The following is a 144,179-nucleotide window of genomic DNA, read 5'->3' as shown; positions in this document are numbered from 1 at the left end:
CTAAATTGGATCAAGTTTTATAGAGGAGGGAAGAGTGATGACATGCTGCATGAGCCACAAGGCAGTGTCGCAGTGAAAGCTCCCATATCATGCAAAACTCACTCTCTAATGGTTTTCTAACTGTAGTTTGTGTCCCTGTATCTTGTGTTTGAGGTCCCAGAAGTGAAGAAAGTCTCTCTCACTTGCTGGTTCCACCTTTTAGGGAATGCATGCTTTTACAGGAGAAGCAGATGTTTTCCCTTCATGACATCATGAGGGGTGAAATAACCACTCTCTTTGGTAGTGGAGCTCTGCCTTACTGATGTAGTGAATAAATTCAGTGAAATATGAAAAACTGTAGCAGTTACTCTTACAATTAGCAGGACCTAGTGTTAGCTACTTGGTAGTAACTATAACAACACATTCAACAAAACTAAGTCACATATTCAGATACACAATATTTCAAAATCCTCACCTTTGGGAGCTTTTCCTTCTGGGTCTGATTCTGGTTCAAACTGTTGAACGAAAGCGCTTCTACGAGTCATAGCGATAAATTCACCATAAACATTAACGCATCGCACCGGTGTGTTGGATGAAGTGGTTTCCCGGTTAAATGGTGACCTACTTACTTTACCGTCCGTCCTTGCTGCGAGTAACAGCATATGATACTTCGCAACTTCATTGTACATGCTGTTAAACGTCATTCGTCAGGACAGCTACAGATTTTTTTCCGTCAGGTTTTCAACATCTGTTATTAACAGCAATAAGGGACGCTAAAGGGTCACCAGTTAATGGGGCACCCACTTAAGCTGAAACACCCGAAAGCTATTCTTCCCATGACGGGCCTGGAGTAGGCGTGGACAGAAACAGACATCGAAAAAGACACAGCCTGTTCTCAGTCAAGCTCACTAGAGGGGCCTTTAGACTGGAGGAACTTCAGGACCAATCCTGGGAAATACACTTTCAATACAATGCTGTTGGACCTCTGACACACATGAAAATGGAAAAAAACTGTATAATATGAGGCCTTCAACATTTGAATCCCAGCATGGTGTCTTTCTGTGAAGTTGGCATGTTCTACCTTGCGCAACCAAAGAGAGACATTCGTACCGAACGGTAACTCTAAATTGCCTGCAAGTGTGTATGTGATTGTCTGTATTTGTTGATTTGGACCTAATAAATAGTATGATGGAAAGAAAGGTATACAGACAACCAGACAGAGAAACAGACGGTAATGATGATGACGATCATACCTCTTTGATGCATTTATATTCAACTAATGGATCTATTTGTCAAACCTGTAATGTACTGCATAATCATGCCTGTTATCTGTAACAAAGGACTGCATGTTACAATAATAATTGTATTCCTTTTTACTTCCAATGAACAGTGTGATATTACCTTTGTAAATCAAAGCTTGTTTATAAAAGGTACATAAAGAGCATTGGTACAAAAAAAATAATTCAAGTGCTAAAAGAAGCCTGTAATGAAAATTAAGCGAAACTAAGACCCAACATCAGCTCCATTTCCTCTGTGCTGATGAAAGGGATGAAGGGACAAAGTGTGCTTTGGCATTTTGTTTTAGAAATGCACTGAGTGGCCAGATGGGTGCAATAAAAGGTCAACATTTCACGTTTCCCATACCACTGGGTAAGGCTTATTTTTCTGATTGATCTTGCTCTTTGGAGTAAACAATAAATGTGTCCAAGCCAGTGCTTACCCTCTCCCACTGCTGCACTTTTCACAGTCCACAGGACCACCTTACACACTGTCAGCACTTGCTGTATGCACATTGTCCTCATTAAACACCTTTATGATAGTGATGAAGGAAACAAAATGCCACTTAAGGCACAGTGGGGGACATAAATCAAAAGAGACCCGTCCAAAAAACTATGGCGCGTTACACAGGTGGCAGGGCATCATTCATCACTCTATAGATCCGCGGCCTTCTGATGACTTTAAGTTGCCTGGCATCACTTTCTCTCAGCGTCTCACCTCGAGTGCAGTCGGCCTCGTCATCTGTATATCCACTTCATCTGGGCTCCGATATCGGGACAGCGTGTCACAATGCATATATACAGACACCATACTTGGAATCTCCTTCAATGAATAGAAAGAGCGGGGCGGGGCGGGGTTGGGAATCTAGAGGAAGAATCACTGTCTATTTACAAGTTTATAAATTCAGTGTGAAGGCACAGATCAAACGTGATGTAGCCCGCCTTACGTTTTGCTGGCCATCCATCACAGAAATGGAGACACGCAAGATGATGTATGCTGTCTCCGTGCGCACATCGCTGACAAAAAGTGAGACACGCTATTCTCATTTTTACCCCTCCTATAAAATATGAGCCCCAGCATTAAGTTGTGCACTGTGCAAAATGCAAGAATGAGGGCATTAATTAAAAAAAATGTTCCCATTCACAAATAAAGAGCCATTTATCAGAGGTGGTGCACAGAGGCTGGATAAAATCATTTTGATGTTTTGTAGCTGCAGCCGACAGGGGGATCGCCAAAGAGCTCAACTGAGAGCAATATAAAGCTGCGATGCCTGTTTTTCTCTTTCTCTCTTTCACACGCAGACAAAAGAAGCTCAGATCAGACGATATTCATTTAATATGATCAGATATCTTCACAGCAGGGGTGACAGCTGACAAGATTTCTCACCTAAACAGTAAAGACTTTTTTTTTTTCCAGTCGAGTGTTAAGAGCTTTCATAGAAACAACCACACACTAAAGTTTTTTTTAATCAAATTAACACTAAATTAATTAAGCGCCCTGCATTTATGTGACCTAATCAATTACTTCAGTGATCATGGAGTGGATTTTTGTTTGATGATGCTCCTCTGTGTGGGTCAATGAGACCTGTATAGAGTGGATTAATTACAGGCCCAGACTGATCTAGCTTTTTCATGCTTGACATTTCACAGAAGTATCACTTCAGCTTTCCTCTCGTCTTCCTCCAGAGCTGCAGCCCCTCTCTGTCCCCTTCTCCCCACAACAATGCAGAGTTCCTAATAACACAAAGATTATGTTAATCAGCACTTTTGTTCAGCATTACAATATCTCAAATTGCCTACTGTATTCCCATGCATTGTGTTATTGTAATCACATAGGTTGGTAATTAACTTATGGAGTAAATGGACGGTGGAGTCTCTCGGCGGGAAATCCTCTTAGTCATTTAAATTGTGCGTAATGCATGAACTGTCCTTAAAAGGGCTTTAAATAGTACATTCTTGTAAAGCCCGTGACACATTAATGAAAAGACAATGTTCACAGCTGTGCATTGATATGCATATAAACCGAACAAACAAAAAAACCAAAATGCATGATGAAAAATGCAGCTATTTTATGTGCTCCTGATTTTACAAGCACGTTGATTATGTACATGCAATTAATTCCTTCGGTTCAGTCACACTTAAGTTTTATGCAGCCATTATTTTGGAGGCAATAACAAGTAAAGTCCATGGTTTTATAGCTACAAAAGCATGATTGAAAGAGGAGTATGAAACATCCTTATGTCTGCAGACTCACCTCTCTGTGCACAAAAAGAGAGAGAGAGAGAGAGAGAGAGAGAGAGAGAGAGAGAGAGAGAGAGAGAGAGAGAGAGAGAGAGAGAGAGAGAGAGAGCCTTCTTTGGTGATGAAAAGAGGAAGAGAGCGAGAGGCCGTGTCCATGTGACCTGTTCACAACACTACTTATTGATTGATTGCCCGTACGAGGGCTGACCCCCTTCCAAGGACAAGTGGCTTCACATGCCCATCCAGCACCTACACAAACACGAATGCACAAACACAAATCCCTCCAGCTTTTGCTTTGAACACATCTCCAAAGTACGCCAGGCTCCTCTTTGTGTTTGATGACAAATTCAGTGCAGGAGCAGCTGCAAACACTGAGCTTCACTCTCCACCGAATCTTTCTTTACTGACAAAGTCAGAGACTACTGCTGCAGGACACGCCTGGTAATGTTTGAAAGTAAATGTACAAATTAGCCAGAACAGTGAGAAACGACATTCATACAACATTTAGTTGGGCTTGAATTTAATGTTTGGGCTTGAGTCCAATGAATAGAAATCTTAAAGATTCAGCTTACGAAGATAACTACAATGTGATATAACGATTAAGCCCTGACCTTGGTCGCAAAGTTTTAAAGTCTGAAGACTTTTCCCACATAAAGTTCTAGAAGTTTTTGCTTGTTTTATGCTTTTTCACCAAAGGCATTAAATATCATTAAAAAACTTGTACCTCAGCCACCAAGTTGTTGTGTCTTAAATGTTGATGAATGTTCTTCTCTGTTCACAAAGAACACGACTTAAGTACATAAAAACTTTGTAAAGCAATGATTCCCAAAACAAACTTAATTGAACCCACAGCCATCCAATCTCTGCAAAAATGCTGACCTACTGACAATAGCTAACATTTTTATTCTGACAAGAAAATCAACACAGCATGTTTTTTCACTGTACACTGACATTTGACATAATTTTTTGTATTTTTGAGCAGCTGGAAGATTTCATGTACATACAGTAACAGACATCCTCTCTGTAATGGAAAAACCTTGAGTTCTATTTGTGTGTACACATTGTATAGCTTTACTTTCCCACTGTCTCCCCTCTCTCTTTAGGCCTTTTTCTGTTCTCTATAGTCTTCCTTAGTATTTTGTTTTTGTTTTTGTCATTGTTGTTTTGCTCATATAAACATCTCCATCAGTCTATGTGCTCCAGCCTGCACATATCACAAAGCAATCCTCGATAGCCTATTGTCTGTTTAACCCACATCCGCTCACTCTCCTCAGGACATGCTGGGATTGTGCACGCAAACGACCAGGGTGCAATGGATGTATGAGTGAATGAAGCGATGGGTAGAGTTATGGGGTTATGGGTGAAGACTGCAGTCAGGCAGTGGCAGGGGACAGGGGGACATTGCTGGGACAGACTGCCAGCAAGCTGTTAAGCTCTGCTGGCCCGCTGTGTGTTATTTATTGCAGTGCTGGTTAAGATCTCAGCATGGCGTCTGCAAAGTGGGTCAACATATTATCTACCTCCCTTCATTGCATTTTCCTTTCGTCAAGTTCCTCATCATGCAGCCCTTTCACTCACTCACATTGACTGTTTCACAATCCATCCTTGTTCTTTTGTTGCTTCATTTGTATCTTATAACTGTGGAGATGTACAGTATCCCCCTCTGTTGTTCTAAAACTAAGATCTTTTTTGAATCATGCTAATTTAATTTATTTTATTACTTCTTCAATCTCCACCCTCCTGATTATGCTTTGATTTTGCCCCCATCAATGGTGCGTCTCTGTTGTTTCCCCATATAGTCTGGTTGAGAAAGTGACGGGGAGAGAATAGGAAATGGGTGGAAGTAGCCAGTAAACAGCAGGAGTAGATTACTGCAACCCAGACACCCAACGAGCTTCATTAGCAGCCCTCTACTGTGATTCAGGAATCACATTAAAAATAATAAATGCACACTGCTCACAAGAGAGTACACACTTCCATGCACAGCCTCATACTAATATGCTCAAATACACAGTCCTGAGCTTTAAGGCTTTTCAACAAACACACAAGTTCATGGACTTTCTGCAATTGAAACCCACCAGGCTATGTAAGAATATGCCCTGATATGTAATTCCTTTCACTCAGATTTTTTTTTTTCCATTTCAGAATGCATGATCATCAGGCCACAAGGCAACGAGGATGCGGCCCGCTGAGTCATCAAGGTTTCTCTTGAATCATCATTGGGTTTGGTTTTGGACCCTCAAGGCTTGAGAGCGCCAGGTTCCCGCCACTCTTAAGAGCTGATCTGATGATTTGCAATCCCCTTTCCGACTGGCCTAAAGCCTTAATCAGAATCTCAATCCCAGAAGCCCCTGGGGCATGGGCGGGGCAGCTGCTTATTCCCACAGCCAGGTTGCTAGGATACAAGACCAAGATCTAATAAAAGTGAGCACCTGTGTTTGAATTGCACCTGCTACTCTAAGAGAGGAATTATTAAAATCTATGACAGCTCCCCTCATCTAATCTTGCTTTCCTTTACAAACTCAATTGACAAGAACAGGTTTGGAGTTATTCAAATAGTTTGCAAAAACATGCTTCTTCCTTCCTCCTCCAAAAACAAGAATAGTCCTATCAGTCCCTGTGCTACTAAACAAGCTGCTTTTAAACTGATTCTCTAAACCTTTCATGTTTCTGGACTCATTTGAAAAAAAAAAAGAAAAGAGAGAAACATTGAATCTAGGCCATGCAAAGTCTCAATGCTTCATATTCTGCAAACATGCGCGCTCTCTCTCGCACTCAGCAGTGAGAATGAAATGAAGAATGTGAAGGCGCTCGAGCAGCTTGTGCAGCGATTAGTCCTTCAGATGCTTCTTTGTATCCCTTGATACCTTTATATTCATATTGTTAGTTCAGTTTTTCTATGCCATCATCGTCATACTTTTCTCTCTCATGGCACAAAAGAACATGCGCTGGTCATGCAGACAGAACAGCTTTGGAAGGCCAGCGTCCAATTAAAGGGAACCGTGCAAGCCTATGAAGAACCTCTGCACACAAGACAAAGTAGTATGTTTGTAATCTAGCCTAGTGTCTCCTCGCAGGTTCGTGTTCATCAATCCAAGCTACAGCGGGTGGCAAAGGGGCAGTGGGGAGAAAGACCGGGGTCACTTCATCATCACCCTGCACCGACATGCTGGTATGTCTCTTGCCCCTATTGCCTCATTCACAGTGTGCTATAAATGTCAGCGGTACCAACACCACTCTATGGTCCATAGACACAAAATAGAATTTTTCTGCTTTCTTATGGCTCAAAATAAACTGCTGTAGTATATGCTTTTATTTTTGGCATAAACATGTGCTATTTAACTTGAAACTAGCTGGTCTTGATTGCCCTGTCTAACCTATTGACCTGCAAGCTTATAAAACAGCAAATGGCTGCAATAGCAATGCAAGACTGTTTCCAGTAGTAGGAGCCACTCGCCATGTGGTACATGTCCCATTGGTCCACTGCTCATCTTCCCTACTCCTCTCCTCGCTGACATTTACTTACGGCATGCCTGTGTCCCTCACTAATATCTTGATAAGAAATTTCTTGTCCATCTGTCATTTTCTTTCATCTCCTTCATTGTCCTCAAGGGCAATTGGTATTTATATCCTTGTGGTTGTTGCTTTTTTCTCTCTCCATTGTGCTGCAGAGCAGCCTGCTTCCACATAGATAATACACTATTGTTCCTTGTGGCCTTCACTTTTTGTCACTTTTCACACATTCTTTATCAAAACAGGACAAATATTTTTTTTCTGAATTGAATACAGTCTTGGAAGGCATTCTTGTATTTGCTGAATCAGTTTAGTTTATTCTTTTCCAACTCTGGACTATGGGAGTGAGTGCCCTGCATGTTTCAGTAGTCTGACTGTTCCAACGAGATCGAACTGAGTGATTGGTTTGTTATCTACAGAGGTATTCTATACGGTTTGATGATGACCCAATAATTTCAATGGTAATTACATAAGAAAGCAGACATTAAAAATTTTAAGGTGCATTACTCAACACAAACCAGAGAAGGATATGTTCACAGTTGTAAGGCTTAAACTCTATGAAACACTCTGGTGTAGTCACAGTGTAGATGTGGTTGATCTGTGGAAGTGTGACTCCGGTTACTCTAAACCTCATGCATATTAAATGAGAAAAACCAATACAAATTTAAGCAAACATAACACATCTTGTGCACTGCGTTGGATCTTGTGCATTTGCTGTGTTCAATGGAGTAATTCTGGTGGTAACATTGTTTTATACATTGTGAACTCTCAAGTGAAGCTTTCTCATCAAAAAAGCCGTCTAAGTGCTGTGAAGTCACAACTTTTGGCCAGTGCCATTGTAAAGTAACTTTTTTATTTACTACTTTGTCCTGCGCTGTAAAACAGCCTCAGCTGAGCAACAGAAAACTGCAATAGGGCTGCTGACCTCAGTTATTTGTCCTGACCTTGTAAAACATTACAGAATAATTTTGCCAAGATGCTTTATGTCTTTGTTTGGTTTTAGTTCAGGCACAAAAACCATATGTTTAAATAAACAAACAAAAACGTTTGGCATCAGTAAGAAAATGTAATGGAATACCTTCATTGCCAGTGTTATCTTAAGAAATTCAGGTTGGGTGCATTATTATTAGTTGTGGTTAAATGAGGTGCTGGAAAGTGGCTTGAAACAGGAAATAAGCTGTAGTCTTTCAGTCTTCCAATGTTTTGTCCACCAAATTCCGCAGTTGATTAACTCCCATTGATTTCCAGCCTCATGTTCATTCATGAAGCCTGCTTGCGTGTGTGTGTGTACAATCAGTCCATCTTGCTGCTGTAAAATGTATACATACTTAAGCAAAGGTGATGCTGAAGGCTCATTGACCTCCTGTCAGAATGTTAAGTGTGGCCATGTGTTTTACGCAAACTCTGCCAGAAGCATTTGGCAGTCTTTGCTAAATGTGACAGGTAGTGAAGGAGAAACATTAAGGATCAGGGCCCCGCTTTATGCGACAATCGACTGCATGGATGCCGTCTTCGATGAGGCACACTTCAAATGCATGGCATTCCAGCAGTTTCAGAGGAGTAAAACAAAAACCAAAAATTATTTTCGAGTCATTCGAGTCATGACGTGAGGGCTATGTTGTATCATGGACAGTTTATTAAAATCAAGGCTCCATCCTGATTGAGAATTGTGATGGTTCAGTCAATGTTGGGAAAACAAAAAAACAAATGCACAACAGGAATATGTGTATCAAAGCCTAAACCAGCTATGGCCTGAATGTGTCAGGTTCAAACGTCACTTTGTGTATTGAATGAGGAAAAGAGCATAAGCACAGCGGCAGAGAAGCTTTATGGGGGCGCCATCAGCCTTAATGGAGTCTGAGAGGCAGATATGTACACCATGTCGTCTCAGATTGTTATAACACTTTTCTGTCTCTATCTGCCTCGTTTTCTCCTCAAGCCTTCACTTGCCTAAACACACATTTCAGAGCTATTAGAAAATGTCAGCTGGAACACACAGAAACAGCTCGGGTAAATAAATATTGACTTGACACTCTTGCAGCATGCCTTGCTACTATTATCCTTGCTGTCACATTTATAGTTATTCTATTCTTATATTAAAAGTAGAATCACGTTTCCTCCTTAGTGCAAATACAGTCTTGTTTCATTTCTGTTCACATCACCACAGATATGAATAAATATGCCCACTTCCCTGCTATATGTTGCATGTTCTTGCAATACTTTTCATTGTTCAACAGCTTGCATCACAATTTATATTTGTATATCTTAAAATGGCTCTGTTGTCTTCTAGAAAGTGCAAATATTATGTATTTTCTCTCATTTTTCTTCTTCTGGAGCATCAGCTCTCAAACACATATGAACATGCATGTACATATCTCTACAGATACCGAGACAACAATGTGTTTACATATTTGCAAAGTTTCTCGTTTAATGATGCTGGAAAGGCACAATTTTAATAGGCCAAGCTACCATTTTGTGTAGGATTTTTCTCATCTCATTAGTATCTTCCCTCCTCTTCCCCAGTGAGAGAAAGAAACTGTGTGTTGCCCTTGATGAGGGTTGCAGTCAGAAATGAACAGCAAACATGCATGTCTGGGTTTCAAAATGCAGTTATGGTGGCAACTATACAGGCGAGAAAGACGGAGAAAACAAGAATTAGTTCAACTTGACATGATTGCGGCAATTAAACGGTAAATTGTTGGATCCCTAGAACAGCATGAGAAGCAGCTGCATGCAGATCAAGTGTGGTTCACTCTGACAAATACAAATGCCACTGAGCTCTCCACAAATTCAGGTGAAAGATGGGCTCTGTTTGTGTACCAGGTGGAAAACCTGTAGAAACATAGCACGATTGTTTGGAAACCTTATGCAAACTGAAGCTGACAATGAAAAACCTCGAAACAAGCAGAATGAGTGAGGAATTTTCTGCATCTTTACTATTGTTCACTGCCAGTAAATTGGCGTTGCTCGGATCAGATGAGTGTAGCTTTTGTAGAATTGCAGTCGGTATGAAAGGAAGATCACTGCTAAAGAAAATACTTTAGTGCCCAACAAGGACATGGCTGCTGCAGACAGCAGTCTCTTTGATGCATGCAAAGCAAAAGTTAATGTGAATATCTTACTGGGCTAGTGCCATTCTTTGAAAAAAAAAAAAGTATTGGACAAGCATTTAATTTAAGCTCTGAAGCTTGGCATAGCTTTCTTCCTCGAGTAGAGAGGCAAAGACATGAGTGACTGGGTGCACACTGGGCCACACCAAAGAGCGTCTAAACAATAACGGCTGATTCAGTAATTGAATATTACTTTTTGGATATGTTCACACCACCTAATTACGTGAATACATCAAATAGAGAAAGTCTCCAAGTGCAAAAGTTATTATCCAATATACAAAGTATTACTAATCAAGATGCGGAGTGGTTTACTGGCGGTTTCTTTCATCATCATGACAAAGTCTTAGGTAAGAACCCGGGTCAGGTCTTCCTCTGTGGTGTTTGCATGTTCTTCCTACAGGAGGTTTATTATGGGTGGTTTTCTCCCATAGTTCATCACCAAGTTTTGGGGAATTGCTTGTGAATGTAAGAGTGTAAGTGATTGTCTGTCTCTATTTGTCAGATCAAGGACAAACAGATGGATCAACATGTGATAAAATGAAGCTGCAGCATCAATGCTCAAATAATAAAGATACTGATTGTGCACCAACAAAATACTGAAATAATTCAAGTAGTTCATAGAAAGTTATTCTACTGCATGTAACTGAAAATCTTCAGAATGTTCATGAAGTGAAATGTTTCTCGCCCGTTGCTGCAACTGTGTTCGGTAAACACAGGCCAGCTAATCATAGGATACTCCAAACAAATAGCCGCCGTAGGTCAGACAGATTTCCTGTTTTCATTCAGTGCACTTAAAAAGAGGTAATGTCACAACTAGTCAGGTAAAATTACCATAATTGTGGAATACGAAAACAGGATCATGATTATTATAGCATTGACTGTGAGAAGCTCACCATTTAAATAGACGTCCCCCTTTATATAACACCCTTCGAGTCACTGTGCAGGTATATGTTGTCCTATTGTCTTCCATTTTACTTTTGAGTGTGTATAATGGCTCTTCATATCAAAGTGTGGATGTGTGGCTGCAATGCAGAATCATGAGAAGCATTTAATGCGCCGTCTAACCTTCAGCATGTATGAATGCAGGCTTCTCAATATCATTTAATCTGTACTAAACACATGACCGGATGCTAATGAGGATCCGGCACTCAAGGTCTGGTTGGGAGGATTAAAAGTAAGATATATGTCTGTCAATATTCATGAAGGGGATGCATCACCCCTTGGGAGGGCTGCATAGGGAGCAGTGAAGGCGGAGCTAGGCCATGGCTGACAGATGTGCTGTGCAGCAGGAACACAGGTGCGGGTGTGTTTAATGAGCAAAGGGAAGCCATGTGGACTAAACTCCCTCATCTGTTGCCATCACACCTATGATGAGTCCATTTTGGGGTCAGTTCCGCTCCGTTTACCCTCCTCCAGGACAAACTAGGTTTCAAACCGAGCCATATGGAGCGTAATGCGGGAGAGTGGAGCGTCTGGGCTTTGCTTAGTTGAAAAGCAGCCACCGTGCCCCCCCCCCCCCCCCCCCACACACACACACACACACACACACCTAGGGGGTTGCTAAAGCTGCTATTCCATTAGACGAGTGAGGATAGAGGATCTACTTCTTTTCAAGAGGACAGAGTTTGTATCCGCTCTATCAGAATAAACATATGGCGCAGCGGGAAATCATGCTTAAATTAAAACCAACAATATTATCCTGCAGGCGAACTTGCAATCCAAAGTGTGATTCCTGAGCAGAACATGTGAAACTCACAGCCAGTTCAATAGCTGTCTGAGGATTACCTGACTTCTTACTATCACAAGTTATAATAAGATTTGCTCCACACCACTGTCAGCCTTACAAGAGTGGGCTCTGGCGATTCCAGATTAACAGTCATGTGGCACTCAGATACTCCACTTCTCCATGGGCTATATGAACAATTTTGCATGCCAAGGAGGGTAGACAAGCTGAAGAGTTCTGGAGTGCAGCTGCTGGGTTGTCTGATGTGTGCACATAGTTCTGTGCCAGCTTCTCATAAGACAAATAAGTTACATGATTACATGATCCAAAGAAGTAATGGCAAATATATGTCACAATCAGACACACAAAGTGAGGTCTGAAAATTGCAATCAAACCAAATATCCCATTTGATCCAGAGGAGGTGTTTGTTGTGCCTGCGGCTGCTGCAAAGGTAACAACACACAGGTACAAGAGCTGACCTGGAGCTATCATTACATCGACTGTTATGGTGTTTTCCTTCGTTTTGATTTACCACACAAACCTGTCAGCTGTGAGATTCTGGTGTTTCTTCTTGCTACCCTTCTGGTCAAAAAGAGAACATCAGGCTGATTTCAGAGCAAGAATACAAGTATTTGGTTTTAATTTTTTCAAGTCTCTCTTGTCGGTGCAGATGGGTTATACAGCAAATAGACTCAGCCGGTTCACATACACATGCGGGAGATCACACTTGGGAATGGACAGATGAAAGGTTTCAGTACCACCGCTTTTGACAACAGCAGCTACAGATCCAGGCTTTGATGGTGGCACCCTGTTTTCTGCACCTGCCCCATCCTCCTAACCTCCTGGCATTCCCGCGGAGGAGATAATCACCATCTCTATCTTTCCCTGATACATCACCGCCGCCGCTGTTATTTGCCACTTTTTTAAGGTCTGTATCAAATTCCTTCTGTTCTCCACAACAGACTTCCTCATATCAGGCATCACTGTTCATTACAGTCCGCAATTACAGATATCTGAGATTATTAAACTACAGATGGACTCGGCATTGATTGCAATGACTGTGAAATTGGAGAATGGCTGGCTCCTGGTTATCACAGTCATTTATCAACATCATGTTGTGTGCCTATGCATCAACATTATGGACTGTGGAATAAATATTGTTTGCTATAAATTAATTTATCCATAAGTCTATTTCAAGTCTAAGAGAATTCTCTAGCAGCAGTTAAAGCACAGTGCAGTTTATTTTCTGTCTGAGAAGGGAAGACTGTGTTACATTCGACTTTGGGAAACACAACCTTATTTCTTTGCAATGACTGCTTTAAGTGAGCTGTACATCTCTGAACGTAAGCTGAAACTCTCTCCAAGTCCATTCCCAGAGATTGAATTAAGTAAGTCTCCGTGGATCCGAAGACGCCTATAAAGAGGCAACACCACGTGGAGATCTGGGTCTGCCCTTGATGCAGAAATGAGCTCTCAATGAGAGGAAATACTGCAGGTCACTTTGTTCAAAGAAATAAAAGCAGCTCTGTGCTTTGCATTCCTCTCTGCTTTTGACCTCTGAGCAGTGCCGGAGCGTTCACTACAGATGGCCTGCATGCGCCTCGCTGCTCATTGCTCACCCAGGTACCATCGCTGTCACCTTGTTACCTCCAACTCACACACACCAGTCACATAGCCAAGTGACAGGGCTAAAAGCTGGCTTGTGCCCAACAGCCCAGAGCACAGCTCAGTGCAGCTGGGGAAACTCCAACACTGGAGTTCTGGTGAAAACTCTCATGACTGCCTCAATGTAAATATGAAGCTTTAAATGAATTAAACAAACAGTGCGCATTTGTCTTCCCTCAAATAAACATACAATCTGCAACTATGTCTGTGCTTGAAAGGGATGACATTGCTCCTTATATACTATAGGCATGTGTTTTTATAGCTCCCACACCCAGTGGATCACTTTTATGATGTTTTTTTAAATGCTTAACTAGTAACTGCATCATAATCCCAAGAACCTTCTGCAAAATATGCCACATCAACCTGCACAGTGATTAGAGAGTAACATCAGTTTGAAGTGTTGCTAGTATCATGAAATGCAGTATGGAAAGCAGGTTACACGCTTGATAAAGGAATCAATGCTGTGTTTGTTTCCATTTAACGCAACTTGTTACGGAATATTTAACTTTAGGTTTGTGATTATTGTGGTGATTACAATCAGTCGAGAATATTTGGTATCAATAAGACCTGAACTGAATTCATATAAGACCAGTGGTTTCTTATAATACCCTGCGTGTGATTAAATGTCAGATACATGCTGTGCAATAACGTACTTTATCATTGCAGTAAAAACAATATACATGAACTTGCCAGCTCAACGTTGTGTTACTTGTCAAAAGCTGTTTATTCTTGTTTATGATCCGAGCCAGTACAAAACATAACACCTCATCCTTCCAGCCTGTCAAACGCAATGCAACGATGTCCCCAAAAGAAAAAGTCGAACAAATGGACACACACATGCATACCAACCCTGCGTCCTGCAGCATTTTCATCTCAGCACAGTGAGACAGAAAAAAAGAAACAAGACAAAAGAGTGAGACACATCGCTGGAAGACGTTTTTCCTCACAATAACAACCATAGAGGAGTGCGAGCCGCACAGAGCCTCAAGCACAGATCATGAGAAAATATCATTCTAAATATGCATATGCAGTCACCAGAAAGAAAGAAAAGAAGCCTCTGTGAACAATTCTACTTGAATGTTGAGGAAAGACAGTTGCATTTAATATTTAATGGAAGTATAGCGCATTCCTCTTTAGTTTTCTGTTAGTTTTATAATGTATATGTACGAGAAGAGGACCATTGTGTTGAACTATTATTGGTCTGTTTGCTTCGGGGTTGTCTCACATCTGACAATGTTGAAAATACACAACAACTAAGTGAGGCTGTACCTGTGGATTGCACTAAAGACAATACCTACAGGCTTCTGATTTAGTTTTTAATCACAACTTTTGCTGCCTACACAGTTTTCAGGATGGGTGAGCACCCTTTAAACCTCTACCAATTTACATTTTTGAAACAAGTAACTATGCCTGTGATACTTGCAACTCATAACGATGAATCCAGAGAAAAGTATCAGCCACTGTGAAGCTCTCAAATCCTTCACATACTATTTCATTGTCTTTGAGCTCATTGTTTTGGTTTCACACAACCATCTCTATCACATTGTTCACTATCATCAACCTTGCTTCCAGCACCAGCCAGCAAAAATCCACTCCAGTTTTACTAATCGCCAAACGGAATAAGACAAAGTGAAAAGCTGAAGATTAGAGTGAAAACTGAACTGCTGAGATGAGGAAACTTTCCCCGACTTCATTTAATTCCTTTAACATCAACCAACATTCAAATTGAACATTCAAATTTATTTAGGCCTTATTAACCTTCCTTAAAACTTTATTTGTGTTAATCATGACTGACATCATTGAAAAGATATCACCCCAGTCAAAAAAAAAAAAAAAAAAAACAGAATTTTTTTTTTTTAATTATTTTTATATCTATCTTTCCACTTTTTGATGTCCTACATTTTCAAGTAAAAACACAAAACTTTCTTTTTGGTTGTCCGTTTACATGGCAACGGTGCTCGGAGCCACTGTAAATGTAATTTTTTTTGTTGTCTGTCATCATTTGCTCAAACTTTAAAAATCATGTTCCTCTTTTGTTGTTGCCTCTTTGTTATTTCATGTTCCTGCTTCACGTTACTGTCTAGATAGAGCTGCTCAGGCTGGTTAAATCTAGGAAATCATCTTACTGTCTAGATAGAGCTGCTCAGGCTGGTTCAATCTAATAACAGTTGGAAAGTATTTGGATGAGTGTGATTATTGCAAATAATATATGTAGCACAACAAGGACATTGTATGTTATCCCCTTCCCCCCACCCCCCTCCCCCCTCCCCCCTCGACTTTCTTCTCTCTCTTCTCTTCTCTCTCTCTTTGTGCGTTCCCCCCGGTCGTGTACGGCAGCCATGCCAGCTTCTGACGGAGAAGGCAACAGGAGGAGACTCCAGGTCTCTCCCTGTTGCAAGACCAAAAACTGTTCTGACTCCGAAGGCTCTCAATCACATCATATTGTTGGCCCAAGCTGCCGAACAGGACAAGGGCGGAAAAAAAAAAAAAAAAAATGTAATTTTTTTTAAGTGACTGGAACTTTTCGAAAAGGTTTAGACTCCGTCTATGGGAAGACTGTGGAAAAGCTGCAACTGCTCATGGGCACTAAAGCCGTAGTAAATGGTTATTCTGCAAATGCACAGTAGGTGGACAATAACAATGTTTTTCTCTGTCGTGTCACGACTCCAAGTCCATATTCTCCTGAGACTTGGTAGTTTTATAGTTGACAGTCACCGTACTAACAATCCAATTTCATTGTCTGTCCATACAGATCTCTGTCTACTCTCCATTGCTAATGTTTATAATGTATTTTTCTCTGCACACGTGTGTGGTTTCATTACAGAAACAAACAACTGCGCCCACTAGTGGCTTCACAGGAGAACTAAGTTTCTGCCATTTCTGTGCAAACAGACATCGTTTTCAAAACATTGCTGTGTGAACGCAAAACGTTTCTGAAACAAAAAAGCAAAAATCATGCATTTCCACTTGAAACGTGTAAACGGGATCTAAAACAAGCCACTCTGATAAGCCACTGTGGTTTGCGGGTTTTCAAAAGTAATATGCCACTCAGCATTTTCAAACATTTTTACTTCCTACAACTTAATCATTCAGAAATGAAAATGTATATTTCTTATTTCTTGTTTAAAACACTTTATTTATTCCTTATAAACATAAAGAATTATGGAGAACAATAAATAAAAATGATAAGTTGCTCACTTTTGGCAGTCTGAAAAATGTCCTCTTTGTTTCTTTTACCTCCGCTGTAAATCCATATTCTCTTCAAGCTACACCGTCCCTGCAGCTCACGCCATCAAACATCCTAGAAATTAACCAATGACAGGTCAAATAAGCAATCACAAGGGCAGCCAGTGCATGTAGGAGCTGTAATGCAATCACCATTGCATTGTGTCATGGTTGTCCAGGGTTTTTGCTGTGTAAAACACGACAAAAAGAGAGCAAGAGGGAGAACAAATTTCCACCTGGCAAGATGATTACACACCAGAACTGCTTCCCACCTGCATTTGGTGGGTATGTACTCACACACCCTGGTGCTTTGTCATAAGGGAATTGGTTTCTGACGTTTTCACAAGTTCATGAGATCAGTTTTGTTCTAATCCCCCCCCCCCCCCCCTCCAGATAATGAAATAACAGTAGATACAATCATACTGCTCCATTGTTACCATTCACATGGAAGCGTCAATTTCTCCGCAGCTGGATGCCTGTACTACACAAACAGAGACTTTGAGATGCAAGGCTGCGTTTAATTAGCGGTGCATGACTGCATCAACTATGTACAACTGTCTCCATCATCAAAGTCATGCAGCACACATGGTATTGTTTTAGTATGAAGTGAAACAATAAAAACAACAATGGAACACAGATAGAATTCTCCTTCTGTCTGTCAAATGATCCTCAAGCAGGATTTTGTGTTCACGTCCCACCCACATCCAGCATTTCCTTCAAAACATTTCCTCCTCTGATGTTCTCTCCCATCAGTGAAGCGAGCAACGGAGCGACGGAGAAAAAGAAGACACCCAGGCAAATATGTTATCAATCTTGTACAAGCTCAATTACTATTATAAGACGGGAGTAATGGTGTTATTATCATTAGAGTTATTAATAGTGTCCTCCTCTCTGATATTGGTTTGTGTACAGGCCATGTGCTCAGGTAGCTCACATGTGAGGGGAGGCGTGTGTCTCTCTGCACCCTCTGATGTTTGGCTTGGTGTCTGTTGGCCTGTGTATTCGTTAATGTCTCCACAGAGTCTAGTGGGTGAGGCTCATTGTCTTTGAAGACGTCAGGAAGAGATGAAAGGCTCGCTCTCACTGATGCTCCCCCTCCCTGTTACCCCTCTCTACCTTTCTCTTCCTTACAATCCAATGACGTGCCGAGCCCTCTCGCCTTCCACCCCCACCCTCTTTCATTCGCACATATTGTCATATTGACATGCATAGGCCACAACACTCTCTTCTTTAAAGGGAAATGGATTTTGCTGAAGTGAGTCCCGAAGCACTTTTGCCATGTTGAAGGTCCCAGGGGGCATGTGAATGGATGGATTGTTTTTCGAGGCAGGCATGAAGAGAAGAAGCCTTCTTTTACACACCCATAAACACATAGTTAATCTTTTAGCTCCACTTCCAGCTCCCCGCATCCATAAGCATCCCAGTAACTGCTGAACCATACCTTCAAAAAGATGCTCACTATTTACTGTTTTCTGCATGCAAAGGTGAGGAAAAGGTTACCCAAGAAAAGGCATTAATAAATAACAAACAAAAGAACCCATGCCATTAGTGCAGTCCTTTGTACCATGCACTTCTGCCTTAAACCCCAATGCTCTGGTACAATGATATAATAATTCAAGGAAGAACTAGAGAAGCATGTGAATATGGGAAGAGCCTGAATGTGCAGAGCGTTTCAGAGGTGGCACACTGGCAAATAAAGTCATTTCAGAAGCACAAAAGTGAATTCACCCTTGTAGGTCAAACTGAGGTAAAGAGCTGCGTAGTCAAGGTAGCACAATGGAAAGGCATAAGAAAATAACAAGAAATCTTGGTGAGTGTGAGCGAGCTGTCATTCAAATACCACAGAGAGATCCAAAACCTTTGATTACTGTGAATGTGAAGTGGAGCAGCTTACATCCGTACCAACGGAACTGCTTTTCTAACAGGTAACAAACCGGCAACGTTTTCTAATTTATGTGATTTGCTAGAGGTAGAAATTTACTTGGCTCTCCATCTGAACAAACCTTTAGACATGCACAGTTGAGTTACCGGACTGCTTAATTTGCTGCTCCCCAGCATTTAGGTCAATACAGCGGGGTCTGCCGACAGCTCCTCTCTGCCTGCTCTCCCTACTACAAATGAAACGGTCTCAGCTGTTCAATTACTCTGGCAGCAAAGAGGCAATGGCACCGGGGTGAAAGAGTAAAGGAACCAAGATGGGCTCTCAATCTCTTCCCAACTCCAAACTCGCTGTCCTATAGTATTCATCAGCAGCAGCGTGAATGTCAAAGAGGGGAAGAGATTAGTACACTGTCAACCCTGACGGAGGTTAATGCAGGAGCAGGCCAGCCATTTGCAACCGAAAAGGAGATTAATTACTGTCAGACTGTGCGTGTGCTGATTTGAGAAGTGACTATTTCATTCACTTTGATGTTTTTTTTTTTCACCCCACTTTTCTGCAGTGTGTGTTTGTTTGGTGAATTTAAATCCAGCCTCAGTAATGATCAAGTCCCTCCTCAGTGCTATTCTCTCTCCAACCCTGAATCAGCATCCTGTGCACCATTAGAAAGGGCAGGCCACTTTATTTTCGTATTTTATTTGTTTTTCTTTTTTTTTCACGAACACAGGGAAGACAGATGGGAAGTTCAAGCCAAAACCCACCCATTGCTACGCTTTCTGCAAGGCAAATCCATTCTTTTCTCTCCACCTTCATATGAAACTTTATCTCAAACAATCTCCTTTTTTTGTTTACTTCTCGTGAAGCACAAAATTACCATGCAGCCAATCTGACGTCAAGTCAGTGATCTATTACTCTGATGCAGGGATTCATTTGCCTGGTCCAGACAACCTGGCTTTTCATAACTTCCATTTATCTATCGTATTTGAAAGTGTCTTTGCATCTTGTTTCCACAGTCCCTGCTCCACATGTTACCTGTTGTTTACTTGTCTTGAGTTATTTTGTCTCCTCTTTCCTCTTTAATGTCGTTTCGTTTGTCTGTTAACAAGAGAACTAAATAACCTGTTGATCTCATGCAAAGGAATAAGTGATTTGATTTTGGGAGAGATCCAAATCATATTCTGGATAAAGGATCTGGAAAAAAAAAAGATTTAACCAAAAAAAAGATATAATATGGAAATTGTGAATTAAGTTTTTATCAAATTTAATAGTCTGATTGGCCAAGCGCCAAGGGAGAAGAAACTGAATTTTGAGTAAGTTGTAGATAATATTCTGGATCTTAAAAACATAAAGTATCAAGAGCTATAATATGATTCAGATATACGTGTACATATATACTATGAAGATTATATTTCCAGGCATCTTGTTTTCTCTTCATTGTACATGTTTTGCTACGATCATTCAGCCTTCTATCTTTGTGTTTCCAGTCACTTCCTACTCTTTTACACATTACATTTCGTGTATGTGGCCTGTCTGTTTCCACCTCGTTGTTTCAGAGTGTCTCATTGTTACGCTCTCACTCAGTCTGTCTGCATCATTACTTGGACCTGCAACTTCTCTACCATTCCAGGCATTTTGAAATGCCGTGACCAGTATAGCAAGACATTCAGGAATGCAAGGCTAAAAATACTGGATGATTTGCATACATGAATTTCTTGCATTTCTTAATTTCTCATCTGTTTTCACAGCTAGCGTGCTCATTCGTCTCAAAGCCATTAAAGCGATTCAAAAGCCACCATGACACCATAACAGCTGAAGGAATGCTGAGAGAAGAGCATCGGGGAAGAGTGGAATTGAATAGCTTTGGGCTAAATCAGAAAAAAAAGAGGAGGGATAATATCAATTTAGAAAATTACTCCTGCACACTAATACGGGCCACTCCAGATTTTTTAATAAGGCCTCAAATGTAAAAGATCCGGGAGCATGTTGAAGGGACCATTTTGCGTGGATACAAATTGCAATACGTACATTCTGCCTGTAAAACAGAAATTGGACTGCATGAATTTGAGCTTATGTGCGGTAAAGTACATAAATTATATAGAAATTAGGTGAGGTTAAGATAACGCATGTCTGATTTTGATCACAAATGACTCTGGGGCTGTTCTTTTTTATTTGATTATTTAAAATTTAAAATGAATGATTTTTGTTACATTCAAATAACACTTTTCAGTTTTTCAAAAGCACATAATAGTCTTGAAACTTTATATTTGTTTTGTTTGATTGAAAACTAGAACAACAAAAAAAAACAGGTTGAAAGAAACCAACAGACTCCATTTCCTCATATGACTATCTTTGTCATGTAGACAGTGATACCAACAAAATTGTCAATATGATTTATTATATGTATTATATGATACCACCTGGCACTGTATCACATATTGCATGCCTGTGTTAAACATATTATCTGCTGCTACTATACCGCCCTAGATTCAAAAACAGCATCTGCATTTCTTCACAATGAAGGCCCGTCTTTACAATCTTGAATAAATTTGTTAGATTTATTTTATCATATTGCATGTAAAACATGCTCAAAGCAGAAGAGCCTCCATACGGATCCAAGACCCAAAAGCCCTTCAAGGTCATTTAAAAGACAAGGATTTAAAGCACGACTGAAGAGGAAAGTAAGACTATGGCGCAAGAATATATTATCAAGTCACTGCAATAACAAATCCTAACCACATAATATGAGCGGCAGCTATTATCAAGGGAAATTGAGTGCAGGGGTGAACTGCAGCTCACAGCAACCGCAAGGTGCAACACGTGTCTGTATCACAGCACCTGTAGCGGAGCAAAGATTGTGGTAGTAAAGCAATTTGTACCCTGTCGCATACTAACTCTCACTGTCTTGTTTTATTCAGCTCAGGATCTTTTCAACTGATTCGACTGCAACACGGCTGAGTCGCATCCGGCTGTTGAGGAATGAAAATTTAAAAGATGGAGGAAAGTTTAGAAAAAAGAAAGAAAAAAAAAAAGCCTCAACAAGGTAGAAATAGCTGAGAAGGGTACAATGATTTGAGCACAGCAGCACTGATCTCAGAAGGGTCCACACATTGCAAGTGTTTCCTACCAGAGAAAATGGGGCAGTAACCTCGTCCAACTCCATCCGTCTGCAGTATACCTGCAAGTGTTCTGGTGCTTTGCCTTTAATCCTGCTGTGGTCCATCCTGTGTTTAGCAGGTAATTGGTTAAGCTACTGTGGCAGCTAGAATAAGCATCCCATCAAGCAGTCAATCATCGCTTCAGTCCGCGACACCCACCGTGGTCTTCTGGCACTACCCTTTCCTCGATGTCGGCCCGAACCAGACTCATTTTCAGAGAAAATTCTCATTTCAATTAAGCGGTTTAATCTGGAATCAGATATGGCGGTGTTTGAGGGCGGCATTTGGTTGTAATTAAGGCTCAGTGGGAATCGTGGCCCTGGAGGGAAGCAAGGTCTCCAAGGTCACACTCCAATCACTGCCTTCACATGTGGCCTGCCTGTCTTCCTCAATCCCAGCTTCCAGCAAGTAACTTTATTGTCTGCAGCCTAATTGGGGAAACATGCTTTTCATTGGCTAGGTAATGGCTGTGAATGGCTTTAGAGCTATTCAAACAACAGGCTATTTTCAATTACCTGCAGACCGAAGTGTTCAAAAGCCATGAAATTGAGCAGGAGTGAAAGTTTTTTTCTTCTTCCCCTTTTCAATAGAAAGCGTGTTGATGTGCTTGAATCTGTTCATTTGGCTAATGGATGTCTACCACTAATGACTAGACAATCACAAAAGAAAATCAGATAGATGATAATGATTGCAAAAACTTTCCATCTGCTGAGTGTGTAAACTTCAATATCATATCTTCCTTTTTGGTCTTGCTGTCTTCATTGCGCACCACAGCCTCCTCTATTGTTACACCAACCATGCCCATGTCCTGATCCACTACATCCAGGTTTCTGGAGGCTCCAACATCTCCAACATCCCTTATCTAAAATAGCCACTAACTCTCTACATGTGCATCTCCAAATCTCTTTATCCTGGCCTGTCTGGCTTTGTCTCTGGACTGCTTAACATCAGCGGACGGTCTGACCTTTTAATGTTTAATCCTGTCCATCCTGGTCATTCCCAATGGAAATCTTAAGATCTTGATCTCGTAAACCTCATGTCAGTTTGGTACGTAAATGAAGAAGAGGGCATTTAAGCAGCTCCCTTTTCACAGACGTTGTCACAGCTTGCCTTTCCAACTTGTGGACTTTCTTTTTTTCTTGCCGTAACTGCCATTCAAACTTGTGTCCTCCCACATGCCGCGATAAGACGCAACCCAATGTGTAACCACAGGGATTCAATTTGGAATACATATTAAATAACAAAAGGTTTTAATGACAAAAAAAATCTAGCAATGAAAGCATGATGCAGTAAATTCAGAGAGAAGAGATGTTTTTTTTCATTCTTTTTTTTTCAAAAATACAGCCAGCTGCTTGTATACTTGGCTCCTGCTTTATCAGTTATAAACAAAGCTTCTATGCGATGTTTACAGTTTATATCTGCTTTCACTCAACCAGACAAACAAAAAAAAGAGGGTTTTCTTACTGCCATGTTATACTGATAATGGATGCATGCACATTAATTCACTTTATATTCAGCTAGATGTTAAATTTGTTTCGTACGACATCCAAAAGGAAGCAGAATCGGTGACTATTGTGACGATTCCTCGGGCTCTGCCTCCTGTTTGTCAGACTCAGTCTTGTTTTTCTGCTGCCTGCAGGTACCCGGCTATGGCATGTGGGTAGAGCTGGGAGGGCCAGTGTGTTTTAGCTCGGTGGGACTTTTTGAGAATCTAATCTCTCTCTCTCTCTCTCTTTATTACTGACTCTTTTCATACTGACCTAAGTGCCGGTTAAATAAAAATACTTTGGGTGGATTTATCAGTGTGTGGCCTATCTCCTTACAGCCATCTCTGATCCAGGTGGCAACCCTATAAAGATGAATAAAACATGACGGTAGCTTTTGTAGACTCCAGTTTTGACATATAAGCAGCCCCTGCCTAGATGTATTGTTTATTTTTGCCCGTGTGCCAGCAGAAAGCTCCAACACTTTCTAATGTTGAAGCTTTTTCCACGTGACACTCTTTTATCTTCTCCTGTGTTTTCCCTTCATAACACTTTTTTTCAAGCTCTGTTTTCTGTGCAGCTCAACTATTCCTCTTCATTGCAGTTCTCTGCCCTTTCTCTCTGCCCTTAGTTCATCAATCTCTAGTCACTGTGGTCTCTCCATCCACTTCACTTCCACCCTCATATGCTGTCATTCTTCTGATTCCCTGTTCCCCAGTTTACATCCTCTCGAGGCTGAATTCTCTATTAATAGCATAGCAATGTAAGGGGAGACAAGGAGGGGTAGAAAAGAGGGACAAAGGAGGAAACGCACAGAGGACGAGAGGGAAAAAAAAGGGAGATTGCACCACATATCTTCATTTCTGAGACAACGACACGGGCGCCTGTTGCAGGGCAAGCAGCCATCTGTGGTCTACATACCACAGATCTCACAGTTACAAAGAGCTGAGCTTCATCCCACACCCTCAGCCCCTAAAGGCAGTCTGTACCATAGAAGTCCTATTTTAACGAACCTGTGTGGGTTTAACAATGGGGTTTAAAATGCAGGCATTCCCTCTGGACACCGTGATTCATTGACAGCAACAGCTCGCATTGCTCGTCCTTAAAATTCAAGCTACGGGCTCAGATTTGTCTTTATATATATTTATATATATTTTTTTTTTTTAGTTATGTAATGTTCATCAAGAGCAATAAGAGAGAATAAATGTGCAGCAACCCTACATCTTCAACCTTCCAGAAAATAACAAGCTTAATATTATATAAAATAAGTTATAATTGGCACCAATCCGTCCATTACTTGTATTCAGTCATTTCTAGAGCAGGGACTGTTTACTTCATTAGGAGTTTTTTTTATCTCACCAAGACAGACTGAGTGCTTTTGTCCCTCGCGAGTGTTTGCTTACAATAAAGAAGCCATATAAAGAGTAGAGAGCACATGAGATAATACAGCTCTGAAGGAGCAGGCAGGAGAAACTGTGTCTAGAGGTCAACCCAGCTGGGGCACACTCTCATTCGCACAGTTTAGGAATATGAGACCTTGTGTCTCTTGTATTAAAATTAATTGGTTTTCTTTTTCATTTCTCAGAAAACGGGTGGGGGAAAAAGCAAATGAAAGGCAGCAGAAAAGCAGAAGAAAACATGAATATGAGGGGCAAAGAAGAGCGAAAAGAGTTCATCATTCTTCCACTTACAGTCGCGGCAGGTACTGGGCTGGGAGAGAACAATGTCTGGTTGAAAAAAGAAAAAAAGAAAGGTGTATTAGTGTAAGAAAGAAAAGAAACAGGAACTGGGAAATAATAGGCCGTCTATCTGAGATTGCAATCACAGAACTGCAGAGCTGGAGGCATCACTGAATGGCATATTTATCATGATAAGATGGCAAGAAAATGATCCTGTAAACTGAGGCTGAGTCTGTGATTGCGATACACAGTAAACTTGTGTTTTTGTGAAGAAGCACAGTATATGTATATATGTACGTGTGTGACGGCCCGCAGTCACATGTGCACAGATGACAGCTCGTATGTCAGCAAAACCAGTGGCTACAGCACAATTTAAACCCGACTGCTATTAATCAGGCGGGCAGCTGCACCATAAATGCACGGTCAACTTTCAGCATTTTCCTCGAACCGGTTTTGTGCTGACTGCCAGGTCTGTCTGCTGCAAACCTGACAGTTTATTGTACCGTAATTATTGTTTTCAATCATTATCCACATGACTCTGACCAACTCATGAAGTAATCATTTTAATGGGCTTGATATTTGATTGTTTTTGTTTGTTTGTTTGTTTGTTTGCTTTATTCACGTCATCAGAAATATTGATATGTTTGTGGTATTGAAGCAAAAAATATTATTTTACCACTTTAACATCAAAAAGTAATTTAGTGGCATTAGAAATGTAGATGAAAAGTTAATATTACATCACTTCAATTATGCCTATTTTACTAATGTGCACATAGCTATATTATATTTGTGTTTCTGTGACACATTGACTGAGCTGTCAACTATTGTTTTAATTTTAATGATCTGTAAAAGATACACTATAACTTTGAGCGTTATCAGTTCTTGAAAGAAACAGATAAAGAGACTAAGTACACCAACATGCAGACAGCAGCTCATTTACTAATTAGAAAGATAATATTCAATTACAAGTGTCATCGCATCACACTGTAGCTGTAGGCTCACCTGAATGATACTTGACGCACATCTTTCATGTTCCCGTCAGGAGTTGTCTCAGTGAACAAGAGTAAAGCGTCAGTATTTGTTTTTCTCCTTTTATTTCAAATAAGCCTGGACCGAAATCAGGATCTCTAATTACATTGATAATTTCACAACAATTTGGTGCTCCAAAAAATTAAGCAAAACCTTTGACTCATGTTTGCATTATTGACTTAGTGTACCATGAATGAAGGCAAAAGGTTTCTTGTGCATGACTGATTAATATGTGGTTATGTAAAGATTCAATTTAAGTATCTCTCGTAAAAATAGAAGACTCTTTATTATATAGATTCTGGAGTCAGCTTCCAGAAGAATAACGTGCATGAGATGTGCACAGTCAAATATGCATAGCAAGCATCTGAAAATTGAAAAAGTAAATGTGATTGCATCACCAATTAAAGCTTTTAAAAATGTCCAGTGGCCCTGTGGATGGTGGGAAAACAAAAAATGTGTCATCCTCAATGAAAAAAGATAGCAAACATGTGAGGTAACTACTGAAATGACAAATACTGTTTGAATGAGGACTCCCAAGTGACGTATTCCTTTTGAGTGCATGCTGTGTGAGGTTTGTGTTAAGAAGAGCCAGTGGGTCAGCAAAGGTTTTTCAAGCAGGGTCATTTCTAAAGGTTGTGGGATGAAAGAGAAGATGTAAAGATGTGTAAAAATGTCATGTGTGATTGTGGGTCAGGTGCAAAAATGACAGTGGGTTCTTCTGTTGATTCAACTCGGCTGATTTCCTGTGATTGCAGGAAAATTACTGTGCAAAGGCCATGCCGTCACAAAGCCTTTTTACAGTCAGAACACATGTGGCATTCTGTCTGAGAGATCTGCTGTGAATTACATGTTTGAATATGTTCAGAAACGAGGTGAGATATAGTGAGAGAAAGTTGAACATTTCTAGTAATAGCTGCAAATTACATCCCCTTATTTGGTTTGAAAATGCACGACAATACATTTACAAACATAAGCGAGTGTCATATTTTGAAAGTGTTGGTTTTAACAGTGAGTATTTTCATGCCTTTCTAACATCTGCAAACCCACAGAGTCTTATGTTTGCCTTCTGGTTTGCTCTGACAAACACTTTTTTCGTCTGTTTCTGTTTTCCCTCCCTGATCCTGCTGATATACACTTACATTGTTGTTAGAGTTCTGGATTTATTTTGTTGTTGTTGCAATGCTGCCTTGATGCCAGTCATGATTGTTTTTTTTTTCTACTTTCCACAATCTTTGTCCTGGTGTCCTACCACTCATAGGAGTGCACAGCCTTACTCTGTTTATACTTCAAAACCTATTAGTCAGTCGAGAGTCAAAAGAGGCCACACATTACCCACTATGGGCTGAATTTACTACTTCAGACTTATTATGGTTCTGTGTGACGATGTCCAGCCCTTCTTCTTCAACAAACTCACACTATTGCCTGCACAGGAACACATATAAGAGCATAGATACACATCCAACAAAACTCCAGGAGGGGAAAATGTTATAAAGCTGCAATGTATCACCCTTACTGGCCTGGCCTTTTCACATGAGCCGTTGTGGGTCTCTTATCGCCCACACTTCTTTCATGAGCAGTGGCAATATTTCCACAGTCAATGACTTGGATGTAACTATACATCAGCAGAAATCCTCTGGTCTCTGTAGGGGTGTCCTGGAGGACAGAGAAGTAAACAAGTCCAACGCTCACACGATTGTGTCTCTCTTTGTGTCTGTGCTGAGAGAGTGAGTCAAGATCGGAGGAGAGGCTGAGTGAGATGGTGCGTTTGATGTGTATCCGTGCACAAGCATGCCTGATTAGACAACAGAACAACAGCACTTTGTGGCTTCATGTTCCAGCTCCTCCTCATTACTTCCTCGTTCAGTATCAATAACTAACTGTACTGTCACAGTCTGCAGTGCAGGGGTAGCGAGTAACTAATTATAGATATTTATTGACGCCCCAAAATAAACTCCTTTTAGGAAGGGAGGCATTACCGAGGGGCCACAGGTATCCTATTTCTGCACAATTCGAGTACATGAAGACCTGAATTTTCTCCCTATTTTCTTCAGATGAAGGGTGTAACTTTATATCATGAGATCATTCATTCTCAGTAAAGTCCGGATGTGACCTCCAGAGATTTGTTGATTTTCTAATTTCTGAATATAGATGGTTTCAAATCTTGCAAATGTATTAACATATATGTACGTGTGTGTGTGTGTGTGTGTGTGTGTGTGTGTGTGTGTGTGTGTGTGTGTGTGTGTGTGTGTGTGTGTGTGTGTGTGTGTGTGTGTGTGTGTGTGTGTGTGTGTGTGTATGTGTGTGTGTGTATGGGTGTGTCCACTTCCCAGCATCATAAGGGGAGAGGAGGGCCTGCTGCCGAGTTATATCAAATGCAAGAATAATCATGGAAATTAAATAGTAAATTAAATATTTACAATGTATGGATAAATACCATTGCACTTGAAGCCAGGCAGTTGCTGTAAGTCTATGCATGAGTTCAACCTGCTCTATTTTGTAGTTTTGAAAATCCACTGTGATTAAGAGAGATAGATTAGTGTGTAGTATTCAAAGCTATGCATATTTTTGTCTCATTACCTTGAAATGAGCTCTTCATATTTAGATAGGAGAGTGTTGTCCTCCACAGAGCACGTCATCGATGGTTCTAAAGCAGCTCAGAACAGATAAAACCTAAACACAGGCTCGGGAGAGCCTGTTATGTATTTATTCTGTGCTTCACAGTTGGTTCAGACACTTTAAAAGAAAAGGATGAGGCCAATGGTATTCAATTTGTTAAAATCTGCAACTTAAATGCTATTGATCAGTGCATCACCCAGGTCTAGGAGACAAAATACCAGCAGAAAACTTGTGAATGCAGGGAGAACATACAAACTGGCACCTGGGTTTTCTCACTGTGTGTTGTGAATGTGTCACCCACTCTCAGCTTATATCCTCAATCTTATTAATAATTATCTTGTATACATCTTATATACATATGTATATTTGTATTTATAATGTATACATCTTGTATTGATTCAGTTATGTGCTTTTAAATAACTATAACATGTTTGGTGTTTGGTTCGTTCAATATCAAATGGTCCTATAATTTGTCCTCGTGACCCGTCCCTCCGAAAAGGGGACACCTGCCTTCAGTGGACACTTGCCCTTGGATTGTAGGGCATCCCTACATCTGAGGTTTTACTGTATATTTCTAGGTATTTAAATTCCACAGAGAAATTTTACAAACAAAAACAAAGAAACTTCAATCTTATTTAATAAAGCACCAATAAACCGAGAAGTAGCAACACTAATGCCACTCTGATGAGTAGCAGTGGTCTGTAGTTTGGTACAATGCCTGCTCCATACTATATATCTACCCTTCAGCTGCAGCATCTATCTTTACCTCAGCACAGGAAAATCTAAAACCACATCGCTATAAGATGTTTTATGGCTGTATAGCTAGTTTCTGTAACCTTAAACACATCTTTGACCTCTTACCTTGTATTTGTACCTTACAAGTGTCAAGAAATATGACAAAGACAGAGAGACACTTTCACTTCTGCTGGATGCAGCCATCTGTCACTCCTGGTTCTATTAAGCCCATATCTGTCTATTAACACAGCTGTCATGTTTCATATACACCTCCCATCACTTTTCTCGGCACATGCCTGAATTTGGACACCTCGCTCTTCACCTTCCTGGTATACTCATCGTTTTCTCTCCCACAGTGTTCCAGCCAGACACAAACCTGGCCAACCACATTTGCCATCTGGTCCTTTTCGTCTACAGAGTGCATTTCTTGTCAGGGTCAACTAGGTGGTCGAGTAAAGCCAAGTCATTTCAGCTGGCAGGGAAGCATTATTACTTATTTTTTATGAACGTTTCACATTTTACAAGCAGGTGCAGCAGCATGTTGGCTATAGGAGGCGGAATCACATCTCAGAAATGTCCTTTTTTAAAACATACAATGATAAATAATTCTTGGATTATTATTTTACTTTTATAAGTCACCAGAATTATTTCACTGGAATAAATCTGTATGAATAAATAATATTTCACAGATGGCCAGAAAGTCTAGAGTTAACAGAGACACTGTGCTACAGAAGTAGTTATGAATTTAGAGCGGCTGATAAAGTATTTATCATCAGACAATGTAGTTTGCTTGCACAGACAATGACCTGGTGGAATTACAAGCGCCACAACACTTCAGCTGTTGACTTGGAAAAGCCCGGAAGGAGCTATTTCCTTTGTAACTGAAGTATGCAGATGAAGGTTCATTGAATAAACAGATTGCAGGGGTGTGTGGATCTCCAGGAATAAAACTATGACGGGATATTGTCCTACAACAGGTGCTCCCAACCTGCCTCGGGCTGCACTCCCCCTGAGGGGTGACGGAGATCACAAGGGAGAAGGAGGCTTTGTCTGCTATGAGGGTATGAAAAACCAAATTTGCACATGTTAAATCTTAACACACTCTCTGGATTGTGGAGCAGACCTGAGAAACCGGCTTCATATTGCAGATGGAGGGAAGTCCTGGGAGACCAGATGATTTGATCCCGTTGACATCTCTGGCCTTTTACAAGAATCCCCTAAAATACTGGCCTTCATAAGAGGGATAGGCCTGTCAAAAATATAAAGACCAAAGAAACTTCAGTGTCTCTGTACTTTGAAATATGTGGAGAAAAACTAACTGGGCTTTTTACAGTATGAAAAATTACATATAGGAAGAACATGCAAACTCCACAATGCAAGTTTCACTTAGAAAAGTTTCAAAGCCCAGACTTCAATGAATAATATCGTTGCAAAGACTGAAAACCCTGGAAACACCACCATCTCAAAAATGTAGTTAAGAGTTTACATTTGTATTATTTCATGGGGCTAATTTAAATAAACTATTTGACAGATTCTATATTTGTCCATTCAGTCTTTACCTGAAGTTAGTTTGGTTACTGTAACTCATTGTAACAGTGTGTAAACTAGTACAGCATCAACCAAATGACCAAAGAAGCTAAAACATAATGAAACTTAACTAATGTCAAACAAAGACCACCTGCACTGCAGGATGTATGACAAAGAAATGCAATGTACAATACAAACATATAATCTATAGATATTCAACAAAAGCTAATGCTAAGGCAAAGTATATAATCAAGACTGAGTGAAAGCAACAGTTTAGACAGTTGCAATTTTCAGAATTGTGTTATTCATAGTGGTATTCATGTCACACTTTCTAGTGATTCAGGGGAGATCTGCAGCAGCTCCGATAAAGCAGGAATTTTGTTGAGGAAAATGTCTTGAACTGAAAGAAGAAAAAAAAAAACGAAAAAAAAAACCCTTATCCACAAAGTTAGTGTCCTGATGCTGGCTATTACACATCTCGAAGACAGTGAGCTTTGAATTCACAGCATTTCACTTTGCAGACATGCAGCTAACAAAGTTTGATGGTGGTCGCCATGGCAACAGTCCAGTGCTAGGCGTCCTTCATTTATCGGACCGCATCCTTTTTGCTCGTGTGTGGTCCTACAGTGTCGTATATTTGGCTGTGAATGAGCACTTGAGGGAGACAAGTGACCGGTCCATCTGGGGGAGCATCCAATAATTTTGTTTTTTCACTAACGGTTCACAACTTTGGGTCGCACTTCCTTGATATCTTGTTCCATTTGCAGCCATAGCCTATCTGGCATCGAGAAAGCAACAGGGTAATCTTTTTACAAGACCCTCGAGTGTTGCAGCGTGAATTGCTATGTCACAAAAAAAAGAGGGACGTAATCAACCATTTCATTCAGAGAGGAACGCCGCAACTACAAAGCTGATTCAACCTTAACCCCCAGAGAGCCATGAAACTAGCAGGAAATTTTACTCCTATGGCGGCCATATGCATAGTGCTGTTGAGGTAAATAGTCCCACTTCATCTCACAAAGCCTAAAGGTCCCATATTATGCAATATTCACTGAATAACAGTTTTCTAACAGTTATATGTGTCCCTATAGCCTGTGTATGAAGATCCAGAAGTGAAGAAAATCTGTCATCTCCCTCACTTGCTCCACTTTTTAGTGAATGTGTGCTCATATAGGCGATTCAGAAATGTTCTCTTTATGATGTCATGCGGGAAAAAAAACACACCCTCTGGAAATGGATACTTACTTTGACTCTCCCACAGGTAGATGAAACCTTACAAAGATAACTTATATAATGAATAAATTCAGTATAATGTGAAAAACTGTGCCAGTTAGCCTTACAGTTAGCAGGAGCTAGCCTTAGCTACTTGATAGTAACTGTAACAACCCATACAACCAAACTAAGTAACATATTCAGACACAATACTTTTGACTAACCTTTCTGAAATGTCCTGCTGCAGCTGCAGAGGCTGACCTTCGGGCGCTGGCTTAGATTCTACTTCAAACTGGTATGGTTGAAAAACAGCGTTTCTACGAGCCATAGTGATAAATCCAACATAAACATTAGCGCGTGGTCCCAGAAAGCCACATCTTCTCCCCAAGAGGGAGCGTAGAGCAGGCGTGAACAGACACAGACACAGAAAGAGAGGAAATACACTTTAAATACATTGTTGTTGGTCCTCTGACACCTTTTTGAAACAGTTTAAAAACTGTATAAAATGGAATCTTTAATACTTTCCATGCCCCCACCAAGTGCTGCATTGAAAAGGGTGGGTAATGCTGGATTTCCCTCTTCGTAAAACACTCCTTTATCTGTTTTTACAACACCTTCTTTTTTATTTATCCCTTTTGCGAAGTGGCACATTTTAATAATGTGAGTTTCTCAATTCCAAAATTGAGGTGTTTTTGCATACAGCCATCTTGCTGGATTCTTATTATCAACTGTTACACCTTGCACACACACTTGCAGGACGCTTTGACAACGTTTGACAATGTAAAATTGTCAAACAAAGGTAAAATAAAGTTAGCACCTCTTGAAACACGTGCAATGGGTTGACATTTTACTGTGGAAACTTTTACTACAAAGTGGTTTGGTGACTCACCTCCTATGCAGAGACAATTAAACAACCAAGAGTTAATGGTTGATCTAATTTATGGTTATTAAAATGGCCACAAAAAACAAAGACATCTGTGTTTGGTATTAATCTTAAACCATTGGAAATTCTGATTCTTTCCGCAGTCATTTATGGGATGGGCTTTGGGCTTCTTCAACTCCATAGATTGTCAACTCTAAACACAAAGAGATTCTGCAACCGGTGGCAATCCCGTATTTCTAGAGACCGAAAACAAATCCTGTCCTCCCAGAAGACAGCACTCGCTTCTAGAGTAGAGGTTATCAGAGACAACCTTTGATTTATTTGATAGAACAGAGAAAGAAATGACCTGCCAGCAGTCCTGACCTCAACCTGTTTGAACAGTTGTGGGAGCAGCTTGTGCATGCTGTTCGTGACCAGCACAACCACATTGACTTAATAAATGCTGGCTGCAGAATGGGATGCCGCAGCAGTGTGAGCACACTGGTGACCACCATGAGGAGGAGGTAGCAGATTCACATGGCTGTGTGTGTGGTTCCTCCTCACACCACAAAAACTCCAGGTCATTCATTGAAGAAATTGCCAACAGAGTATGTCTATCTTTTTTTTGTTTTTTAGTTCTGACTTCCATCAGTCAATCCACAAACAAGAATCATCAGAGAATTTGCCATTTTTTTCTTGGGCACAGCCCATATACTCAGCTCTGCCCATCATCCCACAACTGCACGTTGTTTACAGATGTGGCACCAATTCAAACAGAAATAAAGAGGCTTCCCAATGCTGTAAAACGTATTGCCAAGAAGCATTGTTAGGATAGAGGAAGAATGTACCAAATACAATTTCCTTTGATTTTTGTCTGTACAGTATTTACTGTATATTGTTAAATATGTAGGTTCTTTTTTTTTTTTTTGTCATTTTACCGTCTGCTGTTTTCTTTACCTGAAAAGCAAGAAAACCGCTTATGTACTTCTGAGTGCCCAGGTGTGATTAATCCGTTCTTCATCAGGCCAAAAGGTTTAAGAGCAAGGATGAATGATCGGCCTAGATATCTGCTCATCTCTGTTTACCTGTTGTTTTTAAAGAGATACGGATTTTTTTGTGGACTTTGCTTATTGGACTTCCTGTAAAGTTTGTTATGAAGAAATAGTTTTAAGTTTTTCCTTCATTTTGTAACAAATGTGATGAAAGCTTAAGCATATGAGTGTCTTCATCTCTTAAAAAGTGGAAATAACACCACTGCGTCTGACTTTTTTTTGCATGAAAAATGCTGAACTTTGTCCACATGACAGACAAAATTAGGCCGCATCTGAAAATGTCGGCGTATGCAGGGTTATGAAGTTTCTGTAAGCACAGAAGGAGAATAGTAAGAGTGTATATCCAGTATAAGATTGGTAGCCATAAAATGTTAGCGGGCACAGTGTAATGACTGTGAATCAAAACAAAACTTGGAGCTACAATTAGTGCTGTACTGAAGGTTTGTTCTCTGCATCTGACCACCACAATTCCATTAAATAAACCTTAGGGGAGTCGTATACCTGTCAGATAGTGCAGCTCTTGCTTACCCTTATGGGTTCTATACCAAAAGATATGAATGAACACCGGAGCACATTTACTGAATATTTGAAAAGAAATATATTTATATTAGGAGGGTCATATTAGCACACACATGGACACAAACACATACTGTATATCAATATCTTTACATAGAGATACATACCTCAACAAAGCTCAACATAAAACTGGTAATATCTTTTTTTCTATTTAATCTGTAGTTGGGATCATTATAGACATCCAACTAAGAGTATCAAACACACACATGATTGCTCGTGGCTTCTCTTTGTCTGACACACACAAACATTAAGGGACAACTTTGCACAAAAACGAGCCCATGCAACACTGGGCCCACCCTCTTGTTTCACTCACACACATAGAAAAACACCGTAAAGCACAGGGAGGGAGGAAGAAAGTGAAAGCTATGAATTCCAATACTACACAGATCCCTTTCTTCCAGACAGATGACATTTAGTCAGTTATCATAGCTGTCAAAACAAGTGTTTTTCCCACTCTGCAAAGTGCAGTAGGTGATATTATGGGAGACAAACAACAGGGAAACAGACGAGGGGAGCTACACGGAGAATAGGGAGCTAGGTTGAACCCAGCGAGACAATCTTTGGAAAGGAGCTTGAATGGTAACTAACCCAGGGAAAAGAAAGAAAGACAAAAAACGATTTCAAATCTTCTGACAGAGTAAAGAAACTTTTCAGTTCTGTCTTTTTGCTGTTAACTTTCAAGACTACCGTCCCCTATACCATATATACACATCTGAAATCACCTCTACTTCAACCGGCACATGATGGCCTCTGTACAGCAGTCTTCTCTGAACCATTGCTGATCACAGACCGTCTCACTGTGGACACATCCAGCCCCGGGGGCATGCTCTGGGGGAAAGAGACCACTGGATTTCATTGCAGAACTCTGATTTAGTTGGTCCTCTGATGATGGAGCTCAGCAGCCTCTGTTTCTCATGGGGTGTGATTAGGTGCACACAGGCAGAATGTTTTCACATTAACATTTCGTTGGCAGCTTGTGTGGATGGATGCTCTCTAATATTGCTGTAACACACTTGCAGCAATGCATGGTAGTGTCTGAGAAGCCTGTTGATTATCCTTCAGATTGGTGAAGCCACAGGCAATTGTTAGAGGGGGGATAAACTGCTTAATGACAGGTCACATCTAAAAACACTGTCTGGCTTCATTTCACACTGCAAATCCCCTATTATCACGTTGTGTACAACAGCGGAGGTGGATTTGTGCATTCAGTCCTCATTTTGTCGGTAACTCCTTATTGCAGCTTCTTTAGCAACCTGTAACCATACTTTTTTTTCTTCAGTCCTCCTCTTGGTCAACCTCTGCTTCTCCCTCATTAATGTACATTGATCTGAATAAAGGATCACGCACTGAGACGCTCTGGGCTGCACAGTCCAACGACATCCACCTACTGCCTCATTAAACTACTATTCAAAATCCCTGTGGCCTTTAATGTTAAATTCATCCCCTCTGTGTTTTCTAATAAAATACCACCTATTACTGAACACTTGAACACATTGATACTTGAAGCCAATGTGATTTCTAGTATATGCAGGGACTTAATGATAACGTTTCCTTTGGCGTTCAGTTTGTGGCACATATCACACTGAAGGATTAAACTGTGATGTTCTGAAGCCATGAAGAAGACCAATTACAGTCAAAATGCCTTCAAATAGAGAAAAGATTGCACAGCGTGTAAATCATTCTTAGCTGCCCCTGCTTGTTTTGCATTTTGGTAACATTTATACACATGGTTGTTTTAATCATATTAAAGTACATCCCAACTATGATACAATTTTATGTGCCCTCATACGTTATAATGATCTGATCTGCTAATTTTCCAGTGCGATGAACCCGAACGGCAAAATATGTTCTTAATCTTAGACACTGTAAAAACATTGAAAACCAGAAAAAATGAAACATGTAGCATTATCAATTACCATTTTAACCAATTTCAGGCCCAATTTAGAGATCGTTTGACTGAGAAATTGGTCGGAAACACTCGGAACAAGATTGCCAGTCCAGTATAGTGCCAACACAGTTATTCATACACACTGACACCTATAAAGTATTACAGGCTCACCAGATATTCTAACAGGTCTGTGTTTGGATTGTGGGAGGAAGCCAGCATGCCAACAGAAAGACTCCATCAGACATCAGGTTCAAACTAGGAACTTTCTTGCTATGAAACAAGCCACTATAGCACAGTGCCACTACAAAAAACACCAGTCATCCATGTAAAAGTCAGACGTGTTGCTTTTCCTCTCCATCCGAACATGTACTGCTCCCACAGGTGACTTTTGTCACTGTATTACTGTCACTTGACTCGCTAATTTATGACAACAGCTTGTGGAAGACCTTGCAATTAACCATATGTTGGGTTTCCCCCCAATGACTGAGGGTTTTTTTTGGGGGGGGGTTCCTGAAAGAGAAGTGAGACAAGGAAAGTGCACAGAGTAAAACAACCTCTAATAAATTTTGTAAATGCTCGAAGAAGTAACACTTCTTCAAGGGCCGAACTGAGACAGTCTTATAAAGACTGAAGTTCAAGCATCTGCCTGAAGAGTACGCATTAAATCATCTCAGACTTATGGAGTAATGCAACTTCATTATAATTGCAAGTTGGCAATCTAGCCCTCCTTGCAGGCTCGCTGAGTATTTTAATAACATAATTAATTTGCTTCTGATGGCTGTGTTGCAAAGTATTACAGTTATTTGAGCTTTGAGTTGCTCCTTAAAGTTTTGCCCATACACAAGTTATTGAGCTCATTAAATAGGGAAGATCCTGCATACCGTGAGACTTAAAGATGGACATTTCTGAAGAGATATGTGTGCTCTGGAAGTAACTTGGCAAGCTGAGGCTGTAAATAAATACCACAGCGGTCCAGCTAGAAGTGCTTTAAGCTATAGAAAGAGCTTCTTTAGCCATCCGTGTCTCTTTCCCTCTCCGTATCTTCCTCCATTGGACTCTCTAAGGAACTTTCTCATGTTTTCTGCACTAGCCTATTAGAGTGTACATCCAGCCAGTGCCACATTAAAATCCCTACAACCCAGTGCTTGTGGACTCAGACAAAGATTCCTCTTTTTTTTTACTGAAGAGTTTGATCAATGTCAGACAGCACACACAACATTAATATTCTCCCACAGATCAGAGACAAAAGAGCCGCAGACCCATGTGCTGTACTGACTGGTGTGTCATCTGTGCATCATGCAGAAAGAGCAGGGAGAGAGAGAGAGCGAGAGAGGGAGGGAGGGAGGATGAGGCGGGGATACTCAAATATATGGTAACACTGCATGAATTTTTCATCTGCCAGCAGCTGTTTTCGCAACCTTTTCTCAGGGCAGCTACTGTGCTTTCCGCAGTGCCAAGGAGTCATTGGCACATCAAGTTTGGCAGCCGCTGGAATCTGAGGGAGTGCAAAAACCCGAGGAGGTGGGGTCACTGGCTGTTGTGGTGGGTCAGCTGTAGGTAGCTGTTCCTGCTGGTGTCTTGGGTTTTTGGTTGTGTTTGAGGATACAACAGGCATGCGAGTGTCATGGTGAATGGATGTCCCTGGCAGGTTTCCCTCAGAGAGAGTCAGGCAAGAGACTGGATGCTTATCCCTGGAGAAACTGTCCAAACCTCTGTGCCAATTTGGGTCCTGCTGGTGGTGCATGATGGGTAAGAAAAATATCCCTCCCTCCTCCTTCCCTCCCGTGTGAAAAGCACCCTGACCTGAATACAGATTCATGCGAATAACACTTGCCCTGTAGACGAGGGCAGACACGACTTTTTGAGTATTCATCATCTAAAATCCCGTTCAAGGTGAGATTTGGGGCGTAAGGACTGCAACATCATGCTCTGGCAAGTGAGCCAGGCGAGAAAGCACGAGAAAAAGACAAGGAAAACACAGCGAGGAGAGAGGAGAAACAAGCAAAATGTGACTACGCAGTTAAGAGCTACAGCCCCAGATTCACAATCATACTGGGAATCACAACACTTTTTAATAATTCAGGATGAATAGAGGAGAAATTTTTCTGCAGCAAGCAAGGAAGCCAAGGAAATGACACAGAGGAAAAGATTCCAACAACGGTCTCCTCACACGATCTGCCAGTCTGGACAGACAGTATGTCTGTAGCAGTGCCATTGAGTTGGCTGTATGTCAGCATGTAGAGAATTCTTTAAGCATTATTTATGGTCTTTGCCTACAGCCTACCTTGCTCAGATATCTTGGTTTGAGCACAATTACGCTTCAAGATGAGGAAATTCTCAAGCTGGCTTTAAGAATTACAGATTTAGCACCAATCCCACATTGCGAACATAACATTTCATAAGGACGTTGTCAGACAACTATACCTGAGGACTCATTTCAAGCACAAAACACTAAATGAGAGTTTGCAGACTCATCGTAGTTTGAGTTTTTAATTTGTCAAGGTGTTTGCACAGTTTCTTGTACAATGGTTTTTCCTTTTAGCAAACAGATAGATTGTAATTGAATTTTGTCTGAAATTATTCAAAGATTTACTTGTTCAACTTTAATTGAACTTGGCCCGTCCTATTATGTTCCACTATTCTTAATTTCTTACCACTGGCAATAAGGTAAAGTGTGAAGAAAAAAAAAAAAAAAAACATTTTCCCAATTAGCCTGAGCCTATGTGATTTTGCCACTCTTACTAACAATTCCAATTTACATTAATTATTCATCTCGAGGCCGCACACACAGTGTCTGCCAGGAGGCGAGAGGAAGTGCTGCGGTGAGATCTAATCGTTTGTGTTGATGCTGTCCCGGTTCAAATACCACCACTTAGCAAGTCTGTTGTCCTGTCTTTCTGATGTGGCGTGATGGCAGGTGGTTGAAATGTATTACATGTTGTCTAAAAACAAGAAGGAACGAAAATGTATTCGGAGCGAAAGAAAACAAACAAATTCTTGGACATGTGTTGACGGGCTGGTCACAGAATATCTGCATACGGCAAGCGCTGAATGGGATGACATTTTTCGGGGTTCAATCTGCCCTCGTACATCTGTATTCCAAATCTGTCAGAAGCTGACGGAAAACACCTCGGCTCGTTGTTCATACTTCTATCTTCTTTTTACAATGCACTGTTTATTGTTGTGACTGGAGATAAGTTGGAGCTCTGGGAGTGTTTACAGGGCTGCAGGGGCTGAGCATTCCGGGCCGCAGGGTCACAACACTGGCGCGGCGAGGTCACAGCCTTTATGTTCAGACATACTCTTTAGGGAACGCTGCTTTCTTTGCCCGCCAAAAGTAGAAACACAAATACTAACACATAAGCACACTTCTCCTCTGATGTGTCTTATTAATCAGAAGCCAAAGACGAGGAAGGGAATACACGCAGCGGGACTGAGCTGATGCAGACCTGGCAGCGAGTTTCTCCCCCTCCCACACAGATGTTGCACACTTGTTGCTCCTTGAGACAGGGGACTAATTAGCACAAATCAGGATGGATAAAGTCCATTACTTACTTTTAGTGAAGATTGCAAACATCTCTATGATCGAAACAAAAAAGAAAAATCACAAATTGACTCTTATACTACAGTATACTGTATATACTGGAGTGTGAACTTTAATAATATGTTTGGACATATGAAGATATAGTTTCTATTTATTTAATTGGCACATACGGTCTGGCATCTATTATACATGCCAAGCTTTAGCAAAATTGGCACTGACCTACATCAGAGACAAAGTAGAAATGTATCCTGAAATAAGACAACATGTTTTTTAATCCTGCTGTTCCTTAAAGCGACTGCCTTTTATTGCTCTTGTCAGAGGCTCTTTCACAAGTTGAATTCGACACATTATCTAATATACAACTCTGAATGATCTTGAGCATAAACGCATGCTTTATTAGTTTAGTTTGGTGTTCAGAGCTGCTTTTTATGACCTTGTCATCTGGCACATTTCTGTTTTGTGCCAAGTCAACCTCAACTTGTTTTATTTTGGCACTGAATTATTTTGAGAGGACAGGGCAAACAAAAACTCAGCACACTTTTCACTGTAGCTGCTACGATCTAGATTCATTCTGCAAACATGCACATCACACCATGGCGATGCAAACTACAGTGAAAAAGCAGGAGTGTTATCGATGTCAGCACAATTTCCACTTGGAGAATGACCTTTGTGTTGTATTGTCAAAATGTGCAATATTGAATATGAAAGTACAGCAATATTAGTTGTCGTTTATGTGAAAGTTTTATTTATGGAGTTGATACTTGATAACAAACCATTTTGTAAAGAACTTTAGAGCATGAACTCTAATGTTCCCCAAATACATGTTAACATCACATTCTTCAGGATGATTATGTGGGCTAAAATGAGTAGCTGAGTATTGTACGTGGAGAGGAAACTGAAGCCTTTTAGCTGTATAGAAGTGCCTGCACCTGCAAGGTAGGAGGCAGAAAACTGAAGGAGTCATGCGAACACGGATGGAACAACACTAGTGTGAATCTGGAAACAAAGGAAGAGGGAAATGCAGTGTGTGTGTGTGTGTGTGTGTGTGTGTGTGTGTGTGTGTGTGTGTGTGCGTGCGCACCTGCAGCCAGATCACCCCAGCTGCTCCCACACAGCGCTAAGAGCTGTTCTGATCAGTAGGATAATGGTGCCATCATTGCATAGTTTCATAAGTTGAGGCACTCCATGCAGAGATGAGCAACTGACTAAATGTATGCATTCTAACAGACAGCTGCAAACCTGTTGTGCGTGTGTGTGTGCGTGCGTGGGCCTGCTGTGAAGGGGCCCAGACAGATTGGGATGTAAGTGCACCTTCTTCCCACTGCCACATCATGTATCTCGTGTTGCACTGAGACTTTGGGATGAGGATGGTGTTTACGTCATACTCAAGGAGATAAAAAATAAACAAAGCAAGAGACACAAATTAACCACTGTTAGCTGAAACACTCTCCTTGTTCTGATCCACTGTTTGAGCTTCTTTCTTTATGTTGATTGATTTAAAAAAAAAATTTGGGCATGTGTGTTGCTTTTCTTTTTCTACTTCATTTTATTGCATTGCTTTACCTGCCTAGATAACACATCACACCTCTAAATAGCACATCTTTAGGCCAGTCTAGCAAATGTGCATCAAACACTTTTGTGTTCTCTAAATATAATGTATTTTCAGTCAGCAGTGAAATCCTTTAAACTACCTGGTTTGCGTTGGTTTCTCAGATGTTCTATCTCCTAAGCATTTCAACGTGGTCTTAATAGTTAAAATGCTGTATTTTGACGGCCAATGTGGCGCTTTTAAGACAGAGTTTTAACCTGTATGAACTCACGCTCAACCTAGCGGATATTTTGAAGGTAACTAATAAAAGAGGAAGTAGAGAACATTATATCACTTTGCGTAGAACATCTGAAAGGTGCAGGTGTTGTTGGAGGATTTGTTGAATATGAAACATATCACCTTTTTATTAATAAATGTACGAACGCCTTTATTGTCATCACACAAGGTGCAAAAGGTGCAAACGAGCAAATCAAGGTACAGCATATCCACCCCTCTATCTTCTATACGTCGCAGGGCGCTGGAGTCAATCTGAGCTTACTATAGATGAGGACAGGATACACCCTCCACAGGTCGTCACTTCATCCATCACAGGACAAACACACAGAGACAGACAACCACACACACTCGCATTCACTCCTCGGGGCAATCTAGTGTCATAAATTAACCTCACATGGATGTTCTGGATAATCTGTTAAAACTTAAAGATTATATCTGAAACCTGCCAATATTCAAACAATTTTAAGTTTATTGTTTTAGTCTGACATTATCTTTCTTCAATATGACTTTAATAACTATTACCACTGCAGATGGCAGAGTGCGACAAACTGGTCATCTATGATTTTCATATTTTTGTTACTTGGTCCCTGATAGTTGGTTCCTGAAGGCATCGTGTAAACCACGAAGGAAACTAAAGTGCGGTTGGTCAGTCTTTTCTGCCACATTAGAGACAATTTAGCCAACAGGCTAATCTGATAGGCTCTATAGTTCAAAAGGTGCAAATCCCGCCTTCACTGAGAGCCTCAAAAGAAAAACAGAACTTATACGAGAAAATAGACATCATTCAAAAGAGTATGAAAAAGAGTATTAAAATCCTGTCAGTCAATCCCTAAACTAAACTTCTGTGCTCCAGTCAGTGATTCTAATTCTATTATTCCCAGGAACTCACAAGCTAAGGGTCTGGCTTCAAATATTCTCTTTAAACAGATCTAGATTATTATGAATGCGGAAGAGCGTTGTTACCTGTCCGAAAGTGGGTTCAAAGACTGAATCTTAGCCTTTACCTTCTGGCTCTTCAGTGTTTCGTGTGAACCTTAATGCAGCAAACAGTTCTCTCAAACGTGATTAGTCAATACAGCTCAGATTACAGACGACACACAGAAATCAGAGTGCCAGCAGTACCAGAAATGTGTCCTATTTCTGCATTCCAATGCAGACATTTCTTAACAGGATTAAGTGTCACGTGACTTTAACACCTTTATGTTTGTGAGCTTTGGTGTGTGTAACAGTGAATGTGCATTTGTGTCCTTTGCCCAGCAAAGCTTAAACACATATGAGAACATGGTTATGATAAATGTCTGCAGCAGAATAGACTCATTTGGCCCTCTCCATGGAAGTGGATGTCACCATTTGAGGTCAATGACACTGTCTGAGGCTCACATAAATTCTACCAGATGTTATTACAGTCTGTCTCCTTTGGCCTTTGTCCATTCCTACCTTCTCTCCTTTCACGCTCTTCATTTGCTGCTGCCTCTCCATTTAACCAACAGTATTTTCAGCTTTTTTTTTTTTAAACAGTGTAAGTGAATCTTACATTAACTCTCCTACAATAGAAGTTGGGTCTCATCAATGTTAATAGCCCTGACACACATGCAGATATCTACAGGTATTTTATGAGTCTTTGTCACATTGTGTGCGCTCAAACAGAATGCTTCAAATCCCTCAGCGAGCATGAAATGCACATGTAAAGCAATGTACCGGTAAGCACAATAAACAATACAGCCTGAAAAATATTGGCCTCATGAAACATGTCCAAACAAGCTGTCAGAACAAAATGACCAGGGGGTAGTTTGTCATCAGAATTGGTTAAAGAAACAACTGTTGTTTGGCTGAAAGAGAGTTTTGTGTTGGGAAATGCTCTGGAGGATGTTGTGCGTTCGGCTAGCTAACTCATAGCGACTGGTAGCTTTCCCATCCATCACTGGAGAGAGCTGCTGTGACACACCAAACCTGTTTTTTCCATTAGAGCGCCGACAGAGCCCAATGCCAGTCCTTGCACTTGCTCCCTTTCTTTGGTCTTGTATTGCTCAGTTTAAATAATGAAGTCTTCTGCCTCGTAACTTCTGTGAAGCGAGCAACTCAGGTAGCGTAGCCTCTAATAATACTTTTTTGTTACCTCCTCCTCTTTGTTTTCCCCTTGATGTCTTTGTCTTTTGGGGATGAGGAAACTTACAATGGCAATGGTGTGAATTAGTAGACAGACATGTAGGGATGAAAGACCAGTTTTCATTATGGCCTCAACACATGTGCACACTTCTGGGAATAGAGATGTGTAAATGAGCTCCACACACCAAGTGCTGTCTTTTCTGGGCTGTTGTTTTGCTCCTTTGAATAATTGACAAGGCTGTGCTTGTGAAGACAGGGACAAATCTGCTGAGTTAATGTCCCAGCCAGAGGAGTTTTAGTAGCTAACACTATCAATCGCCCCCTACATAGAATTGTTACTGCCATGGCAGTTCATAAATCTTATGTAACCCCGGCTCAGCAATATAACAAGTCCGTATTCCAGAAGCATGTTCTGTTTATTGTTCCAGTGGAGACCTCACAGCGGATGACATCTGCTATATTTACCCTCTAGATTACACTCCATTCCTACAAAAAAACAACAACAACAAAAACCACTTTCACATCAGGCAGGTCTCCGCTTTGGGTCTGGGGACATATTAACGTGATTGCTGAGGGCAAACTGTAGCCTGTTCCCCACCATCTAGGAAATAAAGAGACTTGTAGTTTTAGTAAGAGTCGAAGCTGTCAGAGGTGCACACATGGCTCAGACAGTGATCTTTAACTGGGGGTGCCGGGGCAGAGCCGTGGCACTTTTCTCTTTCAGACTGTGGCTTCTGTGCTCCCCCGTCTCTCATGGGAATTGAGCAATGTGTGATTGAGGCCTTGACTGGGAGCAGCAGCTACGAGACGCAGCATACATGGGAGTGACTATCTATTAGCCTGGCTGTTTTTTTTGTTTTTTTCTTGCCTCTTTTCTCTTTTTTGACTGCAGGCAAAGCCGGATGCAACTTTCTCTTCAAGGTCTCTTGCCAACCACAGCAGATGGGTGGGAGCCTCAAAAAGCAGCTCTGAGCTTCCCCCTTTTGCTTACCATTAAAATCCCAACAAATGACAATTCCAGCACTGCCAAGAGAAGTAAGACTATATTTGACAGTGTTAGTCCAGCTTCAGAGCATCGTATTGTGACATCTGTCTCTTTGTTTTGCCAGAATGATGGCTGCAATGAGGAGTTCTGAGAACAGTTTTTTTTTTTTGTACATGCAGTCTGAATTTGAACAGACAGGGCCTTGGATTTTAACTGGAGCAACGTGCAAAGGAGAGCGCTTCATTAGGATGCACAACCGAAATCCTGCAGGATCAAGGTGATTGGAATGTAAAATAACTTGCTCCTGATTTCACTAAACCTCACGACTATTTCCACTGTGAGAGTGGGGCTCTCCGTGCAACACCTCTTAACTGAAATAGAAAGCAGCACCAGAGGATCAGTTTAGGAGCCCAGCAATGCACCGGAGCACAAGACAAACAAAGTATAAACAGTCGCTGCATGCACCGTGCGTCACAATGCACCCCAGAATGTCATCTGAATCCAGTCTGGGCTCTTTACTCTTTACCAAATACTGGAATAATTAAAAACGCTTATCGCCGCCACACAAAACAGCACCTTGCACCTCCATTGTGAGTCTGATACCTAGTGCTTATGATGCAAGGTCTTGGTGTCTTCAATGGCTTCTATGAGTGAAGGCCAGTGCTGAAGAGCAGTGTTTCATAGAGAAGGAAAACAGACAAATGTCAAGGACTATGGTCTTATTCAGAGTACTGAAATATATGAAAAGAGAGGATGAAAGAGGTCTTCTTTGCACCAGAAATAGATGGCTGTAAACACCACCACAACATTTTCTCCTGATACTGAACTGAACTGATAGAGAAAATAAAATAAAGAGTAAATTGAATCTGGTAATTCCACTGTATTCTCGTCCCCTCTATGTAAGTCTCAATAAGGTCAAAACTTGGCTCAGCTGCTGTAAATGACTGAATTTAAGACCATTCTAAGACAATTGTCAGGGATTTGCATATAAAAAAGATGTGTGATTGTCGAGAAGACCTTGGCCTACATACAGTAATTGCTACAACTCCAGCTGTCTCAGTCCTGCCTTTCAAATAATACTCATCCATTTCTCACTTCAACTATCTTCTGGATTCTGAAGTAAATCCTCTTGTCATCCTCAAGCTATTATACAAAACAACATCTGGTACCAGACTGTATATCTAATCAATTTACTCTTGGAATATTTCACTTTAATTAAAACAAGGGAATGACGGTGCTTTTAAATGGAAGACGAACACACAGCAATGCTAAAAAAATGTAAATGATTGAAAGGTGATTTTCTTAAAGAATTAACCACAATTAGCCCACACAGTCTGCACTAGGTTAAATGGAGGCTGACTTTAAAGTTCCTCTGGAGCTTCACTATCGCAGGCACGTCGTGTATTCACATCACAGGGCAGAATTAATTTCAACAGGTTGCGCCAATTACCTGCACCTTGACTGTTCCTAAAAGTCAGCCTGAGCTCTGACAGACACACGAGCACAGGAAACATTAGCCAGAACATAGACACGGCCGATATTACAAGCACTGAGCTCAGATGTGACAGTGACAGTAGCCTGTCTCATTAACGCCGGGGATGGAGAGGCCAGATCTGGTGGAGCAGTGGAGCAGGAGGTGAATGGAGCCACGGAGCCAGACACAGCCGCAGTGGAAAATGAAAAGATGATTGTCATTTCTCTCACTCATCTCATTCCAATGACTGTTTTAATTTTGCTTAGCAGCTCAAGCAGATTTTTTTTTCTTAATTACTTGGAAGCGTCTTTAAACCTGCCGACTCCAGAGACTGAATTACCCATTGTTTTCACGTCAAACATCTTGAAATAAATGAGTTCTGATTGTGATATGGATGGAGTGTGAGAGCAATCTGAAGCATCATAAACAAGATGAATTAATGCCAGGAGTCAGATCAGTTGAGATTGTTCTGTTTGAGATTGTGGTGGATTTTATGGTCGACAGGAGACTAAGTTAGTCATTGCATACCTATCACATGATTGTGAGCTCACGTAAACAGCAAATCTCTTCTATTATTATTAACAAAGCAAAGGAGGAGCAAGGAGTCTGTGAAATTCTCAATGGCTGCTCCATCTTGATGATACGCCACTCCGTCTTGAGGTCTGGCTAACTCTCAATGCCAAAAGGGCAAATGCCCAGGTGCTGGTGTAACTGAACTGCTGTCCTCAGCACACAAAGGCATTGTCGCCCAGGGAAAATGGCTCAGGAAAGGGGGGAGAGCTGTCATGATAACAGAAGAGCACCTGGGATTACTGTCAACAGTCTTCTGGTCGAGCCACCCCCCCCACCCCCCCCCCCCCCCCCCCTCCCCCTCCTTCCCATTTCCTCAGATCTGTGGCATTCTCATTGACATTGACCTTTAAACTCCAATTAGCCACTTAATCACAAATTAATTATTAATATTAGAAAAACCAACAGGGCTTAGGTTGTTTGTCTCTTTCACCTCATTATCATCCACTAATGACCATCCTTGCATCTCATTTCCACACCAAAGGCTGAGAAAATGGCGTTTGCACAGGAATCTGATGATTTTTATTTTATTTTTTCTAAAAGGGCAAATAGAGAGAAGCTGATTTTCTCGTGCGACTCTGCACTTATGCAGTAATTTCCACCCCTGACTCTTGTTGCGAGTCAAAATGTTGCATGGTCTTAATCTTTTAGATGTCTCTTCAGACTGCATTAATAAAAGAGTCCTCAGCTGCATAAGAGCAGCGGCATCCACTTCCAAACTCAGAGCCCTCATGACCTAATTCAGTGTGAAATGGTTGACAGGAAAGTGTGAAATGGCTCCCACAAAAAAAAAAAAAAGTTCATCGCAAATAAGTGACATGCAGACCAGTCATTGCTGTCATCTAAATTACAAAAAAACACAGGCATACTCTTGTTAATTATTTGTCAACTTGTGCTAGATGTTATTTGATGTCTGCATTTTCAGTGCAAACTGTTCTGCAAGTCGAACACTAAATAAATGGCGTTTGGGTTTAAACAACCTCCTTTGGCTAAATCAGATACTTGGAATTCACCGACAGAGCCAGAGGTGAGCTGTGTGGCCGTATAATAAATGCGACTCAGTTTTCCAATAATTGGTAATGTTCTTCTGTCAATTACCTGAGACACTGTGTTTGCTGGAGTCAAGGCAGACTACCAATGGGTCATTTTGCTGAAATATTTGGTTTTTCTCATCCTATCACAGTGCCACTAATGCGTTCACTTGATGTTTTGATTAACCAACCCTACCATTCCCAACAGAAGTGCAGAAGGTCTTTGCATTTACATTCTTTAAACAACTGTCAGAGCTGGAGTGGAACTGTCGTCCCCCGCTCAGATTTGCTTTCTATTTTTCAGGCAGCTTAGAAAGATTTAAAGGATCAGTTGGAGGTTTATATTTTTGCTCCTCTCCACATTATCCTCTTCACTTCTCTCTCAACCCCCTTTCCGCCGAACCCCCAGCCATCAGTCCACACGCTGCCTCTCACCCTGCACGGAAACACAAGTCGCAGTGAAAAGTACAACAATGCAGAGCTGACAAGGAGTGATAGCAGAAGGCTGACACAGTGAGAGGATTAGGAAGGTGATAATGCGAGTGAGGAATCTATTCTCTTTAAATAGAACTTTCTTTGGGCCTTGACGATGACAGATGAAAGTTTGCTGCACAAACTGACAGATGGGCAGTTATTGCTTTTCGGTAAATCTGCATCAACATTTTGAGTCAAAAGCACTGGGTTTGCTTACAAACATTTATCTCACTTAGGACAATTCTCTCTCTAATGGGAGTAAAAGAGTCCATACAGACCTGGCGTTTACATGTGATTCGGGTGATCCGATTACATGTGGCTAGCCCGAAAGCAAAGTGTGAACAAGCACCAAAGCGCTTTCACTAAGCCCACTTCCCAAGGTGGTCAGAGACACATCCGACCACACAGGCTCTGTACTATAAACAGCATGCGTCATAAATGCGCTCTGGGACAGTGGCATGGTTTTCATTTAAGAGAATGCACCGGTCCGAGTTATAGAGTCTTTAAAACTTTGCAATTTTCCAAAGAAACTATGGAAAAGAACATGGAGGTCCATGCCTGGGGGTCTTCAGAGACACGGTGCCTTATCGTGGCCTGGGCAGAGGAACCGTCCATCGCAAGCTGGATGACTCACAACTGCGCGCCGGGCCATTTTCATGTAGAGGTAGTATACAATCTGATCTCAAGTGGTTCGCCCGAAAACACATGATATGGACAAGTGTAAACAGTCAGCGTCAGGGCTCGGGACCTGTGATTGGATCACCCAAGACGCATGTCAATGCCAGGTTTGAACGGGCCCACGGAGAGAGACCTCTTTTAAAACTCAGTTCAATAATGATCAAAATAGCACTTGATGTGTTTGAGTCATACCATTTTTAAAGTCAAAACTCTCTCCCTGACAGTAGAGAGGAAGCCCCTTGGCATCTGTAGCTGTTACATATCGTGGAGAGGAGGATTGGAGTGTCTCTGACTCCACCAGCAGAGGCTCACAGGCTGCACAGGTAGAACACAGAAGAGCAGAGGCCACAGGTGTTTTCCTTGTGCTGCATTCATTGTGCAGATCACATTAATGGCAAATCCTCTCCAACTACCTCTGCTTGTGCTAAAAAGAAAAAAAGAATAGACACAGACACACAACACACAACACACAACACACAACACACAACACACCAGCAATGTGCTGGTTTAAAGTCAATGTTTGTAATTGCAGCTGATTTACAAAATATGATTACTGGATGCTACAGCTTTTCGTAATCGCTACAAGTAATTATCTCTGCATATTGTCAGTCACTGTAGTTGGAAGATTATAGGGCAGACTGAGTTGTTTTGTTTAGCTTTAGATGATAAGTTTACAACATGAATGTTCAAAATTGTATTTAATTAATATTTGTGGAAAGTGTTGATGCACGTTCCAACATAAAGCTTGCATGATCTGTAGCCTTCCCACAATCCCCTTTGTTCCCTTTTCAGCTAAAACTGAACAAAAATGCTTGTTACATTAAATGAAGTCAGTGCAAATGCATTTCCTAATTAGTCTTATCTTGCAAGCCTGACAACCTCAGCGTGTGTGTGTGTGTGTGTGTGTGTGTGTGTGTGTGTGTGTGTGTGTGTGTGTGTGTGTGTGTGTGTAGTACAGTTCTTTCTTTCTTGCCTTCAGAGTCCTTTTTCCGATTCAGAAGTTGGATTTCTGGTTCATGATGAATAATCTTAAAGTTCATGCACAAGGGCTGAGGTATGGGATGTAGCACCGACGCTTTAACCTGCTTATCAGTAGTTTTGCACACTTTTGCCTGCTAAGTACAAATCATGTTTCTGCTACATTACAGCTGAAGCAGAATAGTTTTCCGAACGTGACATACGTTGAATGACTTGGGCAGCCATCCACTTCATTTTGTGACCGAATGTACAGTGTAAAGATTTAGAAACAGAGACCAGGTTTACAGTTTTATTACCTCTTACACTCACTGTGTTGTGAGTATAGATACATAAGATGACTTTATTTTGCATTTAAAAGGAAACTTTTTAATTTTATTTATGGACTTCTATCTATATGAATTGTTAAATATATCCATGTAATGTATACATTCATTTCCTTTATCTGCTGAGATCTTTCAGTTCAATCACCTGCAAGGTTTTTAGGAATCAAGACACCACTTCAAACAATAGACTGCACTTCTTTCTATTTTGCAGCCTCACCTCAAAAACAGTCAGGGTCAGGCCTGTCTAATAGTGTGGAGCAGCTTTGGAGAGAACAGATTCCAAAGCAACAGAGGCAAACATAGCTCTTTTTATAGACTGCAACATTCAAATATCATCGTGACTTTCCACTATTTAGACTTTTCAGCAGTGAAACTCCACTTCCAGCACCACCAAAAACTGTAATAAATTAGTTTCCACACCAACAATGGCATGAGTAACATTCTCAAGCATGTATCAAGTTTTTGCAAATTGATTTTTTTTGCACTGCTCTGAAATAAACATAAATGCAGTGGCTTGCCCAAGTATGAGCAGTGTGAGTTGAATAGCTGTCAATGAATGAAATTGTTATGTGTCCCAAAAAAAACAAAAAACTCTGCTGAGCTCCTTCCAATAATCTTGAATCACATGTAGCAGCAATTACAGTACACCACAACACGGTATATTCAGTGGACATCTTGTCCTTTCCATCTCAGAGCTGTTCTGACAGATCATCCCTTGTGCCCACTCCATGGCTGACTGCTTTTGAGAGAAAGAGAGATAGGGAAAGCGAGACAGACAGGGAAGTCAAGATAAAGATGGAGTGACATGGGTGCGTGCAGTGGTGGATAAATGTACACATGTACTCGGATGGGGGCGGGACACACTCCCACATGTTCCATAAGCCATAGAAAAGACATACACGCAACCAGAACATAACTGTGGCTGTTCAAACAGAGATAGGAGAGTCATGTTGGCTCACCTGGTGATGAATAAACACCACACAATTAACATTGAACATGTTGAGAAATATTTGTGGATTGTATAGACATGACCGTCCGTCGCTGCAACCATAACCAACCTGATCAGGCAATGGACCAACAATGAAGAGATCAGCTTCGAGAGACAAAGTGTTAGCCAGGAGACCATCAAGAAATCCACGTGTCCACTCTATTACCATGGACATTAGGTACACTATGAAGTCAACCTGGGAGCTGCTGCCAGCATGTGTCATCTAATATATTTTCCTTCCCTGTGTTTGTGATTGGTGACTCCATCACAGTAAATGTGCTGACTCATGCATCAGCAAAGCTTCCTGGAATGTGTTATTTTAGGTGCAAAATAATTCAAATTCACCAGAGAACTTCTCCAGAGGTTCCTGCCAAAGCTGACGCATTCTGGCTTCACTATTTTAAACTCAGACATGTTGGCACACTGAGCACTTTGGGAAGACTAGTGAAACCTGTACTTTGAAGTCATTTGTCCTGAATTAAGTGATTTTCCGTCCGGCTCTGTGAAGTGGCTGGACAGCTGATTCACATATTAAAAAGCTGGGTGAAGCAGGGAGCATGACTTGAGCGGAGTGTGTGTTTCTTTGGATTATAAAGGCCTCGGATGTCAATCACCTCTGCACCTTTCAGTTCTGCATTTAACCCTCAGCTTTAATGGAAAATGAATGTGTGCTGTGGGAAATCTTCTGTTTGATGGTCTGTTGATGATAACAATATATTATCACTTAGGCCTTTACCAGCATGCCCATTAGTTTGACACAAAGCACAGACAGACATATTTGCTCATGCATTAAACACTAAACAGCCTCTTCTGGAAGTACATTATGACTCATATTGGTTCTCCCAAAAACATCCAGACATAACACTTCTCATAAAAGATGAGGAGACATTTCTTGTAGAGCCAGATCAGTTATGAGAAACCATCAGGATGCAGGTTTCGGCATTAGACCTTCCTTCAAAGCTGTTACAGCTATAAGCAGTCATCACCATGGCATGTTTCATCTCGACTGTTGGAACAGTCATAATCGATCTGATAGCAGCAAGAAAAAACATGTTGTATTTCTCTGCCCCTGAGGCACAGCAGAAACAAACACACCCTAAACAGATGGTTTTTCACAAGACACACTGAATAAATAAAAACACAGCACAAGCATTGTGTGTGGGCGCCTCCCAACAAGCATGTATCTTCTGTGGCGTTTGGAACATGTTGCATATCTGAACATTACTTTTTGTCTAATATAAATTCAAGTGGGTTGGTTTTTTGCCACGACAAAGTGATAAGCACGTTTAGGCCTAATGCAGCAGTTTCTAAAGTGGAATCGAGGGATCTCCAGGAGTCCCTGAGGGGTCTCTTGGGGGTGCAGCAAATTGAGAAACTGTTTAATTTCCCCATTTTTTCACTCCCTTACTAATAGCACAGAGGGAGCACGTAGTGCTGTAATCCATTCTCATTAGAGGTTTTGCTCTCTCTCTCTCTCTACTGTTGTCAGACACCCAATGCAGACAGACAGCTGTACACCACTTAAAGCTTGGAGTGACAAAAGCAGTTTCTTGGGACAGAGATGATCAAGTTGATCTGATGTCTGTCTATCTGGGAGATCTTGATATTAAAACTTTGAGGAGCTCCTCCTTGTTATATGAGGTGCTAGAGGTCTCCAGTACTCATATGCTGTGTAGCCGGTGGAGAATAACCTTGTGAACTGCGATTTGATCCATCACATCTGAATGTACTGACACGCACCAAATAATAATGCTTGAGCAGAGCGCGGCGCTCAGAGAGATAGCCTTGTGACCCAGGTACAACTCATAAACTGCAGTGCGGCATCAGCTGGATTAATATCACACAGCAGTCCCCATGTATCCTTACACACATGTATATTTAATTCGCAGAAACCTTTTAGAGTGTGTGCTGCAAAATTAAGAGATGCGCCTCAAACGTAGCGTCAACACACGTGCGCGTAATGATGTGGCGCATAATGATGTTTAAACATGCTCCATCCATGTCAATGACAGGAACGTCAAATCAGCCCAATATGCGTCAGAATTCAACCGGAAAAAAAAGACAAATTAATTACTCGGGTGAACAAAACTTGAGCCTTACTCACCCCTTTTGAACATTTTGGAGGCCTAGGTGTGTTTGGTCTTATGTCCTTTGAGAATCATCTATTCTTATATTCCAGACTTGAAACTTGCGCGCTTCAGTTTGGGACTTGATCCGGAGCTCTGGTGGCTGTCGGTCCTCTGGATTTCCTGGCGATCATCCGGGGTTGAATGGAGCCGCAGACTGCCTCTGGTTTCGTTAAAATCGAAAAACAAACAACAATCTTCTTTCCCCCCCCCCCTCTCTCTCTCTCCTCCAAGTCTGGCGGACCTGTCGGACGCACAGGACACGGGGCGGTGATCACTGTCAAACAGCCGCACTGAAAGCATCCGTCCGAGATTATGTCAACTCCAGTCCGCGAGCGTGTTTGTGTTTTTGTGTGCGTGTGTGTGTGTGTGTGTGTGTGTGTGTGTGTGTGTGTGTGTGTGTGTGTGCGCGCGCTGAGCTCAAGCGCACAGTAGTCCGGCACAAACCGTGACAGTCCAACTCCTCTCAGACCTAAAACGCCGTGCGGGGCTTCAGATCACTTCTGTGGACGATGCGCACAGCCAGACTCAAAAAACCCAAAGTGTCCAATCTGCCATTCCTGTCTCGGGTGCTCCGCAGCCTTTAAAATCGCATCATATTCGTTAAAATCTCTAATTACCATAAGTTATTTGGATTCACATTCCGCCTCTGATGTCGGATTATGCACGCAGACTCCCCAAATCCTTCTTAATAATGTAGACTTTGATGCGCCGGTTTCCTTAAAATCCCCCTTTTCAGCTCTCCTCTCCACGCGTAATTGTTAGATTTTCTGTGATCTTGTCTGTGAGGATCTCTCTGCCATCCACCTATGGATGAGAGCCCGCTGATACATGCTGGAGGCGGAAGAAAGTCAGTTTGTGTGAGCCTGCTCCATCTCTCACACACTGCCCTGCTGTTCCTGCTGCACCAGCCTCATGCGCTCTCACACTACAGGTTCCTAATAATTAGAATTTAAAAAAAGAAAAAAAATCTATACATGCATTCAACATTTCTCAAATCTTCTGGCGGCTCTCATGTAAAAAATAAGGGAAAAAAACGACAATTTGTAAAGCAAACAGCCTCCATCCACACCAATAACTTATAGATAACAGATCAATGCATTATTGGAGATAATAATCCGCCGCTTTCCCTGGAGTACTAACACCTTTTAAAATATTCAGATGCTTGCTTTAAATAGGTGCAGTAATTATAATTATGCATAATGTGAATTTTATGTCATTACACTATGTAAACATACATTAATAATTAAATGGTTTTTTTTATTATTTATGTTTATATTAGCATCTATTAAATATTGTCATAAAAAAACCTAACTTGCTTCTGATGTTTGTTTGTTTTTATCTCCGGGGATCAGTGCAATGCCAATATGTCAAACTGCTTTATTTTAAAATGTCATTTTACAGTTTTGTTTTGTTTCGATTTTATTCGTTTTTCTTTTTACACGGTTTTCCTTTTACTTTATTGCCTCTGAACAGAAGATGCCCCCTCATTAATACCCTCCTTCTGTCTGCCCCTCCTGTCCCGTTCCGTCACATCGGTTACATCGGTGCTCGACTTCTCTCGCCTACACTCAACAATCGATTGGTTTTCCCTTACTTTCAACATGGCGGCGCCCCAGACCGACGTGCAGATCGTACCTTCCAAAAAGCCCACAGGTAAATATTGACTTCTTATATCGACGTATTTTGATTTTGACGTGTCGCTACAAATTCTCGATGTATTTTAAAAAGGTTTCATTTGTCTTTTGTTGGCGAGGTGTCGTTAATCGCTTCCCGTTACCCGACAAAGCCAAGCAACGTGTTTATAAGATTCACAGTTATCTTCATTCTGGTGAATAAACTGGTGAATAAACATGACAAATCTTCCATTCCACCAAGGGGCATAGTGTGTGTGTGTGTTTAGTGTGCTTGTCGATTTCAACAGACAGGTTTTGCAGAGTGTCATTTAAACTCTATACGCGATAGTTTTGGAGAACCGTGTCCCTTATGCATTGGATTTTTCTAATGATAATCTGTACTCAATCTCAAACAAAAGTAGTTAAAGCTAGTCCTAAAATGAACTACAGAAGTTAGTACCTAAAATCACTCGCCCGATAAATAGCTTAAACTTTCAGAAAAGAAAAGCCAATGCTGACCGAGAGCTTACGCAACAGCTTTGTGTTCAGACGACGGTTCGATTCCCACCGCTGACAGTTTCTCCACTGTGGCTTCCTGAGCTCCCATTACCCCCAATATCTCACTGCTCTTCCTATGTGAATTTAAGGTTGAATGCACATTTTTAAATACAAGATAATTGTAAATACATATCTGGAAGTCACCTGCTTCTGGAAAGTAACATTCATTATTTTGGACTCATGTCTGAAAGATGGCCAAAGATGTGTTATCTTTTTAATATTCTGTTGGTGGCAGGAAAAAAATGGCTTTCACCAGAGAGTTCAGCTTTGCATATGTGGACGGACATCACAATATATATTTGAAGGATGTAGAGAACTAAAGCATATAGAGAGACCCATTTGTTACACATTGGAACAAATGGATGGACTACATAAAACCACACAGACCACATGTTGACTCTGCTAACCTCACATGACACATGGTGTGTGTAGAATTAACCACATCTCACTCCCTGTATTAATGTTCTTATGTTTTTCGTTATTTGTGTTCTGTTTGTTCTAGATTTACAAAAAAAAAGGACATTTACGCAGGTATCCTGTGACATTTGTGGCTGAATGTCAATACAAAAGTAAATAAAAAAAAAAGCCTAATTTCTACAAGAGGTATTAAACATGTAATCGACCTGATAGGTTTTATTTTCATGTTCTGAACTACTCTCAACCCAGAGTTCAGAGTTACATTTGGTTTGTTGAAGGAGGTGTTCAGGTGGCAATTGCAAGTGCATTATGACTAGTTGAATGAGCGTGTTCCTACGATGTTATAAAAAACAGTGGGAAAACGATCCTGACTGAGAAAATAAAAACCCTGTAAACTCAACATCTCACATTTCTACGATTCAATAACACAAACACATCTTTTTGTTCCATATTTCTACGTTCGTATATAACAGCTTGTCCAAATGTTGAAGGCTGTTTTTTACAATACACCACAATGAACAATGCAAAAGTTACAGGAATGCAGTTTGACGCAAAAGATGGCACCCACCTCCAGATGCATCTAAATGTTTTTGAGGTTTTAAACTTTTAGGTCGCTAAACAGTGACCTTCAGGTCACAATAAGCAACATGAAATCCTTCTTCTGCTAGAGTATGTTTTTATGGTATGAGGACAGACCATAAAAAATACACAAGCATTTTTTGGTTTAGGGAAACCCTTTAAGGGGATAGTTCCCCGTGGGGAAGTCTCTCGTACTGTCCAGTTTGAAAAATGAAAGGAAAAAAAAGTATTGATTTGTACTGTGCTAAGATAGACAGCCCAGAACTCAAATATACTGTTCTTCTGTTTTAGATGTTTTTTTTTTAAAAATTCCCTTAATTCTTAAATAAATTGCTATTTAATTGGAACCCACCTGGGTATATTTGTGCTTAACTGCACACCAGTTCATCATTTTAACAGATATTCGTTTACAACATTGCTGTTTTCCCTTTATTGTAAGATTACACTCATTGCTTTGCTTTCTTGTTGTTTTAGCGCACTTATGAGAGTGATGCAAATACTTTATTGTCAGCCCACAGAGACTCGGTTTATTTAGGTGTAGCATATTTGTTCGGCCTAAACCTCCATTGTTCACTCTCTCCTGACAAAAGGGGGGCGGGGTGGGGGCACGTTTTTCTTAAGACAAAGGAAAACCTGTTGACCTCATGGTTGAAAGAGATTGGTCAAGACGCAGCCAGACGCCACGGGGTGCCTGAAGACTGGCCTCAGGTACAAAACCCGATGTTTCGAACCCCCCCTTCACTCCAAGACGGACCAACGTTGATACAGCGGGTCAACTCCGCAATGAGGGACAAAGAGCCATGTGTTAGCACATGTGGACCAGAACCGGGCTAACTGCTCGGGCCCGGAGCCTTTTCTCAACCAGGAGCTAAGAGACACACACACGTCTCTGCTGCATCGGAGGGAAAAAAGAAAGCACAAAGTTGGCCCACAGAACCAAACCAAGGTTCAGCCCGCTGGACGAACAGAACACAGTTTGGACTACTTTTTCTGTTTTTCCTTTTCTTTTTTCTGGATCCTCGGGATGCAGCGAGCGTCCCTCCTGCTGCCCCCAACAACGCACAGCCTTTCTTTAGCCGGACCACAAGTTCCAAAGTTCTGGAGTTTGGGACGCCGAATCCAGACCCGGTAACACAGGAGTTACCGCGGGCTTCAACACAAGCCCCCCGACACCGCACCAGCCGGTGCTGATCACCCTCGTCCAACCAAGTCAGAGGCTTTTGTCTGGGCAGTGCAGCTAAATTATCCTGAAAGCTAATATGCAATGTGTTTGATACTGTGTCACTGATAAAGCTGCACACCATTGCGAGCACGAAACTACGCTCCTTCACCTTAGACGCCGAAGATCTGGGTTGGCTCCAAAAGCCACTCTGATCTCTGTGTGAAGGAACTGCGGAATCAGAACCGCACCTTCTCGCCAGAACTCTCCTCGTTTCTTATATTTTCACTAACGTGGACCGCGTCACCGCTCAGTGACTGCTACATTTTGCCGATGGTACAGTGGTATCCATCGGCAAACTCGGAAAGCGTCTTTCCGTTTTCACAGCAACACAACAGCTGTTCCCCGTCTTTCTTTCTTTCACTCTCTCGGACCATGTGTAGTTCGGATTTCTCAGCTCCGAGAATCCAGGCTCTCTGCAGGCTTAACGAGCTGCTGCACAAGAGGCCTAGTGACGTCACGCTATCCCAGAAAGAGCATGTTAAATGCCTCCAGTGACCGCGTGGGTCATTGCAGTCTCTCGGTGTACCGCCGCCCGGTGGTCACACTGAGTCAGTGCATCGCCTGGTGGACTCTCGCAGTGATCACGATAATTACACTGACCCTCCGACGTCTGCTTCCCCCTGGTGGACATTTGAGGTCATTACACACACACACACACACACACACACACACACACACACACACACACACACACACACACACACACACACACACACACACACACACACACACACACACACACACACACACTCTGTACATAGCGTTTGCTGTTTGGTAGATTAGATCTTTGTTAGATGACCTTTGCTACGTAGATGTGTTTATTATTTATTTGTGAGTTAATACATTTTTGTTAATGAACGCCTAATAGCTGAATTGAACGATTCCTGGTGATTCTTGTGTGTTTATTGTTGACATTCACTGGTTTGTAACAGTCTGTGCTCAGATCTCACACCTTCCCTTTTATTTAAGTGTTGTTATATTTTGCACAGAAATATTAACTAACTTAAATACATCCTTTTTAAATGACATTGATAGTTTGGCAAATAGCTAATTCCAGATTATCTGGTGGTGCCCCTTTTATTTTTAATAAGTAAATAAGGAATTTATTCACTTTAATATTTTTTAATTAATAAATATTTTGTTAATAATTAACTTTAAGTGATAATTTTTTTTCATTTCCATTTCCAAATTTATTTCGAGCTACACAACACAGGCATAAAAACCAGAAAAAATACAATAAAAGAAAAAATAATATCAAAACAACATTATTCAATTACTTTAGAAATTGTTGATGAGTAAATGACAGTTTACTTCCATTAATAATTAAAAATTTTCATAAATTACTTCCAGTGATTTATTACTTTCAGTAATCCATTACTTACAGTAGTTTAATGCTAATGACCAAATATAAATCCCAACATATTTATGTAGAGAATGTTAAAAAAAAAAACATTCACTTTAAATCCAGAATTACACACTGCATAATGCGTAAATTAATTCAGTATAATTACAGTGTCTGAAGCAGCTGTGGTGTACATTGCCACATATGGTAATAACCGTCCCGCTGTCAGGCTCAGTGATGCCGTAAATACTGATACATTCATCAGCTTTTCACTTGTGGTTCACATCTCTGATGTTTCTCTGAGTTGTTGTTTTCCTCGCAAATACATTTTCCTCTATTCTTTAAAGTCACATTTATAAAAAAATTAAAAATAAAATTATATATATATATATATATATATAAATTGTAGTCCATGATTTAAATATGTAAATTAATTGGTGCTGTTAAAATAGCAAAGTTAACTTTTCCTCATTTCCACTGCCAAAAGATAAACACCATCATTACTTTCTGCTGGCAAAGATTTATCCAGAAAGCTGCTTCATAAATTTTAACGACTGCAATCTTTTTGGTTGTAGAACAGGTTTCACATTTACATTTTTACAGACTAATCAGAGAAAATAACATAATTTTGTCTGTATTCTTTATTAAAGTCAACATCTAATCATTGATTTGAGTCCAAGTGATGCAGTTTGTTGCGACATCATCATCAATCGGTTTGCAAACTTCAAAAATCAGAAGTAGATGAAGCAACAGTTTAATACATTGTTAGGGGAAATTAAGTGAGTTTTAAGAGTTTCTTTGCCGTGCTTTTATCAGATCAGCGTTTGTCATTCATGACCTTGAGAGTGAAATTGCATTTGATCATTTTACTATCTCTGTGCTCCAAAACACCTAATTCAAATGGACTGATCATCATTAGGTACTTTGAAGCAGCTGGATGAGCGACCTTTAGTTCCTTGGAGGTGGACTGTGCAGGGGGTTCTGCCATGTAAAGTCTTAACACATTTACTGTGAAGGGTGTATTGAAAAATGTTAAATTACAGCAGTGGAAGTTGACTAGTAAGAATATCCATCACTCTCCCCACATAACCAGAAAAAATAGGCGCTGTAGCAGCAGCAACAAAAATTGTGTTTATGTTAATGCTGGAAGCAAGTTTACGGTTTTAAAGTTATATTTACTGACATTCAATAGCCAGACAGGAGAGAGGAGGACTGTAAGGCGGTCCATAAGAATCATGATGTTGAACCCGTCATCTAAGTTTGTGTAGTCGTCTCAATCTTTCTAAGACAATCTTGTGACACTGCCAGCTATTTGGGATGGTGATCTCTTTGCGTCTTCCAGTGTGACTACAGCTGCACCCTACAAATCCCTATTAATAGAAATGCAGAGAAAGACACCCGTGCAACACCAAAGCAAAATATTTTGAGATTACCATCAAGCCAAAGCTGCTTGATTCTTGGTTAGTTATTCACCTCTTCACAGCACTGGTGTTTTTTGTCTCTAATAAACGTGAACCACTTCTTCATTCTCTGCTTTAGCAAAGCATTACAGTGAAGTCAAACAATTCTGCGTTCCATACATACACATGCACATTTATGACCTATGACCTCTGGTGCCACTGAGGTCCCGGCCTTCATGCTGGAAACCACTGACAAACGGGAAGCTTTTATTCTTGCTCATCTGCGTACGCTGTCGCAGTTCTCACCTTGGCTCGGTGAAGGTTGACGTATAGTCTTCACATATGAATCTCGACGCTGCTTCCACATTCATCAGATCCATGTCGCAGTTTGCGGCATGCCACCCTTGAAATGCATAAAGCATGAGGGCTGTCGGGGTCAAGACTGAGGATCACTGCATTACATTAAACATCACGATTTTGTTGAAGTCCTGGCTGTATCTGAAGGAGGGGTTCACAACGAACTGAAACAAGTGCATCCTGGTTGCTCCCTTTAGGGGTCACAACAGTGCACCATGCGATTGGGCAATTTTTATATCGGATATCTTTCCTGATGTAGTTGGACCTGTTGTGGGCTGAGGGCTTTGGTCAGGGAGACACAGTTGTGACCTCTAGGCTTCTACTGCTGCCTTCACAACTCAACTCAAAAAATAGAGACTTATTTCTTAGCATGCAGCTAGCAGGTTAACCTGGTAACTTGTATAACACTAATTTGAAAAAATAATAAATGTTGCTCTCTGATGCTCGTTCTCTATGTGCTTTATTTAAAAGTCTGGATTTGCATAAATGAATCTTGTGTGGTTTATCTGAGGAGTTGTGTACTTCATGTATGCTTCAGGATGTGTTCACCACGTTGCTAACAGCTCAATAATTGAACTTTTCCTTCAGCCCGAGGACCGCGGCGGGTTGCCAATCAAATCCCAGATGAAATCCTCCAAGACCCCGAGTTACAGGAGGCAATCAAAGCCTTGCCGGCAAATTACAACTTTGAGATCCACAAGACAGTTTGGAGAGTGAGACAAGCAAAAGCCAGAAGAGGTGAGTGCTATTCTTTCCTAATACACTTCATTTATTTTGCACAAGATGATAGGCTCAGACACAGCTGCTGCAGTTGCCGTGGGAGGGTTGCCAGATTTCTAATGACAGGAGAGCAGGTGCAGAAGGCAATTTTACAGCCAAGGTGAGTCGCAGTTTGGGTCGACGTCGCTCAAGAAAACTGGAGCTTTAACACGACACAGACACCGAGTAAAAACTGATCCAGCCATAATGTTGCCATGCTCGCAGTCAGCCTAAATATGGAGATGTTCAGTCTCGGATGCACAGAAATCCGAACTGTCTGTGCTGTGAGGGTTTTTAATGGCACCGCTGGCTGCTGGGTTAACTTGCATCAGCTGAATTGGATCAGAGGCTGGATGAAGTTACTCTGAGGTAAAGGATCTGCATCTGTCTTTCACACAGCCTGTATTTACACAAGGGGAATGCTTCCAATTTACAATCAAATCAAGTAACAGGAACGGCAGCCATTGCGCTGCACCACCCGAACCTTTATCATCTCGATTCACATATAATAATTTCAAGCCTATTAATGTCAGCATCCGATACAACTCAGCTGAAAGTCTATGAAACAGTGGAGTCCAGCTGTACGGCTCTGTGTGGCTGCATTAACAATTGCTTTCAAAGTTTGAGGAGCATTAAGGCCCTGTTTACACGACAACGAATTCGAGTGTATCCGCAAAACTTTCTTCACTTTTGGGGGGTCCGTTTACACGACACCAGTTTGCGGATGCACTGTATCTACAAAGTTTTTAATCCGGCTCCCAAGGTGGAAAGATTCTTTCACAGCGCAAATCCCTCCTGCAGAGACTGATGGAGGCTACAGAGCCTGTTACTGCGCATACATATCTCTCCACCTCCCTCCTGCTCATTCAGTTGTAAACACACATGGCATCCGCGTAGTGGTACGACTCGCGGTCCATATTCTAGTTTTATCGTCCAGATCAGTAGTTTAATAGTTGAGACTCTCCCCTGATAGCATCAGATGTGTCATCAGTCCATGCCGATGTCGGGTGCTCTCCATTTTCTTCACGTTTATAGTGTATTGTTCTCTGCACACGCTTCTGTGTAGTTTCATTACAAAATCAAGCAACAGCGCCCTCCAGTGGCCCGGCATACTACCTACATCGTTGTCTCTGTGTCCGCTGCTGCAGTGGAAACGCACTCCTTTTATTTAACGGATTAGGTGTTGTCACATTAAACGTTGTCGTGTAAACAGGGCCTAAGTTTAATGTGAAGAAAACAGTTTGCAAAAAGCTTTCACTCACGATGCCATCCGTGTGTGCATCTGCCCTTTGACCCACTTGTACTGACTGTTATACAGTTGTTAACCTGCACCATTCACACAGGTTCATCCACTGTTACAATAAATCACAAAGTAGACCCATTTTTCAAAAGGGCACTGAGGTCATCACAGTGTCTGTCTCTCCCAAAAAAATCTATCTTCTGAAGGCGAACAAAGTGCACCAGAGCAAACTCACCTCATATTCAGATAGAACAGTGTGGTACAGGAGATTTAGTCAAATGTGCACATGAAAAATAATAAATCCTATTTCAACCACATGCATCATGATGGGTTATTACATCTTCTGTCATTTGAAACAATATCAGGATGTCAATCCGTCTTTTATACCCCATTCAACCACTTTAAAGTAGTGTGGGCTACACTTTATAACCCACAACAATTCAACATTTATGTCAAAAACCTGCACAGGGACAACATGCATCTTTCATGAAGAAGTGTTACAAAAATGATGTGTGCCCAGTAATGTAAAATATTGTTACTGAAATGTATTGGTGTGCATGCATCTGAACTGAAGTTACCTGTGAAGGGAATATTGGTGATGTAGGGCACTGTGTAAAGAAAGAAGCGCTACTATTCCATCGTACGATAGCAAAAAAAAGAAACAAATTAAAAAATTATGGTTTCAAATTAACTTTGCACCCATGTAGAATAATCCCAATCTAAAAGCTCCTTTTCTATGAGCCATAACGATAAATCCACAGTAAACATTAACACATACTACGAGAAAACAGCCACTTCTGCTGCGTTGCCAGATCTTACTCACTATTTAAAGCCCAATCACTATGTAAAACCCACCCACCGCAATAAAAACCTGCCCAAATTTCAACCTCTGTAGAAACTAACGTTAAAAACATAAAACTATTACACGTGAAATAAAGAACATGTCATGAGCACAGAAAAAAAGGACAAACAGGCTTCCCAAGAAGCCCAATTGGGCAGAAACCCGCCCAATCTGGCAACACTTATCTTCTCCCTGAGATGGGCCTGGAGTAGGTGTGGCCAGACACAGGCACAGAAACAGCCTGTTCTCAGTAGAGCTCACCAGAGGGGCTTTTAGATTGGAGGAAATTCAGGACCAAGGCTGGATTTTGGGAAATACACTTTGGATACGATGTTGTTGGACCTCTTGACACCTTTGTCAAATATTGAAAAAAAATTTTAATTTTGGACCTTTATGTATTTTTATCATTCTGCTTCTCTTACATATATCAATGGGCTGATAACATTAGAATTGACAAACATAGTTAATTCGGAAAACCTTATACTGCATTTTTCGCTGGTGTTGTTACCTGCTGTTCAGCATGGACACTAAGAAGTCAAGATGTTCTTCACCAGCACTTCTTTACCAGTATGTTTTTCCTGTCATTTGTGAAGGCGATGTTTGTTGGCCTTCCTTGATCTTTAGTAGGGTGTCCGTTCCCCCGAGGAGTTGTACTTGTGTGTTATTGACAGATTTGGAGGGCTGTGCTCACACCACATTGGCCAAACTTTTGCTCAACATTTGTGAGCAGTTCTTTTTAAAAATGAATAGGCATTTCCAACACTCTCTCTCAGAATCATTTTGAGAGCAGCTCAACTTGAGAGCAGAATAATATACCAGTCTGACAGACTGTGCAAATGTCACATCTCGCAGTTTTTGTTCATTAGTTTTATTTTAGGATGGAGGCCATTTAAACAAAGGTTTGCTATAAAGCCAGTCCAGTCAAACAGAATAATAAGATCTAAGAAAATATCTAAATTAAGCACCAATTTCTACATGGGGAGTGTGGACAATAAATTAAAAATCCAGCACTAGATTTTGAGTCAGATATTTCAGTGTTCTTTTCACCTAATACCCCGTGTGCTTCACTTCCTGCTCTCATGCTTCACTGCTTGTATATTTTGACTTTTCCTGATGTTTGCTTTCTCCTGTGAGACTGGTCAGAGGGTAATGTTTCAATGACAGCCTCTGGGCCAAGGGCAAAAAAACAAAAAGCCACTCTTTTCTCATACAAGCGTCAGAATATGTCGTATTTCCGGTCCCTTTCCGCCTTGGGTGGAATATGCAGATGGCATTCCAAGAGGATTGAATCATTTTATTTTTTTAGTCGTCCCTGTGGAGAGCATGCGGTTTACTGCAACCTGCTGGCTTTGCCTTTTTGTTAGTTGTGCGCCACTTTTTGTTTTCTTTTTAATCAGCGCTCGTCCTCTCCGTCTCTCCCTCTTCTCTGAACTCGAGTGCATAACTCACCTTATCACCCCGTCTGTCTCCGTTCCTCTTTGTGCCCATCTGTTTCTTTGCCAGCCTTTGAACTTCTCCTGAGTCTCGTACAGTTCTTTTGAAAGTGAGCGCTCAGTAGCATACAGTGGAATTTTATTTATTCTCTGCCCAGCATCTCTTCTCTGATTTTATAAATAGTCAAAGCTTATTTGTTGCTTTGCCTGAATTTGTCATCTCAATCTAATTCTGTGTTGTTTTGATATCATCTGTTGAGCATTTCCCATGCCGTATTATCCAGCAATTTCTGTTGTTGGCTACCTGCTGTCCTGGTTACATCACATGTTTTGTTAAAATAAAAACCAAAGAACACAAAATGAAATTAGGGGATAATTTGCTGAGTCAAGTCTAACATTTTAGTCTGAAGAAAAAAACTAAACTGTACCATTAAATGTCCTTTCTTGTTTCTGGGTTTTTTGAGAGGAGATGGAAGCAAAGTGTTTCACTTTTTAAAGGGCACAAATTGAAATACTTGACCCTCGGGTTTACAGAATATCTTTTAAAGTTACATTAGTTAAAATGCTACATTAGTTTATTAATATTTCATTTAAAATAAGCAGTTTTGAAAACCATCGAATTTATGACAGGTCACCATTGTGGGATTGGGAGCGTGACCTTTGACCTCCAGCCGTCCACTGCTCCCATATATAAGATGGATTAAATGCAGAGAAATAAGTTCCCCAAGAGGGATCAATAAAACATACAAAACTTAAAAAAGAAATTGCAGTCCAACAATTTAATTTATCATTTGCAAAAAATAACCCAAGGATGACTCACTAGACTTATTATTTCTCGATGATCGTAGTGTACCTGATCAAATATTATGTGATGCAAATTTTCTCTGAATTTCAAAGCAAGAGAAACTTAAATCAATGCTGAGGGGAAAAGCACTGGGCTGCTTGTGTGATTGTGGGAAATTTAAAGCAGAACTGCTACGATTCTTAAGTGTGTGCGTGTCAGTCACATGAAGATCGGTCAGTTGGAGGAAGATGCTCTATCATCTGAAACAACAAAAAATTATATATTTTCTAATACCAGCAACAAAACCACTGAGATAAACCAACCATGCATACAGAAGCACTTTAATATTATGAAACTACAGTAATGTCTGTTTAAGGCAACTAATGTGTCACAGACTCTGTGAATAATGTGTCACTAAGATGCAATTCGTTTTGCATCTTAAAGCATTTTGCTTCTAACTATAGCAAAAACTATAGCTTTACCTGTTTGTTTGTTTTACTGCCTCACCACACTCAATTGGAGATAAACAAGTAAAGACTAAGCTTTCATTTATTTATTTTTATTCCAACCATAAGAGCTGACGGTAAGTGGAGGAAGATGCACTGTGGACAAGTCGCCACTGAATCAACAATTTAGAGACATCAATGTGACTGCATGCATTTTTTTTCAGTACCTGGAGAATACCCGTGACATGTAGAAAGAACATGCAAACTTGACACAAAAAGCCCCCGACAACCAAACCTGGATTCGAGCTGGGGACTTTTCTTATGAGGCAAGACTACTGTATATCACTGTGCAGCCCTGACTCTGAGATTTTAGGTTTTGTTTTTAGACTCTTCATTTTGAATATTCAGACATGTTTTACTAGTTTCATTAAGCGATTCTTTCTTTTACGATGCAAGCATTAACTTGATTACCTAATACATTTGGAAATGTACATTTTCCCTGAATTGCTCATTCTTGGATGTTTTCCTTAAAAAAAGAAAACGAAAATTGATTTACTGCTTTGCATCTTGACAATCAAAATATAACAAGTTATATTGCATGTCATGTTGATATTTTGGAGAAATGGAAATCCTGTAGTAAGAGCTTGTGCAAAAAAGCTTTTCATGCTAATAGAATAACGGAATAGTACAATACAGACTCATTACAGTTATTATGAAAAACACTAATACACAAAAACATCTAACCATTCACTTATCATAAAAAATAAAATTCCAAGCTTGTCATTCTGCTCTAGGAGAGTCATTTAAAAACGTTCATGTACCAGACACTACTGGGTGTACTTTGATTCATTATCGTAATAGCACTTGAGACAAAGGATCTGTTTATAAAAATTCATGTTTTTCTTCCTTAATTTTTTACATCTACCTTAAAGTGTGATAAATCAAATTCATTAAACAGTGAATGAAAAGTGGCACTAATTAATGTTTGAGCCCTCCCATGTCGGAGTTGTCTACACAAACCACTGAGCTGCTCCTGTATGTATATCTATGTGTTCTTTGAAGATTTGAAGGATGTGTCGACATTCAACCCATCATGTGTATGTGCTGAATCAGCTGTTCGGTTACTGCTGTGTGTCTTTAGGTTGCAATGTTTTGGCTTAAGAGTAGTTAAATTTGAAGTTAAAGCACAGTTCATTTGAGTTCGGTCTTCCAACAGTTGTTCGACTTTGTACATGTCATTTTAATCCTATTTTAGAGAAACTTTAGAGACGAGCGATAACAAAGATGGAGCCAAAAAAACGCAGCACGGCCTTGAGTCTCTTGAGGGACCTTGAGTCTGAGAATGCCATCCTCTGGGGTAATGTAGTACTTCCTAGGGAGTTGTTCTGTTTTTCAAGGTCTTCTCTCAACTAAAGCAGAGATAATCAAAAGATTAGCACAGTTGACACTTTTCCTTAGATGTTACCTTGAGCTTCAAGACAATAAGCACCATATGGAGCATTTAGTTTTTTTTACCTTTTAGCGTCTGCAGCTTGTTCCATGGTAAAGTTACTTTCATGTTAAGGAGAGGTGTGGGAAAATACAAGAAAAGTTCACATCTAAAGAGCTCTCGTAAGGCCTTCAGTATAAAACAAAAAGCTGCAGATGCCTGAGAATCGGGTAGGGAATCTCAAAAGAAATGATTTGAAATGAATCCTTCCACTCAGAGGAATCATTTACAAGTGGTGAGAATTCCAAACAATTGCTGATTTATACAAGAGTTCCCCATTGTTATTATTCAGTTTCTTGCCCCATACCCCAAAAACGGTTTGTATCTCACCCCCAATCCATCTCTCTGTCTATCCTATCCTTTCCTCTCCTCTATCCCCTCACCCCAACTGGTCAGCAGAAAGCCACCAATTCTGAGTCTGGTTTCTGCAAAGGTTTCTTCCTGTTAGAGGGAGTTTTTCCTTTCCACAGTCGCAAATAAATCTGCTTACTCTTGTGGATTTGTTAGTTTTTTCTCTGTTAAAAGCACCTAGAAATGACTGTGTTGTATTTGTTGCTATATAAATAAAGTTGAATTGAATTGAATTCAACATCTCAGTAAACAGTGCTGGACTAAAATGTCTGATGCTAATTTGGTCTTAAAACACATCCAGAGATTTATTATCACTGCTTCTGGGACTGTTGGTGTCAAAGTCCCTGCTTGTACAGTCAGAGAGGGATACCAGAAAAATTATAAAACAACATCAAGGGAACGTATAAGCGGGGGGGAAAAGGACATTTTTGAAAAGTGGTGTTCTGAAAGAAGTGGATGTGAGATTGTAAGTTTGCAGGTTCAGAACACACTGCTGACAGACCACACGTGAGCAATGAAGTATTTGTAATAAACACACATTATTTGCATTTTTGTAAGATACACTGAGAAAAATATGAAGGAATCGATCTGCCTGTAATCAATGTTCTTACTATGAATTCTACATCAAATCAATGAATCTTTGAAGGTAATGCTAAGCCATAGATCTGAGAGTTAATGGTGAGAAGCAGACCTTTCAACTGTATAAAGATCCAAAGCACAGGTAATGGGGGGATTATTGGGTACCCGAGTCCCAAAGGCCACATTTGAATACCATTAAAAAATTTTGGGAGATTTTTGAAACAGGCATGCCATGCAAGAAAAGTCTCTGAGATTGCGCAACTAAGAGAGTTTTGCTTGTAAGAGTAGACGGGGAATGTTTCAGATTTTAAAATTTTCAGAAAAGAAAAGTTAATATTGTCAATAATTAGGGATGTCTCGATCACACTTTTTGGCCCCTGATACCGATCTGATTTTTCAGAATTGAGTATCGGCCGTTACTTTCCCAAACCGATACTTACATTGCTATTGCGAATATACCCAATAGTCTATTTTTAGAGCAACTAAGATGTCTGAAGCTAAAAGCACTATTGGCAGAAGCTTTGTTTAGCTAGAAATTATTGTAAAACTCACTTATTGAATCAAAATTCTTCTCAGAATGACTTAAGAACTTATTTAAACTTTATTCAGTCATAACAACAAAAATACCTCAATTACACTCTGCAGTCTTGTATCTCTTATTTATGTTAACTTAAACAACTTCACCTGGATTTTGTGGCAAATAAAACTTTTTTTAAAATGAAATCCAGTGAATCAGTTTGACTAACATAGAAACTATAATGAAAAATACCTCCAGACTGCTGACATTTTATCCACTCAATGGCTTTAGGCTGCGAACATCAGTTTACGGCAGGTCGCAAACGGGGCTCGCTTTTATGGCAGCTGACGTGAAAATTAATTAATTAATTTATTTTTTAGATCGGCGGGGTGATCGGCTGGATTTGCCGATTCCCGATCACGCACAAATCACCAATATCGGCCCCGATCCGATATCTACCGATCTGATCGGGACATCCCTATCAATAATGTTAGTTTTAGTCATAAGGCTGCTGAAAAATATCATCTTTACGCATATTTAAAGGGGTTATATTATGTAAAATCCACGTTCTAAAGGTTTTCCAACAGTAATAATCATCTCCATACCTGGAATGATGCCCCAGATATGAAGTTAGTCCTATCTTTCTTTGGCTTGTTTAAATTTTTTAAAAGTGTCTTGCTCCAACCAGCCAATCAGAATCAAACACTATATAGTGTCATCGGGGGTTTAGCCAATCCCAATCAAGGTAGGCCATCCCTTTGACCCTCCAACAATTAGGCAGCTTTGCTCTGGCACATGGCACCACGAGAGGAAGTACTTCCTCCTCTTCCCAAGATGGGCGTGTGTGGGCGGAGCCAGTCCAGCTCACACAGACACAGCAGATTCTGAATGCAGCTCCTATGATCCAATAATCAAATGAAGGAAAAGCAATAAACTTTGAATACAAGGTTTTTGGACCAACAAGACCATGTGAAAGTGCGAAACTTTGATCGTTCACTCTGCTGTACAAAAGTAAATTTGTATTTGAATCACTCTCTTAGTTCTCCTCCGGTCTGTATTAACATAAAGCCACTTGCTGCTGTCTATGAATCTGTGCACCCATTAGTCATACAACAGTCAAATGATTGACAGTTCAGGTGTAAACTAAAGTTTTCTTCATGGCATGTTTAGAAGATTGAGCAACGGTGGGTTACATCAAGTGATGCGAATTCATAAGAAGCCAAATGTTTATATATATTTTTCATTGGGGGATTTCCGTATGAATACATCGACTTAAGTTAATCCATTCAAAACATTCCGTGTGGTCTGTTTGTTTGCGCAGAGATGCACTTTCAAAGGCAGAAGCAGCCTCCTGTGCTTCTGTGCAAATTCAAACATGCATTTCCCCAGCCAGGGCTGCCTCCAGCTTCTGACTCACGTTTCACTGGGAGCCGCAGATAGAGAAAGCTTTTTGCTTCTGTCAGTCGAGGCAGAGGTGTGCCGTGAAACCTTTCTCTGTTAATAAACTTGCCCTTTTCTAGGTAATGACCTGTCTCTCACTGTCTGCATGAGCGCTCGGTGATCCTTTAACCTTTCATCAATAAGAAGTGCTCTCGCTCCTCCTCTCAGCACTGCTCCATCTTTCACTCCATCTCATGGCCGTCCTCCGTCAGCCTTCTTGGCCTTTTGCCCATCCCAGCCTTTTATTGTTTAATGCTGTCGGGCACTGAAGTCTTCAAATTGTTTCAGGCCTAGTCATGTGAAAACGTTTGTGTGGTGAACTCTGTGTCTTCCAAGTCCTCATGTGTCCGCAGAGACATTGATGGATTTATTGAAGTAAGGTGTGACAGACTTTGACTGAGAGAAAATGTCATGGTTGATTGGAGCAAAGCCGTTGTCCCCAGGTAGACGCTCACTGGGAGGGAGAACACTTTGGACCAAAAAGCTAGCGCTTTGCATGTTTGTGGATTTAAAGGCTATGAACAGTTATAAAAAGAAAAAAAAGGCTTCATTGTAAATGGGTAAACCACTAAATGATGGGGACGAAACCAACACAAAAAAAACAATTGTGACCTCTCCTTGTGTAATGCAACTTTCCATGATTCATAAAATCTCAAATTAAAGTTTCAATCTTACAACCAATTTTCAACATCACAAATCTTTACGTCAATGCATATTCTCAATTGTCCAGTTTGGAGGCATCTCAAAGCAAATTGAATCGGCCAACTGGACTTAGAAAATGAAGTGATGACAGGCTTCAGGGTCAAGGGAACATCATGAACCAATGAAGCCACTTGGATCAGGGTCAAAATGCCTTCCAAAGATATATGAGCAAGTTCAGGTGGCCTGATTCAATTTGCTTTAAGATCTTTATGTTTCGATCCTGCTTTCATCTATCTTCAATTGGAGTCCCTGGGGGTGAGACTAATATGTGAAGAAATGCAGGGCACACCCTGGAAAGGTCACCCGGCGACAGCAGGGCGACCACACAGAGACATAATAACAGCTGAAAACGTAATTATTCCATCCGCCAGTTCAGAGTCACAGTTCAACCTTAAAATCATGTCTTTGGATTGTGGAAAGAAGCAAGTGTTTCCAAATAGTACCCACAAAGGTTGAGCAAAAGCATGCAAACTCAACACCTTTGGCAGATTTGAACCATTTGGCTACGATGCAACATCACCAACCAACCACTACCCTGTCATTCGTCCACTGATCCATTCTTCTTTTATGTAATGCTTTAATGTGTTTCTTTGTAAAACACTGTGAATTGCTTTTGTGTATGAATGGTGCTCTATAAATAAATTTGCCTTTATATTACTACCACAGAAGAAGATGACAGGTTGGGAGTCCATCACAAAGCTACCACAGAGAGAGACAATCACATTGGCATTTCACATCAAAACATGGATTTGTTTGCATCTAAAAGCTAAGCATTTATTTGTACTGTAAAGCACAAACAACTGTTCTGAAAATTGCTTTATAAGTAAAGTTATTATTATTATTATAAAAAGTTATTATCATTATTGTTCTTGTAATACAAGTTGTTCTTTTTAATCACCAATCACCATGTCATAATTGCTATCCCGTGCATGTTTCTTCTGTTTGATTGCCAGATGCTTTTCCTGGAAGAGCAAATTAAGTTGTTTTTCAAACAGACTCAGCGGCACGCTAATCTTAAACCCACAAAGTGGATGCAGCATCAGTGTGAACAAGTTCACTCTGCATGGGGAGCAGGCTCAGACAGCCTGGAAGTACCTTCCTGGGTGAGCGGCAGCTTTGTGAAGAGGTGGACGCAGCTCAATAACTTCAAAGATGATTCTGACCTGGCAAGACACAGAGGCAAGGGAGCTTTTGTTGGTTTCTTCAGGGGACTGTGAGAGACACAATATTACCAGGCTGATGAGAGAACGAGGCTCTGATTGGATGCAGATATTCATCACAATGTCACCATCTTGTACACAAGAGGGAAGGTGGAAAGCAATGTTTCCCTTCACTTGATTTGAGCTCGGTTCAGTTCAGTGTGAAACTTCACCAAACCGCTAGTGCTGTACAAACTCAAACCCACTTACAAGATTTCCTTTTGTATGTTCTAGAATTGATCAAATAGATCAGTTATCCAGCAAATTGTTATTGGCAGCAAGGGAAATGTGAGTAATGCCAGTTGTATTATGAAAGTGGTGGCTGTCTTTTTGAGTTGTGGAGTGAACATTATAAGAATAGAAGAAAGTTCAACTTGTACATGTGGCTCTGGGGATATTAATATGGTAATTTTTCCACACATGTCTGGCAAGGAAACTAATACAATTATCAATGAACCTGTCTTGAGTAGAAAAAATGGTTGAGTTTTTATTAAACATTTTTAATGGGGGAAAAAAGCCATATTGGAAAAAAAATCAAAAAGGGATCCGCTATCCCAGTGCACAATATTTACTTGTTCTACTAATCTATGTCACACGGGGCTATTCCTTCACATCCTGCATGCTCTGATTCCTCCTCTATTCCTTAGAGAGTTCATCTTGACACCATCAATATCTTAGTCTTTGGTACAAAGATGTCATTATGTTTATTTCATGGCGAGCTGGCAGGGTTAACGTATACTGAAATATTCCTGGCTTCTAGATATAGTAAGTCACAAAGAATGTTGGATAAAAAAAAATGCACAAGATTCATATTATTGGAAATCTCTACGGGACATTTATTGCGTTCATCTGTTTTCCTCTTTGTTTGTCTCAGGGTTGTGGTGGACTGGAGCTTCCCAGCTGGTTGTCATTTCCTTCAAATTCTCCTGTCTCTCTGTCCTTCACAATCTTTCATGCAATGTTGATCCACGTGTTCACATCTGGCGCAAGTCATTGTTCTCAGAATAAATATGCATAAAGCAAAAAGGTTAATTTCACTGATTGTAGGCAGAGTGCACTGATGATGACTGGCACTCTCCATGTTTGCTTATTTAATTAGAAAAAAAATCTTTCAATGCACTGGGTTTGTGAAATGAGGCACAGACCTCATCCTGAATCCTGATCCATGTTTTTCTTTTTTTCCCCCATTGGTTCATCTCTGGAAGTGGTGTTGCATTTTAGTAAATTGGTGGGTCTCCTGTCGTCAGCGTATCAGCAGCCCCAGTGCAGCCGAACTGGTCGCTTGATTTCAGTTCCACCAATTTGTCCACATTAAAATTGAGCTTTTGAGTGGGAAAGGGAGCTGAAACAGTGAAACTATGGCATGCAATTGCAGGCCAGCAGCTGTAGAAGCAGATCTGTGGTGATTGGTTTGGACTACATTTCCAACCGCCTGTCACCTGCTAAAATAAACCAGCAGCAGAACTGTGGAAGAGGGAAAAATTGCCCTGAAATGTCACTGTTGCTGTCAGGGGAGCTCTCTGAACCAGTGGCAGAAGCTATGTATAGCTGTGCTGTCGAGGATTTATTAAATAACATGTTGCCACCACTTTTAACATACGCTTGCAACTTATTTTTGTTTGCCTTTTTCCCCTCTCCCTCCCCAGTCGCTCTGCAGCTTCCAGAAGGCCTGCAGATGTTCGCCTGTGTCATTGCAGACATTATTGAGAGGTATGGTGCAGCTTTTATAAAATCACATGCAAATGAAGATTTGTTTGTCATTTGTATCGCTTGTTTTAATTCCATTAGACAGCAGACATTTATGGTAAATTGAATTAAGCATCACAATATGCAACAGTTCACCTGACCAGTGGCCTTTCACAGCAGGAGATTCATTTAAGTTTAAACACACCAGCCCTCGGTAAGCCTAACATAGATATGGAAAAAAAAAGTTTGCAGATGAGTTCAATTCCATTCAACTTTATTTATGTAGCACCAAACACAACACAGTCATTTCAAGGCACTTTTACAGAAAAAAACCCCATCACTTCCACATGAGCAAGCTTAAACAACAATGGAAAGGAAAAACTTCTCTTTTAACAGGAAGTAACCTTTACAGGACCAGGCTCAGAAGTAGAGACTTTCTGCTATATATCATCATTTGCTTTTGTGTTGTTGGCTTAATTCAATGATTGATATGTAGGTTAAAACTGTCAAACATGGCAAAAAGTCACGCCTGAACAACTACAAACAATTCTTAGTGCTTCTATATTTAAATTTATTTTCCATTTCATGAGTGGATTATATGAATCAATCTTAATTTAAAAAGCACATTTCAGACAATAAAATGTTACTCAAAGTGATGCACAGATAATTGCTATAAACATTACTAGGATAAAGACTTGCAAACATCCATATTTGCAGATGGATGGTATTAGTGCACATTCATACTTACATGCAAAACAGATGTATACGCACAAATGTACAGTGTAGTACATATTTAATGGGTAGATTAATAAATGCCTGAAGCCATTGAATTAAATAAGCTATTAAATGGTGGGTAAAATGGTGAACTTATATCAGATAACAGCTAAAAGCCAGTCAAAAAAAGGCAGGGCATATAAACATTTCTAAACCAAACATAGTGTATATGCACAGCACTAATATATAAATTTGCAGCTCTAAAAAAACTAATTGAAAAGTTAATTGTGGTATTAGTTATTTCTATACTCATAGAGTTTTAAGCATTTTTTCTTCTCATTTCACTTAATATTTAGAGTATTTGGGTAAAAAAAACAAGAACAAAAAAACATCAGATCACTTATTCTATTGTTGTGAGATGCTGTATTTTACATGGCTTACAAGCCAAAATAGCTTAGGATATTTTGAATTAAGTACGATAACAGTAAAATGTATTTCTTTACATATCAATCTAATCATGGGAAAATTAATCTTTCAATTCATATTAAAATTGTTGATGTTGCCCCTGAATGTTGAAACACTATGAAAGCTGTTGTCTTTATTTTAAAGGTTCCACATGTTTAATGGCTGCAGACACATTAAATGAGAGGGGAGAGGGATAGAAACTGACCCATTTCGTCATGAAGGTTGCAGGTGTCGAAGTCGAGCCGGCAGTGAACAAAGTTTAACCAGGAAAGCCACTCGATGCTCATTAGAAGAGATATATCGTAATTCCCCTCCTTGGACTGGATCGAGGATTCAGCTGAAAATGAGACGATTACGCTGCTTTTGGACAGAGCAGATATCAGAGGTTCCCTTGCTCACATTGTGGAAAAGGGAAGATATATTATTCTTGTTAATTACATCCCATCTCAGACTGCATATGCGCTGTTGAACACCAGCTCTCCATTACGCCGACACCCAAAAGGTTTTTTTAATCCGATTGTGAGAAGATCGAAGAGACATTAATGTGACCAAAGTGTCTTTTATGCTACACAAGGGGCTTCTCAGTGCTCTGTACAATTTAGTCACATGTGACTATGAACTAAATAACATGTAAAATCCCATCTTCTTTTTTTTTTTTTTTTAATTCCCATTGTTGATGTGCAGTCTCATTTCACCTTCAGTTGGCCTATTTTTTTTTTTTCTTAGCAGCACTGCCTGCTAAGTGGTTTCTCAAAGAAAATGGCTGCTATCATTAACCAAGCGGAGTGGATTTCTTTCATGTGTTTAGTCAATAGCAACCTGATTACGAGATGGAGTAGATGAAGAACGACGGGCCGGGAGCTTCCATAAACTTTTCAGGCTGAGCGGATATTTGATTTCATGCAGGAAACTTGGATTACATCAGTTTTGGTACATTATTGTGGTCTTTACGAATGCATGCGCTTTATATTACCCTGCCAAGACACACTTAGAATACACATATGGGAGCTTCCTGTTGAACACAGTGTTGGAAAATAGGTTTTCGTTCAAACTCACCATTTCTGTGTACGTTTGCTTGCAAGGCTATCATTTTTTTCATCTCTACTTCAAACTTCCTGTATCTCTGTATCAATCTTTCATTCCCTTTACAGTCATTTCTACCGTTTCTTTTTTATCAGAAGAAAGATGATGTAGTGAACTTTTGATAAGGTCCAGTCTTATCAGTCTCATTGCTATCAGACTGAGAGCTACCGCTGTGTGCAGCACAGCTTTTATACCACACTTCCACACCGTCCACATTTATGTGTGTGAATTCCTTCTGTCCATCATGGATTCTGCCAAATTGGCCCCCATTTCATCTAATGAGAGCAATTAGCAGACACTAATTGCTTTTCTCACTGACTTCATACCTCGTTTTATATCACTTGTCACTGTATTTTACAGCCTCGCATCAGCATCCCCACAGTTTCTCTCCCAGAGAGCAGCAGAGAAGATGCTTCTTGCGGCTTCCCTTCATTAGCTCCGGCTGTACAGTTTCTCTCCCCTCATACATTTTCACTTTACTTGTACCATCTTGTCAAATAAGTTTTGCAGTTCTACACTTTACAGATTTGCCGGATGCATTCTTTGATTACTGCATGAACATCAGAGGATGTACAAACTACTGAGTTATCACCCATCCTGTGCTCAGACTGACGGGTTGCTTAGATCTGCGAAATGACACCAGCCGAGTTTGAGTGATGACGTCTCCCCAGAAATATAACAAACCTCTCAACGGCTCAGTGATGGACAGCTATGCTGATCATGCAGGACCACTCAACCACTTTTAAATCTAAGTGTTATTTGAACAGTTTAGGCCATCATTTCAGATTGTTTTGAGGTAGCTGATCCAAATAAATTGTTGAAATGTAGAGAATGGAGCAGAGTTCGTTAAAGTTCAGTACAAGTGAAAGGACAAAATCTTTGCTGTTGATTAAGATTATCCCCCTTATTATATATTAGAATGTCACTATGGTGGTGTGGTGGTCAGCACTGTTAAACTGTTTCTTGTTTAAACCTGCTGGCTAACAGAGCCTTTTTGCACTGCAAATGAATCTGCACTTGCCAAGATTCAAAACCTTATTTTTAGACATGATGCGTAATTTAGCTTGTTTTGGAAGCTATTTACTTATTTTTAGTCTTATTTCAAGATTACTTATCAAGTAAAATTTACTTGCTACATGGACAGATAATTTCACAATTTTTAAGTAATTTTGGTTTGACGTTGGTTTGTTTCTCTCTGCCTACATGGATTTTCTCTGTGAACTTTGCCTGCCTTCCACAGACAAAAGACTTTCTTATTCGGTCAATTAATGTCTCCGAGTTGTTTATCTGTGGGTGATCATCCAGCTCTGAGTGAGCCCTCGGTGGGGCTGGCTCCACATCAAGTGTCCTCTTGAGTCCAGTGTTAAGCGTCACGTTGGAGCGACAATAACTCATCTGATTTCATGTTTTGGAAATGTCAAAGTTAAACCACAAAGGTTTGTAAGCTATTGTTTTGAGTATGTGCCACTTGAGGTTTTTTAAATTTTTTAATACATTTTTTTTAAAAATTGTATTTAATTTTATTTTGCTCGTGGGCTCTTTTAGATATTCCGTTAACCCTCTGTACAAGTTTGGCTTTGCAAGTCCTGTGCAGTCTGTGCTGAAATCTTTTCATGTTGGCAGATTTCACAGGACTTGTAAAGTTGGAAGCAACTAATGGCTGCCTCTCTGCTTTCACTGATACCTTCAGTTTGCACAAGTTTAAAAAAACAAATCAGCATCTGCTTTTTGCTGTGGCAGTTTTTTGCAACAGCATTGCCAAACTGAGGGTGTGCGTTGTTTTTAAAAAGCCCCGGTTCGGTGCAGTCCAATTTAATCAAGCATTATTTATTTTTTTCCGTCATGATCAGTTTGACGTGACACTCACAGCAGGTTTCATTGTAGAACAATCTTAAATAATACATCAAATGGAATTGGGTATAAATATATTTTTTGCTGTTATATTGTTGGTCAGTAATGAAATTAGGAATTATTTTAAGGGTATACAAATGAAAAAACGGTGACAAGGCAGTGTTTGTACTGATATTCATGCATAGTGTGGCCCACAAGTCATTTGTTGTCCTTATACAGATAACTTCTCCTGGCTGACCAAGGATGTTCCCTAGATAGGCTTTGCTTTCTGTATTCGGCCGCCCGAAGAATGACCATATTACTCACCAGCCACATCACGTCTGCTTCTGGACTTGTGGAGGCAAACAATGAATTTTGAGTCAACACTGTATGCTGGTTCTTAACACAAGCTATTTGATTCGGATGTGAGGTTAGTATTGCTACATTTGTCAGGACAACCTCAAGGTCTTTGGATCACCAGTTCAAATCCGTTTCCACTTGATACTGTAAACAGATAGGCGTCGCCTTAGAAGTCAGAATAGTCTTGATAACAATCTCAACATGGGGATCAAAATTTGGCCAATCCCTTCAAAGGCCTAACCTGCAGGTGAAGTCTGTCTGGCTCTAAATGTTTAATATGACCCAGCCTCGATAGAATCGCTTGCTTGAGAGAGAAAAAAACGGCATTTTCTGCAGCCTGCCAGCATTTCATGAAATTTAAAGCATCTCATGTAAAACTTAGCAATGGCAAGTGAGAAACTAAGAAATATTTTAAAAAGCTGTCATTTCAAAGCATATTTAAGAGAACAACTAGGACAGATGTGACATTCATTAAAAAAAAAAAGAAAACCTGCAGCAGATGACATCACTCAAGCTTATTTCTTTCTCCATCGGGGGTTGACAGGTTGCATGTCGAGAAAATGAATGACATTCATGTTGGGGAGTTGCCACAGCCTGCAGCCTGACCTCGTGCCACCCAGCTTACATTAAGGGCCACCACAGGTCCCAGGAGTTGGAGCGCTCCACCATTGCCATCGCTGCCATGGCTGTACTCGAGAGACAGGGCTGAGGTCCATATCAAAATGGGGATGAAAGGGCTAAGCTGCCCTCAGTGTAAGAAGCTTCGGTGGGATAGACTGCTAAGTCTTAATGAGGACAAGCTGCCCTGAATTATGGCCTGCTGCAGCCAAAATGCAGCCACTTTGCATATGCACGCATTTAAAGTTACAGTGTGTGTGCTCTTGTACTCAAATTACTGCATTTGCAGTGACTCTGCACCACAGACTACAGCATCTTATTGCTGCAGAATAGAGTGGCATCCTTTAGGACATGTGAAAGTCCCAAAAATGCACAAATCAGAGTCAATAATAAATTAACAAGTTTATTAGATTGTGTTTAAACTCATGCAAGGTTAGATAACCAGCCAGGCCAACATGTGTCTTGAAAAGTGTCCTTTTTTCCATTTTTGTTAAACAAAGAATTGCCCTTCTTCACTGCACTTCCTAAAAATGTAATTGTAACAGTCTTCCTCAGTATCACTTAGCACTCAGCAATTAACCTCCTATGAACACAAGGCTATTTTTGAATTGTAAATGCCCAGGGGTTTCATTTCTATGAGCCTGCAGGCTCAAACAGCAAACTCTACATTTTCTTTTTTGCTGGTGATTGTGGAGATCGTGTCTCTAAACAATTAGAAAAAAAACCTTATATTTTTAATCTGGGATTTTAAAGTGTTTGCATAGTCTCACAACAACTTCAAAGAAGACATCGTCAATAAAATATAACATTGTCATATAAAGAACCTGTGCAAATTTTACATTTAAAACATGACTGACTACTTTGAAATACTGTGGCCATCTTTAGTTTCCGTTCCCCACAACCATGATACAACTTTATTAGATTCTCCCCCCATTTTACCATTTTCTTACTCTGCCAGCATTGACATTGTCGTGTGAATTTAAAGACTTGTGAACTCTGCTTTCCCAAGCAAACAATAGGGAAGAAGCTTTCAAAGCAAAGATTGTGTGCCGGCAGGCATTGATGTATGTGCTGTCAGAAGACCATATGTTTTATTGTGTTTGATGGTATGCCAGCTGTCTAGTTCTGCGTTTGAAAGATACTTTTATGAACTTACAGCAGTATTTACTGCCGCTGCCTTTGTGACAGTGGAAGAAAATAAAGAGACCAGCAGAAAGCAGAGTCTGTCTGTCCTGTACAGTGACATGTTGTCGTGCTACCCTATTTAAAGTCCTCTTTTCTGCTGCTCAGCCTTTAGATGATAAATTTGCCAAGCACTCAAGACCAAACGGGTTTATGTTGTTCAGTCAGAAAACAACAGCAAAGAATAAAACACTTCTGTCCACGTGTGAGTAGAAGTCACCAGGGTGCTCATAGATCACAAAACACAAGATACCATATATTTCAACCCATAAGGACCCACACTGATGCTGCTGTCACACATACATTAAAGGTTCCTTATTCAGCTTGTAAAGTCTTCTACTTTTTCAGATCTTTAACAATTCCATTTTGAATAAACAATAGACTTTACTTATTTCATTGCCTTTATCTTAATAAAGCTTTTATCTTATTCTTCTTTTATGCTGTTTGCGAAGGTACCTGGAACGGTGTGATGTAATATTTGTGGGTGATTTGGGCCACCATATGCCTATATGGGAAAAGTGCAAAGTAAAGTTGATCCATTGAAAAGGATGTGTGTGTGCGAGAGAATGTGAGAGGTTTTGAATTTTCCATAATCTTAATCGCTTAAAATTAAGATTCTTGCCTTAATGCGTTTCTTTTACTTCTTTGTAAAGGCTTAATGTCCTTTTTTATTTCTTTGTAAAGCATTATGAATTACCTTGTGTCTGAATGGTGCTCTATAAATAAATTTACCTTGCCCCTAGATTTCCACAGTGAAAAAATTAGTTTGGGTTCTTTTGGGGAAAACTGGTTGCTGTGCTATTATCCTAAATGTCCTTTTTTGGGAAGAGGGTTACTATGGCCTTTAGAGGGAGGGTTACAGTCTCTAAGACCTACCGAAAGATAAATCAAAAATACAAAACAAGGCCCTTTTTCCCCTGTGGTCTGCTTGTGTTACATAGTCCCTCGGATTTCCACGTCAGTAATCACTGTAAAACTCAACTGACAACATTTCAGACTCACCGGTGATTGGCAGAGAACAGACTGACTGAAAGGTTAAATGGCATTCGTGTGGTGGTATGTTTATGTCAGACAGTTTGAGGTAATTTAGGTAGATGCGACACACCACCAGCAATGCAATGAATGATGTCGTATGTGTTGATACGTATACGACTCCTGCCTGGCAGTGCCAGTAAAGATGGTAAAGTCTCTGCAAATTCCATTGGACATGTCAGTACCCCTGCTACGAGTCAACGTGGGGGCGGAACTCTTCAGTGACATCGATACATCATAAAATGTGGAAACATACCTCTGCTATCTGCAGAACACAATGACTGAACTGCCGTGACCAGAGGAAAAAAAACTCTTGTTGCATACTTTCAATTAGTTACTTGTGTGCTACCCATCCGATTCCAAACAGAAGCTCTGGTTCTCTCTTGTATGGTTGCAGCAGAGGCTGTACCAACTGAATATTTTCTGTCAATAACACAAAACCTGGAAGGCTGCCTGTCATTTTGGAAGATTAGATTACTGTAGGCAAATCTTCTCAGTGACTGTCAGTCGGAATGACAGATAACAAGAAGGTCCAGCACAACGTCTGATTGTTTGCACTCCCTGGTGAGTTTGTAGTATTGACATGTGGATTAGTTTGCTCATGATATTGGGCAAATTGAAATTATACACATTTAATATGTACTTTATTCCACCATTTTGACTTGATTGTGGCTTGATAAGGGAAGATATAAACTGACTTTGAATGTCTTTCAGGATCTGCAGGTTGGTTGCCCACTTTTATCTTATAATGCTTCTTGAGTTATATCAGCTCAAAATGGTTGCTAATGCTCTGGTTAAATTTAGGGCAAGGCCAAAATGCTTGAACAAAATTATGTGATGCTGGCAATTAAACTACAGGTTAAATCGCCCTGGGGTATGTATTTCTTTTGTTTCACAGCGTTCAAATTGTGACCTTAACAGTAGTTACTACAGCTTTAAAAAAAAGAAAAAAAGAAGTACGTCAAAAAAAGTGGTCAATTAAAATATGATGAATATCCCACATAAAGCCTTTAGCTAACAAAATGAACCCCTGAACCCATTTACACTTATTGAGTATTTAGTTCAACTTGTTTTCTGCATAACAATAGTCAGCAAAAAAAGCTCCCAGCAGGTCCTGAGACTATTTTATAATGAGCCCAACATTTGTAATTATTATAGAAGCACCTGGAGGACAGACGTGTTACCAAAAATGTCCTTATAAATGAAGATGGAACAATGATTGAGCCGACACATTGACCAAGATGGTCAGTTAGATTTGCTAAATGTAATGATGAAAACAGCCGAGCTTACAGACTCACAATATAGGGACTTTAATAAATCCAAACAGTTTTTTTTTAATAATACTCAAATGTCTGACAGTTTGTTTTTCGTTGTTTTTTTCTGTTTATATAATTGCTCTTAAACTGGTGGAACATTTTGAAATGCTAGACATTTGAGAGAATCACATTTTAAACAGGTGGTCAGTCAGTTGGTTTCTGAGTTAATCATTTTGACCATTATTAGATGAGCTGCTGTGAACTAAGTACAGATGATCATCATTGTCCCCAGAGGATCCTTCCTATTGACTTTTATTACCTCTGAATTTACTGGTGGCAGATTAACATCTCTGACCTTTCAGATGCCTGTTCAACAACTGCACTACTGGTGGGATGCTTTGGTTTTCATGATCCATGGGTTTGGAGAAGTCATTACTTTGATAGCTGTGTTTTGCAGCATCACCTTGTAGTCAGAGTTTTTGTTTGTGTAAAAGCTTATTAGTGGTAATGCTGCTCCCAGACAGTGTCTTTTGTTTCAACTGATACTTTCAGTGCACTTCCTTGTTTTCTAGGATAGATTAATTCATGGTGGATATATGTATTTGAACGCAGAGGTATTGTGATGCTTATAATTCCTTGACAAAAGCTTTGTTCTGGTCCAAGGATCTTTATGTGAAGCACTTGGAATGTGTGTCTTTGTGTTTTTAAAGGCTGCAGACTGATTTCCCTGAGGGCAACATAAAGACCTCTTTGACCTTTTACCTTTGATCTGAATGAATGAATGAATCCATCAATCAGTTTGAGCTGTAAATGCTCCTTTCAGGCAGTTTAGTGCCACTGGAAGTGTTTTACAGATGATGGTTAAGACAACACCATTGAGGAAAAGTCAACAAAGCAGCAAAACAATAATTGGGAAAAGCACTAACAGGCACGCTATGGCGGTTATTAAACTTTGAGTTTGATGAGAACTGGAATGACAATACCTTTAGGAAGACAAAATGTAAATGAAGCTGATGGCAGACAAGATGAAATGAGAAAAACAACAAAGGAAATGTGAAACTGACATTGAAATCTAGATTAAACTTAATATTCAACAAAATAAGAGAATAAGAATGAAACGGAAATGATAAAAACTGTTGAGAGGAATGAGGCAATAAACATGTCATTGTTCAGAAATGAAAAGCAGCTGAACAGGTAGCTTTTAAATATAACTTTGAGGACATCACATGATCCCGTGCCTGAGCTTTTCTGCAGTGTCATCATGAATTTAAACTTTTCAAGTGAATTACTCAACAACTGTGGAATGATTTAATTCAACTTTTGGCACAGACAATCAGCACAAATTGTCTGCACTTAAGCGCTTCTTCAACTTATTGTCTGCTGCCATTGCTGGCTCAGAATCTTAACAATCAGCTCCAAATCACACACTGGTAATCTCTCACAGAGCTGCTGTGGTTAATTCTGGATATGGAGTTGAACTGTTTTCTCCATGGTTGGTTGATTTTCTAAAGATACTCTGGTTCCTAATGTTAACTTTAATTGATGAGTGTGTTGACCAGTGGTTAGGATGTGTTCTTGCCCCTTTCTGAGCTTGATAAAAAAATGTGTATTGCTGGATGAATAGAGGGGCGATTTGCTGTCACTACAGCTTTATTTTATCGAACAAACAATGATTTTTGGCAGTATAACCTCACCAGCAGAGTTTTTGTGAGTGTGTTTTATAACACGCTGTGGATCTCTGAAACAGTGAAAAAGACAAATGTCTGAAACTGTTTGTTCAGCGTTACCTGGACTGTCAGCAGATGAGTAGGACTCAGTCAGATCTGACCAGTAAGAGAAGCTGGTGTGCAGGCAGTTGCAATATTCGATGTTGCGCGATCTGGATGAGGTGAATGCTTGTATTTATGATTCAAAAAGTCATGTGATGGAAGACATTCACTCGGCGATTCCACGAACATACTGTACCTGTTTTCTGTCTCTCTTCATTATGTAATGCGCCGGATAGCTGCCAGCACAGGGCAATGATGGCTCAAGTAACACTTGTCAGATGCAGTGTGTTGGTAAATCAAGGAACAGTATGCACACTCAGCCCCCAGACGTCTTCAGGTCCTTCACCAGAGCTGTCTCCATCCATCAGAGGAGATCCGTCTGTAATCGTCATGGCAGCTTGAATAATTTCTGTGGGAGCAACAATCACAGCCCACTGCCTCTCGGGGTAAATGTCAAATCTACCATTATGAAGGAGCCTGGTAGGAGCTTCCAACACCTCCTTGCCCTCACACCATCGCAGTCTTCCCTGCGAACACAGCTGAGCTCTAGCAACAGATTTGCGTGTGAGTGACTGAGCAAATGTGTTTGGGTGCTAACATGTTTGTATACGCATATGTATGGTATGCATCTGGACCTCATATGTGAAACATGGTTGTTTTCCGGTAGCAGTTTTCCACCTCTATATAAAAGCCTACCTCTTTATGAGTTCCCACTTTACCCAGAAAGGTGTGCGTTATCTAAGAATCTCGCTCCAACCCATACCACTACAGCCCACTACAGTTGGCAACTGTTTGAGTTCCCATGCACCTGCATACCCAGTGAAAACGAGTTTCAGGCCCTGTTTACACGACAACGTTTCACGTGACAAGACCTAAGCCGCTAAAAAAAAGGAGTGCGTTTACACTGCAGCAGCAGACACAGAGACAATGATGGAGTTAGTCTGCCGGGCCACTGGTGTGCGCTGTTGCTTGATTTTGTAAAGAAACTACACAGGGGTGTGTGCAGAGAGCAAGACGCTATAAACGTGAAGAAAATGGAGAGAACCTGACATCCGCATGGACTGATGACACATCGGATGCTATCAGGGGAGAGTCTCAACTATTAAACTACTGATCTGGACGATAAAACTAGAATATGGACCGTGAGCCACACCACTACGTGGCCGCCATGTTTGTTTACAACTGAATCAGCAGGAGGGAGGGGGAGAGATGTGTATGCGCAGTAACAGGCTCTGTAGCCTCCATCAGTCTCTGCAGGAGGGATTTGCGCCGTGAAATAATCTTTCCACCTTGGGAGCCGGATTAAAAACTTTGCGGATACAGTGCATCCGCAAACTGGTGCCATGTAAACGGACCCCCCCAAAAGTTTAGAAAGTTTTGCGGATACACTCGAATTCGTTGACGTGTAAACGGGGCCTCAGTCAGGTGTTTCTGTTTCTTTGTGACAGTTCCTGCCGAGATATCCATGGGAACATGCACTTGGGGGAAAAATGAGAAATGGTAAAGCTCCTATCCATTATTATCTGCCAGACATTTGTTAGAAATTAAATATCAACCCTCAGCTATGTACATTTGTAGGCATTTGAATTTATCTCATATATTATGTAGGGTCATCATAATCAATTTAAAAGTCCGACATACTAGACCTCAGTATAACAAGCAAAATAAAATGACTGGGCAAGCCCATACAAACAACCATCACCACAGGTACTATTTTTTCTCCCATTAAGCATGTGCTCCACCATCCAGTGATGATATAACACAGAGGCCGTCACAGGTGGATTATCTTGTAGTGTCAGATAGTGGTTCAGAAGAGTGTAAAGTGAATCAGACACACTTATGTCCCTGTGCACATCACAGTCAAAGGCCTAGAGGACCACTGAAAAGCCCACCAGTTCTCTTTTCTGAAATTGATCGCATCTAATCTGGAGGGGAGGGGTCATCCCGCCCTGGCAGTCTGGAAATCCTGATAGGTGCTGACACTGTGTAATATGATATCTTGAAAGATGGCACCTTGGAAATTGCCCCAGCTGTAGCAAAAAGAACAATTGATTCCCTTCAGAGGCACGGGGGAGAAAAAGAATGAGCACACCCACTGTAACTTGGGCAAGAGTAGGCAAGCCATGCGGAGGAGGAAGTGTTATTCTGAACGTCTATACTTTGACTTCTGAATGAAATGTGAGCATAGTGAAGGCAGCTTGAGTTCATGAAGGCAGTGGTGAACAGACCGCTTGTTTTGTGCTCAACTCATTTCATAAATAACTATTTAAACATGCCCCCCCCCCCCCCCCCCAAGATGTGTAAGACAGAGATAAGCCTTGTTGACTGGTGAAAGTTTCAGCCCCTTTTCTCCCCCGTTTGCCTTCCAATATAACCTCTCAGACAGACCATAATCGTTTTCATTTCAAATGGCACAGTCGCAGGCACACGCCCATGTAATTACACTCCAAGACACCCATACAAAACTATGTGCCGCCTGGAAAAGATTGCATTGGGAGAATATTGCATATGCTTTTAAAATGTCCTTTAACACTGATTCAGCTGTTGTTGCTGTGGCAGTTGAAGGACACACATTTATCGGGTTGCACAATCTGCAAAGTGGAGGGAATAAAAACAACCACAAATGCATGAAAGCATAATTTAACATTGAGATCTGCGATTTAGTGTTTCACAATCTCTTGGTAATCATTTAGTATTTTAAACCTAGCCAGTAATTGGGCACAACGTGACAGTGCTAAAAACCCAATGTTTCTTTATTTAAAACACGAGAAGTGTTTATTGAACATTTCACATTTTAGTAATCCACCCACTTACATGTACGTGTTAGGTTAATTGCTGACTCTAAATGGACCTTAGTTGTCAATGTGTGTTTGGCATTGTTGTTGACCTGTCCATATTGCAGCCTGCCTTCTTCCCCATTATCAGCTGGGATGAGCTCCAGCCCCCGTGAGACAAACATGAATAAAGTGGCTTTAGATGAATGGGTAGATAAAAGCAACCCCAAAAAGCACTGAAGTGAACATAATGGCATAGCGTAAAAGAGGATGTACCTTGCAATGGATGGCTCTGTAATAAAGCAGGTTATTTGTTCATGTGACATTGGGCAACACACTCAACTTGAATGTTGATTTGTGTCTGAATCTTTTTTTTAATGTCTTTTTAATGTATTAAAAAAACTTAAAATTTATAGAGCACCTTTAAGGAAACCCAAGGCAGCGTTACACCAACAGATAAACACAGACAAGAAGAAACACAATGGATTTACCTGGCAGAAGCTCAAGGCTGTGGGCCTGTACAAAGAGGATTTTTAACCGGGAGGTTTCCAGAACTCTGCTCTGAGATGGTTTGGGGCAGCCACACTGAAAGAAAAGTTAGAGAAGCATACTTCCTCAATCCCCTTGTAGATCCTACCTTTTTACATTTGACCCTTCCTATTTATAGATAACCTTAACTATATTTACAAGGAGCAGTGGATCACAACCCAGGGGAGCTGGGGGGGTTAACAGGTCGACGAACCCGCAGTAGTAACCTGTCAGCGGTGGGATTCAAATCTGACAAGTGTGCTTCTCTAACCTCAAGGCCAAGCCTTCCCCACCACTGAAAGCCCTGTCCCCAAAGATCTGCAGTCTGGTTTGGGGGGTGAACAGTTGACCCGTTCCTGAGGATCGCTGCTGCCATGACAGTATAGATGAGATCAGAGACGTACAGAGGTGCCACAACTTAGAAGTTATATAAAATTTTTGTGTCCCAAATGGTGCTCTTTAAACCTGCCTTGCAAGTCTTTGCCTTGGGGTGACTGTAGACAATCCTGTAAAGCACTTTACGATTGCTTAAGCAGGGAATTGCACGTTACAAGTTAAGTACTTTCCTACTTTATTCAGTTATTTCACTATTCACTGCTACTATATTCATTTTTTTAAATGAGCTATCCAGACAAGAGAGGGAAAAATTACTATAATATGAAATCATTAAGTGTTCAGGGATATGTAAATGACAACTCAATCCTCACCATTAGAAGCATATATAGAAGAATGAGATTAAATATACTGATAGACTGCAGCTCAGGAGAAGTTGTGACAAGTAGCATAAGAAAGGAGTAAAAGAGACAAAATGTCTGATAACATGAAAAGAGGAGGTCTGTGAAATGACTTGAGGGAGCCATGTGACAGATGATGGAGAGATGCCTGATGGGCAAATGAAAGAGAGATTAGATGGATTTGACCTCATAAATCCCTACAAGAAAAGGTTTTTTGAAATGTCACTTTTCCGAGTTGACTTATGTCATGAGAATTCTTGGTAAAAATGGTTTATTTGATAAATGTTGTGGTCCACACTGCAATTCACAGAAGCAGCTTGTAGGTTGTCTCCAGTGGGGTTTGGCAAGGTGTTAAATAGTTTCAGATATTTCTTTCTAATATGTGAGTTGGACATTTGTGCAGCTTTACTACAAGTGTTGCGTCCCAGCTCAGTTTTTTTTTTGTTTGTTTGTGTGTTTGTTTTTTCTTTTTCAATAACAACATTCTAACAACTTTGTGCATAAATAGTGACAATTTCTTTTTGTTTTCTAAATTGTTAATTTAATTGTAGCTGTGTGTAATTGTTTCAGCTTGTTTTAATCCAAATCCCCTTTAATGCTCCAAAAACACAATTTCAGGTCCCGTCACATATTCTTTCTATTAAACACTGAAATTCTTTTTCTAATTTTCATTACTTTGATAGTAGAAACTAAGAAGCTATACATCTTGTATACCTGGGGTATCGAAGTGAGCGGTTCTCTGAATATTCCGATAATCTCCCCAGATTGGATGTAAGAAATGCATCAAAAGCCTATTGAGAATTTTACCAGATATCTTTGAGCCACTTTGCTGCAAACAGATTGCTGTTTTAAAGGTATAATACTTTGTTCTTATTCTATTGAGGGTTTGATGGTTTTGTTCTTCCTTATCTCACCACTTTTATGTGAAGTTTGGATCAATCCTTTTATTGTCATTTCATTTCTAGAATTGATTTGTGCTTTATGATAAAAATAATGCCTGTCAAAATTAACAAGTTAACGTGGATTAATCCATCATGATTATTTTGATTAAACGTTTTCAATGTAATTAACCCTTCTGCAGTGCACAATGAAGATATGTGTCCACAGGACCTGTCAATTTCCAGCTTCCCATTCATTAATGCACCGCGGCGCATGCTGGGTGCAGTGTGGTGCGTTCTGAGTGTTTCGCCTCGCCCTTCATTTGCATTTGCATTACATAGAATCCTTTATGCAAATGAGGTGCGGGGACATGAGGTCCGATGCATCCCGGAACTTTTGTAAAACATATAAACTATCTGTAGTGGAACCACAACGAGGACAGTTTCAGCAACTCTCCAACTTATTTCTCACCTTATATGCTTTCTGCAGTAGTTTTTGCTGAACGGTTTTAGTAATAAAAGAGCGAGTATATGACTGAGCCACCATCTTGGCCTGATTTGAACTCCAGGAGCAGACAGCCCTGAGCGATGCATCTCCTGTCAGACAATGTCAACAAGTTAGTTTGTTTTAGTAGTTGCTGATAAAGGTTGATAAACACATCAATGTAGAAAAATGTTTGTTTGAAAATAGAGACGTTTTCACATGAACTGTTAAGTGTTTAATGGACACGTTAAGTGCATATATATTCTTTTCTTCCTAGAATGTTTTCTCCTGCAAAAAGGATTAACATTGTTTAGAAATCTATGACATTAAATTGTGATTAATCAAAATTAATCCACAGCTAGCCTGAAAATAATCAGATTAAAATTCTAATCGTTTTACAGCACTAGTAAAAATGTAAAAAGTAGTAAGTAAAACTATCACTGGCATCTAATTTAAATAATATAGGTATGCCAACACAAAGTTGGTGTGTGGTTATTAGGATGTTTATCAGAGTTGCGTCTGTCAATGTGTATTTTGTTGTGTTGATATTCAAATCAATCTCTGTTCCTAACATTCTCAAAAGTACAAAATACTGTTTTATTCGCATCAATAAAAATGCTAGTGAAATAAGTGAGTATCTACAATGAAATAAAGAAAAGTGGCTATAATAATCAAAGCTGCAACATCTCCACTCAGATTGAAGTGAGATTTGTGTCCCTGGGATCAATTGAAATAAAATATTTCCTAGTGGCTAGGCTTTCAAAGCTTGTGATGCTCAAATTGCTGCTGTGTGATCAATACTGGAAAAAAAATATACTTCTACCCCTTTCACAAAAAAACATAAATATAACCAACAAACCTTATTTCATAAATGCTGCCAGTGGAGTCTTTGACTCAGTCGTATTTGTTTTGACTGACAGCATCTATGAGCTTTGTCCAAAAACAGCTCGGTGAAAGCAAGCCAACTCTTCAGGCCAGAAAATGACCAAAAGAGAAACAAATTAATCTTCTTCCATTTACTACACCGATCTGAGCTAAAAGAAGGTGCAGGCAGGGTACGCCTGCAACAGGTCGCCACATCACAAGTCAAACAGAGAGAGGGATACTTTCAAACACTCTCATTCACAGTCACAGGCAATTCAGAGTTACAAATCCGCTATCTCATGCTAAAAACTCTCTCATCCGCATGGAAAATATTCAAACTCATCACAGAAATAACCCCAACCCCAGACTCCAAGTGGGATTAACTGTAATAAATATATTTATATGCAGTATCTTTTCACAATGGTAAAATTATTTAGTTGGTTTTTTTTAATGTTTAATATATGTAATGTTTCAAACCATCTGGTTTGGTAAACAGGCAGGATTCTTTCACGTGGGGTCAGAAATGTCTTTGACATGCAGGCTTTTCCAGCATGAATTTGTGATTTGCCTAAAATAAACAAGGCTAAATAGGATGTGAAATAAACCATTCGAGCAAGGAACAGCAGTTTCAAGGAAGCTTCAGTGTCGCAGCACAGTTAATATCCCCATTATCTGTCGACTTTCTTATCCCCCGTCCCTGTCTTAATGCCCTCTCAAACTACTGTGTCAAACTACATTTAGTTTTCTCTATTATTTTTTTTCCCAGAGATGCCGAGAGATTAGATCTGCTCCTGATTATAGGCCCAGCCCTGAGATTTCACCTCCTCATGCAGCAGCACAACACTTACCACCTATAATACCAGCTGCCATATCACTGTTTCCTTTCTTTGTTAAATGAGATTGTCACTCTCTTTAAGTGTGTGATGCTCTGCTGCATAGTTTGGGGCTCTATCTTGATAAAGCTGTAGGCTTTCCCGTAATGACCCATGGATCAAGCTTTTGAATAAATGCTGTGACAAATACATGAGATACACTCACAGAAATAGCAGTAATGATCTTGTTTTTCAGGGAGTTAAAGGATTATCTAATGGCATTACTGAAAACATCTGTCTGAGCGTCATCCCGCACTCGTTCCATTTCGGTTTTGTTTACTCGCTGGTGGCAGATGCTCAGTGGCAGCGGTTTGACTGTCATACTTTATATGGGGGGGGGGTCTATACATTTTCTGGTAGGAGAGAGACATCAAGTGGAGTAGAGATTTTTTAATCCTCCAACCCAGTGTCCCTTGCCAAAATAATTTTTAGATGGCAGTACTTTGTCAGGGAATTTTACGTTATGTGTAGAAAGCAGATTATAGATATCAGATTTGCTAATATTACAGACCGGGTACCAAATAGCTCATCTCCCTCATACAGTCTGGTCTGGCCTCTCCTCTTCAGCGTCGTCCTCATTTCTGACATTTCTCTCCCTCTGACCTCATCTGTCTTGGCAGAAATACTGCAAATACAAAATAGTTTGTAAACTTGCATCTATCTCTTTGCATCATCCCTCACTCCACCACATTTTTACCTTTATTTCTTTCCCTCTAGTTTAATCCTTTTTTTCCCTCCGTCCTCATTTAACTCAATTGTACTCATTTTTGGAAATAATGATGGTTCATCACTGCTGAGCTATGCAGCTTCCTGTGGGGGAAGCCTCTCTTCCTGGGCCAATCTGCTTGTCCCCCTTATGCCAAAACCCACTGGCTTGCACACAATGGGTGGATGGTAGCTGATGTCTGGAATGTAATGGAATAAAATATGAGCCCCTGCCAGATGTACAGAATAAATCACACGTGTGTTTTGTGTTCAGGGGAAGGTGAGCTTGTGTGCATATGTTTGTGTGAGTGCATGTGAGTGTGCACTTGAGACGCAAACACACCACATATGGCTCATTTGAGCTGGCGGCCCACGATGGCAACTGTGCAGAAGCAGTGCTGCTGCACCGGCACTCACCTTGCTGACCTGCTTGTCACTCTGCGTCCTCTGAGGGCCAGTCGGCTACTGCTGCTATTATTAGAATTTCAGATGTAAAAAAAAAAAGCTCACTGGCAGCTCAGTCATATGGACATACTCACCGAGGAGGAGAGTTAAGCCTTCGTCTCACTGCTGGGAGAGATGGTAACAATAAAGATGTTCCTCTGTGGAATCAGAGCAGCGCCTCTGGTCAATCCTAATCCTTCCCTTTCATATTCATACTTTCAGCTGTGTTGGTCAAGGTGTGACACTGGAGACTGTACTTGCTTGAAGCTCTCATTTCCAATTTAAAGACATGTAAGTACTCTATGAAAATCTCAAGCACGGATAAAAAGTACGACCTTGCCCTTGTTAAGACGTGCATGGATTTATCTCCAGCCTGCTGCACAGTGAGTCATCTTTGCCTTTCAAGTGAGTCCACACAAACATTTGCAAAGGTAATTGCACCTGGGTGTTACAGCTTACAGGTACACTCCTTTTCTCCATAAACCAACATGTTTAAAATATGTTTGAATTCCTCTATCTAAACCTTTATGGTAAATCCCATGGTTATACGAGAACGTTTAGTATTCACAGCTAAAAGCCAAGTGTACCATTTATTATTCTCATTGCAAAGCAACAGTTCACTTTGTGGTTCTTGCGTCATACAATTTTCCTGCATTAAGACTTCCTATTTGAACTACACCAATCAACCAAACGTTGGTCTAACATTGCATAAGTCCTCCTTTTGCTCCCTGTATGTGACAAGCTGGGATGCTTTGTGTATTCTAACACCTTTCAAAGAGAGCCGGCATTAATATCTGCAGACATTTCAGCTTCAGTAGCTCGTCTGTTTGCTTTGACCATTGGGGCTGCATGCATCAGTGAGCCTTGGCCTCCTAAGATCTTGATACTGGTTCACTGCTTTTCCGGTCATCTAACCATCATAGTTTTGCTCGTGTAAACTTCAGGTTTTTTTTTCCATTTCAGGAAAAAAAGTTAACTTGCCACTTTAGATATATTCTGTACTAATAGTGCCACTGTAAAGACTTCACTTTTGGTCATAATGTGATGGCTGATCAGTGCAAATCATTACCCCTAAATCTCACACTGGCACAGTAGTTAGTCTCTTCACCACATAAGTAATTTATCAAAAGCATGTGCTGTGAAGGCATGTTTATGAAGCCTTCACAGCAAACTCAATGTACTCTATGCACCATTTACCTATCACACAGTTAAAATACATTTTATTAAGACATGTCTTAAGCTCTGAGCAATAGCAAAAATGATATGAAAATCTTTAAAGAAGTGCCAGCTGAATCTGATTAACTCTTTGAATCCTTGGGAAACTTCTGACACAGATCATTATATCGTAAGCAAATACAGGAGCAGCGACAGGAATAGTCTGATGTGCCCACACAAGTTTGGCTCTTCAGAGTCTCTTCATTCGAGGACATCTTGTTTTGGTACCAAGGTGAGGCAAAGAGAAAAAGCAAAAATGTAGTGAGATGCTCATCGAATGTTCTCCCAACACACTGAGCAAATTTGTCAAAAAGACTGCCGTGTGGAAACGGTATGAGGAGAAGAAAATAGCTGACTTCAAAGCTTCAGCTCATATGAGATTGATGTAAAGCTTCGACCACTTGGTCAGCTCTGTACCTCCACCAGTCAGCCGTAACATCATGACCAATGTTATGTGCACCGCTTTACAGCCCTGACCTGTCAAGGCTCTGCCAAACCTCCTGTGGTTGTATCTGCTAACAAGATTTCAGCAAAAGATCTTTTTAAGTCCTGGAAGGTGAGGTGGTGCCTTCATGGGATCGTGTGAGCCCCGGCCATTCATGACCCTGTCGCCGGTTCTCTGCTTTTCCCTCTTCAGACAATATTTAATATGTATCGACAACCGCAGACTGGAAAAAGCCCACAAGAACTGCAATTTTGGAGATGCCCTAGACCCAGCTCTTTAAACTCACTGTTCAAAACTCCTTTCCTTTTGCTTCTAACTTATCAATGCTGATGACGTAACAATTGCTTCCTGCCAAATATTATCCACCTGCCAACAGGTGCCATGATAAAGCGATAATTAGTTTTATTCACTTCCCCTGATAAGTAGATGCTTATATATTCAACTACTTATCGAACCATATGCATCCCGGAGTACATTGCTGATGGTTTTTGATATTCTGTCAAGGTGCATGTCAATTAAAACTCATTTAATGTGAGGTACATTAAAGTCCATCTGTATATAAATCAACTCAGTAAAGCACTATAGTAAAGTGTGTTGCAGAACAAAACCAAAGTCAAATTTAATAAGTTTAGTAATAACTACCACAGTGCTCACATAACCTATACAGTGACCTTACTTTATAAGAGCACACAGTAACACAGCGCCTTGTAAGAGTGCAGGAATCTGTCCCAGCAGTGACACAGACTGGTCAGATATCCGATCTGTCCTGGTCAAAATATTCACGACTCTGCTTGGCAATTTAAAATCACAAACACATTTGCATGTGTTTGGAGTGAGAGAGAGAACGCAGAGCCTCAGGAGGAAATCCACACACCCTCTGGGAGAACATGCAAACTTATTATGGAGAGGGCTTTGGCTGAAGATTAAAAACAGAAGCCACCTTTTGAGAGGACCGTGCTCACTACCAAGCTGCTCTTCTGCCAAGGTAACATGTCGTTGGTCCTTGGTATTCATGGCATAGCTTGGTTTCTTTTTAATTACAGAACCTGATGACAAATAGTCTGTAGATATCCCAAAACTGAACCAATAGCAAACATAAAAACACTACTGTTTACTATAGACTCATATGGATAGAGATATTCAAATTATTCAAACCTTTAGAACGCAAGAGAGCGTTCTCAATAAAATAAAAAAATGTAGCTCTTTTTGTCAAGCTTCTACTGAACATCTGCGATCAAATCAGTGTGGAAATAAGGAGGAAAACCAATTTACACATGGGATCAGGCCACCTGTCAAAGGCAGCGTTCTTTAATCTGGTAACCCTGTTGACCATTCACACACTCGCTGGTATAAGATGCATAGAAATTCATGGAAAAGCAACTTTAATGCAGATTATGTGAGTTTGTCATTCCACTTAAATGGCTAAACATCATTTGTCACATCAGTAAATGGAAGCCTCTTAAGAGTCACGGGCGCTTGTTTTTACATTAGAATACCATCAGGAAAACCAAGTTTAGGATTCCAATCAATATTTTGCCTTATCTTTGAGCAAGGCTCTTCAGTCCTTTTTTGGTTCTGTTGAATTCCATCAGAATATATGGAAACATAAACTATCAAGAACGTATTTAGTTTTTTTAGTTTCATGGATGAGTACTTAAAATGAAATTGTCATTAGATATGTAGATATACTTATATAGCATTTTGAAGCCACAACAGGAGATCCATTGAAACACAAAAAGCATACCCTTTGCTTTGTAGTTACATTATAATGCATACGTTTTATATAGTGCTTTTCTGGACACTAGAACGACGCTTTACATTGCATTATTCATTCACTCCATACTCGATTGTGGCCAGCTACGTACATAGCCACAGCTGCCTTGGGGTAGACTGACGGAAGCAAGGCTGCCAATCTGTGCCATCGGTCCCTCCTCCTCACGTTCCCTCATCCAGGTACTGACCAGACCCTACCTCGCTTAGCGACTGAGATCTGACGGGATCGGGCTTCCACAAGGCGGTATGGCGATGGTCATTATTTAACTTTGAAGGCAACTCTTCATATAGCCCTCAGTGGTTGTACATGTCCTCTCTTGCAAGAGTTGTTGCAAGACTACAACACGAACGACAACCAACACATCTTGATAATGGCCTGCGAGGAGATCTTGCTTCATCTGTGCTCTGTTCAGACTCTAATTATGCTTTAAACAGCCTGCGTGGAGTTCATTTTGGAGCATATTGAGGGTTGCTTTTAAGACATGTTTGCTGTGCATAGTCTTTTGATTGCAGCATTTGCACTTCAGCAATGACACCAGCCCTCATTTTAATTGGGCCAAACCTGAGAAATGTGATAAAACCTTACAGACATATAAGCTCACACAATTGCTAATATTTTGACAGGAGTTTGGTGTGATGAGTTTTTTTCTTGTTCATGACAGTCTAATTTGGGACCAGTGAATGATGCAAAGCATTCTAGGAATTACACCATTTAACATATCTAGACTGGGAATTTAAAGGACATCATTGATTAGTGTACATCTGTCTTCACAACAAAATGACACATCATCGTTTGTCAGACTGAAAAAGAATTTAGAACTGACAACCTCCAATTATGAATAATCCAAATGCTTGAATGTAAAGTACTGTAGCTTTAACCACTGTACTTAAATTACTACTCTGTCAATAAATCACATTGAAAACTGCATGTACAATTAGCCACAAGACAACATAAATATGAATTGACTAATCAATCCAGTCATATTGTCTTCTACCTTTCAGACACGTCTGTGCAACGTGCAATAACTGCAATCATCTAATCTTGTTGTGGAGTGACAAGAAAAATTAGGTGTTGTTAGTCATATATTGACATTTTGAGTAAAGAGAAATGCTGTTTTCGATGCAGTGTATACTAGAAAAATGCCCATGCCACACTTTTTTAAATTGTTCCCAAGCTAATAGCCCAGAGAAAACATATGAAAAACACCTGCAACTTCCCAATTCACCAATGACCACAAACCTTTCATCAATAGTTATTCAGACAGATGGTGCAACCCTGTTAGTTAAATTCAATCCAGTCATTTTCATCAACAGATAAGTGCAGTTTGCCATAGAATGGCTTTGTGCGGGCTAACGGGATGTTTCAGAGACAGGAGAAGTTTTGCATTCTCTTTGTCTGCTGCAACATCGCTGAGCTGTAAGCCACCAGTTTCTTTTTCATGGTGGCATCAGAAGAAATTCCTCTCAGACTAAGAAAAAGGATATCATCTCCAGAGGATGGAGCAAAAAGATTAATTTGCCTTCATGCCTCTCCTGCAGCATGAGGAAAATAATGTGGGTGAGCGAGATATTATTCATGTAAAGCATTTCTTCTACTTGTTGATGAACAGTACAATTAGCTGAAATCCATCGCCTGTATGTTAATGTGCACATGTTCTCACGCTGCACTGTGTATGTCTGCCTGCATGTTGTATGTTCTCAAGGTTGTGTTTGCACCACACAGAAAGCGCAATAGTTTTTACAACAAAGATTCCAATCAGTTGGCAATTTCTCACACATATTGAGCTGTATGCTAAAGAGCTAATTAACAAGCGCTGCTATGGCGTTCACAAGCTCCTCTGACATCTTAATTAGATCTTAATGACATTTCAGCTGGAATGGCTGAACTGAGTACCCTGAGATGAGGCAGAAACCAGTGCTGATACAATGAGAGAAATGGGGAAATGACAGACACTACAAGGACAAGAGCAAGAAGGAATGGAGAGGAGGAGTGATATTTATGGAGCTTGAGAATGGGATAAATGTAAATGAGGAGGGACTAGGGGATAGTGTTGCTTTTTACGCACCCAGCAGTCATGTCGTATGTCCTGGTTTGAGATAGTGTGCCAGAAATAGGATTTGATTAACACTGATAAACTTTTCATTCTGTCATCCGTGCTCTAACGCTCATTCACTTCATCACCATCCTTGCCTCTTTTCCTCTGTCCCAGTGGGAGAGGGGACTATACGTCGCCCGGTAATTACTCTGCTCATCTCCCAGTAGCATCACACGTCTCATATCGGCCTCTTAATCGGATTCTCAGCATTTATTACCATGAAATTTCAGTGTACTCACTCTGGAAATAACACTTCCAGTGGTGATGGTGTGATAATGATATTTCTGGCAGATAGATGGCTGATTAGATACAGTAATCTTCTGTCGAGCTGTGTTTTGCATTGTAGATGGTTCTGCAGTGGATTGCAGGGAGTAGTGTTTTATTTATTTATTTATTTATTTTTTGGGTGGGCAAGCTGTGTATTTTTAGCTAAAAGGTGGATGCCCATTTACACAACTACAGCAAACTACAATAGAAGAAAAATGGGCTCCAGTGAATAAGGAAACCTGAGCATGAGTATCATACCTTAAAGCAATATATAGATATTAGTGATTTGTGAGTGATCGGGGATCGGCAAATGCAGCCGATCACCCCGCCGATCTAAAAAAAAAACAACAACAAAAAACGCGGTCTGCAATGTCACCTAATAACCACAACAATCAGGGACTACAAGCTCCGGTGTAGCTGCAGAAGCAAGAAGCAGGCGGAGCGGGGCCATAGACCTATAAAACTAGAGTTATATAGAGTGGTTTATGTGTTTATGTGCAGAAATCTACTTCTAAATTTCTATATGGTCTGTCTGCTTCTGCTTTTTTATTGTGTTTGGTGAGTCACAGCGCCCCCAAAGGCCTGGCATGTGTACTACATGCCCTGAAGCCTCTTGTTGAGCCGTGTCCATAGTGAGGTGTGGATGGTTTTTTGGGAGAAGGCCAGGGAGAACAAAGATCGTTTAAAGAGAAAGAGAAGAATTTTGATTCAATAAGTGAGTTTTACAATAATTTCTCGCAAAGCAAAGCTTCTGCCAATAGTGCTTCTAGCTTCAGACATCTTAGTTGCTCCAAAAATAGACTATTAAGTATATTTGCAATGGCAATGTGAGTATCGGATCGGGAAAGTATCGGTATCGGCCGATACTCAATTCTAAAAAATCGGATCGGTATCGGGGGCAAAAAAGTGTGATCGGGACATCCCTAATATATATATATATATATATAATTAGACACCTGTAATTACCTTGCGTCTGTTAGCTGCATGTACATATGTATGTATATATGCAGCACATACAGGTGAAGTCAGAACCTTGACAAGGGAGAGATAATCGATTTAAGCCTTCAAAGGCAAATATTTATTTGCCAGATGAGCAGCTCGGTTTCTGTCTTCCAAGGCTCAGTTGACCTGTGCTGCCCTTCACTTGAGAGCAGCCATTAGAGGAGTCAGGACAGGGGAAATTGGAAGAGAAAAAGAGGGAAACCACAAAATACTAGGGGACAATGATGAGGAGCCTAGAGAACACAAACTAGAGATTGCATCAGAAAAACCGAGGGAGGAAAAGCTAAATAGAGACTTTGCCTGAAGCCCCCCTTGCGACCATGGAGCGAAGCAAGGAGTCAACATAAAGTGAATGTGGGTTGAAAGATTGGGCAGCAGGAGACACATTACTAAGAATCTTGGTTTCTCCAGATGCCATTTCAGCGTGCAGCCATGTCTGTTTATCACTCACTTCCTCTCTTCCCAAGCCCTCCATCTCATCTCTATTCTACCCCTTCTGTCTAGCCTAAATCTGTCAGAATACAGCCACAAATACCTTGCAACAACCACCTTTTACAACCACCCCCTCGTCACCCCATCTATCCTGCTCTACGATGCCTCAGGATTCTGTTCCTTCGCTTCTTCTCGCTTTTATTCATTTTACTTAGCCTTTATGGGTTTACTTAGCATTTTATTCGCCTATAAAGGGCGATAAAAGAAAAAGGCTTGTTTTCTCGTAGTGCAATCTGCAAATCTTTTGAACAGATCTGGGTCCACAGATGCCCGGTTAATTTGTGAGTTGTCCTCTCAAGAAGGCTGAGATTTCATTTTTCTTCTGCCACAGCTGGAAAGTGGAACATTAGGAGCACACGGTCCGCACTAGACTTTCACAAGCTACTTGTGGCATAAAGCATCTAGTCTGAATTGTTTATTTTCATGCAGTAAACACAGGCTGTTGCTGAGGCTGTTCCCCCTGTTTCCAGGCAGATGTGCAATAAATCTAGGCCATGGACAGACAGACAAAGGCCTCTGCAATCTGTAATCTCCTTATTTGTACTGTTCATAGCTTTCCTTGTATTTCTTTGTGCAGCTTCCTCCTTTTTGCAGCCAGAGTCACTGATGACCCATTAACCCTTGTCTGGCAGAGCTTTAACTACCAGACAGCTTGTGCTGTACTTTGGCCATGGGCTGCCAGTCATCAAGAGCAAAAGAATAGTAGTGTGTCACCCTGATGTGCTGTGAGTCAGCCATTGACTGCCACTGTTGTCAGACACTATATAGACACTGTATCTGCAGCAAGTGGATGGGGATTGATCTTGTTCAGTGCTCCCATAATCCCGTCTTGTCTGGCATGCTATGTGTATCGATCTTCATGGTAACAAACTGCGAGAGGTGCGTAACTGTACTGATTACTGTGTGGCTTCATCGCAGGTTTACAGAGGCAGACACCATTGTGATGGGCGATGTGACGTATGGGGCCTGCTGCGTGGATGACTTCACTGCCCGAGCCCTGGGAGCTGATTTCATGGTGCACTATGGCCACAGTTGTCTCAGTGAGTCTCTTTACCGTCCATTTTTCTCTCTCTATCTCTGTCAGTGTGCAGCCTGACTGCACCTCTCATAGGAACACAGAGTAAGAACCTCATCAAGGACTCCCACTCATCCACACTGAGTTGCACAGAAAACAGAAGCACCAGAACAGAAAGACAGACAGAGGAGAGTATCGAGCAATGGAAAACTTAACTAGTTAGTGCAGTTTGCTCACTCTAGTATGGAAAAGCATATCAGACCTTTGGAGCCTGGACATCACATTTCTCCAGCAGATCAATGGGGAACATGCATTACAGTCGTCCTTTGAAAGACTGGAGCAGTTGTGGAGGACCTTCACCTTCGCCCCCGCTGTCTGTCTCCTGCGAAACATGGGGGGAAATGTTAAATCAATACTTTTGATACATCTCAGCAGAACAAGCTCACCTCTCCCAAATACCACGACTGACCAACAGAATCCTAATGCAACTCTATGACTTTGTTTGTTTGTTTGTTTGTCTGTTTGTTTGTTTGCTTGCTTGCTTGCTTGTTTGCTTGCTTGCTAGGTAATCATGAATGCGAGTGCAGACGTGCTTACAAGAAATCAGACACATTTCAATTTATGCTGAGATTAATCTGGCAGACATGAAGTTGAAGCAAATTTGAATTGATCTCCAGGATTTTCAGAGAAATCAAATGAACTAAAGATTTTCCAGCAAAATAACAAGCCAGAATGTGAGCTTGTGTGTTTCTGACCTCCACCGCTCAGTCACGACAGCGTCGTCTGCAGCATTTCCCCCGCTGATGTCAGCCACCTGTGGGAGATAAAAGACACAGCATTCAAACAGAGACACTGACTCTCCTGTGTTCCTGCATTTCTCTTTCATTTCCTTTGTGGTATCAGCTTCTTAGTTTTATTGTCCTCTCATGCAGTGTTTCAAAACTGAAAAGCACCTCTATTTCAACAAGAACAACATGGGAATCACCACAAAAGCATGTTTTAAAGTTTTAATAAGGTTCACAGATGTGAGTGAGAGGTATTTCTTTTTCTTTTTTTTTTTTTAAACCTTGTTGACATTTAATTAGTAAGCATCAGAATGGTCACAGCAAAAAAGCCAAAGATAAAATTGCAAAATACAAAAAAAAAAAAAAAAAAAAAAAAAAAGCTGGCAGGAGAGCAATGCAGAAAATAAAACTTTTTATGTTATGGTTGTTTGCCTCCAGAAAAACAAGGGTAGGATGTAGCAGCCTTGCTCGGATAATGAAGGCTCGGCTGCCAGAAAAACAAAAATGACTGGACCAGGACTGGATCGTCTTACAGTCCAAGGTTGTTGGTTCCACATGTGTTCTTTTCTCAAACTGTCACCGCTCCCTGAGGTGCTCCAAACCTTCCAATTGCAGCTTCATGACCACTGGTTTAAGTAAACACAGAAATATGACCAATCATTTAAAGCATTTCAAGACCACATCGGCGATAAGTATTTACCGTTTAACTAAATCAAAGATGTGCTATTTTAGCAATCTTTGGAGTATATTACTTGTTAACTTGGGTACAACAGTACCCAATAGTACAAGGATCTTTCTCCACTGAATCTGAAGTGACCAAATACTTTAACGTGCAAGAGTAACAATGTTGTAACTCCTGCTGATAATATTTTGGGAGATTTCTGGGATTCATCCATGAAATCACCAAGGTGGCCAGTCCTGGACAAATTGGCAGCTGATTGAAATCAGCACACTGTAATTCTCCAAACAGTGGTTGCTTCTTATTGTTTGCAAAACTTTTCAAAAGCCTCATCAGCCTCTGAGGCATCCGCAGCCTTTCTTCGGAAGGCCTTTCAGAGTTCTTGGTACAATGTCACCGTACACGTGACTAGCAGAGAGGGATGCAAAGCCACCAGTTCAATAAAACATCAAACCTCTGTATTTATTTGCTCTTAATCTGAACCATCCAATATGAATTCACACCACTGAGTTTATATAATCAAAGAAAATAACAAAAAAGAAATATATAGTCTTATTTTTTACTCAGTTGTTTGATGTGTCACTCTTATTTATAAGCACGGTTATAGAAGATGTTTGGAAACTCTAGGTTGGGCTACCAGGGCCTTTCTGTGTGGAATTTGCATGTTATCTCTTCGTGTGCACGAGTTTTCTCTGAGTACTCCGGTTTCCTCCTACAATCCTTCCACGAAAAAAAACATTTTCATTGTGTTTGCTGCCTTTGCCTTTAGTTTGGTGGGATCGTCTCCAGTGCCTCACAACCCTGTGTTGGATAAAGCTTTACTGAAGTTTAATGGATGTTAAAGATAGGATGAAATGTTTGCTGCTCCAAAATCAAAAAGTTTCCAGACTTTGACGTAATAATCCTGCTCTTACTTTGTCATTGTCCAGTAAAAGAAAGAAAAAGCAATTCCAGTGTTCTATTTGAAAACTTTTCTCGTGTGACCTACTTTCTTTCTCTTAAAAAAGCTGCAGACTTAACAAACATTACAAATAATTATGGAGACCAGAGTCTTGTTTTCAGTTTTCATGCACACTGTTCTCTTTTACTCAGAGGCAGATCAGACTTTTTACAGATATGACGTCATATTGGCATGAAAACAAACTCTTGATATGAGTAAGTTGTTGCTTCGAGACCACGATTAGTTCAGGACTACATATAGAAGAAGCTGCATTTTTTATGATATTGAGCCCACGTACAATATGGAATTGATCCTCTGAGTATGTATTGATTTTTAACAAACCATTAAAAAAAAAAAGAAAAAAAAAAGAAAACTGCATGCCACAATCTTTTCTTTGTTGTGCTTGCTTTGATTGCTCCTGGTATTTGTTTACATGAGCATTGTTATTATTAAGTAGCTGTGCTAAGTGACCTTATTGCTGTGACACATACGAATAAACCATAATGGGGCGAGTGAGTCCTGTCTGTCTCACTGACAGTGCCTCTAATTGCAGCACCTAAGTGCTCTCAGGCTACCATGCTAATGTGAACACAGATCGATGTCACTTTCCTCTGCCCTTTATGTTTTGGAGTGCATACAAACAAGCAACAGACAGCTGTTAGTCTCAGTCTACTTTTTTTTTTTTTTTTTTTTTTTTACTTCTCTCTTCCAGCCCTTTTTAGTCTCATGATATATTTAACTCCCTGCTTTCTCACTCAACATGTGGGCTGCAGCATAGTCAGGCTTTTTAAATAGCCTTCCATCCCTTTTCCTCTCCCTCCCTGTTCAATCACAGGCCCATTCATCACTCCTTTCCCCCTGTTAATTGACAGCCCACCGCTCACGCTCCAGCCAAACACACATCCACACCCTCTGTATCTTGTTACTTGTTCCACTCTGATTTACCCCGCCGTACCGTTCAGACTTCATATAGATAATTATGAAACCCCCTACCCCGACCACTAAATTAAATTGCAGTGTTTTCCTGTCCACTTTCAGAGGAATCGCTTGTCTTCACTCGGGTTTACATCCCAACTCCTCTCAGTCAGTTGTAAAGTTGTTGGTTCTCTGAGCCACTCCTTCTTTATTTCTTGTCACTGTGTTGATGACAAACAGCGACACAACAAAAGTCAGACTGCCTCCCCAGGGGCATAGCATTACTGACATGACACAAACTCCATAAACTGCAAAGGGCACTTCAGCATATGAGGGATATCCATGCATAAAAAAAATATAAAAAATAAATAAATGAAACAATAAAACGGTAAAAGCTGGGCAGCCATCCTCTTAGGTGGGGTCACGGGCGCCTGGGGTGTGGCGGGTAGATGATTAAGCACTTTGAAGCTGTTGAGCGTGTATTTAGGGATTAGTGGGGCTGCCTCTCTTTCAATTGTCAAACTGGCCTCAATTTAGGCCGGCGTTGTCCAGCCTGGGGCTGAGGTGATGCAGTGGTTCCTCACAGGAAGACTATTCCTCGTTTAAGCCCTTTCACATTATTGACAATCATTCAGCACAAAGTCACACACACACCACATGTCTTTGGATTGATGAAGGAATGGACTATCTGAACAACAAAGACCCATGCAGTATTTCCACCCATATTAACTGGCATCATCTCCTTATAGCTCTAACTTGAGAAAAGCAGGTGTGCAAGACTAATGGACAGATGTCCACTCTTGGTCTTGAAGGGCTGCTGCCCTGCATGTATTCAGGCTGTCCTTGCCTGAAAACTCATGATTGTCATGAGCATCTCTTTATCACCCTCTGTGACACATTTACATGGAGCACACTGATGTAGGCCATTACATCCAGTACAACGTTTACATTAGAATGGATCACTTGCTTAATTATAAAAGAAAAATGTCCTCTTCCTCCCAATCAGCAAATTAAATAAAATACCAAAGGAAGAATAATTACAATTGCCAACATAAACAATAATTCATCTTTTTTTCTCCATGCCATTTTTCCCCCCTTCCTTTCTTGGATTCTCGCCTACTTTGTTCATCAAAATCTAACTTGGCACGTTTATGGCTACGTCTCCTAGGCTCGGGCGCGTAGCAAATGGCCTGTGAAATTAATGGCATTAATAGTAATCGCATGTGTCCCTCTCCTTCCCTAAATAATAGAGGTCTTTGCATCAGTTCAGTGAATTCCTCTGCAGGAATCTCAGTCATATCACGCAGGCGCCCACTTTCACATATATGTGTGCATGTGCTGCGTCCTCTCATAGCTGTGTTGGGAAACATGTGCAGGACTTTAATGTATGAGGGTGCATCAATAGTGTATGTAACTCAAGCTTACCTGACATAATATTGTGAATTATTCATCTGTCTTTCTTTTGTCTCTGTCTCCCTTCAGTCCCCATCGACTCCACGGCAGGTATTAAGATGCTGTATGTGTTTGTGGATATCCAGATGGACAATGCACACTTCCTGGATACGGTCAAGTTCAACTTCCCTCCTGGACAATCTCTGGCACTCGTCAGCACTATTCAGTTTGTGGCAGCTCTGCAGGTAATTAAGCTGCGTGTCTGATTGTGTGTGTGAGTGATGCAAAAATTCAGCTGCGCAGACAAAGAGAGCTGAGGTGGAAGGATTCTATATATTCACTGAGCCAATTATTGTCGCTTGTGTGTATTATTCAGTACACACGAGTATATCTGTGGTGGCACACTACTTCAACCTCCCTCTATCTGTGCCTTCTTAACAGTGCTTTGCTTCCTGAGTCTCTTGTTAAACTATAAATCAAACCACTACAGTGGCAGAGCTTGTTGTTTTCCCCTTGGCTTATTCATTTTCACAAATCAAATGTAAGGCGAGACTGATTTGTCGTACTTTTTAACCCTAAACTTGGCTCTGAATCATCATTTCTCGGGCAACAAAATGTAGGTCCACCATTTTATTGTGCCGGCGCTAACAACAATCTGATTAATCATCTATCTATGGTTTACGCGCCCTAACCCAGGGGATGTGGGAAGCTGGAGGGAATCTCAGTCAGGTGAGGAGAAGATTACACCATGAACATGTCACGTAGCTGACTCACATACACATATCTACTCTTAAGGTCAGTTTTATAATAGAGGACCAGGGGGAAACTGCACAGAGAAAACATGCAGACTCCATACATACAAGGCCTGAAGCACAGAACTGAACAGGCTGCTTCTGGTTGTGCGAATAAGGAAATCCATCCATTTTCTCCCGCTTATCCGTTTCCGGGTCGCGGGGGTGGCAGTCTGAGCACGGTCACCCAGATCACATTGCACCGATTAAGAACCTTCCTGCAGGTGGTGAGCCCACGGGAACGAATAAGGAAATGTTTATTAAAAAAAACAAAAACCTTATGTTTTCGTAAGTCATAACATTCTATTTAACAATTTTCAGTCAAGTTTTGTATAAGCACCTTTTCTTTCAAACAATAATTCAAAGTGCCTCACAATGAATTCACAAGGCCTCTGAAAGCAACAATAGATGCAAAAAGGCACATGCATAGACATCAAATAGATATAGAGATGTTTGTCAGTGTGTGTGTGTACGCGCGCGCACACACACACACAAGTTTGTATAAGTAGCACCATTCAGACAAACAACTCAAGATGCTTCACAAGAAGTGAGGACCACATTAAAATAAGACATTAAAGATGCATCAATTTTTATTTGGGATCTTTAAAAACAAAAGATAAAAGCAGGACAGTGGGCGGTTTCAAAACATTACAGAATTTACATTTCAAAAACAAATATAAAGCCACAGTGGACAAATACGAAACCAATATCTACAGATGATCCTAACAGTAAGATTAGTGTTTTACAATTTAATAATAATGAGCCGGAAGTTTCAGACAACCTCAATTTTTTGGGTTATTTTTGCATAATGATTAGTAATTCTAAGTTAGACCATCGTAACAAATGCAGTTTGAAACCAAAACAAAAAGCCACCAGTGTCTGTAAACACAACAGGAGCGCTCACATATACATTTGTACCATTTGTTGGTGTTTTTTTGTTTTTGTTTTTGTTTTAAAGATTCACGGCTTTTTCTTTTTATTTCTTTTCGAACAAGCTCACTCTCCACACTTAAGCTCAGTTCAAGTGTGGGTTTGACAAATCCAGCAGCAGTTATTTTGGATTTGAAAGGTGAAATGAACTCTGGGAGGCCTTTCAGTTCAGTGCTCAGCGCTGCTCTTTACATAAGCGGTGGCAGCAGCTATAGTATTAAACTCGAACACCCTTCTTTCAAGCTCGCTGCCTCCTGTTTCCATAATGCTTTTTGCCGCTTTCATTTGCTGTGTTGAACCAACTCTACTCTGAGCCTCTGCTAATGTAACCGGCGCTATTTTTAAATCGCGCTCTGCTCTTGTAGGTCGTATTATATGTTGGGGAGGTTTGAGAGCATCTGTGTGCATATGTCTTTGTGTGTGCCTTCGTTGTGTACTGTGTGTATGTGTCTTATGTTGTGTAGGCTTGTTGAGGTCATGTAGTATGGGCGGGAGATGCTGGGGTTCACCCGAGTTCTCTGCGGACTTCCTTAAATTAGCCTTAAAACATTAAATTTATCTCTCCACCTCAGAGCACGGGAGCTGTTCGCTTTCATTTTAGTAATTGTCTGTTCTCTTATCTTCTCACATTCTAAATGAATGAGGGTATGTACAAGAGTTTATTTTTCCCTCAAATATTTAACTCATCTTTTCAGCGAATATATCTTTAATCAATTTGGTTCTCTTCTGATTTACATCCTTTGTCTATGTATGGTTCCATTGCAGTATTGTAGACAGGATGAGACATCTTCCATTCCTTGCACGATTCGCCTCAGTCCGTTCTTCATCTTTTGACTATTTCTCCCCCCCCCCCCCCCCCCCCCTTTCTGTGTACACACAGTCCATAGTGCATATATTTAGAGCGCTGCGATATTTTCTTGCTCGAGCTCTGTGCACCTTCAGTTTGAAAAGAAGTGATGGACACAGCATTGAAGCTCCAAGTCCCAGCTTAAATTTAAAAAAAGGTCAACACTTTCAAACGTAGCCGGACGCTCGGCGGTGAGACTTTCTTTGACTTTAGGTTCAACTATTCAACAAAAAGTGATTACTTTTTAAAAGGACTTTACCTCTCAAATATAATGTCATTTCCTAAAAAGTCAGGGGAATAGGTAGTATTGATACTAACAGAATGAAAATATTGTTTAGTGAAGAATAAGAAAACAGACATTTGCTATTTATTGGTAAGAAAACATGAAAAAAGCTGTAATGGTACATTTCTATGTTGCGTGTCCCACCTTAGTAACAGCCTGTTGTGAGATGTCTCATATTATCAACTCTGAATTGGTCATATATCTTCATTGAAAAGGTCAAATCATGTCTTGCTTTCACCATGTTTCTACATTGTGCTGTGAGTTTCATTGAGAAACCTGATGAGCAGAAGTGAAAAAACTGTCGGAAAACATCAGTGATAAGATGATTTATAGATTTTTGTTGAAGGCAATACAAGCTGGGAGAAGTAATATGGCACAACCTATATCACAACAATTTTCAAGCGGCTAATGGTTTATTTATACAGCTATGCGTTCTTCAAGAATTAACCTTGGCACATGCTCCGATTAGTCGTGACTATTACTTTTCTTGGTTATTATCTGAAATGGTCCTGTGGAGTAACAGAAGAGTGTGCTATCCATGGTCAAGAGGGAGAGTGAGCTGTTACCCTGTTAGTAACGATTATCAGTCAGTAGGAGAATAAAACAAAGAATTTGGAAACTCCTTAACAGATTTTCCTGATTGGGTTGTGCGATAAACTTTTCAATTTTGTGACTGTTATTTTCTTATTTTTAGTACTAAAACTCTTTCAACCTCATTGAATATGTGGTACAAGAAGGTGAAAGTGTGAAGAGTTATTAATGGCCTACCCAAAAAATAAATAATACTATGAAACTGGAACAGCGCATTGGTTTTAACAGTTTGACATTTATTAAATTTTACTGAAACTGACTTGTGAATTTCCTATATTTTTAAAACCATCTGTGACAATGTGTCAAAGTTTTTCTTTTTCAAAGTAAAAGTCTGATAGGTTGACAGTGTTTAATATTACTTTGCGTTGGTGTGACTGCAATCATAGTGATCTAGTGAGGAAAGATTTATCTGCTACATTTCTGGCCTGTTTTTTTTTTTTTTTATTATTAGCCCGAAAATTTAGAAGCACGAAAAGCCTGGGCTTACATATTTCTGGGTTTTCAAGTTAATTCCTGCAGTAGTTATATATTTAGACCTGCTAAAACTTGTGCATGCAATAAACAGTTTTCTTGTGCAAACCAAACCAAAACTCTCTGTCTCTTCCTTCTTGTTGCAGGCTGTGAGCTCAGTCCTCAAGCCAGAGTATGATGTGCTCGTCCCGCAATGTCGCCCGTTGTCACCAGGAGAAATTCTGGGCTGTACCTCCCCTCGCTTGGACCGTCACGTCAATGCCATAATGTAAGAAAACGTCCTCCAACTCACCGACTCAACCCAGATCTGGCTTTCTCTCATCAGTTACTAGAAATTATCCAGAAATCCAGCACTGACTCACCCAGTCAAGTTCTCCCCCTCCTCGGCTTGCCATTGGCATGCCCACCCATGTCACAGGAGGAATAATCAGTATGACGTTACACCAGTAAGAATTGGCTGTGGTGACGATCAATACCTGTGTGCAATAAGCAGCTGGAAACAGCCAGATGCTGAACCTGAATGGCAGTGCTAAAAATACCCTCCAGTCTGTAAAAACTATTGAATTGTATGCAGTCTAACACATTTTGTGATAACACGTCCATATTATCATCCTCCTTTCAGACTGTGTGTACTCTGTGGGATGAAAAGTGTCTGAAGATTTTGTAAATTTGTTTTTATTCCTGTTTTGAATCCACTGAGTTTCTTTAATTTAGTGTAAGTGAAGAAAAACAACAGTGTGCATGTTTCTGAAAAGGCCAGTTATTGTGTGTTTTCACCATACGACTCCGTGCATTTGCAGTTGTCAGAGTCGTGCTTATTCTCCCTGCTCTCAGGGGAAGAGAGTGCACTTGCAAAGCAACAAGACCAAGTGACAAACAACACCTCCGCAGCCACTTTGCGTCCCCGCATCTAGTGTCATTCCACCACAGAAAAATCCCATCCTTTCTGCTGCATGGTGAGATAATGTCAGCGCCCCCCACCAAAATCATAATTACACCTGAGCGCGTCACCTCTTGTCTCTAATCTACACACATTGAGTGTGTGTGTCTGTGTGTGTGTCTAAAACAGCCAAGTGCACGCTTTTTTAGTATGCACAAGTGGAGACAACAGCTGTGTTGGTGCGAGCGTCTTTGTGTGTGTGAAAGACGTGGAGGGGCGAGAGTGTGTTTCACCTACTAATCCGAAGCGCGCTGTCTTTGATGTCAGTCGTGGTGTGCTGGGAGAGGGAATCGATTCGCTTGCATGAGAGTTGGCCTTTTTCTGTGTCTCTGTCTGCGTCTTTCCATTTCTCATGTCTATGTTGGATACACGTGCTTATTTATGTTGTACACATGAGAAACACAAATTTCAAGAGGACTTGAATTCCCCTTGAAACAGCTTCAAATCCCTTTCTCTGATTAAGTACCACTTTCCAGCCATCGATCAGTCTTCTGTACGGCTTTGTCCAGCTGAAGGCTGCATGGCGCTGGAGCTGATCCCAGCTGACAAGAGGTGAAAGGCAGGAAACACCCTGGACAGGTCGCCGGTCCATTACAGGACAAACACAGAGACAGGCAACCACTCACATTCACAGACAACTTTAGAATCACCAATTACCTTTGAAACACATGTTGTTTTGACTGTGAGAGGAGGCCAAAGTGCTGGAGAAAACACACACAGAGAACATGAGAACAGTTAACCACTACAGCATAGTGCAGCCGATACTCACATTTTGTCATAAAACAAAGTATGAAAAGTATGAAGAAAAAAAAAATCCTAGTTACAGCTTTTCCTCTGCTTTGTGACTAAATGAAATGTTATATCTTGGAAAAGCAGGCATGCTTTTTTAACATCTGCTCCTATTCTTAAGAGTGCATAGTTTTGTTAATCCCTTTCAACAAAGCACTGAATTAATATTTACCTTTCAAATATCTAGAATTAATTAAGATCCATGAAAAATGGTTTATGCTCATGTTTTCTGCTTTCTCGGGTTTGTGCGCTGTAGAATCAATGAAGGCATATTAGTCTTTGACGCCCATATTGAAGCTACTTAGATTTCCAGGTCTCTGTCTCCTTTATAATAAAATGTTCCTTCAAAAGTCAGAAACTCTATTGAAATGAGAGCTATAAGAAATGATCAGTGGACCATTTCCATGTGCTGCCTGTACTCCGGCTCTCACTCATTACAGAACAATATGAAGATGTGAATGCGAAGATAGAGTGTTACATAACACAGAGACGGTGTAGCATTTACCATTACAGCGAGAGCACTTTTGCAGAGCACAATTGAATATGGATGGGAGGACTGCGGTCGCTCAGATAGCTGGAGCTGGAGTGGAGCACAGCAGCCTTTTAAAGCTACGATTCGATCTCTTTTCAACGTAATTTTATTTATTTAGTGTCATATCGTAATATAAATCATCTCAGGGCACTTTAGGTAATAACATAAAGACCTTACAGATTATGTGAGGTCTTCATATGATGTATGGCCTCATAGGCTCTTGAGAACATCCCTGGTTGAAGTGCAGCAGGCCTGTTGTTGGGATTCTATTCGTACAATAACCTTGGATGTCTCTAAGCAAACAAGAGCAGTGGCTCGACTCGTGTGTATTGTGTTGAATGTGATTACAGAGACATGAACATGTGTCTTCTCACATAAACACACGCTCTCGTCACAAAACAAAATCCTGGCTTAGTGTGTCTCTGGGGTAGCCTATATGGCAAACCACCCGCAGCTCGGCGCCGCCATGGTTTCCAGCTGCTCTAAACACTGACCAATTAGTGGCTTTAATTGTGTGTCCGCAGCCAGTAGGCCGACTGAGACTGCTGTAATGAGTAGAGGTACCGACCTGAGCCCCCTCACACTAACAGCGGGATTCCTCTCAGCCTCTCACAGGGGCTCGAGCTTTATGTAACAAACCTTGTGTTTTCAGGCACCTACATGCCACTGTGTATTTACAGTTTGCGAACTCTGTCTGCTTGGGCCCAGGTGAATCCAAAGCACCAGACCTCGGGTTAATTGGAAGAGCTTGCATCCTCCATAAACAGCAGGCTGCGATCGTTAGGGTCATGTTCCCGGACAGCAGAGATGGGCAAACCCTCCACTCTCCGCACCAGCCGCAAGGCCTTCTGCCTGGGAATACGTTGGTCTTTGTTAAAAGGGCTACAAAGATGAATAGATTTAAAAAAAAAAAAAAAGAGGGAGTGCAAGATGATGGAGAAGACTGGTCAATATTAGGTCAGTATAGTGGATGCTCGTTGAATTTTTACTATCTGGAGGGGATTTTCTGTGCAACGATTGTTATTTTTCTCATTTTGTTTACCTGTAACATCTGTGCTTTTTGTACAGCTATCTTGGAGATGGAAGATTTCACCTGGAGTCAATCATGATTGCAAACCCAGATATCCCTGCCTACAGGTACTGCCAAACAAAAAGCCGTCATTTGTCATCTCATATTTTCACATTGCTGTTATTTATGTTCTAGGACCATCCACTAAATGTTCATTGAAGCAGATTAGTACTGCTGCTCTAATGTTAATCACATAGATTGAGATCAGCTGATAACATTCAAGTGATATAAAGTAAGGTTGCAGGCAGACTTTGAGGTGAAAGAAAACATGCAATAACATTGTAAGGCCCTCAAATAATGTTTTACACTCAGAAATGAGAATTTGTAAATCTATTCTGTGTGGAAGAAGGCTGCTGTGTTGATCATTCATCGCATCGCTGTGGCACCACAACATTTTGGAGCTAAAGTTGGGATTAGATGAATCTTCGTTGGCATGCAAAGTGAAGTAGTGTTGCTGCAGACGGTAGGCGCAGATCACAGGTCTCTCTCATAAACAAGATCTAATCTCAAGTGCGCCCCTTGTACCGAAGAAAAGGAGATTAGATGTTCAGAAATACCTCCATTTTCCCAGAGATACACTAACTCCTGTCATACTTGATGGCTTTTGATGATTGGATTTTTCATCTTTACTGACACTTCATCCCTCATGATAGAAACCTTAACAATAGGTATTAATGGATAATATGGTTTGGGGTTTTATGCGCACATTCTACTCATGTGTATGCCTCTGATTACTTTGTGTGTGTGTGTGCGTGTGTGTTTATATCCATTGTAGGTATGACCCTTATAGTAAGGTGTTCTCCAGGGAGTACTATGACCATGAAGCCATGCGTGCTTTGAGGCTTCAAGCTATTGACAAGGCTCGACAGGCACAGCGTTGGGGTCTGATCTTGGGCACGCTGGGTCGGCAGGGCAGCCCCAAAGTCCTGGAGGTGAGCTGCAATCCTCATTTCAACAGTCTACATGCCCCGAGGCCACTTGTGCAATGGCTTGAAATATGTTTCTGTGTGAGTGTCCATGACAAGTGATTCAGTGACATGTACTGGTAATAAGACGAGCAGTGTTCACATTGGGAGCTTGTTATTTTACATTTAGGATGTTCGGATGATGCAGCCAAACAGCCAGAGAATCTGTCCTTGATGTTGCTGTCGACCCTGATAGTTGGTGTACCTTGGTGTTGCTGAGATAATAGAATTTTAAGTGACTATGTTTATGTATTCTGTCCTTACAAATTTATAAATAAGTATTCAAACTGTATATAAATACTGCACATGCTTTTCTGTAATGTGCAATTTTCACATCACAAACAGTCACACATTTTGTATTGAAGTAAATTCTATGTTGTTTTTTTTCATTTCATTTTATTTATTTATTTCACTCAAAATTAATAATTAAAACCCCCCCCGCAACAAAACCTCCAATCCGACACAGTCTGAATGAAAAAGAGCAGAAGAGAAGATCAGTCTGATGATATCTGCTCATTTGTTACCTTACAATCACTTTACAGCAGTCTATTATTTTTGTGAATGTCCAACTTTCTAAATATTTACAGTTTTACTTATATTTTTGTGCATTTTCTGTACAGTAGTTACAATATACAAATACAAAACCATAATTTTCATGTTTGTTCAAATCGAGTATCTCACATTATTTATATTTATGTAAGTCTAATTTTCATACTTTTTTAACGCTGTAGCTTTTTTGTGTTTCCTGAATGACAGGAGAGTTCTTCACTCTTTTGCTTCTTTCTGAAGTGTGTTCCATAAACACGTTCCTGGAATCTCTCTGGGCTTTTTCTTCATGCATTATTTTGCTGGAACTTTTTTTCTCACGCGGTGTCCAACAAATTTTCTGCGATCCGTTAGACATTAGAAGGGGCAGTGGTTAAGGCAAGCAAGTGAATATATCACCTTTGTTTACCCTTTTTTTTTTTTTTTTTTGGCCAGTTTCCTCCCAAGAGGTCAGCATTTCAGTTTCTTGTGAAGTGTGAAATGTCTCAGCTTAAAAAATGTTCATGCCACCTTGAGAAAACAATGAAATGTCTATGTTCTCACAATGTATCCATCTTTAGACACACAAACGAGGTAAATGAGACAATCGGGGCGAGAATAATCAACACAAGGGAGAAGCAAAAGACCACACACCCAGCCTGAAACTGAAAAAAAAAAAGATAGTGAGACACGGATAGGTACGTACCTAAGAAGGAGGAAATGAGTAAGATATAAAAAAAAATACCACAAGGAGCAGGGAAACCTGGAAGCACTGGCATCAGTCACCTGGGAATCACGATAAGTTTTGAGGCGTTACTGACATGTATGCCTTTATGATTATTTGTGCCATTTTCAATTTAAAGATGGGCGTGTCATTTCAGTTTATCCCACAAATATTTCCGCAGATCCTGATGATATATTAGTGGTCACAAGTCTGCATTGAGATAAAGGTACATTTTCAAACACACCTGTGCTGAAAAGACTTCAAAGTACCCAGTAGTAATTGTAAGGGCCTCAGTTTGAGTTTCTCATTAGGGGACCTTTCTCTGTGGAGTTTTCATGTTTTTCCTGTGCGTGGGTGGATATTGTACTGAATATTTAGATGTTTCCTCCCACAGACCAAGAGCATGCACTTTGAGATTATTTCATGACTTTTGTTTTGGCCCTATGCTATTCTCTCAACCAGTCCAAGGTTTAGTCTGTCCGTAATCTGTGTCCACTTTCCACTGGGATTGGCTCCAGTGCCTTGCGACCCTTAAGATTTTCATCAGAGTTGCTCTTTTACCAAAAGTATCTACATGTAGTAGAAGGTCAGTCAGTCCACATGTGACTCTTTGGCCCTTCTGTAGTAGCTCCATGAAGCATTTGCTAAATAATACCTAAATATACCTTAAAGGAGACATATCATGCTTTTAAATCCTTCCTTTTTACATATAAATCATACAGTTGTGGTCTATACAACGCGAAACTGCAATGCTTGGGTCTGAATTCCTCATTATTAGAGCTCCACAGGCCCCTTTTCAACCCCTTTTCTGATGCGCTTCTGAGAGCAACTCGTTTTGGGGCGGTCTCTTCAAATGCAAATGACACACTTCATACCCCGCCTCCTCTCCAGGTTGCAGAGGTGACACTCGGTTCAACGTCACCCTGTTCGGCCATCTTTGTAGTTTGATAGAACAGATACAATTATCTAGCGGCGCAGAAACTTTATATTCACACATTATTTACAAAATGTCAACAAGGGAAGATTTGTCCATCCAGCCATACATGTTGGAGCCAGAGTCGGACCCGGCGGAGCGAGATGAAAATGACGATGATGCACCTACAGAATAACGTCTTCATATGGATGTAACGCAATGGTGTGTTACTATATTTACACTAACTTCTCCATCCATGCCCACTACTACAATACTGCCTGTATTACAATGACTATTTAACACAGAAGTGACATTATAATCTAAAACGAGCACACAGCGCTAACATATGAAGACGGTGCAACTGCTAATGCTAACAAAACAATGACAGGGACGTCTTATCATCACACTTTTTAGCGTTATATACAGCTTACCGAAGTGCTCTGTTCGTCGTCTCCATAGATAGAAGGAACTGACCGCTCAATCAGACGAAGTCTTTCGGCAAATCCTTCTTTATACTGGCGGAGGTTGTTGAAGCAGTCGTCCTTAAAGTGATTCGCGCACACAAAAATGACCTTACCCACAGATGTGGGTACATTTCTGTGAAAAATAAAACTCAACCAGGCACTTCGAAAAGGTTCTGATGCTGGGAGACGGTGTAACGAAGCTTGTGGGTTACTACATCCAACAACCGAACATTTCGACTTATCCTCTCGTAACTTCGGTTGGACTACAAAATCGCAGCGAGAAACAAAAATGGCGGATTGCTCGAAATGTCGATGTCCTAATTTGGCAGTTCCGCTGAGAATACTGTGACGTCATTGTTCAAAAAACGTAATAGAGAATAGAAAAATCGAAACCGATCGCAAAATATGACCAAAACAGAATATAAAGATATCAACGGAGCACCTGAAGAGACTACTTTGAACTTTTCTGTACTTCTAAACACTCTAAATATACAACAAAATGCATTTAAGGGCTAAAAAAGTGGATTTAGCATGATATGTCCCCTTTAACAAAAATACCTACATTTTCATTTTATTGACAAAACTGCTTTAAAAAAGCCAAAATGGTTAAAACAATTAAAATGTTATAATTGTCGACAAAAACGCTGAAAAAAAAAGAAAACTGAAACGTCTAAATCAGGGAGAATAACAGCGGAAATTGTGATGAAATTGTGACCATCCAAAACTCGAATTGAAACGTTGTGAATGCAACACAAGATACAGTTTTTGTACCTGTTTCAAAACTATATATGAAACTTTAGAAGCTGTGTTAGCCTCATTTTAAAGTTTAGACGTGTTTAGTTAAATTTGATTTGCTGGAAAGTGACAAAAAACTTTTTCAGACCCCTGCATTAGATGAAACATTGCCTTTAAAAAGAATTGAAAGTCTCTGCAGTTCACAGTATTATGTGTTAGCGAGGTGTGTATTAGTGTATCTGCTGATACCAATTGATCTACTACCCACGTCTCTCTGTTCTGTTCTCTCCTCACCTACTGCTGCTTCTACTGTTTTTACATTCCCAGCCCAGTTGTGTTTATCCAATTCTTTGGTTTCTGCTGTGCTTCTTTCTTATTTTTCTTACTTTACTGTGCTACGTACAGTGGAGGAAATAATTATTTGATCCCCCACTAATTTTGTTAGTTTGCTCACCGACATAGAAGTGAACAGTCTGTAATTTTAAAGGTAGGTTCCTTTTAACAATGACAGACAGAATATCAAAAAGAAAATTCAGAAAACCACATTATATAAAAGATATAAATTGATTTGCATTTCATTAAGTGAAATAAGTATTTGATCCCCTGGCAACCATTAACAATTCTGACTCCCACAGACTGGTTAAATACTCCAACTCCTTAGACACACCGAAGAAAACTTGTTACCTGCAGCAAAGACACCTGTGTCAATCAGTCACCTGTATAAAAGACACCTGTCCATGCAATCAATCGGACGCCAACCTCTCGACCATGGGCAAGACCAAAGAGCTCTCTAAGGACATCAGGGACAAGATTGTAGAACTGCACAAGGCTGGATAGGGCTACAAGACTGTAGGCAAGAAGCTGGGTGAGAAGGAGACATGTGTTGATGCAATCATTTGAAAATGGAAGAAATACAAAATGACCACCAATCGACCTCATTCTGGGGCTCCACGTAAGATCTCATTTCGGGGGGTATCACTGATCATGAGGAAGGTGAGAAATCAGCCAAGAACTACACGGGAGGAGCTTGCTAATGATCTCAAGGCAGCTGGGACTACAGTCACCAAGAAAACCATTGGTAACACACTACACCACAATGGATTAGAATCCTGCAGTGCCCGCAAGGTCCCCCTGCTCAAGAAGGCACATGTACAGGCCCGTCTGAAGTTTGCCAATGATCACCTGAATGATTCAGAGAAGTCTTGGGAGAAAATGCTGTCGTCAGATGAAACCAAAATCGAGCTCTTTGGCATCAACTGGACTTGCCGTGTTTGGAGGAAGAAAAATACTGACTATGACCCCAAGAACACCGTCCCCACCATCAAGCATGGAGGTGGAAACATCATGCTTTGGGGGTGTTTCTCTGCTAAGGGGACAGGACGACTTCACCGCATTGATGGAAAGATGGACGGGGCCATGTACCGTGAAATCCTGAGTGACAACCTTCTTCTCTCCACCAGGGCACTGAAAATGGGTCTTCCAGCACGACAATGACCCAAAACATACGGCCAAGTATGCCACCAAGTACTAAGCCATGTTTTGCCAGGGGATCAAATACCTTTTTCACTCGATAAAATGCAAATCAATTTATATCTTTTCTATAATGTGATTTTCTGAATTTTCTTTATGATATTCTATCTCACATTGTTAAAAGGAACCTACCTGTCAAATGATAGACTGTTCACTTCTATGTCAGTGAGCAAACTAACAAAATTAGTGAGGGATCAAATAATAATTTCCTCCACTGTATATGTTGGAAGACTCAAGACGCCACTTGATGTCTGATGTAAAAATGTTAAATAAATAAAAAAAAAAAAAAAAACACAACACAGGGAGGTTTCGTCAGCCAACGTTCACTCCTGGACTTGTATCTGTGCACTTTTATTTGTAAATATCCAGACATGAAAGATTAGCCAATCTTTGGCGGAAAAAATGTAACGGAGAGACCGAAGCTCCATTGTGGTGTGTCAGGAGACACGGGGGATTTGAATAAAAACTCACCAGCTCTCCCTTAGTGATCTGTCAAGATTTAGAATTGTACTGTCTGATAACCTCTCCAGTGAAGGGACAGAACTACCTCTGATAAGACGGCATCCATAGAAATGTCACACAGTACTTCCTAGGACAGTGGATATCAGTAGCGCTCTCACCTTTATCTCACTAAATGGAACATTGGTGGGATTCTTTGCTGCCTCCTGCACCCCTGAATAACACCTCAGCCCCACTACCCATGAGATCAAAGGCTGCAAAAAAACAGAGTTCTTTAAACTGACTAAACAGTTTCATTCATTGATATATTAGATGTGTTCTGGAGTCTGGGTTTTCATCCAAAGGACCTGATCCAGCTCATCTCAAGCTGAGGAAGGAAAGCGAGGCTAGCTCCACGTGGGCCCACTTTCCTTCAGGGTGATATAGTGGTTTCACGATCTTTGAAACGTACACTAACACCGAGGGGCTTAGTGCCTCTAAATCATGCTACAAAACCTTGGCTGTTCGTGTTCGGCTGCAGGTTTCTCCTGTGGTAACAGCTTGTGAAAAGGTACTAATCACATATAACTTAATTGGGATCAATTACTACAGAGTGTACCGACTTCTCTCACAGACTTGCCTTAGAAAGTATCTGTTCTATTTACCCATCCAAGTAATTCCGACTCGGTGGAATGGAGCACATCCTTGCCACCGCTGAGCCAAAAGCATGGCGCTCCCTGAACAACTTGCTGGTTTGATACCGAAACAGATATTCAGCCACAAACATCCATATCTGCAACCATTTCAGAGTCAACCTTTAACCTAATGTGTATGTTTTGGGATTGATGGAGGAATCTGGATTATCTTGAGAAAATCTGCACATTTAAAATCATGCAAATTTCACACGGAGCGTTGACAGCTCAGTTTCAGGTTTAAAATACAATCTGCAAGGATCACTGAGCACGTAATCGGACAATGAGTGTTTGTAAGTGTAGAATGTGACTCACAGTGAATAGATGTGAAGCGTTAATACCTTTTTTAAACAAAAGTGACATTCAGGTTTTGTTGAGACTCCAAATGGCCCAAAGGTTTTCAAATTAAATGTAGCTCAGCTGCTCCAGTCCTAAGGTTGGCAGTTCAATTGCCATCTTCATCTGTCTTTTGTGCAAAAAGATCCATTTGGCAACACTCTAAACCCACAAGTTCTTCTCAATTGTGCACTCGTCGCTTGCGTGACAGGTTTGTTGCCCCTGGTGTGTGAGTTTGAGTAAATAGACAAATGTGATCCTCTAAAGCGCTTCAACACCACCAAAACTGAAAGAAATCCCTATATTGGTGAAATTCATGTACAGTCTTTAACGTCCCAGATTGCTCCACCAATGGTGGACGAGCACCTTATATAGTAGCTCAGTTCTCATTGGAATGAAGGTGTGTATATGAAGGATTGACTGAGATAAGTAAAGCAATTTTATTCAGATGTAAAAATAAATAAGTAAATAACATGAAATGTCTGTGAAATCCTATAGAATATTCTTGCTATGACCTGAAATCAATTACTGTGCCTCCCTGACCCTACGCACCTCAGACTTTAGTCATTTCCTCATTCTGTAATCGGGTATACGTACTTCACCAGATTGTGATTTGTTGTACGTAGAGGAGCAGTTTACTCCCAAGTGTGAAGTAATTATGACAATCAACTCTTCGGTGTGTGAGGGTCAGAAAACACTAGATTTCCTCCTGTTGGTCGGTGTTGGATAGAGAATAGAGACAAGTCATTAGATTGACAGGAGGACGGGTTCAGTTATTGCAGTAAAATCTGATTTGTTCTTGACATGGTTATTGTGAATGTCGGGATAAAGAGAGTTAACATTTCTATGAAAGTCGTTTTTAAACTCTTGGAATGAAAACGGCTCACACATGGCTTTGACTCGACTTTCTTATATTCTATTGACTTTGATAAGCAGTGGAAAATGAATGGGTGGATAAATAAGGCTTTAAAGACAGCGATCTGAATAAAATAGTCTTCTTTTTGAGATTTCTTACAATAAAGCAAAACTTCTGAACGACTCCCGGCTGGAGTGCTTCAAGGATTGGAGCATGGATAAATCTCACACAGTGTTTGATTTGCAAGTTATGACTTTACTGTTATGGGGTTTTAGAGAGGAATGAAAAGTGTGTATTGTTATTCCTCACCTCAGCCATTTAATGTGACCTTTTTCTCTCTCTAGCACCTGGAGTCGAGGCTGCAGTCATCAGGAAAGACCTTCACTCGAGTGTTGCTCTCTGAGATTTTCCCCAGTAAGCTGGATCTGATGCCAGATGTAGATGCGTGAGTATTAGGACGCTCACATTCATACACTAATGATTCCCCAAATTAGGACAGGCGATTCATTACGCCAGAACTGCTTAGCCAAAGCAGAATAAGTTACAATCCACTGTATTTTTTTTAAGCCCTCCACAAGCCTTTTATATTTCACACATCCTTTATTTGCTGCAGAATGTAACTGTTGAAAACAAATCGAGTGCATGTTTCAAAAATAATTCTTGTATATTTCCTCAAATAACTCCCCCCCCCCCCCCCCCCATGCTGTTAAGATGTCTTACAATGCATGAAACCATTTTGTGCAAGGATGAAATTCTTTCCTGCTCAGCTGAATGGTTGCCATTTTATTTTGCTTTGTGTGTCGACGTACAAAACAATATATGTGGTGATTTTGTGTTGTCCACATGCCATTAGGTTGTAATCCATTACGTAAAGTTTCCATCATCCTTCTATCTATCATCACTAAATCTCTTCCTTATCTTATGTTAAAAAAAAAAAAAAAAAGTTAAATCATCTTTCATATCATGTACTCTGGGAAAGCTATTATTATCAGTTTGTACTTGCCAATAGTTGCAATCAACAACATCAGAAATGTATTCTGTAAGCATCATTGCACGCATAATGGGAGCGTCAGCATAATTTGAAAGTGCACAATATTCCGGAGCGCTGACAAACAGAAGTTTCTAGCTTCATAAACAAAACCAGCACGCAGATCTTGGTGAGTTTCCAAGTCATCTGCCGTCACGCATCTGTGCGCCTGCTTGTTTAAGATTGCTTGTTTGATTCCCGTCTCCACCTGTATGTGTTCAGGTTGCTCAAATCTGTGACAAGCAGCTTGCACGACAGCTCAATCACCTCCCGTGTTAAATTTGAATAACTTGATTGATCCTCTATTGAATCCATCCTATTAATGGTGAACTTTAGCTCCACATATGAGGAGCAGCGTTCTGCCGCAGTGCAGCGCCCGGGGAGAAGCCGAGGGTTTAAGGGCCTTGCTCCAACCTAAATCTCACCTAAATCTCTTCCGCCGCTCCAGGGAATCAAGGCTGCTCGCGCTTCTCACCTCTGTTCCTCCTCCATGTGTGAACATGTGCATTAATGGGTCAATGTGACTGATTTGATTTGAGTGGAGTCTATTTACCATTCACCTATACTTCACACAGTTTGTTCACCTTCAAATCCGAGCATGGAGTGAGAGGAATTTTATCCATGAATAGTCTATTAAGCTGCTTACTTTTCACACTGCTTTTGCAATAAGGTCAGACTATATTAAAAAATATAAAAATACATTAGCCTTGCCCTTGCTGAGCATGGCTTTTTTTTATTATCTTTTTTTCTACCTTTAGGCTTTTCTGCATAATCATGTTAAATATGCTGGCTTACCTGAAGCCAAAGTGAAGGAGAACCCATATAATGTACTCATTTCCTCACTTCTCACATGCTAATTTATTACCTAAGTGTGATGTTTAATGCAAACATGTATGTTATCATTTATACATCCTTCTGATAATCACAGTCACGTGGGTACGGGAATATTCTCTGCTGCTTAGCACCAGTATTCAGCCCAGCAACATCCACTGTTGCCTTTAGAAATTACATCCTCAAGTTCCTCTATTGAAAATAGAAAGTGCTCGGCCATCAAGGTTCAATTTGTCTGATTTTATCTGCCCTACTTTCAAGCACAAAAATGGGAGTTTAAGATGGACTAGAGGTTGGTGAGATACTGATGTGCAACAGCTCGAGTCACACTCACACAGGCGCTCACACTCCCTCAGATTGGCTTCTCACTGTGGAGTAATGAGAGGTGTGATGTGTGAGGGAGGAAGTGGGAGAGAGAGGCACAGAAGGTCTGAGAGAAAGAGAGAGAGAAAGAGAGAGGGATGCAGAGGTAGATGAGGGGGCTGTGTTTGGAAAGCAAACGATCATGGTGAAAACTATTTCTTTTTCTTTTTTCCTTTTATGTTTTTGGCTCTCTTCAGACTGACGTACAAGTGCAACTCTAAAATTATGTAATTCGGGCACGATTCACTCAACCAAAACAAGCCCTCATTACAGACAAAACTCTTTTCACAGAGGTCCGTTTCAGGAGCCTTTATAGTGTCTGTGTCAAAAACAAAGTGTTTGAATAGAACAGTCCAGCCCAATGTGTGCACGTGTATATAAGGAGGGGTGGGAAGGCTCTGCCTCCCCTCTGGTTGACACATCAATGAGAATCTTTTCAAATCCTAGTAAAGCTGTGCTGCCAGGTCTTGCACATCAAGAGTAAGGTACGCTATAAACTCTAACGTCACACAGAGCACAAGTAATGTCACACAAATAGGTGGATTTTTGTTGATTTTGGAGGAAAATTCTCTTTGAACTGAAACTCATTATAGTTCAATTTCCACATACAGCCCAATTTCATCTTGAGTGGGCCGGACCGGTAGAATAGTGGCATAATAACATTTAAATTTTAACTTCAATGTTTTTCATTTTTGTGGTGCTAAATATAAGTTTAAGTTTTTTATAAGTTAAAATGTGTGTGTTTTTGCAAAACCTTTTACAAATAGGAACAGAAATTACTCCTATCTCTGCGTAAACCCAATTTTAATGATACCTTCTGGTGCAAAATACAGTAATATGTAAAAAAGAAAACTTTTGCAGATTTTTGCTTGCATGTTTTTACAAACTACACAATGACAGTACGGCTTCGAGGCTGGCTTGCTATTAACGAGGGAGATAGCGTTCATGATATCTCAGCTTGAGTCTCAGGCCACGTGAACACGTACCTGGGTAGCTGAAAAAACTGTGATATTTCTCTGTGTTTTGGCCGCGCATTTACATGCAGCTACGACTCACCGCAAACGATGATTCCTGAAACCTCCGGCCACAGTGGAGATCTGGATAAACTCTGGGGCCGTTTTCCAATACCCATACTGTCCATACTTGTGTTCTCGTGTACTCGTGAAACGTCATCAGTGGGAGACAGAGTACTGTTCCAATTCTTGGGCCGTTTCTCACAGAGTACACATGTAATACCCGGATGTGTCCTCGCTCCACCCACTTTATCGAGGATGCATCGACACGGACCTGTGCAGGCTTGGGAAGCCAATTTACCCATAATGCATTTGGCAAGAGAAGCCGGAGGAGGAAACACACAACGGTGAGTAAAAAATCAGAACTATTAGCGTCATTGTTTAACAGAGTGTAGTTTTAAGAGTGTTTTAGGCCAGAATATAGTTGTTTAAAATGTTGTTATGAGGTTGATATTTCAAGATCACTCTTACTTGAACATTTGTACCGACATTTTTGGAGATTATGGATCCAGACTGAGACGAGGCTGTCTGTGATTCTCTACTGTGGTTAAACATGAGATATAAATGTTTTTGTGTAAATCTAACAGTGTTCATGTAAATTTCAATTTGCTGCTGAGGGGAATGTTTAAAACTATTTAACTTGAATTTGATGTTTAAAATGAGAGGTGAAGGTAATACTGGCCATATTGTTTTGCTTCAGTCGTACAAATATTTCTTACCCGTTAGACTGGAGGATGCTGTGGATTCAAACTAACACCATGCACTATTTTAATCCAGGACTACTGAGGAACCTGAAGCCTGATCCAATGGAGAAGAGGAACTCCTCCAGATGAGGATTGGAGTGAGGATTGTTTTTGAATGCTTGAATTATTGCATGCATATATTTTATTCATACATGGGTTAATAACTTATTGATTTGGTAGTGTCATTCTTTTAGTTTTTATGTCCTCCTCATAGACCTCATAATTGTTCAAATTCACGTGAGACAATTTCTTCTTTAAAGCAACATTACATTGTTTATCAAATAACACAAAAAAATGTTAATTTCTATATTTTACAGTCATAAACAATCGTTTACAGTCATATTGTTAAATTTGTCAAAGCAAGGAGAGCAGTGTTACAAAAGATGAATAACATGTTTTCATCTCTGTCGATCTCTCTGTCTTTATCCATTTATCTACATATATTTACACATGATAGAGAACATGACTAGAGAACATGACTACATGTGGAGAGCTTCCTGTCTAGATGTAGTTCTGCTCTCTGAGGTCTGCAGGTCGTTCTTCAGCAGCAGGTAGCTGGACAGTGAGTCTTGCTCACACATCACTTCCTGCCAGGTCCCTCTGGGCGTCCTCAGTGTCACCTGGTCGTCTCCATCATCATCCCTGGACCTTCCTCCTCCACCCTGGACCTTCCTCCTCCTCCCTAGACCTTCCTCCACTACCTCCATGATGTCACCCGCTGCCATACAGACAGGCAGCAACAAGAGGACGTCTCTCCAGGCTCTCAGAAAGATGGAGCACTAGCTGGTTTGGCCTGGTGTCTGTTGGGTTTCAACCTGCCTGTCAGTTAAAATTCACATGGAAACATTTGATATATTGTGACGTAATCATGAATCAGAATTTATTGTTTCCTTCGTGTTCATGATTGTGATTATTGAGATAAAGCAGGTTGCCAGTACAGTGCTATAATAACAACTGTGCGCTGCAGGCATGGATACAGTACTTCCTCCGTCACCTAGCAGAAAGTACCTGGTGGATACAGTACTTCCTCCATCACCCAGCAGAAAGTACCTGGTGGATATAGTACTTCCTCCATCACCCAACAGAAAGTACCAGGTGGATACAGTACTTCCTCCATCACCCAGCAGAAAGTACCTGGTGGATATAGTACTTCCTCTATCACCCAGCAGAAAGTACCAGGTGGATACAGTACTTCCTCCATCACCCAGCAGAAAGTACCCAGCTGGTACCAGTACTTGCTGGTACATGGAGGATCTGTGCAGGACAAGAGCATCCTGCACAGATCCCCAGTTGCCAATGTACACGTCAATAAACCTCATATATTCTAGAGTCTTTTTTAATGACAGGTATATGCAGGAAAGATTCTACTTTGCTGACATGTTTCAGAAGCATCTGTTGTCTTCCTCAGAGCTTCATCTGGTTGTGATGACATGTTGGTCTTTATCAGGTGACCGGCCAGATGACCCTCTGAGGAATACTACCGTTGCAGCTGAAACATGTCAGCAAGGCAGAATCTTTCCTGCATATACTTTTAGAACGACAAAATTAAAACAATTCAACTATCAATAAACCTCCTTTGGCATCATAAATAACTACCCTATGATAGAGGGGAAAAGTTTTCTGTTTAGGTAACAGATGTGTTGTGGCTCTGCAGGAGGAAGAATTAGAAAGTGGCACCATCAATGGCCCCAGCAGTACAGCAGAATGCCTGATGTCCACCAGGAGCATCAGTGTAACATAACAATGCTCCCTGGAAACCTTGAAGCTGGAGTCACGACACCTCCAGGAGAGAAAGTGTCCAGGATAGGAACATTACTGACCTGTATATCACTGCAGGGGTTCCTGGGTAATAAAAGAAAGAACTTTAGAATTTTTAAAAACAATGTAATTTTTCTATGTATATAATGTTTCTAACTTGTGTTTTTACTGTTGTAGGTTCTGCTGAAGTTTATTAAATAAAGTTTCCTTTATCTTCTGCTTGATATCTTTCTTCACTCAACAGTGTAAGTGATGTATGTATTTATGTATTTACTCTTAAAGAGAAATTATTAGAGCGAATGATTGGAGTGCTTAACTGTAGGATGTATATTAGACAAATGTAATACAGTACATATTAATGACATGGTCAGAAGGATGACAACAAGCAGCAGGTATGTGAAAAGCTGGTTAATTCATTTAATATACATCAGGGATCTTCAGAAAAACAAACAGTAAAATAATTGTTTGTATTAGGACATTTCTGATTAGCGACTTTTGTTGTTACTATACACAGTACTGTACATTGTACGATACACTGTAATATACACAGTACTATACACGGTACGACACACTAATATACACAGCATGTATGTGACAGAAAAGGTACTATTTTACAATAATGTTCTAAAGTTTAGATCATCATATAAAATATCAGGTACAAATCACCTTCCTACTGAACCAGAGAGGCAACAGGTTCCTCTTCCTCCGCCTCCTCCTCCTCAGTTGTCCTCCTCAGTTGTCCTCCTCAGCTTCAGTGTCCATCATCCAACCATGACAGCCACCGCGTCATCAAGTACGCTCATGTTCCAATTCTCCATTAACGTTGATGCGTCCTCGTAAATCTGCATTTCCGCATTTCCGAGGACGCCCTGCAAGTGGTTACTCATGACGTAGGGGAGTACACACTGGTGCTCCAAGAATTGGAAAACGGCCCGGGTCTCTGTTTGCATCTAAAGGCGGGGAGGCGGATATTTCCGTCACAATTCGTGACGTCCTGTTTTTTTTTCCAGGATTCTGATTGGCTATCATGGCTTCATGCTTCTTGCTACACTGCCCCCTTGAGGTTTGCCATGCTCATAGCAGCTCTGAACCAAGTGTATATGTTTGTCAGTGTAAATTAAGATTTTTTTCAAACGTAGAGAAGGAAGTATCCGGGGGGGTTTAAAACTGGGTACGTGTAAACGTGGCCTCAGGCTCTGCTGCTCCCTGAGAAAACTGTTAAAAAGTTGATGGTTTCTTTGCATTTTTTATTTTTTTTTTTCCTCAAATGACTGGCTTGTTTCCTGGGCTGTTTTTGACCCAAAGACCTTATGCTTGACCTCCCTGGATTCGAGGCTTTTAGCCAAGTGGGCAGGACATGATGTGTTGGCCTGAAGTTTTTACAAATGCTCATTGCTTATAGTATTGTTTCATTTGGTCTTTTTTACCTTTATATCACATCCAGGTCTATGCAGATTCAAGATGCACAAAGCCACTTTTCAAATTTTTGCAGACCCTCACCTTTGATGTGCAAGATGCCCCTCCTGTGCTTCAAATGGAGCTCATTGACCTGGAATGCAACTCTGACCTCAAAGCCAACTTCAGGGACGTGAGTGGAAGATCAGACAAGCTTGAGCAATTTTTGAGGGAATTGCCCCCCAACTTTCCTGAGCTTTCTCCAATGTTTAAGCGGATCAAGTGCCTTTTTAGAGGGCACGTATTTGTGCGCAAAGTTCTTCTCCACCTTGAACTTCAATAAGTCCAAGTACAGGTCCAGACTTACTGATGCTCATCTTCAAGATATTCTGAGGGTCTCAACTGCTTCCTCTCTCAAGCCAAATGTGGCTCAGATATGTGAGAAGAAGCGCTGCCAAGTCTCTGGCAGCAAGGAGTAGGCAAGAGAAACCATTTTCAGAAGAGCCGTTCATGATCTTCATTCAATGTTCCATTCATGTTCAGGACACTTCATGTTCAGAAGAACTCAATTAAAACTGTTAATAATGTCATTTGAGGATTTTTTGTACACCTTTTTTTGTGGAATCCTTGATGCTGCCCAGCCTCACCCAGACTCTGCCTCCAGCAGCCCCGGGGAAATTGAGTTTGAGACCCCTGCTGTAAACAAAGTCTAGCTCATGGCAACTGCTATAAGTTCACTGGTGGACAGAAATACAGAACAATAAGTTTATATTCACAAAATCCAAACAATAATAATGTTCCATCTTACCTGTGAAAAGTAATCCCCTGAGCCCTGCTTTCTACAGTCCTCCGATTTGTCCAGAAATACTCCACATGGTGCTCTGGTGTCTTGGATTCCCTGCTGCTGCAGTTTGTGTTTACAGACTTGACGACCAGGCCAAGATGGCGGCCGTATTACCTGCATCTACTCTTTATTATGTCTATGGCGATAATTCCAGCATTAACTCCGCCCCCAGCTGATGATTCTTGGTGAAATTGGTGAAGACCTTCCTTTCTCAGTTCAGCTTCCAGAACTGTCCTTTCTTAATTATACTTTGGACTATTTAATAAAGCATGTACCACTGTCTCTTCAGTATGACATGGTTCACATAGCCCTGTCTCATGTTTCCCTATTAAATGGGGTGTACTGTTTAAATTTGTGTGCCCCAACATAATTCTATTACAAACTGTTTGTTCTTTCCTAGACTTTCCTAATTTAGGAACTTGATGAGGATTTTGACATCAGGCATACGTAAGTTTCACTTTCACATAACAGCAGAGAACATAAGGCCTGTGGGCCAAAACCGACCGCAAGAGGCTCCAATCTGGTCCCACCAAGCAAGGAGGTTTTAAAGAATTTATACAAGTTTTTTTTATATATTTCATTTGTATTTTGCACCAGAATGTTTAATTAAAATTGATTTCATTTTCAGTATCGGTTTGAGCTTGTAAAAATATAGAGAATTTCATTACACACACTGTGACCACAACGAAGAAAAACTTTGAAGTGTAAATGTAAAGGTTATTATAGCAATATTTTTATACCTATTGTTCCTGTCGTGTTTCCTATTGTTTTTTTTGCAGCCTGGGGCGGCTTTGAGGCCAAATTTGACCGATTAAACACGCTCAAAAACTCACCTACTTTGGCACGCTCATCAAGACTGACAATAGAATTAACGACATGTAAAAATGATGTCCTTAATTCTATTTTCAGGTAGATAACATTTAAAGGGGCCAGAGGCTATGATTGGGCCGACCCCGACGGGCAATGGGCCGAGGACAGAGGAGGAAGAGGAAGAGGAAGAGGAGGCATGCTTTTTAATGCTTTTTTTGACCCGACTAAACACGCTCAAAAACTCATCAGGTAGATAACATTTAAAGGGGTCAGAGGCCGTGATTGGGCCGACCACCGAAGGGCCAGTGGCCGAGGTCCCGGACAACGCTGCTTGCCGCTTTAATTTAATTTAAAAAATTTCCGAAAAACAGGTTTCTCATGTTGATATTAATTTAAAGACCTTTGAATTGCCACCGTCCTGAATAGTGCGGTATAAATAAACTGCTTTCTACAGTGATGATGATTGATTGTCTATTCAGCTCTTACCTTTTAACAGGAGGTTGCCACAGCAGCTTTCTCCCAAAACGTCCCACTTTACACAAGATTTTAACACCGGATGCCACATTTTCTATTTCTCTGCTTTCTGGTCGTTTCTGGATATTAATGATGCCCTGAGCATTCTGGGAGTTATGGTAAGCATGTAAGTGAAGTCTGGATAGGAATATGAGGGTTGTTCATTATCAACTTTAGCTTCATTAATATAGTAATCCTTTATTTTCTTTGGTTTTGTCAACATATTCAGGATAGCTCATTTCATATGGACAGATTGAAACATAATGAAACCAGGCAATCAAAAGAAAATAAAAACATGCCTGGTTTAATGAAATGTGCTCTGTCTACTGCCATTTTAGAATCTATCACAGCTTTAAACTACATACAGTTTTGAAAATGTGATGTAAAATCAAGCAAAGTATTATAGATGCATTGCCTGAAAATGATGTGGGAATCCTGGATCTCACAGTTCACATCACAAGCTTAAATCTTTATTCTAAGTTAAAGTTGGACAGCATCAAGCGAATCCCCTCTGCTAATACTTTGTTGTTTTACTTATCAAACTTTTTTTTTTTATTCATCTTTCTTTTGTATTTTTTCTCCCTTGACTGCACAGGATAGTTTGTCAGAACACAGGAGTCTTACGCCAGGCTTCAATAGACAATACAAACCACTGAGTGTTTGATGCGCATCACTCCGGCTGTGTTAAAGCAGGAAGAGAAGGAAACAGAGAGAGAGGGGAAGATTGAACGATAGTTGGCGGGGAGATGGAGGACACGCTGCTGCTCGGCTGCAGCCGACACGGCACACTGTACCGAGTCCACCCTCGGGCTCTCCGTGTCATTAGACTCACACATACTCAGTCATAGAAAGAGAGCACCATTAGCATATGCTCTTAAGTGTGTAATTAGGCTGTCCCCAAGCAGGTTTTAAACTATTGTACAGATATCTATGAACCACACACACTTATCTCGGCGAGACAGCAAATGCCATCCGCTGAATTTCAGCCTTTAATGTTTTGGTGTGAATTAACTTTTTTGGGGGGGCTCCATTTACATTAAATTGTTTGTCTTAATTCAATTAAGTCCGCCGTTAAAAGCAAAGACATTCTTTCTCCCGCATTTGAAAAAGGTTAATAGTCGTTGCTTTTGGCTTGTCAGGACTTTTATGTGTAAGTGAAGCGGAGCCAAGCAGGCAGAGGTCCTGCGAACAGTGTCGGGGTGTAATGGTCCACAGCAGGTAATGCGCTGAGGCCCGACTGGAGCTCACATTGCATAGCAACACTAAATGTCATGCAGTTTTTACCTTTATATATCACAGCATACACTTTGCTAGACCTTCATCCTGCTCCTCTCATTCTTGTGTTGAAAGGTTGAAAGGAAATAGATCCTTTGGAGGAGTACTGAAGACACGATGTTGTACGAATGCAAGACACAAATGGTGTATAAATACTCTGCGTACTAAATACTCTATGTTGTAAAGAAATACTGAACCACTTTAAACAAAAGTCTGCTGATTCCCCTCCACCTCTTTATCTGCTTTGATATTTGTTTTACCTTAGTAATGCTGATCTCACTGACTCGAATGTATCCTGGAATTATAATTTGCACCACTTCCTGTGTACTACACTAGATATGGCACCTTAAATTCTGATTGAATGAATGAATAGAACCAGCAATTAGTAAGTGGAGGTCTGGCTTACTTTCTATCTACCAGCCACTTTCTTCATTTTCTTTTAAAAACAACTTTTTTGCACCAAATCTTGTATACATTTCTATTTACTATTGTGGAATAATTCACGGAGAGGAGTTTGGATTTGGAAAAGTCCTTTGCAATCATCTACAGACGTCTAATCGACATATCGTATTGTCTTAGTTTCATTGTTATTTTGTCTAAGAAATCTTCTGGTTGATGACGAATATGAAATATTTGACATTTAAAAAAACTGTCTGACTTATGACCATACAATTATCCCCATTCTTGCAAACAAATTCTCAAATTATCTTACATTCCAAAATTACTCACATTGTGACACTGAATATATACAAATGTTCTAATAAATCGTTTATCTTTCCAACGCCTGTCCGGCGTTTTTACACTGTAATGTTTTTAACCCTTTCCATCGCTGTAGAAGAGAATACCTCCCGGATTCAAACCAGGTTTTTTCTTGCTGTGAAGCAGGAGTGCTAACCACTGCATGAGCATGCCGCTACTGACCGCCGCCACTCAGTCATTCTCTCCTTACTAATGCCGCACATCTCTTCTAGCTCGATGCACCAATCAGCTATCTGCTCCCCAGAAGCGGTCCTCTCTGACTTTCCTTTCATGCTTTTTGTCTTATTTTTCTCTCAGACTCCTCTCTCCAGAGTTATCCCCGAGGATTTACTCGGAAGGCGCCTTTGCTTATTAATCATTCACCCTCTTTTAACCACTCCCAGCGTTCTTTTTTTTACATCTCACATTACACGTGCAGAGATGTAAAGACACAAACTCAGGTTCATTTGCATACATGTGCACGGACCGTCACACTCAAGCCCGTTAAGCGTTCCTTCCTCCCGTGTGCATAAGCCAAGGTTGTTGTGATGCATGTGAAGTGTTTGGCGGTGTGGAGGACTGTTTATGCTTTTCAGCTGATAGACTTAAAGGTCACGTTTCAGATGCCGTTTTCATCCAAACGCGGTGAACTTGGGTCTGCGTGCGTGAGTGACTCAGCTGGCTCTCAAATTAGCAGGATGAATAAGAATTCACTCTTTGGGAAGAGACATTTTAAAAAAAAAAAGAAAAAGTGTTATTTGAAAATGAGAAAATGCCATGCGCTTGCCCAGAGGGGGAGGAATATTTCTGTGACAGAAAAGCAGAGTGGAGTGAGAGTCAGCGGTGTAATCAATTCTGCAGTTGAGAAGCTGTGTAAAAGTTGGAAAATGAAGAATAGACAGAAGTAGAATTTGGCGCAGTAGTGTACACTTGAAAGTATTGAAGCAATTAAAGTCAAACTTCATTTTTTTTTTATTTTGTGTGTTTCGTGTCATACCCACATTCCTCTGCCTAAATCTCCACCTGTGTGTTCTTATTGACTTTGGTTCTTGTCTGTACTGCAGCTCAATTCATATTTGTCAATATCTCTGATGGAGCTGCATCATTAGGATTAGGGACACGGGAGGGCACGCTTCCTCGGTGCAGATGGACTTGCGGATAGCATTGATCTGTGAAAGCTCACCCCCGTAGCCCCAGCCGCACTCGGTCTCCATTTTCCCATTGTTCATTTTTTCCCTGCAGCTGTTTACATCCACACCGTTCTCATCCCTCTCTCATGCATTTTTCCAGAGTAAACACTTTTCTCCCTGCCAATCTTCTCCGTCTTCTTTCTTCTGCCTCTTCAGCGCTCTTCTCCTCTTCATCGCTATTTTTCCCCATATTTCTGTCCCCTCTCTGTTTTTTTTCCACCCCCTTCTTCCTAATACCCCCCCACTAAAGCCCCCCCCCGCCACTCTCCACCACCCTGTCTGCGAGCTATGTAGGCTACCTCCGTGGAGACCGGCTGGTGCAGCTTTTTTATTCACACTCACCTAACCTCTCCTTTTTTTCTTTCTTGATGTGTTTTTTCCCCCTCTCCTTTCACCTCTGCTCACTTCTTCTCCTGTTTTGTTGTTGTTGTTGTTTATGCCTCCTGCAATCAGTGTGCCCCACCAGACCCACCACACTCCCTCTCTTTTTAGCTTCCCACTTTCAAGCCGACCACACGACAGTCTTTAGCAGTGTTGTAGATCAGGACATTTCTCCGGAACAGATGCTAGAGATCAGGTGGAGGGAGGCTCCCCCGCTCAACCCACTGCATCACGTATCCACATGCAGTGTGCAGTCGCAGATGTGCCCTGCCTGCCTAATAGGAGCTCAGTCTCCCACCTTCTCTTGACGCTCTTCAGCTGCATTCACACATATTTGCTCTCGCTCATAGGTGTGCGTTTGAGCACCCAAATAAAGTGTACCTTTGTGTTTATCGCAGGTGGGTGCAGATCGCGTGTCCACGCCTTTCCATCGACTGGGGCTCGGCCTTCTCCAAACCCCTGCTGTCTCCATACGAGGTAAACACACACCTGACAGTCTCTCAACAAGCTGTCACTCAATTTCCTGACACAAGCCTGATTATCGACTCCTCCGACAGATGTCTCAATGAAACCTTCATTACCGTACAGAAGATAAACAGCTAAGTTGTATATATTTATATTATAGAATGGGGATTTTATGTAGGACTCATCAAGGCCTGCAGCATCGTGCCTACCTCTTCTGCCTCTCCCTCCTCTCTCCTCCAGCACTTGCACACATAAAGAAACAGCATCCGCTGCAGGCTAGCCCCCCCTGCTGGCTACAAGACCACACAGTCTCCACCTCCTGCAGCTGTCTTGTTTTTATAGTGGGAGAGATAGATCGGACAGCAACCCATAAAGATCTGTTTCGCGTGTGTGTGTGTGTGTGTGTGTGTGTGTGTGTGTGTGTGTGTGTGTGTGTGTGTGCGTGTGCGTGTGCGTGTGCGTGTGCGCGCGCCGCTGCAGCTGCCGTTTGACCAAAAAAAGAAGAAAAAACAAAAGATGCTTGCTTTGTGCCTGGTTGGGCTGTTTTGTGACCTCGCTGGCTTGTATTTGATGTCAGCTGTTAAGTTGTTTAATGATTCTTCTTTGATTTGAATCCTGGTGAAATGGCTGCGAGGGGAATTACTGTTTTCAACATTGGCTTGCTGTTTGAAATACTTGCTGTCTTGCTCTGGGTACAAATCTTATGTGCTGTGCTCGGCTTATAAAGCACTTTCAGAACGAGGCCATTAGGAATAATAATAGCTTTCACCTGAAAGGAAAGAGTGATGATTATTTTATATTGTTTTTGACTAAGTTCTATAAGTGCTTATGAAGTCTGAATTTCGCCCTGCTGTAATGAGAAAAGCAGCAATCTGTTTTCTCAAGCCTTTTGTGCTGCAGCTCGCTTTGCTCTCCCCCTCCAGCTATTTGGGAACAATGTGTGCGTGCATTCAAATAATTTCCAGCTGCACTTACGTCTGCGTACGGCTGTGATAAGTCTTAATTCACCTCCGTCTCATACCTACGGCTGCTTATACGACTTAGTGCACAGTGCTTTTTTTTACTGTGGCATTTAGGCTGAAGATGAAGCAGAACGAGATGGGAGGGTGCAGCGAGCAAGAAGAAGGGCGGAGGGGGGGTGCAGCAGCAGCAGCATTTATTTTCAGTGCGTCTCATGTTATATTTATAGTCAATAAGACACACTTGGCTCTCCTGTCAGAGCAGGGATTAGCAAGAGGAGCGAGCTTCCACAGAGGGAGTCAGTTGGTGTGAGAGGGGAGAGGAAGAGAGCAGTTGATAAAAGCTGGAGAAAAGAGAGAAGGGTGGACAAATGGGAGAGGACAGGAGGAGGACAAGGATGCACCTTTTGGGATGTTGGAAAAGGAAATGCAAAAGTAAACATGTGACAGAGCTGCAGTTGGACGGGATTATAAATGAGCACATTAAAGGAACATCTCATGTTGGATAATTTAGTGAGGAGGGATGATAAATATATAGGGATGCTGATGATGGAGCTGTGAGGCAGCAGGAGAAGAGGGAGGTCAGTGAGGAGGTTCATGGAAGACGTGAGGAAGGAGGTTGTTTAAAAAAGATGAGTGGAAGTGGAAGATGAAGAACACGTTGAGATTGACTTGTGCTTTCAGTTGTTCAGGACGTTGCAATCAATCAATCTTTATTTATCTTTATAAGCATTTTTTTTCTATTAGCAAAGCTTACTGAAGGTGAATTTGCGATATCTCGTATTATATACAGTGTATGTCTCCGTAACTAGAGTTTCAATCTGTTCCTGATGGTACTTTAGACATGGAATGAAAACGCCAATAAACATGAGAAATGTTGCGTAACAGATTGCCTCAAAATTGATTGACAAAAACACTGAAGAGAAAAATCTTTTCGGATCGCAGCTTGAATAAATGTGTATGTGTGCAAGTATACTCAGAAAAAAAACACATAAACAAAAACAGACATTCAAATTCTCAGAGCAATAAAACTAAATGGAAAGACTATCCGTCTTCTCTTCTGCTTTGTCCATTCCGGGGTCACGTGGCGCTGGAACTGATCCCAGCTGACTGGGTGATGGTAGGAGACTGTCCATTACAGGACAAACACACAGAGACAGAGAGTCACACACACTCACATTCACACCTGACGGCGTCGTTGAAAACATAGAAAACACAAGAGAACTCTGGAGGATTACCTTACTGTGACCCATACCAAAACAGTAGAATGAAACCACTCAATAAAAGGTGGATAATTAAAGAGTGACAATATAGATCACATGTGTAAAAGCTGTAACATCCCAATTAAATCTAATGAAAACAAAAGGCATATATTGAAAACGGCTCGCACACGGTTTTTGAGGAACTGTGCTGGGAGGTAGTTGCAGACATCTTGAAGAACTCAGCATTGGTCTTATATGAGTGCCAGCTGGCTTAAGCCCGTCTGCCTCTACATGTAATCTAAACCTGGCAACATCTATGGTGTCAAACATGCAGCCCGCAGGCCTTAAGTGGCCCACAAGAGGGTTCAGTCTGTAGAAATAACCATGAAACACTCGTGTCATTTTTCAATAAGTAACTGCTGTTCCTAATTCATCAACATCTAACTGTTTGAGTCAAGGCTGTAATGCAACACGGAGACCCTCGGCGCAGCAGCAGATGGCAACAAAGCCGGCAGCTGAATGGTCACTAGTACCTTTCTATTTACCCTGTCCAAGTCGTACTGACAGGTTGACTTTGTAAAAACATATACATGGAGATTTTGCTGTTTAATGTATTTGGAGCGAATCAGACTTCCTGTCTTAAGGAAATGCATCATGGTAAAGGAGCATTTTTCACACAAACTAAAACTTTCAGACTTTATACCTGTCCAAACCAAAAAGTGAGGCAATTGATGTTAGAAACAGATTGTGCTGTACAAAACAGTAACCTGGAGAAACAGGTGGAGTCCTTGAGGAAGTTCCTCTGTTCTCTTTAAAAGCCTTGTTCTGGTGAAGATGTTTTTCCATACAAAAAAAAATAAAGTCACTTGGTATGTAAATTAGTTCTGTTATGTTGGAACACCATGATCTAATAAACAACTTGACCTCGTACACAAGCTGTGGAACAGTTGGAAATCACTTGAAGTCACTTTCAAGATTTTATTTTGTACTGATAGCTCGGTAGGACTGTTTCAGTTCAACATAATACGTATAGAACTTTATTTGTTGTGTGTATTAATCATCTCAACACACTCGCAGTGTTTTGAACCGGAATTTGCTTTGACACGTAAATCATTCGAAAGATGGAGAGTAAAAAAAAAAAAAAAAAAGATAAATGAACAATGAAGAGATTTGTTCTTTCATTCAAGACGCTTGTTTATTCATCTGTTCAATCCTTCCTCCGCTCTTTCATTCACACTCAATATTCACGAGCGCTTCTCGTCCATATGGAGCGAGCTAAACTTATGTCACGGCACCGTCATGCCAGTGCCGCCGCTCTCCTCCAACAGATGTTGTGTCACGCGGTGCAGCTGCATGGGGATAACATGACAACTCTGCCACTTATTCAAGCTTAATGTTGTGACACCTGTCTGCTCCGTGTCGCCTGTGTGTTGTGTCGTCTCATCACTTTGTGGTTCCCCGCAGCTCGTTTACCCAAAAACAGCAAACTGTGAACACAGTCGGAGACAATAAGGGAGAGTAATGTGCCAGAGATCTTCAGAAGGTGTTTTTATTGCACTTTTAAGCCTGCCTGTGCTCTGTATTTTTATTTGTATTTTTTTTTATCACCATTTGATATGTGACTGTCTGTCCATGTTTATTTCTCGTTCTGTTTCAGGCAGCTGTCGCTCTGCAGGAGGTCAGCTGGAAGGAAGTCTACCCCATGGACTTCTACTCCAATCAGAGCCTGGGTCCGTGGGCGCCCAACCACCCTGACAACCAGCCTGCGCGGCCCGCTCGCCGACAGACTCAGGTGAAGGGGGGTAGGGGTGGGGGGGTGGGGTGGGGGGTACTGCTGCTGCGGAGTGGCCTCGCTGTGTTCAGCTTCTCATCAGCATGTCACCACACTGACACCCAGTGGCCGAGCGACAGCAGAGCAGGTTGCTCAAAGGCGTGGCGTTGACCTTGACCTTGTATCCCAAATGTTCTCGTTTAATTAATTGACACATTTGCATATTGGATTAATTGCTGCTCTTTGAGGACTCTCTCCAGCAGCCATATTGCCCAACATCACCTCTCATCTGTTTGAGGTAGTTTATTCATTTATTTATTTTTTAATCAGTATTCTAAGTGCCAACTGTATCCTACTGCCTCCCCTGCAGAAACAAGGCTCGGATCCAGCCCTGCCCAAAAAGACATGTGAGCAGAACCAGTGCGCCCCCTGCGGTTGCCAAGGGGAATGACACAGGGCAACCCTTCCCGGGTCCCTCTGCCTCCACCCCCAGCCGAGGGAAGGTTAGACCGGAGGAGAAGAGCGGTCCTCGTCTCCGAGAGCGTCTGTCAGCGAGCAGAGCGAAAGCCTGAGGAGTTTTCAGCCTCTCCTCAAACGGATTACCAGCCATGTAAAATCCCTCATCTCACAGCGCAGCAGATCAAACCGCATTCAATGCTCTATTCACTTTTTTTTTTCTCTACAATACACACAACCCAGCGAAGAGGTCATGTCTTCAGAATTCACAAATGTTCATGTGAATAGCTTTCCGCCGTGCAGAGGAAGAGAACGTTCCCACACATGAGGAAATCATGCGTCGCGTTTCTCAGAGAAAGCGAGCAGGATGACCTTGAGCACGCTGTATGGAATTGAAGTGTGTTAAAGTGGGTGGCCTCTGTTAAATACAGTCTTGTCACACTGTAAATCGTTTGACGCTTCAAACAAGCTTCTCTTTATTCTACGTTTGCAAGACAGACATATTGTAGGAAGCAGTGTGATTTTTCACTGACGCACGCCGATAAAGCCTCATACGACATGACCTGACCTGTTGTTTTCTTGCCTCTGTGGTGAAACTCTTAACAGTGAATGAAATCAAATGTTTGGCTTAATCGTAGAGAGAGACGAGCCTGCTTTTTTTCTCTTTTTTTTTTAAAGCTGAGGAGTGCTGAGCGCGAGTCACGACTGCTCTCCATCCTCATTATTTATTGATGTTGGAGTCTGTCAATAAATAAATAAATAAATAAATAAACACACCATTGCAGATGGACTGCTACAGCAAACAGTGATGGACAGAAGCTTAGCGCGACCTCGGCTGATCCTCAGAACTCCTCCCAGCCGGACGCATGTAGTCCCATGATCGTTTGTGAGTTTTGTTGTTCACCTACAACGACCAGGCGTCTCCAGTCAGGTGTTCTTCCTCTCTGCTCTCCACTTTTGTATCTCCGTGGTAACAGAGGCCAGTGTGATGCAACCCGTCCTGCCACATATTAATTTTCCCTCATGATGTGTCTCACTAGTAGCTGTTATTTTGGAGCTCAGTGCTTGAAACGGTGTCGTGCGATGCAAGGTGGTCAAGAATCAATCTGTGGCCAGCAGAACTCGCTCTCTCTTTCTCTCTCTCTCTCTCTCTCTCTCTCTCTCTCTCTCTCTCTCTCTCTCTCTCTCTCTCTCTCTCTCTCTCTCTCTCTCTATATATATATATCACTTTCTCCCTGTATGTAGGGGAATTATTTAATAAATCTTTGCTTCGTATTTAAGGCCTTGGTATTTTATTTCACTTTGATTTAATTGTAACCCTTTTTCAGACAAATGTCCATTTTATCATCAACAAATCTTCCTGTAACCTTTAAACTGACACTAATAAAAGAATCATTTCCTGATTTTAAGATATGCATACTGTATACAATCAGTGGAAGTTACAGTATCCAGTTTGGTTTTGCCCATACAACATTTCTAAGTTATAAAACAATTACATTTAAATTATGTTATTATATACAAATGGCAAACAGCTGTATGTTGTCTCCTAACATTGAAATAGCACTAAAGTTTGTGTAAAAATAAAAAACTTTAAATAATGTACAGTATTTCAATGACTGTATTTAACCATCTGTAGTGCAAAGTGTTTGATATTGTTTAAATACACTAACATACAATCAGCAATATAACAGCAACCTCAGCATTCGTACTATATCAGATCAATAAGTACAACAAAGAATAAGATCACAAGTCCATGGAATATTATCAGAATGAAATAGTAACTATAAATCAGCAGGATGCTTTACAGTAATCAGACATGAAGACATGTCTTGTGTAAGTTAAAAGCTAGAAATATTTACATTTCACTTTGACATTGTGACAACGTTCTTTTTATTTTTTCAACCATTAGAAGTAATACACTTTAGTATCAGCTCGTCTCATACGTATCAACCTGAATTTGTTAACATACATAATCATGATATCACTCACTTGACATTGTGGCTGTTACACTGAACACAAATATAAACACTGCTGCTCCCACTTTTCATGAGCTAAACTTAAAGATCGAAGACTTTTTCTATCTACACATAAAGCCTATTTCTCTCAAATATTCTGCACGAATGTTAGTGAGCACTTCTCCTTTGCAGAGAGAATCCCTCCACCCGACAGATCAAGATGCTGATTAGACAGGAGAAGGAGAAGTGCTCACTAGCAGATTTAGACAAATTTGTAAACCATATTTGAGGGAAAGGGGCCTTTTGTGTGCAGGAAATCTGAGATCTTTGAGTTCAGCTGAAGTTCTTGCTGGTCTGGTGCTTGTTTCACATGATCTCGGTGCTTCTTTACACCAGCAGAACAAAGACAAGTCAAAACACATGCTGGTAAACACGACTCGGCATCAACACACTCTCACTCTCTTTTTGTATAAATTTAAACAGTAAAAACCCTGAACAACCTTGACCCAGTGCAACAGTGAGGAACTCCGATCCTTCGCTGCACACATGACTGCTGCTTATTCCCCTTGAAAGTGCACAAACCTGGGTCAATAGAGGAAGTGTTGCAGAAAGGTCTAAAGGATGAAGGAGGAGGAATACAGACTCCAATAATGGATTAAAGGAAGTAGGAGCAGAGGCTGGTTGAAGTCAGATGAGGGGAAAGAGTGGAAAGAAGCAGGAGAACATAGATAGAAAAAGGTTTTTGTGAGAGGGAATGTGAGGATTTAAATGCATTTCAAAATCTTAAGCGTTTAAAAATACAATTCTTTATCGCCTTGCTTCAGTGTGTATCTTTTATTTCTTTGTAAAGTGCTGTGAGTTGCTTTGTGTTTGAATGGTGCTCTATGAAGGAATTTACCTTGTATTGGTAGATTTTGTGCACGCCTCCTGACGGCAGCACCCCGTGGCAGTGTGGGCCAAGAAGAAGATTGGATTTGGGGAAAGTGTGCAGAGGTTCCTGATGTGGGATCGGGACGCCACTGATCAGAGGTGTTGAACCCATTTTGGGCCACAAACAGCCGATATCATTCGGAGAGGGGCGGACCAGTGAAATCCTGGTATAATAGCCTTTAAATATGCAACAAAGATTTACTACATTTTTGATTTATGTCTTTTTGATTTACAAAAGATTTTCAAAATTAACTTTGTTGTGTTAAAAGCCTATCATTTTTCCAATTCTAAACAATTACTACTAAAAATTACTGCAATCTCAACATAAAGTCATGTTAGAGCGCAAAATCTAACAACGACCCGAATTATAAAATAAATTGTAATACAACCCAAACTGTAAGAACTGGTCAATTATGGAACAATACCCTGAGCCCCAAACTTAAAATCTTTAAATATTACTTTGTGGGGCAGGCAAAATAGTTTCCCCCTAATATTGAAATAATTCCATTACATCTTAAAGTGAGTCAATGACAAATGCTTTGGACTTGAACATAAACTGCTTTAATTTGAATAACACTGAAAGAATGAGTTCTAAAAGTTTGGACTATTTGCTTATACATTTATCTAAATACAGTTTATAGTATTTATGTAGGATTGCTGTTGCCAAGTCATTTATACACTTCTGTTCTCTAAAACCTGTAATCTACTTCTCCAATCAAAAATATAACATCAATGTATAACATTGTCTTATGATCACGTTTAATTTCTTGTTAAATCTTTTTACATTATTAACCAGTTGTTACATTTTGGGTTTTAATCCATTTTTTAAATTACATTTTGGGCTCAGCACTTTTGTTACATTATAGACCAGTTATTACATTTCAGGTTTTATTACATTATATTTTATTACATTATATTTTATAACAACAAAGGTCATTGTTACATATCAGGCCAATTTTAATGATACAAAATACAGTGACATGTAAAAAATTTAATTATATACTATATATACTTTTTTTTAGTCCCCATTGAACCTACATTGATAATATAAAGCAGGTGGGCTTGGAAAAAAAGGCATTAGTTAACTGGCTCACTTTATTTTGTGAGGAAAGAGTGATCCTTACATCAATTTGTCTTTTCTTCTGTCTGTCTGCTCCTGAAGTAGTGTTAATGAAGTAAGTATGTAATATGCAGGAAGTGGTTTGAACTTCTGGCCTCACAGTGAGAATATCCAGTTCAATACCAGGCCTCCCGTATGCATTTTCATCCTGTGCACTGATCCACACGTCTCTTTTCCATGTTTTCCTCAGTGGCGTTGTTATAATTATAATTCTTCACATCATCATGTCACTTAATTCTCTGCTGTTTCCTACATTATCAATTACTTATGTTGATCAAAATGTGTTGTGATGGGTCTCTGTTGGATAATCTCACCCCCCACTGAAGCATTGGATCAACCACAGATCAACGAGTGTTGTTGGGAGAACAACTGAGTCCTCAATCATTCAGACTTTTCCTGGACAGAACAGGTTTGTAATCTAACACACTGTACTGTATACTATCTGTAAGGCTTTACACAGTATTCAGCTTGCACCATATGCAGTAAGTATACAGTGACATTATATCTGACTCAATTTCTTGTTTTGTGTGACAATATTTTTTTTACACATTATACTGCAAGACAACTTAACTTTTCACAGGAGGAGGCGATTTCCTCCGTGGCTGAAGAAAACAAAGCCATAAGACTAATGGAGATAAAAGAAGGCCGTTATAGAGGACAAGAACATCTTTGTACGTCCAAACTGCACCGACAGGGTGATGAAAAGACACCAAATGAATATAAAGCAGCTGAACACTCTTCTATTTTGTTATTGCTGTAGAAAAGTTTGTCCAAATGGACCTGGAAGCAACTGAACCACCACAATGAGGCTGACTTCAGCCTGACGAGACGCAGAGGTCGTGGTCGAAAGATCACACAGAGCTCCAGTTGATGAAACAGGCCAACGGGGCCGGAATGTAACCGTGGTGTGCTAACGCATGTTCCT

The 144,179-nt window shown here is 40.7% G+C and overlaps 1 protein-coding gene across 1 annotated transcript; it reads left to right on the top strand.

Annotated features, from left to right (window-relative positions):
* The first annotated feature begins 55,126 nt into the window (after positions 1–55,126).
* Positions 55,127–140,656, top strand: dph1 (diphthamide biosynthesis 1). The gene is made up of 12 exons (XM_080459422.1): positions 55,127–55,185; positions 61,609–61,758; positions 74,447–74,510; positions 101,287–101,408; positions 106,185–106,339; positions 110,154–110,275; positions 113,337–113,405; positions 114,113–114,269; positions 121,860–121,960; positions 134,795–134,873; positions 138,680–138,814; positions 139,164–140,656. Exons 1-12 carry the CDS (start codon positions 55,134–55,136, stop codon positions 139,242–139,244), a joined length of 1,287 nt encoding a protein of 428 aa, XP_080315548.1. The 5' UTR covers positions 55,127–55,133; the 3' UTR covers positions 139,245–140,656.
* The last annotated feature ends 3,523 nt before the right edge of the window (positions 140,657–144,179 follow it).

This window comes from Lipophrys pholis (genome assembly GCF_963383615.2).
Source record: "Lipophrys pholis genome assembly, chromosome: 3".
Lineage (NCBI taxonomy): Eukaryota > Metazoa > Chordata > Actinopteri > Blenniiformes > Blenniidae > Lipophrys > Lipophrys pholis.
The sequence above is the reverse complement of the archived record's forward strand: the minus strand, read 5'-3'. Positions and strand labels throughout refer to the sequence as shown.

Bases quoted from the DNA above. Each gene is read 5' to 3' on its own strand.
- dph1 (XM_080459422.1), top strand. From the start codon at position 55,134: ATGGCGGCGCCCCAGACCGACGTGCAGATCGTACCTTCCAAAAAGCCC. The intron at 110,276-113,336 runs GTAAGAAAACGT...CTTTTTGTACAG, and splicing joins CGTCACGTCAATGCCATAAT to CTATCTTGGAGATGGAAGAT. The intron at 138,815-139,163 runs GTGAAGGGGGGT...CCTCCCCTGCAG, and splicing joins CCGCTCGCCGACAGACTCAG to AAACAAGGCTCGGATCCAGC.